Genomic DNA, 104,174 nt, shown 5'->3' on the forward strand with positions numbered 1-104,174 from the left:
ATGTTTTATCGGTCCTATTATATGGTAGGACTTTAATGTTTTAGAAATACCTTTTCTTCCTGATTTCTCTATAACCAATGAAGGAAATTTCTTAGACACATACAAGTTGGCCTTTATTAGTACTACTGTTATCCTGTCTTCTCTTTTCAAATTTTCTTCTTTAAAAGCACCCATTACATTTCAGTGAGGATCATAAAATAGGTCCATGAATATATCTCAAATGATATGTTGTTCAAGAAAAGGATTAATACCGCATTTTTTTTTTTTCCATTTCTTCTGCTGCTAGACAATAAACACTTCATAGATAGTCTCGAATACCAATAGTACTTCATAGATAGTCTCGAATACCAACTATGTTCTATTATTAATTCATTAGCCTGCCAACAGAAGAATTCAAGTCCAGATTTTGTGTGCCAGTAATTTTAATTCCTGCCTTTAACATTAACTAATATGTTCCAAGTAAATTATTTAAATTAAACCAACAGAATTGTTTCGCCTTTCAGTGCATTTTTATTTTTAGTTTTGCAAGACATATTACTCAGATGATAGTTCCCCCCCCTCAATTCTATTGACTTTAAAAAAAGGCATGTTTAATTGCTTTGTCGCTTTCACTCTGGTCAAGGTAGTATTTGATACCCTGCAGTTCTCAAAATGATATAGCCCATGGCATTTTATTGCAGGCAATTAATTAGCTCTGTGCGAGACTGTAAAGAATAGTCAGCATATATTCCAACAGCCAAAATCTGTTCAAGGAACCTTCAAGAATTTAAACTATAGTTCTAGAGCATTTTTTCATTAAAATAAGATAATAAATAACATCCAAAAGTAGTAAAACTTCAACTTTGTTGAGTAAGTCATTATGGGTGGTTGACTGAGCAGGGGGGGGGGGGTAGTTTTCTGCGAAAATTCATCTTAAAAAGGAAACAATATATAGGTGGCCAGAAAGATGGGATTCAAGGAAAATGGAAAAGTTCATCTATAAAATCTTCCCTAAGTTTTAACATCAAGAGTTATTAGAACAGAGTAGTTTTACTTAACAAACAGTCAATAATCATACGAAATTTCCCATATATTTTCAAAGATTCCTTTAAAAGAACAATTAATGGTATCGATGAAAAGCAGCATTTGAGGCCTTGTACATAACTGTCCTTTTTCGGAAGAAAAGAGAAGAATGTTCATTCATATATTCTGTTAGTAAGTTTAAATCTAATCTTTGTAATCTGACTATTCATGAAGAACTGTATTTTTTTTTTTTTTCCTTTGAGAACATACAGACTCCCCGTGCACCACATATGTACAACACGGGGCTTACAGAAGTAAGTTAACTAGAACATTAAAGGTTACATGTATAAATAAACATTAAAAATTACATGCATAAATAAAGCGAACAAAAGCAGAGAACAGCAGGCGGGACTTCACGAAAACAGATAAGTTCACTGGCCAAGTCACTCCGAACATTTTCAAATCGTTCTGTAAGCATAATCTAGGGCCATCAAGTGTAGGGCACGAGAAAATCAAATGTTCCACATCCTGAGGAACTCTTTTTGAACATTCACATAAATTGTTTGATCGTAGATTAAAACGAAACAGATAACTTGCAAACTTACCATGACCAGATAAAAACTGAGGAACTTTAAAATTAATAGAGAGGAAGGACTCTGAATGCAGTCTATGGTAAATAGAAGAAAAGAACTTTTTGGTGACCTCAACATTAGACAATGAAATATATTCCTCATTCCACTTAGCTAACTTAATATTCTATTCCTTAGTATATTATTATCTAACAATTAATATAAATGTCTATCCACTTAATTTGAAAAAAAAAGATAACATTATTAATCATTATACGTGCAGTGATTTCATAGTGTTAATTTATATGCCTATATAGCAAATGTAAAGTGAGAGTATGATTGTTAGCATTTATTATTTTGGTTCTAAAGGCTTTCTATTTTGGCAAACAAGTATGACAATCTAAAACCTTTGTCTTGATGAAATTTGTCTTAAAATTTTGAATGCATACCGAGAGCAGAATTTTCGAAGTTTTATTTCTTAATTTGAAATTAAGATCTCAGGATTTAATAATTTATATGGGTTTGAATGTGTTTAATGGACCTTTTTGATATTTTAATTTCAAACGTTTTTAAATTTTGATATGGGAGTTTCAAGGATTGGAATTTGGCAAAACACATGAGGCTATATGTCTCAGGGGAGGAATGTGTTTATGGAGGACTTTTTAAAGGAAACTGGCTAGTATTCACATTATGCTTGGGTCTAAAATAACTAAAGTCCATGGGCTGACCATATCAATATGACCTTTTCTGAAGGTTTTGGATTTTCTGCAAGTATTGGTTTTATGTGACAAGAGATTTTTGTCCATTGATTGACACCTTTTTTTATAATTTTTAAATTCTCTGTCTTGTATTTGTTCTTCAGTAATTTTATCATAGTTAATTGATCAAATTGCTGAAGAACTATTTTCATATTGTTCTAAGACTGAGCCTGTTGACAAATCTGAAGCATCAGAAAATAATCCAAGATGGAAATCAGGGTTCGGAAATGACAGTAAGGTAGCATTTGCCAGGTCTTTATAAAATGCCCTAAAAATTCAATTTGTTGAGCTACAGAATGACATCAAATCATATGTTCAGTTTTAGGTACTAATGTTGTATCATATGACACTGTCAAGGTTTGGTACCGAAAGCAAGGACTATGACATTCAAGAAGCAGAGTGCTCTGGACAGTCTACTCATGTTGATGAAGACCGTCTGTGAGAACTTGTGTGGATCAGTGGAAGAAGATCAATATGCAGCAACTCGACAGCTTGCTAAGGAGTTAGATGTTACTGCCATGTCCATTAGTTGCGCTATGCATCGCATAAACTTGACATACAAGTTCAATCGCTGGGTGCCACGTGAGCTGACTCCAGCAGATAAGAACAGACTTCTCTGGGCCTGTATTAGTTTGCTCAAATATTAACTCAAGAACAAAATTCTGGATCAGATCATCATTTGTGATGAAAGGTGGATTTATTTCCAATATCACAGGCTGAAAAAAAAAAGTCTGTGCCCAGTGAGCCTGTCAGCAAAATCATTAAGTGCTATTTGACTAATAAAAAGATCAAGCTTTGTATCTGGTGGGACTGCCATCCACAAAGAGTATCTGGAAAAAGATAACACCCTCGACAGTAAAGTGTACAGTGAGATGCTAGTCCATGTTGACGCTGCTATCAAGAAAAAATGTCGAACTTGAGTTCCGGGGCAAAAAGGTAATGCAAGACCACATGTGTCTGCATTCACTGGCTGGACTATGTACGGTCTTGAATGAGATTTTTTGCCACACCCACCACATAGCCTCGATATCGCTCCTTCGGACTTCTACTTTTTTTCACACCTCCAGCTAAATCTTGCTGGTGCTATTTTCCATCCTGCACAGGATGTCCAAAATCTGTTTTTGACTTTCAGCCACCAAATGTCTGGGCTGAAAGCTTTGGAAAACTACCAAAATGTTGGCATAAAATCATAGATTTGGAAGGTGATTATCACCTGCACTAAAGGTACTGCTTTCATGTTCTTTTTTTCCTCTTCTTCCTAACTTTATCAAGAATGTTTCTTAATAGAAAACTTTTGCTGAAACCAAATATTTTACATTAAAGGCTTATATATATCCAGTGACAAAAAAAATCTCATGATTAAATAATGACAGTCATGCCACTAAGGGGATTTAAGGACTCAAAAATCAAACAGTTTATTGTAGACAACAAAAATTATTGCATATTTAATATAATTACTATCACTTGCATCACATTGTTATGTTCTATTATACACCATGTCCACAAAAGTGCTTACCCAGCTATTATTTTTGCAACCATTGGTCGTATACATATACTTCCAGTAACAAAAGTATTTTTAATGCTATAAATATCCCATTATGGCAATTCTGAATTTGAAGAAATCAATTTTGTAAAAATTATGAAATATAACTTTTTGTATGTTCTTTTAGTCATTATACTTATATGTAAATTAATTTAGTATTTGTTAAAAAAAATATAAAAAGTATGTCTCCTGTCTGGCAAAAGTTGACCAAGTTACTTGATATTAAAGCTCAAGATCATATTTAAGGGTTACACACAAATTGAAATGTGAAATATTTGCATGTGTACATAACAAAAAATAAAATGTCAGCCTAGAAAAATGTTTCTAATTCTACGAAATTAAGTGACAAACATTTTCATGCAAATTATAGAAAAAAGTATTGGCCAATATTAATTTTTTCAAAATGGAGAACTTGTTTACAAAATTTTACAGAATTCACATTCCAGAAAACACAGGCAGACTTCAGTGTTGGCATGTAGCATAAACTCATAAACTTATTTGCATTAATTAAAAATGAAAAATATTAGTTCAATGACTTTTATAGGATTGCCAAATAATAATTAAAAAGTAATGAAATGATTGAACGGTTAGATTACTTGAAAATCACAAAGCACATGATGGTTTTTTTTTTTTGTCTAAGAAAAGGGATGCCTTCATGTAGGACTTTCAAATGGAAATTGGTCTGCGTTCTCATTACACATGGGGAAAAACCATCAAAATCCTTATGCAGACAGCCGTTCGCCTGCATTTGCACCTAACTGTATTTGCAGTTAGCTAACTTTTTAGCCACTAAGGCCTTTCCAGAGGGTAAGAAAAAGAAGAGAAAACAGAAGGATCCCTGAATTGCATTATTCTAAGCATCAGCTGCCCAGCCAATACAATGGCTAGTGATGCTGACTGCCATACTGACAGGCCTGGGTTCGAATTCCGGAGAAGGCATGGAGATTTTTAAGCACATAACAATCTGTGTGACAAGGGAACACTCAAAATAAGCAGTAAACAGAGTGTCCTCTTGAGAGGCTGGTGGTAAATGAAGAGAGGTAAGAAACCCTCTGACCACTCTCCTCCCCATTTCTCTATCAAAATTGTGGAAGAACAGTTAACGAGGCCTAGCAATACATAACTATCAGAATGCAGGGAATGTCAGCATTGCTTTAGACTGTACCTGTTCTAAGATCTAACTGAATTAAAATAAGATATGAGATATGTTAGGCCACATATGCATTTCTTCACAAGTTAGTTCTTTATGTTTACATGATTTCAAGTTCAAACATAAGTGTGATTCAGATAAACTTTTAGTTACTATTATATAATTGTTGGTACATTCTTTATTCTTCTGCTGACAATGCCTTGAACTTAGGTAGCCAAAAACAATGTTAGGTTTCTAGCCATCTCACGAGAAGATTTTGCATGCCTCTAGGAATTTTTTTTTTTTTTTTTTTAATTTTGCAATATAATTAATGGCTTGACATGCTTGTTTGCTGTAGTTATAGTTGTCAATTCTGAAACAAGAAAAATCTCGATGTTTTCACACAAAGTAGTGATGCTATTACACCAGACAGAAAAATGTGAATTAAAATTGTTTTATAACACATATTTTAGATAACTAAACTGCTTATACTGTGATTTTGAAGCAAAATAAATTAATATAATATTTAATTCATTAATCTAGATTTTAAGCTTTGTTTCTTTGCTAGTTTCATTCCACCTTATATTTCTTTACTTAAATTTTACAATGGTAAAATTCTAAAAACAGAGGAAAAGCTTCCATTTACCAAAGTATTCTATATATGACAAAAATAAACTTACTAATTCCCAGACAAACTTAGCAAAATACCATTTATGAATAAGCAAAACTAAATAAAATTATTTACAAATCAAATGTTAGTTAAAAATAATTTACAGAATTTCATAACGAGATATATGAATCTCTGCAATGGACTAAAACAATTCAGAATTAACAATAATAAAAATAAAACACTTAAAATCAAGACAAGATTTTCATAATATGAATTTCATTTAAAAATTATTGTATCTGCTTTACCTCTTTTTAAGAATTTACCATCAAAGTTTTCTTCATAGCATTTGTTTTTCCGTTAACATGAAATGAACAATAATTTTTCTAAAGCTGCATTCAAAAAAAAAATTATCTAAATTCAAGTAAATTAAAAACGAAGAAATTAGACATAATTGGATAAATATCACTGTTTTTACTAAATTCTTCTTGTATCGGAAAATCAATAAACAAATTTACAATGTACAATTTGAAAATAATAATAATACTAATTATTTCAAAAAAACTCTAAAAACTATTGAACAAGTATTACAGAAGCAAATTTCCAAATTGATGCATACCATTAAATACACGAGCAGCAAATAGGCACTTATAAGATACAGAATATTAGAAATGATTTGAAAAAAAAAAAAAAAAAAAAAAAAAAAAAAAAAATTCAAAAACATGGAAGCCCAAAATTCAACAAATAACATATATAGGTTAATCATGATGATGATTAATGAGATGAAAAAAAAAAAGGTGATCTAAATATATACAACACAATAAAAACTTAAAATGAAAAATAATACAATAAAATATTATGTAATTCAAGAGCTCTGAATATTTATTTAACTTTTAATTATAAATTTAAAAGAACTAAATTAGGTTTCAGTATCACCTTAATTCTAATAAATAATTCCAATAATTAACTCATTTGCTGCTGATCACACATTGGCGCAAGATGTGGCATTATCACTGAAAAGCCATGCATGCACTGGCACATCCTGTGAGTTGATGTCTCAAGTGCCAATCTCATTCTTGTGCAGGAAAAAATATGCCTCAATGTTTATTTGCCAGTTCAATCGGCATTACGTTTTGAATATGTATACTGGTATTGACATGGAAGGAAAGTTAGAATTTAGTTGCAAATGTAATGTGGTTTTGAATTAATTGCATTAATAATTATTGAAAAAATTATCTTGTAACACAAGTGTACAGATGACAGTTCTGCAGAGTCTTCATGTTTAAAGAAAAGAAATGTGCAAAATAAAAAGCCTGTAACGGAGCTATCGTATGATCACCTGAGTGATTTTAGTTAGGACAGTGACAATGACTACGAATGCTTTCCTCCCAAAGACGCCCATGATATTTTGGATGCATGATGCTAGATGTAAAAATATATTCTGCTGGAACAATCAGAAAACATTTCCGAAAGAAGTTGGGGGGGGGGGGGAAGAAAGGCAAACTGTAGCAAAGCATGCTCATAATGTAATGATTGCTAAATGGAAGGATAAAAGAGAAGTCAGTTACATTTCTAATGAACACAAAATTGATATTCTAGAAATGGCAAACAAAAAAGGTGACATGAAATCAAAACCACTTTTGGTAATTTAATATAATGAACTTAACCATGCATTAATAAGCAAGATCAAATGCTTGCATATTATTCATGTGAAAAGAAAACCAATTGGTAACTTACCAAAGTATTTTCTTCTATTTTGCAAATAATTATGACGAGTTCATGTATAAGAAATATTGCAATAGAAATATGTCACTTTAAGACATTTGTCGGTGATAAGATGTTTAGTGAAACAGCCATCTGATCTTAATGCTCCTACCTGTAATCTATGTGAACTGGAACATGTGCTCATACTGCAAGAAGAAAAGAAAGGTGGGAAGGTAATATGAAAGCAGTGCAAAAGTTGCTATTCCCAAGGAAAATGTAAAAATACCATCTCTATCCGCAAAATCTGTAAAGGATATCCAGCTATTATTTAGATTGTGCAAAAGATCAATACACAATAATATTCTGAAATATGCATTTTGCAATAATATTATTGTAACTAGTAATAAACTCATTTGTAATAATATCATTGTAACTAACTTGTAATATGTGTTTGTTATATAGTTTACAGTTTCATATGAAATATGAAAATTAAGTAAGAATATGCATTATTTTCATGCATATTCTTACTTATTTTTCTTATGCTGATTCATTTTTAAATGCTGCATGGTAGCACATAATGCAGCATTGGGAAGATAACTTTACCTCTAGTGCCAACCACATGCTGATGCATAGTCATAAAATTTCTAAAATTAAAGGGTGCGTGATAACAATCTTTTATTACTTCTTTTAAATTATATTTCTCATAATAAGTTGGCATATGAGTTCAATCTGCTTCTATGTCACGTTTATAACTATACACACAACCTCAAATGACCAGCAGCGAAAGTGTTATAGTTACTGTCTATTAAAAAGAAGAAATAAATAACTTATTCAATATTCAATATGCAGTCAGTGATACCTTAAATTTCACATTATACAATAAAGGTTATTTAAAATTTATCACCCAGTTTCAAATGATAATATTTTTTACATGTAAAAATTTAATAATTTTGCCCATATTAAAAATTAATTTAATAAAAAGAAGACAAAAATTGTCTTAGCTTAGCCTTTCAGTTTGAGCATGCTCAGAATGATTTTCCACAGCTACACAAAAAAAAGTTGAGGCAATATCCATACTTATCTAACAATGAAATTTTCAGGTCAATGAAAATTTTGTAAATGATGGCATAAATACAACTGAATAAATACTGCGCCAAAATGTTTGAATCAAAACTGATATTCTTACCAACATGGAACAAATGACAAAAAAACATGCTAATATGGGATAACACTGCCTCGAGTTGCTCATCTAACCATGTCATAATTAGGAGTATGATCATAATGTGCTTATAAAGGTAAAATGTAAAACATAAACAGTTTATTTCTATTTTGATATAAAGAAGGAAAGTCAGTAAATAAATTATATGCAGCATACCCATTAAACACGGGCCAGCCTATGTAGCTTTTACAGGCTGCAATGCAAAAAAATTCCATAACATGAAGACAGTTCAAGAAGCTAGCTGTATAACAAATTATCACTTTGCTTTTACAATAAGATGTTCTCCGAGATGTTGCCATCTCCTAGTATGGCACATGATCAGTTCAATTTTTCAAAAATTATGGGTGAAGTGGGCTCTTAGGTGATTGATTAACAAACGTGAAACTATTAGCATGCGTTTATCATGGAAACATCTCTTTCAGTATGCCAAGAAGAAGGTACATTCTTACCAAGATAATTACAGGGAATGAATCTGATTGTTTCACTGATAATCAGAAATAAAGCCTGTTTCAATACAAAGGAAATATTCATCTTCAGTCTCAACCAAGAAATTCAAGACTACACCTCAGTGGCGTAGCTAGGGTGGGGCAAGGGGGAACATCTGTTCCCGGGCGCAGCATCCAGGGAGCACAAAATTCATGTTACGAAATTTTAAAATGAAATGTTTTCCATTCTTGGCACACAGAAAGAGGAAGAAATTCTTCAGTTGTGCCCGGGCACTGAAAACCGTAGCTTCGCTTCTGCTACACCTTATTGCCAGTGAGAATGAATGTGACTGTTACATCATACTGCGATGTAACATTGCAGCTTCAGGTTACAATTCACTGAATTCTTGCCCAAAGCTACAGAAATGAGGGGTCTACTGAATCTCAGCGCCCCCATCACAACAATGACAAGCCTCAAGTGGCACTAACAATCGATAAGCATCTTTTGAATTCAAGAAGGAACATCTTCAACAGTCTCTGTTCAACCTTGGCTTTGCCTCAAGAGATTTCCCTTTCAAGCCTAACCTTAATAATATACTTTCTGTGAATGATACAGGAACTGAATAAAAGGTCCCTCAACAGCAATTCAAAGACTTTTATGCAGCCATGTGCAAGTGTTTCAACGTGGATGGGAACTATGTGAAAAAATAAAGCAGTTTGCCACACAAGTATTTCCTGCATTTTTATCACTAGCCATTTATAGCCAATCCGTTTACTGACTACCCTGAAATTATTTTAAACTAGATGTCATTTTAAATAACCTTTTATTACAAAATTTCTCTAAAAGTCTGAACATATTTTCACTTTTTAAACAATTTTTTCAACTGCAACAGTTATATAAGTTGAACAGACCCATCTTTTAGTAATGGTGCAATTGGTTTATACCTCAGAACATGCTGAGAACCCTCAGTCAAATCTATCACTTCTTCTTCACTGTACAAAATAAACAGATATATAAGCTATACTTCCTATAAAACTCGCTAACAAATTTAAGAGTAAAATGTACAAAAAATAATAATACACTTGGCTCAATGAATAAAAACTTCTGATGCATGAATAAACATACCCATATTCACTAAATTCTTCTATACGGACACCTCTACATTCATTTTTTACTTTAATAAATACTGACGCATTCATTTGTGGCTTGCAACCTGAAACACAGAATTATTTTCATGATAAAATGCCTACTACCCACACATAAACATATTTCTATATAAAATCAGTAGTCGACTCCATTAAGTACATAAACATGTGTCTTTAAGAAGTTTTAAAAAGCACTTTAAATGGAAAGAGCTGGACCTGCTAGCTTAAAGAATAAAACCTTTATGAATATTATGGTTCTGAAATTAAATTCTAATGAAAACAAACGCCGTGGTGGGTCTTGCTAAGACCAAGAAAAAAGATTTTAAAAAACACAAAAAAACATAAAAAACAGACCTGTGGCTGAGCTGTCCTCTTGATCGCGAAACATATTTGAAAAGGGGTGTAATCCCCTCCGTATCTTACAAAGCCATCCCTCTCGTCATGTGATGTAGGCGGGTGAAACAATGTCACTTCGTATCAGCCAATGCGATTAGATTGTACTTTGGCGGGAACTCATATCCCCCCCGTGTTAAAGAGTGGGTTGAAAGACTCAAAAAGACATGGAAAGAATTCAAAATGGCATCAGTCAAGTTTTTAGAAGAATAAAACAGTTTCAAAATGTGAAAATGGCTAATTCAGTTAAGATTACTCAACATGGCCATGGCCACAAAAGTAGAGTAAAATGGAAAAAAGTCATTTGTTAATAAAAGTCATAATTCTTCAAGCTAGATATATATATATATATACTCTTGAGAATACTCATCATGGAAGTTTTAATAATTAAAAAAGGAAAAAAGACAAATCTGCACATTGATTGCTAGATAGTAATATGATAAAAATCAAAAAGTAAAGGTCGGAACAAAAAATAAAAAAAATTCTGTTCCTGAGATATGAAGATCTAACCTTTCCTCTCTGGGTAAAAGTTAACAAACTTAATAAATGCAAATTAATGGAACTTTCAAAAATGGAATCGTTAACTGAAAATTAAAATGAGTAAAGAGAAAATTTTTTAAAATACAGAACATAATACATTACAAAACAAATACCAAAATCATTTTTTATTAATCTCTTCTGTTTAATGCTCAAAACAGGAGTTGTCAAGGGAAAAGCGTTTTGAAGCTTTAAACCAAGTTGATTAAAGAGTTCCGAATACATGTTTCGTCCCTCTGAACCATTTGAGACTTAAGACCGCTTTTCATTACCAAACCTTTATTTTTAAAACAAATTTCTAATAGGTCTCAAATGCTCAGATCTTTTCCCTTTAGTATGAATGCATACTCATACTGAAATTAAACCAAAAATTATATACAAATGCTTAAAAGTAGTACAAAAAACTAAATATACGCATAAACAAAACTTATTACACAAAATTAAATTAAATCAAAAAGGAAAGTTCTAAAAAAAAGAATTAATAAATCAATTTGCTATTCAAACTTGAAAAATAAATTGTTCAGTTGAATTATATATATGTGTAAAATATAAAATATCTATCTTTCAAATAATAAATTAATAATAGGCCTTAAGTTCTGTTTTCATTCTAAAAATAACAGAGCAATAATTTTTCTAACTAAACTCCCTGCAGTTCTGATGCGAACTTGTCAATGAAATCTGCATCCAATATCTGGACATTAATCTGTCACATGATTTGAAATGATATGAAAGATAATTGCATCGCAACACCTTCTGTGCTTCTGCTTCTTTTCACTGCATCGCCTTGCTGCTTGCCATGCAGAGTTTATTTTTCTAATTTCAGCCATTGTTTAAGAAAATGTAAGCTGTATAAAATTGTGGGTTGCATAGCACACCCATAGTGATAATGTGCATTATAAAGGAATAAAATTATGTTTCCAAAATCAGTGGCCATGCCTGTCTTCGAGTGACATCATTCTACCTATGCAGTTAAGCCTCTCCAACGCCAAATCGTTGCAACTTTCCACCAAGTCTTCTTATTACAATAATGGTGCAGTTGGACTCGAGCCTGGGCAAAAGGATCCCTGCTTGATTGAACATTGGTCTACTTGATTCAATTCAAATTGAAGTTTAAATTTTCTAGCAATATCAAGAAAGAAAAAGAAAAATATTGTTTTGCCCTGGCTTTTTAGTGATTAAATTTCCAGTCTACCTCAGCTTTATAAAGGACGTTCATTAAGCTGGAAGTAAAACAAAAATCCTCTCTCTTAAAATGTTAACAATTGGTTCAAGGTTCTTAGGCTGATGTTTTGTCTACATCCGTTTTCAGTGTGCGAGATAAATCTTCGTGTTACCTTTATTCTTCAGCTATTTTATTGGCTAAATTAAATGGTGTTCTTTTCAGAGATGCAAAAATTAAATTTATGCAACAGATTTTAAATTTTGCATTCTACAGATTTGCTAAAGCAAAAAGTATTGTTTAAAAAGCGACTCAATATTTCTGATATGACTTTTAATTTACAAATTTTGTGAGTTTATTTAATGTTATTTTGTAAATGATGTATGTTAAATGTTTTTCATTACCACGAAATAAGTGGTTTTCAATTAAATACTGCTTTGAAATTTAGCTATCTAGTGTTGTTTATATTAGATTTTAAAAACTTTTTTTATGAAAATGATAAGAATTTTATGATGCCAAAAAATTCAGCTTTTCCTAATTATGTTTTAAATTAAATAATGAGTTTAAAGATTTGTAATTATTTTATTTAGGGAAGGCTATTAAAATTACTGTAGTAATAATTAGAAATGAGATTATTGTTTAAAAGTTTGTATTTTAAGAATTTTGAATTATTTTAAGAATGAGATAAATGCAAAAAATGAATCAGTTAATGTTGAAAAACTGGTGCAGAAAAACGGATATAGAATTGTGTTTTGAATATAATGTAGAAAATATGTAATGTTTAGAATATTGAGTATAGTTATGATGAATATAAAAACACTAAAAAAATTAATGTAAAGATAAAATATGTTGAGGGAGTACTGGTTCAAAGCAGAGGCATTGTTTTTACTTCTGCTATTTGTTTCTTTTACCCTCCTCATATCAGAAAATATAAACTTTGAAGGCTCCCACCTTATAATTTTTTTCATACAATTTTTTTAATATATAATGGAGCACAGTTATTTCGTTTTTTAATAAATGAAATGTACAGTGCAGTTCAAAAAAATCCAGTTGTCTTAAAACAACGAACGAAGGCCTTTATAAGCAAATGCCTAAGCAGCCCTTAACCACTGGTAATAAATATCAGTCAGTTTCAAGTGGATTTGCCTAACAGATGGTAATGTTTGTATTCAAGAAAGCTGTGGGGGTCTTCTAGTTTTGAGTACAATACGAAAATTAGAAATGTAATAATAACAATAAAACCCCATTAAAATAGATGATGTTAAAATAATGAAAATTAGTCATGTTTTGAAAATTTTGATGATTATTGAAAATACACAGTGTGTGTGCAAAATTTTTACAACTGTGATATTGCATGTAAAGCTCTGGAAAGCCTTCCCCGAAAAACATCTAATTATGTGGACTCTTAAAAAGCAGACTTTTCGAACTGCAAATTTTAATAGCACTCTTAAAATATTATCAAAGTTTATATTTTGCAATTACATAAAGAATTATTCTGGTCAAAATTTCAGGATCTGTATTTTTCAAATTATCTCTTTTCATTTGCTAATGCTTTAATGCTTTCTCAAAAAAAAAAAAAAAAAAAAAAAAAAAAAAAAATCACCAAACCAATTTTTTTTTAAAGGGGCGATACGTAAAATATAAAATATCTGTCTTTCAAATAATAAATTAATAATAGAACTTAAGTTCTGTTTTCATTCTAAAAATAACAGAACAATAATTTTTCTAACTAAACTCCCTGCAGTTCTTATGCGAACTTGTCAATGAAATCTGCATCCAATATCTGGACATTAATCTGTCACATGATTTGAAATGATATAAAAGATAATTGCATTGCAACACCTTCTTTGCTTCTGTTTCTTTTTGCTGCATCGCCTTCCTGCTTGCCATGCAGAGTTTATTTTTCTAATTTGAGCTATTGTTTAAAAAAATGTAAGCTGTATAAAATTGTGGAGTGCATAGCACACCCATAGTGATGATGTGCATTATAAAGGAATAAAATTATGTTTCCAAAATCAGCAGCTATGTCTATCTTCAAGTGTCATCTTTCTAAATACGCATTTACGTATCTCCAACGCCAACTTTCTACCAAGTCATCTTATTACATTGGAATGGCTCATCAACTAATTCTGGATACAGAAAAGCAAGGATTTTTTTATGGAAGGGAGATTTTCATTGGTTTCAATGTTTCCTCCTCCTGATGACATGGCACTGAAATTGATTAAATTCTTTGTTCATTAATATTTTTAATTTGGGTTTTACTTGTTTGAAAAATTTTAGTTTTGACATTTGTTAAATTCTTCTTTTGCACATTTACAAGATTTTTTAAAAATTTATTGCTTATGAATTTCAAATTTTGGTCTTTGTGAAAAATTAGTTCTAAATTTCTTTGTATACAGATAGAGTCACCCAAACAGTTCTGCGGCTTTTCAAATCGAAATATCTTTTTTTTTTTTTTTTTTTTTTTTTAAATTCTTTTGTTAATACTTATAAAGACTGATCTTGATCAAACAGATGCTTAAATGTAGGTTTTTTTTTTTTTTTTTTTTTTTTTTTTTTTTTTTTTTTTTTGCTCACACTGCTTAATCCTAGCATGTATTGTGATATAATTTTTGTTTCAGTGCAGTGCTAAAAACAGAGAACACAAAAGTTCAAATTTGTCAAATTATACTTTTATTATAAAAAGGGAAAAACTGAACATTGGACTGCTTATAATAATTGTGTTACATATGGTCCTAATCGTGTTTCTAATGATATAAGTTGGAGATTTGACATAATTCAAAGGTAACTTGCTCAAGGTTTGGCCTTAATACTCTGCTGATAAGAAATAAAAAAGTACTTTTTTTTTTTTTTTTTTAATAACAGCCCATTACTGGAGACTATACAATTGTACAAGAAAACTTTATAGATGACTCAGTATTTATCATTTAACATATTACTACAACAGTTATAAATATTATGCTTGGGTCTGGGCAACATATTATAAATGTGAACATGCAAGATGTCATAGTCAACATAATAAACAGCTTACAAACTTGGAATAAAAAAAAGGAAGCCAAATTCACAAGTGCTCACTGTACGTAAAATAGACACTGTGAGAATGGATGCATTTATAAAGCAGACAGCTTACATCCTCATGAAGTAGTACAACACAAAACTGAAAGTTAGCTAATCCTAAAATCCATGAATGTATGAAATTCATACAACCTCTTAGATAACAAAAGTGAAAGGCGTGTTCTAGGAAAGTGACTTGAGCAATTTTTGGTGACCTTTGGACACAGCTAATAAGAAATTTCTGTACTTAGAACTGAAGCAAGCTACACTATTCTATTGATAACTGGTTTTATATATGTTGTCAGATAAGAGTATTTTGTCAAAATGTGCTAAATTTTTATTTTTTAACCCTGCACAATTTCAGTCAAGCAAGACTGTAATATTGTCATAACCCTGCATCTGTGGTTCATGGCAAAACAAAGAAAAGAAAATTGTTCTAATAACAGTCTGTAAATGGTCGAAATATCACAGTTAGAAAAATGCCCAATACTGTCTTCCTCATTTTTCTTAAACTTCATTCCACTTTGCTCATACTTTTATTAACAACATGTTATCATAGCTACTCTAAAGCATTTACTACAAGAGCTTTGACACAACTAGTGTGCTTGAAAAATCATTACTCTCATTTCTATTGCTGTTTGAAATATCAGGTTTTAATGAAAGTTTCCAGTCACTGCAAATTTCGTCTACACAAACTGTTAGCTTTGCCGTGTTTATATGATATTTTGTCAAACGATTTTTAGCATTTGGGGAAAAAAAGGGGGGGGACTTGCTTTAGAACATTGTTTTCTGAAATTTGTAAAAAAATATCATTATCATTAAGTACACGGTGTATGAAATGAAACTATCATGCTACCAAACTAGAACCATCATTTACTTCCAGGTCTGTTGTAAAAAGTCAGCTACAGAATGTCAGTAAATCCATATGTACAGTTTTAAGTGCTAATGTTGTAGCATAGGACACTGTGAAGATTTGGTACCGAAAGTTCAAAAACAAGAACTTTGACATTCAAAAAGCAGAGCACTCTGGACAGTTTATTGATAATGATGAGGCCCACCTGCGTGAACTTGTGGAAGATCAGCATGCACTCATTCGAGAGCATGCTAAAGAGTTAGATTTTAGTGCCATGTCTATTAGTCGCACTATGCATTGCATAAACTTGACGTACAAGTTCAATTGCTGGGTGCAGCATGAGCTGACTCAAACAGGTAATGACAGACATGTTCGAGCCCACACTAATTAGTTCAAATATCAATGCAAGGACAAAATTCTGGACCGGATCATCACTTGTGATGAAAAGTGGATTGACTTCAATAACAACAGAGGCCAAAAAGGAGGCTGATCTGTGTCTGCATAAGGCTGTCTGCAGCCTCGCAAAGCGCAATTCAATTAAAAAAAGATCATGCTTTGTATCTGATGGGATTGCTTTGGATATCCACAAAAAGGTATGCGGAAAAAGTCAACCCTTTGACAGTAAAATATACAGCAGTTGATGCTGTTATCAAGGAAAAACGTCGAACTACGCTCCATTGCAAAAGGGTATTGTTCCATCAAGATAATGCGAGACCACATGTGTCTGCATTCAATGACTGGACTCTGTATGGACTTGAATGGGGATTATTTGCTACATCCACCATATAGTCCCAACATCGCTCCTTTGGATTTCTACCTTTTACACCTACAGCTACATCTTGCTGGTGCTATCTTCCATTCTGCACAGGACATCTGAAATGAAGTCGATCTGTTTTTGGACCACCAAGTTTTTCAGCCGAAGGCTTTTGAAAAACTATCAAAACATTGGCAGAAAATTATAAATTTGGGTGGTGATTACTACTTGCACTAAATGTACTGCTTTTCATGGCTTATTTTCTAACATTATTAAGATTGTTTTTCGGCAGGAAACTTTTGTTACAACTAGATGGTACGTTAGGCTGCACAGTATAAAAACTGACACCCTTCATTTTCTGCTTCTTTAGTACCATATAAGATACAACAGGGTATACTCTAGTATACAATATACTATTTTACATTACATTATAAGGTATTTTTCCCACCTTCTTAGCGCGCCTTCATGGCGTAGTGGTCTGCACGCTCGGCACGTATTCGAGAGGTCAGTGGTTCGATTCTCGACATGGGCATTGCTCATTTTTTAAATCTCCTACTTCCAAAAAATCCTCACGTCTCTACAACATTATTTAGACATATACTGTGTGTTGTGTATAGAATATTTTATTATTACAATACTTAATGCTTGTAATATCTTACTTGCATAATTATTAACTAAACTAAACATTTAATTTACCAAATTTACCAATTAAACTTAACTGCATATTATATGAATATCCTGTTTTATACAAAGTTTGTTAGGAGTTGGGAAATATTACCTGTGAAATGGACATACTACTATAATTGGAATTTTTGTACTTTTTGCTAATGTGCAAAAGACAAATTATGCATAAGTGTTTACAAAAGAGTGGTCTCATACCAAACATTGTGATTCAGTTTGTTTTGATCTAGTTACATGTTTTGTACAATATTTTGGCAAACTACCTATTGAAATGAAATAAAATGAAGGTCTGCATTAAATTCTTTCAGAGAAGAACTACCCATAGCAAAATACTTCCCCTCCCCTAAATACCTATGATTATATTTCTCAGTATGTACCATTAAGGTTGCTGTTACTATTTCAGTCTACATGCCACAACCACACATATATGCTTGTGCAGCAATTGAAATTCCATTATAACTGTGTGACTGATAGAAAAATAATGATTCCAGAATTTGAGGAAAAGGGAATCAAACTAGAACTTCCTTAAGTTTTAAACTCTAAACAGATATTTGAAAAAGATAAAGAATAATTCTTCATGTGCTTTCTATATCTATTTTTGTATATAAAACTGAAATATATATTTCTCTATAAAAAATCAAAAAGAAATTAAAGCGTTTTTTAAAAATATATTCAGTCTTCTTTTTATTATAGAAAACCTAATAACATTTTCTTTATGACCTGAAAATTGGAAAAAACCTCAGGTCCCAAGCTATAAGGAAGAACATAACTTGATTAAAATATGTTGAGTCGCAAAGTTTGGTATCTCTGGCATGTTTGTGCACATTTTGGCTGCTATAACATTAACAAAAGAATACAATGATTCTAGTTGCTGTAGTCTTGCTTTACTGAAGGAGCACTGGATTAACCTTCAGTTACAGGCATAAGTTTAGTGATTTTTAGCAAAATACTTATTTGGTGACAAATATAAAAGCAATGACTAACAGAATGCAGTAGTTTCTTTATTGAATACTTCAACCTGTTGCCAAAAATTACCAATCCCAGAATTAAGAGGAAAAATTTTTCATTTGATAATTAGGTTAACTGTTAATTTAATCATTTCAAAATCACTTAAAATATTCATGTCTGAAAGCAGGCAGCTTACTATTTTTCATAAAATTTAGAAAAAGACAATAACTGCTGCCTGAATAAGGTACTACAGTCAAAAGTCGTTAATTCGGAATGATCTATAATCCGGACCTCAAAACTAAAAACTTTCTGCGCATGCGCCGCGTTGACACATGCGAATAGGCGTTTACGCGTGCGCGTAAGACCTTTTACGACTGCGCATATGAGTGTGCGCAAGTGCAGAATACGTTTTTGCGTGCGCGTTTTATGTATAATGGATGTATAAGCTAAATAATTATCTATTTCAGTTAATGTTGATGATTGCGTTGTTCCTTAATTTTCGAATTGGATCCGGCTTATTATTTTTTGCAGACTGTAAGAGCAATTTTATAAAAGTAAGTTTAAACTTTCGATTATATCAAATAGAATTTCCAATATATATTTGTTAATATGTAAAGGATCTAAAGCGAAAGTATGTTTTGAAATCCGAAATCTGTTTATCAATTTCACGCTGCTCGGCGGGGGGAACGCCGCGAGGTAATGAATTGGAAGTTGATCTGTCAACACTATCCTTATCTTCAGGGCAGATGTTTTTATTTTATTTGGCTTATAATTCCTTATCAAATGTAGTATTTCATCTCGATGTGCTCCGTCTTTGATATGATTTAAAACAAGTTCCTCGTCATTATAATTCGCTTACGATAGCGAAGAAAGTGACAGAGGTTATTGAAAACGAAAAAATTTCGATTGACAAATTAGTCAGTATTCTCGACACAGCAATTATAGGACTTGAACAGCGGAACTTTGTAACTGAACAAGAAATTATGTCTGTTTAATAGAATTAAAGAGAAAGTATTATCACATTAAACGAAGCAAAACTTAAACAACTTACATTGAAAGAAATGTTTAATAAAGTAAACAAATAAATATTAAGCTTTTTCTTTTTGCAAATTTTGATACCCTTTAGATCATAATTGTTCTTTATTTCATAAATTATGTTTTCATACTTTTAATTTTAGAATTTCTGCATGCCATCTTACGAGATTTAAACTGATGATCTATAATCCGGAAAAATCGATAATCCGGAATCGCCGAAGTCCCGACGAGTCCGGATTAACGACTTTTGACTGTATTGCATTTCTTGATGGATGTCCTCATCATACTATCGTTAGCATTGCTAGCTAGCAGTTGGAAAATCTATGATTTAAATCCAAAGCACAGCTGATTTTTCAAGTCCCCTGGCTTTGAAAACCTAATGGTCCCAAGATATATACTTCTTTTGTATAAAATTGAATTGCACTTGATGGTTTATTAAACCTGTAAATAAAATGAATGAGGGCTTTAAAAATCATTTTACAGTACAAATAAAGTTTTTTCTTTGGTTCCCTTAAAATGAGTGAGTGATAGTGAAAGATAATGTCTCTGCAGTGGCACCAAAACTAAAAATGTGATGAATGATAATTCACTACCACTTGAATTTTGTCCTCTCCCCAATTATCTTTTTAAATGAGAGACAGTACAATAAACCGTTGCATTCTCTTATGTGTACTGCTATAGCTGAACTGCCAGCAAATCCAGCAAACAATTGGAAGATTCATGGTTCAAATTCTGATGACCATATAGTTAGTTCATTTTTCCCATTTCAGCACTAAAAAAATATACAATCTTTTTATAAATGCACATTTCCAAAGTAACGAGTGAATCTAAAAATTCTGCAATTTTTATGACACCTGTTATACATTGATATTAATTCTATTTCAATAAGCATTATTAGATATTTATAACTTAAAAAGTATTCTTTTTTAGCCCAAAGGTTGTTGGTCCAGAAAGGCTATTAATTTCGTTTTGTCATTTTGAATCGAAAACTTTAAATGTCCATTTCACTTTTCAAATTGTTGCCACCAAATATTATCATCCTGCGTTATATTTAAAAAAATTAAATAAGGAAAAATCTGTATAACTGTAAGTTTGTTTCTCGCATTGTAATAAAGTAACAGTACCTAGAGCCATCGAATTTTAAATAATGTAATTTTCTACCGATATGGGCATCTTGAAACCGAAATTTGGAATTTGTTTTATTATTGATTTCATATTTTGTAATTCTTTAACAAATTTTTGATTACAAACTCAACAATTTCAAAGTGAGCAATGGCAACACTGTACAGAGGATAAAAAAAAAAAAATTATCCCTAGTGTGCGAGACTGTGTATTGGAAATTTTAAAGCTATGCTCATTTAAAAATTATTTTGCGATATTGCTGTTGAATTGAATTGTATGGTTTAAGCGCGAAGAACACGATATTTAATAGATAAAGGTAACCCACAAAACGTTAAAAAAAGCTCCTTTGCGCATAATGTAAAATCTAAACACTTTCAGACTTTTTTTTTCTGGATTTGTAAAATATATCACAATAATTCCAAGTTTAAAGTTACATGTGAAATAAAAGATAATAAATTTTTTAAGAATTATTCAACAACTTCAGGGTTAATAGAAAGCAAATTAAATACTCTTCAATTACAGGCACATATTTTGCAAAACACTCATTTAGTGATAGATATTAAGCAGTTATCAATAGACTATGGTAGCTTGCTTCAGTACTGAATACTTCAACCTGCTGACAAAAATCACTGACATCATCTGCATTTCACAGTTGACATATGAGAAGTTATATGGATTTCAGGCAATGATAGTTTTTTGCCTTAATTAAATATTATATATATTATATATACATAAATATATAATATTTCTGATTATTATTTCTAATATAACATACCAATTTCTTCAAGTTTCAAAGATTGCATGTTCGTTGGCATGTGCTTCAGTGCAGCATCATGCAAATAATTTTTCATACTTGATGTATATCTGTATGGAAAAAAAAATAAAGAAATTATGCTTGCAATCCAATATAGATTTAAAATCATTAAAACAATTAGTAATCTTCATAGATAATGTAATGCCTTAGGTAAATGCAATTAGATATAATTAACATAGCTTTCCCTTGATTATTTTTATAACATGATTATTGCAATTTCTCAAAACACAGAAATATTTTAAATATTATGCAGCTGAACTGTTTAAAACTTATTTATCCTACATAAAGTTGTATCTTAGGATAATTTTCTCAATAAGTGCACAACATGCATTTAAACAATAAGCCTGATGTAAATTATTTTGTGTATGTTAGATGTTCTCGTGAAGAGTAAACATCCTCTTGGATTAAAAAAAATGTATATAAATTAAACAAAAACATGTATATATATATTTTTTTTTAAAATAAAAATATACAGTATACAGTTAAAAGCAAGGGGAGAGGAAGTTTCAAAAAAGTAATAGTAAATTACTTAACACATAAATACATGTAAATCTACAATTGTGCAACTGATTCTTTATACTACTGTAAATCCATTCACTTTTTAAATAAAATAAAAAAATTTTTTATTGATTAGAACAAAGCATTGATAAAAGATAATTTGCAATAATCATTTCCAGCAAAACAAACAGAAATTTTTGTTTCTCTTAATAAACAAAAATGTTAATTAATATATATATATATATATTTGTGAAAGCATAAAATTTGCATAATAAGCAAATGATGATGGGTGAATTTGTTATGCAAATAAAGGTACTTTGGTAGTATCGCAACCAACTTGCCACAATCTGGCGATTTTTTGAAGAAGAAAAAGAATAGTAATTTAAAATTAGTGAAAGCTATTTATTTTGTATCATATATGTTATTAGTTACATATTATAATTTTAGTTCAATATTTAACCTAGAAAAACAATTTATAAAACTACTTACAAAAAGGGTTTTGTTTAGTTTTTGTTTCTTTTCTTCTAGTGAAAATTTCATACTGATAGCTTTAAGAACAGATTCAAAGCAATGGGAAACAACTTATTAATTCTTTACTCCAGCAGTATATAAATTTGAATGCAGCAGTAAATAGCAGTCAACTAATCTTGAACCAAATATTGCTTCAATTACATTTTTTCATGCTGCATTTTTAAAAATGTCGCTTTCCTAAATATAACATCATCAAATACAAATCTGAACTTCTTGCCTTGACAAAATATTACATTTTGGAGAAAATTTCACATAACTTTCTTCAATTGCAGGCAAATCTCACAACGGCATATTTCAAAATTCAGCTGAAGACCTAAAACATTCCAGTTTACCTTTAGAGCTTTCCAACACAATCAAAACAGCATGCACAAAAATGCTGACATTGCTGATTCAAACTTACAATTATTGATATGATTGCCTGAAGAATTGTTATGCACATGGTTGTCACAGTTCGGCGACTTCTACCAAGGTGGTGTTTGTGATAATATGAAAATACTGAAATAAACAGTCAATCACATCCTCTGCTTTGAGGTAGGAAAAAATTTCACTACCTGTACATGAAAAAACATATTTTTCATGTACAGGTAGTGCAGCTAACCATCAATGAGGGTAAGATAAAATTTATGACGGTAATAAATAAAATAATGTAACCTACCCCCTTTAAAGATCAACAATTATACTTTTGAAACTGTTAAATAATTAAAATATCTGGGTACAGTGATTTCAAGCTTCAATGGCATTAAAATTGAAATTAAAAACAGTATATTCATGATCAACAGATATTTTTATGGGTATGGAAACCAACTTAAATCCAAATTAATTAGCATAAAAACCAAAATAAATTTACATAAGACTCTGATAAAACCTATGGCCCTGTATACAGATAGAAGTGAATGCTGGATACTAAACAAGACAGAGGAAGATCTACTACTGATATTTGAAAGAAAAATTTTAAGAAAGATTTTTGAACTAGTGAGGCAAAATAAACTGTGGAGAATATTATATAACCATGAAATCTGCAGGGAATATAATGAACCTGATATTGTCAAAATTATAAAGGCATCTTGTATTAGATGACTAGGCCATATTTATAGATATGATGAGTCATTTTGCACCAAAGAGGTAACCTCCTCCAAAATAGAAGGGAAGCAATGAAAAAGACCACCCACTAGATGGCAGGATATTGCGGAAAAGAATTTGAAACTGATAGGAAGCTGTGGCGCTGGATATGATCAGATGGAAAAAACTTGGAAAAGCAGCCTTGGCCTATAGAGGCTGTTGAGGTCAAGAAGAAGAAGGTGGTACAGGTAGAAGGTAGACCAGAATCTTTTAGTACCGTAAGTGATCAAGGTATTGCTGAACCTAGCCAACTACTTAGTTAATTATGTTAAGCTTCTATCCCAGTTTTGAGGAAGAACATGGCGGGAGATTGTCTGATGGTGTTCCACCCCTTCCCCCTACCACCAACCTCTTGAGAGGACATTCAGCTTGCCATGCATTTGAGTTCCCCTTGCCGCAAAGACACTATATGCTTACAAAAATCCCCGTCTTTTCTGGGATTCAATCCTGGGACCACTGATACAGCAATCAGTGTTCACTAATCACTATACCGATTGGGCAGCATTGAGATCTTCAAAAGTTACAGTAGCCATATATGGTCTTAGTTCATTTCTTGTAGAATTCACCCTAACAGGAGAATTGTATTATTGGATCATAGATCTTATCTGTTGCCTAAAGTCTCATCATACATTCATATTTAGTACTTCTTCACATATCAGCCAATAATTTAGAGTAAAAGGGCTATAGTACAGTCAAAAGTCTTTAATCCGGACTCGTCGGGACTTCGGTGATTCCGGATTATAGGTCATCAGTTTAAATCTGGTAAGATGGCATGCAGAAATTATGAAATTAAAAATATGAAACCCTAATTTATGAAATAAAAAGCAATTATGATCTAAAGGGTATCAACATTTACAAAAAAAAAAGTTTTATTGGTTTACTATATTAAACATTTCTTTCAATGCGCGCATGCGTAAAGCATACATTACACATAGTCGAAATTAGAAAATTGCAACCAGAAAACTATTTGATGTGTATTTGTGATATTTATAATGACGAGGAATTTGATTTAAATGATATCAAAGACTGAGTACATCGTGATGAAATACTACATTTAGTAAGGAATTATAAGCCGAATAAAATAAAATCATCTGCCCTGAAGATAAGGATAGTGCTGACAGATCAACTTCCAGTTCATTGCGCACCACAACGTTCCCCCCCTCCCACAGAGCAGCGTGAAATTGATAAACATATTTCGAAATGGTTAGAGAAACAAAGGATATGCCTTTATCCATTTTTTCCAGCAATTCCACTTTTTGTTTGATGTACATCGAAACATGCTTTCGCTTTGTAGATCCTTTGGCAGCTCCAGAATTGGAAATTCTTTTTGACATAATCGAAAGTTCAAGCTTACTTTCATAAAATTGCTCTAACAGTCTGCAAAAAATAATAAGCCGGATCCAGTTCGAAGATTAAGGAACAACACAATCAGCAACATTATCTGAAATAGATAATTACATAATTTTAGCTTAGCTTATACTGTCCGTTATACATTAAACGTGCATGCGTAAATGCATATGCGCATGCGTAAACGCATTAAGCGTTTATGCATGCGCAGAAAGTTCGTAGCTTTGGGGTCCGGATTATGGACGTCCAAATTAAAGGCTTTTGACTGTATATTTCAGTTATCTCAAATATGATTGGCTAGATATGGAATATCCAGGATATCAAACTGAATGTGAGGATCTAGTTGTGTGGCCACTGCAAATGCAGATCTAGCATATTTGGATTCTTTCTATGAGACCAATTGAGGGAAATGAAGCAGAAAGAGGCTTAGTTGTTTACCTTCATGCTGCATTCGCTTTTATGGACACCAAGCTACTAGATCATATTAGCCATCCTACACTGCAAGCAAGCATTTTCAACCTAAATTCTATTCAAACACCGAGGCTCCAAAATTTTTGAAAATGTATTTAAAAGAATCTATATTAATATAAGTTCTAAGAGAATATTAAAAGAAAACAACCTCTGAGCAAACCGTCTTTCCTCATCTGACATTTGGTTGGGATCGCTTAATTCCCGCTGTTCTAAATACAGCAGGTGAGGTCCAAATTTTTCAATCTATAGTGCAATGAAGGAAAAAAAACGGTATTAGTTTCTTCAACATTTTCAGCATTCATTACACAAAATCAGCAATATATACATTTTTAACATTATCTCTCAAAAGCTACATTTTCCATTCTTATACTCAGATAATCCACACAAAACAAAATAAGACAGCTTTTTAAAAAAATTCATGTAAAAAGCAGATCATCTTAAGTTCAGTACATGTTATAATACTTATAAATATCCAAAGACTCAAAAAAAAAAAAAAAAAAAAAAAAAAAAAAAAAAAAATTAAAACACATTAAAAAATAATTTTAATTTTAAATAAATGTGCATAAATCTTTCACATTTTAAAAAGGAAGGGGGAATGACATGATGATGAAAGGGTGCATGGTACAAAAAAGATTTATAACAATCACAATATGCAATAATCATGTTGGATACAACCTACTGCTTTTAGTTAGTTGTTTATTTTTTAGATGATACCATTAAACCATTTTTTAAAATTTGAATATGTGATAAAATGACCGAAAAAATAAATGTTTTAAATTACAACAACTTTTATTATGTGGTCATTTAAAAAATAAATTACAGATTAAAAGTGGTAGATCATATACTACATAATTATGCAACATGACTTTCAGGTTTCTTTTCTGGCAATAAAATAATGCTTTCATTTGTAAATGAATGAATACCAGATCTTCAGTCATGCAGCATTTATAAAATTTCTTGTAAATGTATTTTTAAACATATATGTCAAGCTAACAGAATTTTAAAATTCAGAACAAGTGATCACATATGTATATTAAATAAAAGGTAGTTAAAAAGTCTTTAATATCTTCCTACTGCCCAAATAAAAAACACTAGTTTCAATTTTTGGAGTTCATAATTATTGTTTGCACTGTCTCTCAAAGGTATGAAAAAAAGCTTTCCCAGCCTCACTTCTCTTCTTTCAGCCAAATAATAACATTCCCACATTAAATTCTATGTTTCAGCCCCATTTACCACCATTCTGGCAACATTTTGATAATATTGGACTACCCTTCAATGAAATAGCATGCAGTGATCTAATTTTTTTTCTTATTTGTTCTAATTAATACATAATTTTTTTATAACTTAACATTTAACACAACAAAGCAGATTATACTACTACTGTTTTATAACAACAAAATAATAAAATTCATGTAAAGATAATTTGTATTTTGAAATATTTTCTCATTATCCACTTCACAATATTCTGATAAATATAATTCCATACCAAAACAGTGCATCATTGCATAAATATAAAACTCACTCAACTTTGAAGATAATGCTAACAGTTTAAAATAGTCTTCCTTTCCATTACAATACAAAGCTAAATACTAAGTGCATGCATTTTTAGCAACATTTGGCTAAATAATCTGATATTAACAGGATACAAATTGCAAATAGTCAACAAACTAAAAAAAAAAAAAAAAAAAAAAGGAGAGAGAGAGAGAGAGACAGAGACCAATTTTAGGGATAGAAGCCTGCTTTATATTATAACAACATAGAGCTTGAGATATTGCAGATTTGTTTCCAGTACAAAATAATAGAGTATCACAGTTAAGTAAGTCACAAAATTTTGGTTTATCTAGAATATCTAATAGTTGAGCTCATACTATACTGTAACTTATTAGACAATAAGGCTTCTTATCATTTGCATGTTCTTAGAAGAATCGCTTTTAATTCAAGAATAATTCAGTACAAAAGATTAACATTCACATTCTCTAGGAGTTCGTCGTTCCCATATTAAGATTTATCATTTCTAGCGTCTGATTTATGAAGAGATTTGTGAGATACACATCTAGTAATTCGAAGCAGTTGTATTACATGATATATATTTATACATGATAAACAAGATCAAAATTATCAAACAAGAGAAATGCTGAGATATTACTTCATGACATACACCCACATTCTGTATCTTACTTTATTCATGATAAACAAGATCTAAATTATCAAACAAGGAAAATGCTGAGATATTACTTCATGACATACACCCACATTCTGTATCTTACATCATAGCTTATGTCTTTTGCTTTTAAAATTTTATAGACTGATTGCTTTTGTATGGCTTTCTTACTGCACTGCTATTTTGAAAATGCTTGTTGTCTTCCGTGGCATTAGCCAGATGAAAAATTGCTGCCAAGTAGTTTGCCAGTGAATTTTAACATACAATAAAAGCTCAGGAAATGCCAAATTCCAGATGTGTGAAAATTTAGGAAAGTTGAGCATTAAAAAAAAAAAAAAAAAAAAAAACTGGTGTCAGAAAAAAACAAATGAATGGAAACAATTTCTATTCTAAAGTCATAACAGCAATCACTATCTATTAACAACTTGAATATCAAACGTTTATATTAAAAATTATATACGATTTTGAAGAAAAAGTATTTCCGACATAAAAACCGATGTATTTTCCAGGCCACTCTGAAAATGAAACATATCATCTGATCATGGAATCCCGAGGAACATTAAAGTCGAAAGTGTCGCCAATTGTTCTACCAGATGTTTAAACGTTCGTTCTTTATTTAGTTAGATAGAAAACAGATTCAAATTTTTGATATAACATATAATAAACTTAAATCCCTTATAAATTTTCACATTACATCACATCATTTATCCATTTTCAAAGCTGCGTGTATTATGGCCTTTTTTTTTATGCCCGGATCCTGTAACTTTGAAAATACAGTACAAAGTCCATAATCCGGAATGATCTATAATCCAGACTTCAAAGCCACAAATTTACGCATGCGCGTAAAGCCAGTAAAACGTTTACCCATGCGCGGCTTCCAATAGTGAAGAAAGTAACAGAGAACGTTATTGAAAACGAAAAAATTTCGACTGACAAGTTAGTTGGTATTTTCGACACAGCAATTACAGGACTTGAACAGTGGAAATTTGTAACTGCACAAGAAATTATGTCTGTTTATAGAATTAAAAAGAAAGTATTAGCACAAAAAACGAAGCAACTTAAACAACTTACATTGAAAGAAATGTTTACTAAACTAAACAAATAAAGATTAAGTTTTTTTTTTTTTTTTTTTTTTTGTGTGTGTGTGTGTGTGTGTAAATTTTGATACCCTTTAGATCATAATTGCTCTTTATTTCATAAATTATGGTTACATATTTTTAATTGTATAATTTCTGCATGCCATCTTACCAGATTTAAATTGATGATCTATAATCCGGAAAAAAAAAACTAATCTGGAATCGACGAAGTCCCGACGAGTCCGGATTACGGACTTTGTACTGTACTTCATTGCACACTGTACCAGATATTAATATTTAAAAAAAAGGTAAGGAAAAGATATAACTTAGAGCTTACTTCACAAAAATTAAACTGTCCTATTAAGAATTAATGGAGTTACATTAAACAAAAATGAACTTCTTATGATTGTGTCATGACATTGTGCTTATCCATTATTGACCATAAATGACACTGTCTGGTGAGACTGTGCACGTTAATAGTATAAAAGCTCTAATATGGCATTACAAATTTCTCATTTACTGAATTTTTTGGGAAGAATTTTTGGCTGATCTTTTTAATATGGTAACTGGTAGTTTGGCGACATTTTGGAGACGATAAAGGTTACTACCTAGGACTTTGGTAATAATGTGAGAAGTCCTCAGTTCCGATTACGCATTATTTTGTGTGAGGGAAATGAGAGATCATGAGATATGTCATGTGACATTAATGGACGAATTACAGTTCTTTAATCGGAAAAGGGGGGGAATTTGGAAAACTGTAGTACTATATTATTTTGTATTAAGCTTCATTGTGTGAAATAGTGGAAGTGTGCGTGCCATGTAATGAAGATTCTGAAGATTAGGTAAGTTAGTATTTTTAATCATTTGAGGATATTATTTTTATGCAGTGTTCTAAATGTAAGGAGTAAATAAGTTAATATGGTATTATTGGAAAATTGTTATTAGCAATGATTTAGTTTAAAGTAATTAGGATTGTAATCTAATTTTTATTAATTTAATGTATGTGCTTATTTATATTTTAAGTAGTGTTTTTTAATTTAATTATATTTTAATTTAATGATCGTAATTTTGTGAGTTATATGTTTGTAGTATTTTGGAATACGTTTGAGTAGAATACGTTGAGTATTTTCATGCATTTTCGTGAAATTTTTCTCATTTATGAGAAAAAAGCTGTGTACATGGATATAGTGAAGAGTGTGCACAATGCCATTTTTCTGCAATTTTTTTAAGTAAAAATAAGTCGACATGTACATGGTTTAGTGATATTTTAATTAAATGATAGTTATTTTGTGAATTTTATGTTTGTAGGAATTTGGTATATGTTTCAGTTGAAATAAACATGTATGGAAATAATTTAAATATTTGACACTAAGTATTTGTAACCATTTGTAATGTTTGCAGTATGAATTCGTTGGTGACGTTTATAATATAATAGATAATTTAGAGGTAAAAGTTTTTGGATATTTTATTTATTTTATACGTGGAAATGTTCATCCTTGGAAAGGGTATATACTTTTTCGCGATCAGGTAATTTCATATATGTGCTTTTTACCAAGTTTAGATATTCACAGAATTTTTTTGCATTTTCGTGCAAATTTTTGTAATTTATGAGAAAATAGCAGTGTAGATGGATAAAGTTAAGAGTGTGTGCAATGCCATTTTTGTGCAATTCTGGGATGTTTTTTTAAGTAAAAATAAGTCGACGTGTAAATGGTTTATGTGTATGTGCTATTCTGAAAAACGCGCAAGGAGTTTGCGATTGTGCACTTTTTCCCAATTTTGCAGTTAATATTTGTCATGATTAAGCAGTTTTGTTACATAAAATTTCTAGCATAAGTGTAACTCGGCTAGTAGATTGTTGGAAAAAGTGTTCAGTAAATAAAAAGAAAAGAAACATGTCTTTACTTCGTGAACACAAAATGGCAGCGAAAAAAAAATAGAGGGTTGCTGTAGCAGAGTTGGTCGCCAAATTTTCGCCAAAAAATCACCAAGTTACCATAATCCAAAGATCAACCGAATTTTTTCCCCCTTAAATTCTAGAATATTCTGGTTACTTCAGCATTCCAGATAGTCAGGCTTTTACTCTAATAATAAAAAAGTTTGAACTGATATAAAAATAAGACTTAAAGATATAAAGTAAGCAAACACAGTGTAAACTACACTGAATGGATGCAGGATTGCTAAAAATCTTCAATTTATATTTAAAAACGTAAAACATGAAATTATGAAGTGAAATGAATTATACACATAATCTGATAAATTTTATGGTATTACTCTTATATATGCCCTCAGGTTGCCAAATGTGGCGATGTGTGTTCTGCGCTGGTTTTTAGTGCGATTGCATGTTCTGCGTTGGTTTTGGGGGCAATGTTGGTTTCTATGGCAACTCTTACCTGGAAACTTGGATTTTACTGTAGAGGTTTTAGTTGCTGGTTGGTTCATGTAGTGGGCGGTTAGAAATGGTTTACGATGCAATGAAAAATGTGTTGGCAAAATTTTAGTAGCATGCCTGGTACAACTATTTTTTCGAGTGGCTGGAAATTCTACAAGGATTTAGGTGAAGAAGGTTTTTGAACATTTATTAGTGAATCATAGTATCAATTTTGCGGATAGTGAGTCTGGCTGTCATATAAATACAATAGAGATTACGTGGTGTCACGTTAAAGCTACGTTGCCTATATATAATCGAAAATGCAATTTTGAGTTTTTATGCAAATGTAATTTTGAGTTAGTTATTTTGTTGATTAGTGCACAATGCCTAGATTGTGCAATTTGTAGATTTTTTTTTAAACAGAACGCTGTGTTTAAACAGAACGCTGTGTACATGATATTGTTTGAAATTTATTTAAGCAAGGTGTGCGTAGCTCGTAGATTCCTTCGTTGCATAGATTGTGCAATTTTTTGATTTTTTTAAGTTAAAACAGATTTCTGTGTACATGGATTCTTATCAAATATTTTTGGTTAGAAACTTTACATTTTTGTTATCAGGAAAAAAAAAAAAAAAAAAAAAAAAAAAAAAAAAAAAAAGATTTTTAATTTAAATTGCGTATTCAAAATGTGGGTTTTGCACCTCCGAAAACCGCGTTTTTGCAGACATTGTAGGCTTAAAGTTCAAACAGTAGACAAAAAATTTGGATAGTAATATGGCACCATGGAGAAATTTGTTGCCAATCAAGGGCATATATGAGAGTAGTTCCAATTTTACTCATCAATAGAGAGACACCAAATAAAAAATAAATCTGATATGTATAAACAGCAGCTAAATAAAACCGAATTTAAGAAAATTTGGCCTTTTATGCACTTACTTTTGCAAGGCGTGTCCTCAGGTAACTGGAAAGAATAAATTTGATACGATCAAGCTAAAAAATAAATTTTATAAAGAAATATAGTAATCTATTCAACAATTTTATAAGCAAGTAATAATATATCAATTCAAAAGCTAATACACTAAAGATGGCCATCATTTTTCTTCAAGACAGAGGATTTTGAGTAGTCTTCTGTTATTGCAACCCAATTCAGAAATCTATGGATGGATTGATGTGCTCATGTATGCATGTATATATGTATGTGTGTCTGTGTACACACACATACAGACATATACATACATTTCTGACTCCAGTCCCAGTAACAGATGAGTAACAAATTTTTCTCCCAATAAGCAATTACTTGAGTCTGTCTCCTATCTTATTAATTCTTAACAGGTAAAAAACCAAAATAAATAAAAATAATCTGGAAGGAAAATAAAATTAAATATAACTGCATAATTATATTGTTAACCATGGATAAAATGAACAATGAATACACTTAATATTAAAATAATATGCATAGAATATATTGCATTTATCTTAACTTTAAAATCCATTGCATTTTGTATTTTTCCTGTTAGAACTTACTAAACAGGAATTGTTCCTCCAAGTTTAAATATACTACAAATTAACAAAAAATATTATTTAAGGAAAGAAGTTTTTATGCTTATCAAATTTAAAATTGATGTCTATTTTAAAATGTCTGGTTGATCTTTACATTATGGTAACTTGGCGTTTTTTTGGCGAAAATTTGGCGACCAACTCTCCTACAGCAACCCTCTATTTTTTTTTTCCCGCCGCCATTTTGTCTTCACGAAGTAAAGACATGTTTCTTTTCTTTTTATCTACTGAACACTTCTTCCAACAATCTACTAGCCGAATTACACTTATGCTAGAAATTTTATCTAACAAAACTGCTTAATCATGACAAATATTCACTGCAAAATTGGGAAAAAGTGCACAATACCATACTCCTTACGCGTTTTTCAAAATAACACATACACATAAACCATGTACATGCCGACTTATTTTTACTTAAAAAAACATCCCAGAATTGCACAAAAATGGCATTGCGCACACTCTTCACTATATCCATGTACACTGCTTTTTTCTCATAAATTAGAAAAATTTCACGAAAATACATGACAATTTTCTGAATCTTTAAACCCGGTAAAAAGAACATATATGAAATTACCTGATCGCGAAAAAGTATTTACCCTTTCCAAATATGAACATTTCCACATATAAAATAAATAAAATATCCAAAAACTTTTACCTCTAAATCATCTATTACATTATACACGTCACCAACGAATTCATACCGCAAGCATTACAAATACTTAGTATCAAATATTTAAATTATTTCCATGCACGTTTACTTCAACTTAAACATATACCAAATTCCTACAAACATAAAATTCACAAAATAACTATCATTTAATTAAAATATCACTAAACCATGTACACGTCGTCTTATTTTTACTTAAAAAAACATCCTAGAATTGCACAAAAATGGCATTGCGCACACTTTTCACTATATCCATGTACACTGCTTTTTTCTCATAAATTAGAAAAATTTCACGAAAATACATGACAATTTTCTCAATCTTTAAACCCGGTAAAAAGAACATATATGAGATTACCTGATCGCGAAAAAGTATTTACCCTTTCCAAATATGAACATTTCCACATATAAAATAAATAAAATATCCAAAAACTTTTACCTCTAAATCATCTATTACATTATACACGTCACCAACGAATTCATACCACAAGCATTACAAATACTTAGTATCAAATATTTAAATTATTTCCATGCATGTTTACTTCAACTTAAACGTATACCAAATTCCTACAAACATAAAATTCCCAAAATAACTATCATTTAATTAAAATATCACTAAACCATGTACACGTCGACTTATTTTTACTTAAAAAAACATCCCAGAATTGCACAAAAATGGCATTGCGCACACTCTTCACTATATCCATGTACACTGCTTTTTTCTCATAAATTAGAAAAATTTCAGAAAAATACATGACAATTTTCTCATTCTTTAAACCCGGTAAAAAGAACATATGAAATTACCTGATCGCGAAAAAGTATTTACCCTTTCCAAATATGAACATTTCCACATGTAAAATAAATAAAATATCCAAAAACTTTTACCTCTAAATCATCTATTATATTATAAACGTCACGATACAAATACTTAGTGTCAGATATTTAAATTATTTCCATGCACGTTTACTTCAACTGAAACGTACACCAAATTCCTACAAACATAAAATTCACAAAATAACTATCATTTAATTAAAATATAATTAAATTCAAAAACACTACTTAAAATATAAATGAGCACATACATTAAATTAATAAAAATTACCTTACAATCCTAATTACTTTAAACTAAATCATTGCTAATAACAATTTTCCCAATAATACCAAATTCCTTTACTTCCACCTTACATTTAGAACAATGCATAAAAATAATATCCTCAAATAATTAAAAATAAATCTTCTTCAGAATCTTGATTACGTGTACGATAAACTTTTCTTTAGTTACGGCCATGGGATCCAAAAATTCACGAACACTGTTTCACACAACACAGAATAAACCAAATACAAAATTTCCAGATTTTTCCCGATTTCCCCCCTTTTCCGATTAAAGAACCGTAATTCGTCCATTAATATCACATGACATATCCCATGATCTCTCATTTCCCTCACACAAAATAATGCGTAATCGGAACTGAGGACTTCTCACATTATTACCAAAGTCCTAGGTAGTAACCTTTATCGCCTCCAAAAATGTCGCCAAACTACCAGTTGCCATATTGTAAAGATCAACCAAATGGCTCATCAAAACTTCAACAAATTAAAAATTTCATATATTTTCAATCCTTTTGAAAATACCATTTCCTTTAAGTTTTGTGCACGCAGGACTTAATTATATAATGATAAGTTAATTTAACTAGTCATTAAATTTTATAGCATATTCATATACAATGCTAGATATAAGTTTGGTTTCATATATTTTATTTTTAATTGATAGTAATGCACTACTAAACAAGATCACTATTTTTTTTTCACATATAAATTTATCTAAAACATTTCAGGTAATACTTTTTTCATCCTTAAATAATTCATAATCAGGCTGATTTATTTTTATACACGTCATTTCTGATAATGTTAGGCCAGCATACATTTTGTTTACATAAGTTTCACATTTCTTCTTTTACACATATCCTTCAAATAGCACAAATGAGCATCTTTAAATTAGGAAAAAAAATCATTTTATAATAATTATTATCCTTAAGCTATTAAACACATTTCATAACAAAAATGCACCAAATAATTTAAATGCATGAATAATAATAATTATGAAATATGAAAACAGCAGTATTTTGTTTTTCTAAAAAAAAGTTTTGAATCAAATAAGAAATGGAAAAAAAAAAAAAAAAAAAACTAAAAAAAATATTTAAAAATATTTTTAAACTATTTTAACTTAAGCTTCAATTATCCTGTACTAGTTAGCCTTGTTTAAAAAAAATTCCAATTGTTTAAATTTATTCATTTTAACTGAGAAATTATTTTTAATTTTTGTTTAAATTAATATATTACCTCCATTTTGTGAAAAACTAGACGAAAATCATCTTTTTTTATTCTTTGTAAGCTATTCTCCATATGCTGAATCTGATCTATTAAACATTCAACGAGTTCTCCTTCATATAGCAATAAATCCGGAGCCAGCTTTTCATTTTTCCAAACCTATAAGAGTTTTGCATTTAAATAAAATTTACGAATTAATGAAACAAATTAAAGATAGAAGGGCTACTACCAAACCTCTTCTAACTTTTCTACAACTTGTGCAGCAGTAGTCAATTCCTCGTTCTCAGTTTCGGGTACAGAATCATCATCATAATCCATTCTTTTTAAAAAAGATCACCATTTAAAATGCAGAAGAACATGAACATTTTATTTATGACGTAACTAAATTTGAAATTAAAACGAAGAGATCATAAACAAGTACTTTCGCGCGTTAAAAGACTGCTTGATGTATGAGTTGAGAAGTATGCATGTGATTTGTTAATTCTATTCTTTAAAGAATATATATAAAAATAAGAAAGGATAATAAATTTATAAAAAATTCAAGATGAATTCTTTGAAGCAATAAATAGTTGAAAACATTTAAATCATAAGATAATTTTAAAGTTAGATGAAAAAAATCATAAATTAATTATACATATAACTAATGATTGGAAGAAGAAGAGGAACCTCCTTGGTATTGACCAATACCATCGTGCAGTAAATTTGTACTGCTTTTCCATTTGGGGGTTAGGTATTAAAGAAGTATTTATATAAACATATATATTTTATCGAAATAAAAAGTACTGATGGCTGCTAGTGCACCCAGTTATGTTCTAGATCAAGTGGAAGAAGATGCCGGTGAACTCCAGTTTCCGAAAGAGTTTGAAAATGCTGAAACACTTTTAGTGTCAGAAGTTTTGATGTTATTAGAGCATCGAAAACAACAGAATGAAAACGCTGAAGAAGAGCAAGAACTTCCTGAAGTGTTCATGAAAACTCTAAATTATTGCCAAAGATTTAGCCGTTTCCGTAATCGTGAAACTATATCTGCTGTTCGTAGTTTGTTGACACAAAAGAAAGTACACAAATTTGAACTAGCTCAGCTTGCAAATTTATGCCCTGAGACTCCCGAGGAAGCCAAAACTTTAATTCCCAGCCTTGAAGGTAGGTTCGAAGACGAAGAACTGCGTCAGATCTTGGATGATATCCAAACGCAAAGAAGCTTTCAGTATTGATCTTCCTACATGTGAAAGAGAATTGTTTTCATGGAGAAATTCATTTAATTGTTCTGTATTTCACTATGTGCTGGCCCATTTCATGTGATATTATATACATTCACTTTGTTTATGGATTTCAAATATTTTTTTAAGCTCTATATTTGTTTTTATGCAAATTTAGATGAAAATCGCATTTATTTGAGTGTTAATTATTTCTGTATCTTCTTCAGTACATCTTGATTTCAGGTATCATAATTGTTTAGTATCTCTTATTCCATATACATATGTGTATATGATATGTATGTGTTTGCTATAAATAAAATTGTTTTAAGCAATGGTTCTAATGCAGTTATATATTTTATTGTTAATAGTACCTTCAGTTAAATGAATATTTTGCTGTTTAAATAGAATTTTGAGAGAGATTTTTGTTTTGCTGTATATTTTGTTTATGAATTATTCAATTAATTCGAATGGTTACAATATTTTAAAATATGCTATGTATAAACCATGTAATTAAACCATAAATTTTATGTTATTTAACATGTAATTCTGCTCTCATCTTCTAACAAATGCATATGTTTTTGATTAGAATATGAATAATGTGGAATACTAGTTTAATTCTTTACCAATATGTGAAATATTTTATTCAACGTAAAATAAATTAAACAAATGATTTAAATTTTTTTTTTTTTTTAAGATATCAAACAGTATGCTTTTTCACTGCATTCAGATGGTAATAATACTAACTTGCAAAGGCACTGGAGGCTAGATTAGTATTAAGAACATCTTTTATTAGTTGTAATAGTGACAAAAATGTTCGTACAAATTATCAGCTGATTATAAATTGTATTAATTTCATATGCTATTAAAAACATTTAGGTTATTAGTTTATCTATCACTTTTAAATCACTGAAATTTTAAAACAAAAAGGCAAAGCTACACAGAATATACCTGGCAGTCATAATTTGTAGTGCCGTGTTGCATAACATAATGGGACATGAAGTAAGAAATGAAAGCTTGGTAATAGACATTATAGTTCTTTTCTATTAAAGCTTTTTGGATTAATCCTAGTATATGGTACACACGGGATTTGGTGACATAATTATGAGCAGTAAATGGGTCAGTTAATCTTTGGATTATGGTAACTTGGTGAAAATTTGGCAACCAACCCTGCTACAGCAACCTGCTAGTTTTGTTTTGAACGCCATTTTGTTTTCACGAAGGCTTTTTTTTTTTTTTTTTCTCAACATTTTTTCCAGCAATCTGCTAGCCGAATTACGCTTATACTAGAACTTTTATAGAACAAAAATGCCTAATCATGACGAAGATTAGGTGCGAAATTAGGAGAAAGTGCAGAATCGCAAACTGCTTGCTGCGTTTTTAAGAATTGCACATACATGGTATCATCCATGTACACGTCGACCTATTTTCACTTAAAAAAAAACAACCAGAATTGCACAAAAATGGCATTGCACACACTCTTGACTTTATCCATGTACACTACTAAAGTCCTAGCTAGTAACTTTTATCGCCTTACCAAAATGTCGCCAAACTACCTGTTACCATATTCCACAGATTAGCCAATGGGTCATTTTGCTATTGGCGACAAATCATGCCAATGCACCAAACTTCAAGCTCTGTCCGGTTTAAAATGAGTTTTAGCTTCTTTTCTGGCAATAAGTGTCTCTACAACCATTGCTTGCACAACTTTTTCATCTAATCATGCTTGTCTTTTTTATTGTAACTGACTTCACCATTTGTGATTTTGAATATTTTTGAGTAAATCATTCTTATCATTTTGAGCTCACCAATGAAGTAGTGTAAAATCACTGAAGATTGATAGTTTGAATCCAAGCAAATGGATTGGCTGCATGGGAGTTTTCCTGTTGGTTTGAATAGGATTCTTAATAGTAGAAAGATATGGTTATTGCTGTTGTGAAAATAATATGCAAGATTTTTAAAAAATCTAAGTACTGTATTCTTGGTAAAAGCAAAAGGCATCTCTACTAAAATGCTTTTTCCAGAAATATAGAAATATTCTAACATTTATGCTTCTGAGTATTTGTTTCTGCAGGTAAATCTTCAGACCTCTCCATTATGTTGCTTGAGTTTAGATCATCTCTTTTAAATATAAACGTAGAAGATATATTGCTAATTAGTTGTCAAATGAAAAGTTTGATGGCAAATTCTTAAGACATTTAGACAGGTGTAATTCTTTAATGAAACTGAAGCTTTGCAAATTCCAAAACAGTAAATCCATTTTTTTTCAAGATAATTTCTATTCAAATGAATGTATGTTAATATAATGCATAAATTTGGAGAGCATTTTGCAAAGACCTTATTTTCATTTAATGGGTAACCATTTGTATTTAATTTGTAAATAGTAAATTACTAATTTCATGTACAGGATTAATTGCACATTAATATTTTCATTACATTTAAAAGCATTTTGACGAATGAAATTTTTCTTTATTTAGATTTTCATCAAGTATAAAATTAAAAAGTAAATTTGAATTAAACTACCTTTCAAACTATAGTTTTAATATTTAATTAGTTATTCTAAATTTTAATTTAGTATACTGTATAAAGTCATGCTATAAATAATCTAATAATTCTGTGGTACTCAACCCGATGCCCGAGGCAACCTTGCATAGCGCCCGCCAAGCTTCGGTAAAAAAATTTTTTTCCTACAGTCTTTCTTGGGATTGCACATAGAGGGAGTTCGGCAGGGAAGGGGTAGGAAACTTGGTTGGCCTTGTCTTGGGTTTCGGAAACATCGAGGGTGATGGCGTGTCTTAACTTGATCCTTCTTATCGCCTCTGTCCGGTTTAAAATGAGAATACGAAGGCGCACCTCAAGCCTGGGAGGCTTGGCTACCCAATTTCTGAAAAAAGAGGAAGAGATAAATTCCGGAAATGCCTGTGAATGACACGTACATGACCTTGAATGCAGCTACTGAGAAGGTAGAAAAATTTTACCGAAAGTAGTAATTTCTGTATTATGTTTTTGTAATGATCATGCCCAAAGCATGTCCTCGCCGGTTAATAGGACGATAAAGTTTTAAGATTCGGGGCACGATATTAAAAGGCTCACCACACCAAAAAGGGCTGACAGAAGTGGAGGAAACTGCAGGTCAAAGTCGACCCTTGATTCGACTGTATGAGGTATTTAAAAAGGTAATTTACTATTTCTTCATGTCTTATCACTGCATCATTCATCAAGAAGCGTTGTGGGCAAAGATACTTCCATTTGAACATGCCATGAATGTTGTCATGTGGATTATCAATTCTATTCGTGCGGCTCCTTTGCAACACTGGCTTTTTAAAGCACTGCTGGAAGACTCCGAAGATAAAAAAGTCGACCTCCTCTTACATGCAGAAGTCCGATGGCTTAGCAGAGGTAAAGTTCTATCAAGGTTTTTTATCTCTAATCGAGCAGATAAAAGTTTATGCAATCTAACCCTGACAAATTCAGTAAACACACTTAAAAATTTAAGTGACTACTTGATCTGGCTTTCCTCGCCAATATCATTGAGAAACTCAACATTTTAAATCTGGATCTTCAGGGTAAAGGTGGCTCAAATGATGGGATCTGTGAAAGCTTTCAAAGCCAAATTGATATTATGGATGTCTCAAATGAGATCAAAGTCTCTGGTTCATTTTCCAAATATGAAAAAAGTGGTGAATGACGACAATTTTGGGTCGTTGCGATTTTCCGGCCATCTCGAGATGCTTCTGGACCAATTCGAAAAGCGATTTCAGTTGCCTGGAGCCAGTGATGAGCTTTTTTGTCAACCCATTCATCATTCACCATGAAGCAACTGAAACCACCACAGCAATTGCAAGAATTATTGCCGCAAAAGTGGAAAACCTCGAGATGGAAAAAGTTGAACTGAAGAATATTATCCTGCACTCACATGCCATAGATGTAGACTTTTGGAAACTTGTGGAAAAGAACAGATTTCCTTTACTAAGTGTTGCATATAAAATCAAATCTTGTTTTGGGTCTACCTATCTCTGCAAATATCTATTTTCAGCCATGAAAATTATTAAGTTGAAGAACCGGAGCAGGATCATTGATTCGAATCTTGACAATTGTTTGCGTGCTCAAACTTACGGATGTTACAAACAAGCGTATGCACCTAACATATGTTGGGGGACGAAATTCAGTATCAAAAATCATATTAAGTGCAACAACATAAACAGAAGAGACACGACTATACTGTAAGTAATAAAAACTTTGTGCATGAAATGTATATTTTGTTTCTATTTCGATCTTCTTTATGAGGGCATGTTTTTTTCTTATGGGCTAGTGTTAACTAGTAACATGATAATCGGGACGGAAATGTTATGTGTGCCCGCTTAGTTTTCTGAAACTGCCTTGTGTATCCCAGCACCAAAAACGTTTGAGTACCACTGCAATAATACAAATAATGGTTTTATGTCTAAATCAAATTTGCTTTAAAGTATTTTTTAATTATATAGTTTGTAGCTGAAATTTAGATATTACAGTATACCTATTATATACAGTCAAAAGTCATTAATCCGGACTTGTCGGGCGATTCTGGATTATAGATCATCAGTTTAAATCTGGTAAGATGGCATGCAGAAATTATAAAATTAAAAATATGAAACCGTAATTTATGAAATAAAGAACAATTATGATCTAAAGAGTATCAAAATTTACAAAAAAAAAAGCTTAATATTTATTTGTTTACTTTATTAAACATTTCTTTCAATGTAAGTTGTTTAAGTTGCTTTGTTTTTTATGTGGTAATACATTCTCTTTAATTCTAGAAACAGACATAATTTCTTGTTCAGTTACAAAGTTCCGCTGTTCAAGTCCTATAATTGCTGTGTCGAGAATATCGACTAATTTGTCAATAGAAATTTTTTCGTTTTCAATAACCTCTGTCACATTCTTCGCTATCGGAAGCGAATTATAATGACGAGGAATTTGATTTAAATCATATCAAAGACGAAGTACATCGAGATGAAATACTACATTTAGTAAGGAATTATAAGCCATATAAAATAAAAGCATCTGCCCTGAAGATAAGGATAGTGCTGACAGATCAACTTCCAATTCATTGCGCGCCGCGGCATTAAAGATAAACAAAGGATATGCCTTTAACCATTTTTTGAAGCAACTCCACTTTTTGTTTAATGGACTTCAAAACATACTTTCGCTTTGTAGATCCTTTACATATTAGTAAATATATATCAGAAATTCTATTTGACATAGTCGAAAGTTCAAGCTTACTTTTATAAAATTGCTCTAACAGTCTGCAAAAAATAATAAGCCGAATCCAATTCGAAGATTAAGGAACAACGCAATCTGCAACATTAACTGAATTAAATAATTTTAGCTTAGCTTATACCGTCCGTTATACATTAAACGTGCATTCGTAAACTGTTTTGCGCACGCACACATGCATATTCGCAGCCGTTAAGGTCTTACGCGCATGCGTCGCATTGATGCATGCACGTAAGACTTTTGCGAATATGTGTGTGCGCATGTGCGTAATACGTTTACGCTTAACACAAAATTTCCTAATTAAGACAAAATTTCTACTGGTATATGTAGTTTACAGATTTAACTAAAAAGTATTTATCTAATTCATTTAGAAATCAAACAGCAAAAATCAGTGTTATATCTGTAGATATTCCAGGAAAATTTGCAGATTTAACCCTGATTTTTGTTTGTTAGGCATATTATTTTAACCTAAAGTACTTATCTATTTTTATGTATGTAACTGAAAATTACCCAGACTGCTTCTCATGATATTATATAATAAAAGCTGGGCAGCAATATGGCATATGTATATCTCATAAGAATGCTATTCAACATGATTATGAGCAAGATATAAGCTTTCAAAATAAAGTATACAGCACTTACTTTGAAGATAGGATATCATTATAGTTGTTAAAAAAATGAAAATATTGATAGTCTTATAATTTACTGTTTATATTGCATTGTGAATACACATGTAATGTTTAATGTCCGCAGTACCAAATTTGTACATTTCTCAGAAGGTTTTTTTTCATTGAAAACAAATCTCTGTGTATGGCATTGCACAAATTGAATCATATATATGATACATTACTGTTATTACTGTTCATTTTTTTTATTTACGAAGCGTATTCGGAAACTATGTACCGTTTTGAAAAAAAAAATAGTAAAACAATTTTTTCGAATCCAATTTTATTTTTACATGAAAATACATGTCTTAAACTATTTTTCTGATCAAACACTTGTCATAGCAGGTGACCAGTTTTTGTATACCATCGTCAAAGAAACTTCCTGCCAGTTTCTATAACCACGACTCCACAGCATTTTTCGTGTCATCATCAGATCCAAAGCGCTTGCCACCAAGCTTGCGCTTCATATGCAGGAAAAAGTGATAGTTGGACAGCACAAAGTCCGGGCTGTACGGCGGGTGATCGAACTGCTCCCAATGAAACTGTCGAATTAACGATTGAGTGACACCAGCAGTATGGGGCCGAGCATTGTCATGGAGCAACACAATTCCTTTACTGAGCATTCCTCTTCGTTTGTTTTGAATGGCACGCCTTAGATTTGTTAAAGTCTCACAATATCGTGCCGCATTAATGGTTTCACCTCTGGGAAGAAATTCAGTAAGCAAAATGCCTTTCCTATCCCAGAAGGCAGTGCACATGATTTTTTGTGATAACATTGTCACTTTGAACTTTTGTTTTTTCGGGGAATGACTGTGTCTCCACTCCATCGATTGTTGTTTCGATTCTGGTGTGAAATGACACACAAGTTTCATCACCTGTCACAATTTAGTTTAAAAAGTTTTCTCCCTCATCACCGCGTGAGAAATGTCAGGGCACTACCAAGTTGCTTTGTTTTGTGAACATCAGTGAGCATTTTTGGAACCCATCGGGAACACAGTTTGCGATAATTCAAGCAGTCAGACACAATTTCGAACAAAACAGTACGTGAAATTTGTGGAAATGCCTCTGAAAGAGTTGTCATTGTGAAGCGTCTGTTCTCATGAATTGCTTCATCAACTTTCCTTACCAAATCATCGGTGACAACAGAAGGCCGATCACTCCGAGCCTCGGTGTGGACATTTGTTCGACCTGCATTAAACATTCTTACCCACTTTCTCACCATTCCATCACTTATCACATATTCACCGTAAACTTCTGTCACTTGACGATAAATTTCGGCCGGTTTAACATTCCTTGCGTTCAAAACTTTAATCATGGCACGAATCTCACAGTCAGCGGGAGAACTAATTGTCTTAAACATTTTGAATGTGCACAGCAAACTGAAAACACAACATAGAGCAACCAAAATGGCGACAATTGAAAGTCAGTGAACAAGAAAGACTAGTGCGCATGCCTACCACAGCGCTGTGACGGCGCTAGAATGAAACTGTACTTAGTTTCCAAATACGCTACGTATAATCGTGTAATTCAATAACCAAGTCCATTATTTTAGACAAAATTTATAATAGTACGTCTTATATAAAAGTTTTACAAGTAATATTTTAGATTAATACCTAAAAGCAGAAAAAATGCATATTACTTTTATTGGAAATGAAAAGTTTTAATTGTATACCTTGAGATAATTAAACTCATCTAATGAATTCACTATGAAGAAATAAAATCACCCTTATGTCCACTTTGAATGCTTTATTTCCCTTATGAAAATATGTCATATACAAGTCACATATGAGTGTTTAATGGTGAATATCACAAATGAATAATAATTTTTTTATAAACTAAGTGTTTTATATAACTTACTTTATCACAACTATATTAACAACTGCTCTAGAAGAAACTATGAATATATGGGGTTTTAATGAAAGTTTGTCACCACCACAAATATCGTCTTCATAAAATGTGTGTGTTGCCGTGTTTAATCATATTTTGCCAAACAATTTTTGGCATTTGAAAGAAAGACTTGCTTTAGAACACTGTTTTGTGACATTTGTAAAAAAATAGCATTATCATTAAGTACAAGGTGTCTGAAATGGAACTATCACACTACCTGATTAGAACCATCATTTACTTCCAGTTCTGTTGCAAAAAGTTAGCTGCAGAATGTCACTAAATCATAAGTAGAGCTTTAGGTACTAATGCTGTATCATATGACACTGTGAAGGTTTGGTACTGAAAAGTTCAAAAACAACGACTATAACATTCAAGAATCAGAGCGCTCTGGTCGGCCTACTGATATTGATGAGTTCCACCTGTGAAAACTTGCGAAAGAAGATCTGTTTTCAACCACTCAAAAACTTGCTAAGGAGTTAGATGTTAGTGATATGTCCATTAGTTGCACTATGCATCATCACATAAACTTGATGTACATATTCAATTGCTGGGTGTCACATAAGCTGACTCAAGTTTATAAGGACAGACGTGTTCGGGCCTGCATTAATCTGCTCTATCAATGCAAGGACAAAATTCTGGACCGGATCGTCACTTGTGTTGAAAAGTGGATTTATTTTGACAACACAAGTTGAAAAGAGGTTTGGTCTGCTCTCAGTGAGCCTACTGCAGAATGCAATTTGACTAACAAAAAGATCATGCTTTGTATCTGGTGTTATTGCCATAATATCCACAAAGTGTATCTCGGAAAAGGTAACACCCTCAACAGTTCAGGTAGGTGTACAGCAGATGCTAGTGTGTGCTGGCACTGCTATCAAGGGAAAACATCAAACTGAGTTTCGGTGCAAAAAGGTAATATTTCATCAAGATAATGCACGACCAAGTGTATCTGCATTCACCGGCTGGACTCTATGGATTCGAATAGGATCTTTTGCCACACCCACTATATAGTCCCGACATCACTCCTTCGGACTTCTACCTTTTTTCACACCTGCAGCTATATCTTGCTGGTGCTATCTTCCATTCTGCACAAAAATAATCAATGATCAATTTATAATGTTGGGTCTCCTAATGTTAAAACAAATAGCATGTGTGGTATTTAAAAAAAAAATTAATGATTTGGAGGCTTCTCACAATTGTGACCCCATAAATCTGCCACTGGGGTATATTTAGTACAATTACATATTACAAAAACGCAAGTTAAAGCATGACACTGCTTGCAAGGACATGAAACAATTAAAAGTTATGAACTACTATTATTAATTAGCAGTTCTCATGCAGAGTTCATAGCCCAAGCTCATCTGATTTGTTAAAATAATGGTGCATGCTCTCAAAAGGTAAAATAGCCCCTTTCAAATATATGAGAATATACTGAAAAATAGGGTATTAGTCTAGTCCTACTAGTTCTGGAAGAGTGGCATTCATTCCACCAAATTCTAATTCATTACCTTATTAAAAACATGAAATCATATTGCATTATGTATATACAAATTAGGAGAGATCACAATCCCTCTTACTATCAAATATCTGCACTTTGTAAATTTGATTTCTTTCACAATAAAATTTTGTGCTTCAGGTATTCATCATTTTGGTTTGCATTTATGTATTACGATGCTATGGACCACCCAAATAAATTCAGTCAATTTTGCTCAACAGTCTGATAAATCAGTATTTTTAAGCAATATAGCACAAGAATATGCAAGTCATTATCAGAGATGGTGGAAGTTCATGATAAACACACTAGACACACAACCAGATTTCTTGGCTAACATCATATGGACAGAAGAAAGGGTATTTGACCATAGTGGGCTGTTAAACCAATGCAACCTGCACTATTGGTACTAAAAAATCCATTATGGTAATAAAAGGTTCATCATTTGATGTAATGGTTCCTCCATGTCTGTTATGAGATTTGGAATACTTCCTCATAATGCCCATGTTCTATGATGAAACCTTAACAAGATATTTGGAATGACTACAAAAAGCTGATAGTGTGAAGTTTCTTGTCAGACAATTTCAGGCTTAGAATCTTAGCTTATGGAAGAAACGTAAAGTGGCCCCTCAGGTCACCTGATCTAATCCCACTGCACTTCATGTAGGATTATGTGGAACACTAAGCATACAGCTTGCCATCCTGTGACGTTAATTATCAACAAACCGATATTAACCAAGTATGCAGTAACATATCTGAAATGCTGCAGAACATACAGCAAGAAGTTCTAATTGGAATACAGATGGTATACATATAAATCATGTTTAAATTAGTATTGAAACTTCAAAATTGTAGAAGATTATTTTTTCATCATAATATTATAGTGCTTTCTGAATATCTTACTGTAATAAACTACATTTTGCTGACTTATGTTAACTTTATTAGGATATTCACATTTACTTTGTAATGTCACAGGTTACAATTAGCTATGCATTTATGCCAGTAATCAGATACTGAGTTACATGCATTTCTAGACTTCTGTTCAAAATATTGATATACATAAGGTGCTATTTTGTATTCATGGTATTGCTGGAGTCAGTCTTAGCTTAATCATTTTAGTAGGTAGATACAACTTTTAAAATTCTAATATTTTGTGCTCGAAAGTTATTTTAGTGTTTAAGGTCTTTGCTATACATCCTGCACACACACATGCATGAATGATTTTGAATTTCATAATAATAATATTGCATAATTATGAATTAATTTTTGAATTAATTTTATAACATGAATTTGCATTTTCTTTGTAAAAATATTCTATGTTCATAATAAATGAAGCTGGGAGAAGAAAAGACTATTAATGCTTTTTAGAAGAATAAAATTTATTTCAAGACTTAACAAAATACAAAAATGTTCAGTTTTTTTTCCCACTCTTTGAACTTTGAGCTTTTTTTGAAATAGTTTTATTAACTCCCATGTATTTCTGTCTGTCTTCCCTGTAAAGAATATGTTCATCATTTATTTGATAATTAAAAAAAAAACTACACATAAACTATCTCATATTTTAATTAGATTCAAAAACCAATTTTTGATAGAATCAGAACTAAACATTTAGATAAGCATTCACCTGAACCAAGTGTTATTTAGATAAAGATAAACCTTTGTTAAAATAGTTTAATAAAACGATTTGTTATGCTGGCAATAATGCTGTCTGCTGTTATGGGGAATTAGTTCTATTTCTCCAGCAATGCGATCTTCAGACTATTTGCATCTCTAGAAGATGGATGTGTCCATGCAACTGCTTTTCTAAGGTAGTTCCATAAGGTTAAGATCAGGAGATTTTTCTTACTACAGAATTCGCTCAATGTTTTCACTTTCAAAGAATTCATCCATGAAATTTGCTCGACGTAGGTGAGTAGTATTGTTCAAAAATAAAAAGTCAGATCTATATGCACTTCTAAAAAGTCTTACATAGGGTTCTAAACCTCATCCCGATATCTTTGTCCAGTCACAGATCTGCTATTGAAAGCTTAGAGATGTATGTCCATCATCAAACCTGCATTACCAAAACAGACACATTTAATGGAAAATTTCACATTCCTGACTTCCTCTCTCATGTTTAGAATCAGATGAACTAAATCTTGGCTAATCATTAAAGAGAATATAGAATCATTGCTATGTTCTTTGCACCAATTAAAGCAATCTCTTTTCTGTTGTGAAGACTGTGAAACACATACTCTTGACTTTCTGGCAAAGAACTTTTTCATTAGGCCTTTCGTATACAGTTTGCTGTGATATCACAGTTCCAGTGGTGGGTGCAAGCTCTAAACTTAACTGCCAAGCAGTACACTTCCTGTTATGACCACCAGTTATTGCCAAATATCAATCCAGTTATTGCCAAATATCAATCTTGAGAAGCAGTAATTATTTGTTTATGACCTCGTCCAAGGACTTCTTACAACAAGAGTTCTGAAATTGTTTCCATAGCTAGCAGACTCTCTGTCTGGAAATATTCACACACCTCACTGCTTCTATGATTGTCTGCCCTGCTTCTAAATGACCGATCATCTGGCACTTCACAGATTCTTTCAAATGATACTTCAAAACCACAGCAAACTGTTTGGACACATTTTAATCAAATGTTGTATTGCGTGAATTCACTCAGATGTTCGCTTTGCGTAAAATGATTGATTCGTTGTCAGAATGACATAATGCATTTATTTGCATATCAGAAACTGTTTGGTCACTTTTGATTGAATAATTCTAATTAGGCTTATCTTTCACACATTCCTTGCACAAATGGAATACATTCATCAGATATTTCATGGAATGTTTATTATTTTGGTGATAATGATATTCCATGACTATTATTTTTGTGATTCAAAAGATAATTGGGATAGAACATTCACATATACCATTATTTTCGTGATCCGAAAGATAAATTTGGATAGAAGTAGTTCAGTTTAGCATTCAGTCTTAAATAATTGTATAAGACAATTTGGGTGACACTTATAGATTTTAGAAACAATTGTAATGAATTGCTTGCTATAGCAATGGAAATGACCTCTAATATGGCAATCTTAATTTTTTTATAGCAATGGAAATGACCTGCAATATGGCAATCTTAATTTTTTAGAGTATTTTCGTGGCATGTAGCTTTTGTCTTTTACATGTTAGCTTCTCATGTTTTATTCTTTGTTACAGTAATATTGTATTTGCTTTTTAAAATTTATATTTCATTCATAAATATGTTAACTATTTCCAATTTATCATCAATTGAAAAAGAAAAGGCTATTCTGTTTTTCTATAAAAAGAAAATTCTGAATGAACTAAATTTTATGAAAATAATCGAGATGTGAAACTTTCAGTCTTTTATATATATTATATATGTATACTAATACATCTTACATATATATAATTGTCATTTAAAGTATATATATTTATATGTGTACTTTAAATGACAATTTGGTTTAAAGTATATTTGTCATTGCTTTTGAATTTCGGATTAGCATGTAATGGTTTTAGACTTTTCTTTCTTTCTTTTCTTTTCTTTTCTTTTTTTTTTTTAAAATGGTGAATTTGCATAATGTAAAGTTTTAAGGGTTTTTTTTTTTTTAGTAGTCAATTTGGCACAATGTTTTGTTTTATTCTTTTTTTCCAAGTGTTTTGAAAGTGCGTAGGGAAAATTCTGGTAGATTTGTGATTCCATTTTTTAGTTATATGAATCTTAAAGTCTTAAATGAAAATTTAGTAGAATCTTTTTTTGGTTTTTGATCTCAAATGAACCAGGAGAATGAAACATATTAATCTACTTTTATGAAGCTTTAATTCATTTTCCCCTGAAGAGTTCTGAATTGGAGTTTCAGAGAAAGGAGATGAATTTTTATTTTTATAATTTTGTATATTTTCCATTTCACATTTTTATTTTTTGAGTTTTTCTACAGGGTTTGTACACATTTCTGCACACGGAAATTAAGTACTTTTAAGGACCATTAATGAAAAAAATTAAGGACCTATAAGCAAATGGGAACTGAATAAATTCAATTAACAATATTATTCTGTGCCTGAATCTCACTTTTGTAATATCATCCTAAAAATAAAATAGATTCATAAGTAATACGCATTATTATTAAACATGAACTAATTAACATAATTATTAATAAGTTTGAGAATAAAATAAACTTCATGCAGTTTATCAAGTAGCATTAAATATTTTACACTTATAATAGGTAGGACATATTTGAAAGAAGATAAGTGACATTTACGTTTTACTAATAGTTAGCTTTATGTTGATTTTTTTTATGTCTCATTTTGTCACATACTTGGTCAGTCTAGAGCAGAGGTTCTCAACTGGTGGTATGCGTACCACTGGTGGTATGCAAGAAGAAAATAGGTGGTACACAAAGAAGCAAAGTATTTTTAACTATTTATTTCAAAAATTAAAACCCCAACATCCTGATTGAGTTTCTTCTCTAACACTCGTAAATTTATCCGATCTGAGCTTTGTTCAAGAGTGGTGGTGGTACTAAAGGTTTTCAATTTTTGTTTAGATGGTACACGTTAGTCAAAAGGTTGAGAATTGCTGGTCTAGAGGTTTAGTAAATAGCAGGTACGTTTCATGTCAAATGGCATAGGTTAAAATGAGAAGTAAGATCATAATCAGCGTCATTCATAACAAAAGACTAAATGTTATCACCGCTGCTGATTGTTTAGAGAAAGAAACCTGCTGATTAGAACAAACCTGAAAGGCCTGATGTACTAGGCACAGTTGGCAAGTGCTGAAAGTTAGTCAGGCTCTGTTTGATGTAGTTAGTGGCCTAGCTTTGTGTAGAGTCCAGGGGTTGTAACCCAGTTAATATAACTTTCAGGTTCCAATAAGCCATTAAAGCACCAGAGGTGATAAGTTGTTTTGTATTATTTTAAGTCTCACTAGATGCAAAGAATATGTTTTACTTGAATTTTTACATTTTTGTGCTTCATCTTGTGACTACAGTGAGTATTTAGAGATTTGTCTCAATATGCAAACCAATGCTCTCGCTACTTTCTGCACGCTTTGTCTCCTAACTTGTAAACTTCTCCACAATGTGCCTATGAGGGTTTACTTCATCTGGTAAAAGTTAAACAGTCCAAAAACCCCAACAGACGTGAAGCAAATTATCACTATGTCTGAAAGTAACTACAATATGACAAAGGTTTAAATAAGCCTCTTATTTAAAAAGAACTTAGAACAAACATAAAGGCATGTTCTGATGCTAACAAAGTCAATTACATCTCACGGTGGTGTAATTAAACAAGAACGGTCAAATTCAAACTTAAAATGTGGATGAGTGGTCAAAGATTATACAATTTAATTTTAATTTAATCTGGCTCAGTAACTCTATCATATGAGGAAACAGAAATGGAAAATTGTAGTAAAGGCTGAAATCATAAACAATTGGGTAATTTACATAATAATAACTGCACATATCTTTGAAGAATAATTTTCTTTATGTATTCAGTTTTTTTCTTCAGCACATTTCCTTTACATTTTAGAATTTTTGGATTTAATTAAGAATTTCTGTTTTTTTAAAAAACACTAAATGCATTTAGAATGTATAGAAAAAGTGACTAATTTAATTTCTTTAGTAATATGGAATTCAAAAGAAATATGAAATATATATATATAGTAAATAAAGGCCAGTTACAGAGCTGGTGTAGCAGAATTTTTAGAATTTAGTGACACACCAAACAGCAAAATCTACAAATGCCAAAACTTTAAGAATTTAGACAGGCACTACAAGCAGAATTTAGATAGGTACTATAAAGTCGAATTTAGGATCCACAGAGATTTCATCAGATGGGAAAATGCCTAGTGCCAGCTCTGTGTATGATGCATTAGATATTTTAAATTGTAAGTTTTCAATTTCTTTATAAATAAAAAAAAAATCCCTTTCTATGATGCCTGCCCAAGTGATAAGATTAGAAGCATTTTTGATATTTTCCATGCTTGTGTATAGTGAAAAATAGAGAATATAAAGGGAAGATAAACATGTTAAGAAAAAGATTCTAGTATCAGGAGTAAAACATTCAAATATTATGTCTTCATTGTTCTTCCAGATGTTCTCCAAAAAGTAAGAAATTCATCACAAACTTTCTGTAAAGTACATCCATTATGTACTGATACCATGGAGACATTTTTCATTTTATCACATATTTCTCGAATCTTCTAGAATTGTGAGTCTATAAATCTTGCCTTCAAATTCTTCTAAATTTTCCAAGCTGCAATATCAAAAATACTGAAGAAAAATTATCCCAACCAAATCTGTAACAGCAAAATGCCAGAAATATTTTGGGGAAAAAAAAGAGAGGGAAAGAGTGTAAAATTAATTTTATAGAGAAAACTGATGCATATTCTGAGAATTTTGAATATTCTAAGACAATTACATGGAAAAAACGCTTACTATGAAAAAATTAAAAAGGTATTTTTAATTACTTACATAGCTAATTTTGCTTTTTCTAAGAGCTGTTTCATAAATTATGCTTTATAGCATTATACCTTGTTTATTTTTCAGATTCAAAATATTGTATAAATTGCCAAAATGGAGCTTTACAATATGACAGTGAAAAATAAAAATGTTTTATTTTAATGTTATTTTTTAAATATAATTCCAATACATTATCATTATTTTAATCAAATTTGTCAAAGTTATGATGTTTTAAAAAAAATCGTCGAAAAATTCTCAGATCTCGGAATTAAAAGTTTTCTATAGAAAATTATCTTAAAATCGCCAAAATGTTGACAAGTCGCTAAATTTAAAACCATTTAATGAAAGAATTCACATTCCCAAAAGTGAAAAGTGTTTAAGTGCTCTTTATCACAAAAAATGAATTTCGAAATGCTTATGTTTCACTTCTTGCTTAAAAACTCGAGTATCCCATCATTTATATTAGAAATAGAACCAAATTATAATGCATGAACCCATTCAAAAGATTACCATATACGTCAGTGAATTGCTAAAAATATTACTCCAAAATGCTAATTCACACTCAAAATGGCAGTCGTAAAAGCAAACAGAAATTTCAGATGATTAAAATTAAGCACCTTCTACTGATTTTGGCCAAAATTAAGGACTTTTAAGGACCAAAAATCGATTCCAAAAAATTTAAGGACTCTTAAGGACCGTACGAACTCTGTTCTAATATGAATTCTTATTTTAATTTTGATTTGTTTAGATACTGTGTTAAACCTCTTATATACAGTTACAATTATTAATATTGTTGAAAAGTTGCCTAGCATTGATTCCAATTTAATATTAACTGTAGGTGCTTTAAGTTTATTCCACTTCAATCCTGCAGCTATAGTGCAGGACAGGTTTAAAATAAAAAAAAAAAAAAATTTTTAAATTAACAAAAATTTTCATAGGAAACTAAAGAACTGCTCAAATATCCAATCAAACATGCTACAGGCCAATATAAAGTTGGTAAAACTGCTTTTGTACATAGGAAAAGCAATGCTAGAAGGATCTTATTTTAAAAATGAGCATTCAAAGTATGTGCAATGAAACTGGAAAATGTTTTCTGATTAAGTTTTTAACAGAAATGCTAAAATAATTTTGAAAAATGTCATTTGGAGTCCTATCTTGCTGAATTTATATGGTGGAAGAATAACAGCTGAGAAAATTATTTTGAATATATTTTTGCAACAGTTACAGAATTATGGCTGCCAAAAATGTCTTGTGTTTAGATTGCCAGCCTTTTGGTGAATTAGTTAATCCAAATATCTTACTGATACTGAAAACAGGTTTTAGTGTTCTCTATCTCGCATTGCAGCTTGTGTAGATATTAATATATCTTTATATGGCTTTGAATATTCTTAATTAGCAAAAAATTTAAGTTTTGTAAATAAACAACTCACCTAGACATCTGAATTTTATTCCTGCATCCTTTTCCACCTTCCCAATGAGAACCTGCCTTCTTTGTCAGGTCTGCTGAGCAACCGAAGCAGGGTTTATCTTTACTGTATGGCTAAAGCAAGAGACATATCAGAATGTGCTTTATAATTCAGCATAATGCTCTAAACTAATTTACAATATACCCATTAAAATATTAACTAAGTAATGCATCTTAATATACCTGTTCTTTAGCACAAAATCCACAAATCATTCGAGAAGCAAACTTCATTTCATGATCAGTTTCTTTTTCATTGTGACAAACATCACAAGGATAAACTCTTCCACAGCATGGAAATCTATAAAGAACACTCTAAATAAGATAGTTGAAAACCAAATAATAAACAAGATTTTCATATAATATTTACATATTACGGTTTATAAAAGACATAAATTTCAAAAATAACAGATACATCATACATTCAATTCAAAAGAACTAAAATAGCCAATTATAACTAAGCATATGAGGCTCTTCCTTGCTTAACATCAGCTTTTCAAAAGGACTTAGATAAGTGGATTTTAAGTGTCTGCAATCCACACAGATATTATTGCATTCATAAACATCCATGCCTTATCAGAATTTTAAATTCAAGTCTATTGGCAACTAATCTTCACTAATTCTAAAACTAACTAAAGCAACTATTCAACTACTTTTAATTAACTTAATTTATTTCAGCAGGCAATAAGCAAATGATATGCATTCGACCATATGAAAAGAAGTATGCAAATATAACACATGCAAGTTTCAAAAAATTATTTTTACTGAGCATTTAAACAATAAATGATTTAAATCAGTAAATTTACATATTTATTAAAAATTACCTTAGCCAGCGGAAGCTCTTTTTGTAATGCTTGCATGCTCCACATTGGGGAAGAGGCTCTCCTTCTTTTACAATAGGATCTTTAGTTTTCTGGATTTTTTTAGCAGGTTGATATTTGATAGCTGAAGAAATATATTAAAAAAATAAAACAAAAAGTGAAATAATATACTGGCTCTGAGGTAAACAAAATAGAAAATATAAAAATCACATTTTGTGTGCTAGCATTAAGAATATGAGCTACAAAATAACTACTGTGAAAGAACTTGTCAGCCTTCCAAGTCATGGAAGACAACACTGTAGCAACAGAAAATGTGATATGGCAAAACTGATGCATCATAATTAAGAAGGTGGCACTACAACTGGATCAGTTCATAACATCATTCATGACAAAATGAAAATCTAAGAAACATGTGCAAGATGGATATACCAGGACTTAACACACGAAATGAAACAGCAACGACACTTCAAACTGCTTCTACAGTACAGAGTCTGAGATTCAGACTCAACAGGACTTCAGTGATTCAGAATAACAAAAGAGATATGAGTTTTCTGAAGATCTGCTAGGAGATAAAATTACAATGGTCAACATGTGGATAAAAATGCAGTCTTCTAAAAGCAGAACTGCAGGGGATCCTCTTAACTGCTTGTGTGTGTGTTTTGTGAAGATGCTTTGCCCATCAATGACCTGATGGAGATTTTTCTTTGGTCTGTTTTCACTGTTTAAAATTTCATCTCCCCCCCCCCCCGTTTTGAAAGTTAACAAAAGTTTTGATTTATTAGCACGGATGTGAGTCATTTGCAAGGGGTCAAAATGATGGGCATTATTAATGACAGTTTTCAAACTGAAGGAAGAATTTTACCTTAATATTAGTAAATAAGTTTTAGTTAGCCAACCATAAATATTATTTGGGTGTGTTGTGAGATATCCTCTGAAATACTTCAGTTACAGAAGTCCGATTTGGTTTGATTTTTCAAGAAGGGATGGAAAAATTTAGAAGTGGAGACTTCTTTTAGGGAACAGTCTGTCATTCTTGCCAGATGTCATGACTCCCACATTTCTTGGATAAGCTAAGATTTTTGAGTGGCCAGTGGCGATGGGCCTGCATCTAGTAGAAAGAAGTCACTATAAATGGTGTAGCTTGCTTGTTAGAGCTTGAGAACATTTGCTTGCTTCAACAGTTGGCAGCTTTGTCTCCTAGGCCAGGTGAAAACACATTATGGAAGGTTAGCAGTTTGAGTAGATGCAAGTCATTTCAAGAAGTCATCATAAAACAGAGGGAGCACTGGATTTGTTTTGCCCATCTAGAAGCATCAAGATCAGAACTATGCTATGATGCTGCTTTGCCCAAGTGCGTTAGAGTTTATCTACAGTCTGGGAAGGTGTGATAATTTCATATCAAAACTCTTAACATTGCCTGCTTTACATAAGTTTTTTTGCAGCTGGGAACTAGTGAGGTATCATCTTTCCTCTCTGTATTGTTTTAGCAGTCAGTTCTAAATTGTGAGTATATGGACTGCAGAAATAAATGGATATTGCAAGCTGTTTTTCTTTTTGTACTCTTATACCACAGTGTGTTTTGTTATTGAGGATAGTTTTTATTTTACCTTAATTAATTTATATAAAAGGAGTCCTAAACTTTGTAATTGATGGAAAATTTCAGTCTGTTTAAATTATTTTCAAATTTTTAAATAAAATATAATTATGTTAATGTAATGTCTTATAATAATTTGAATGAATTAATTTAGCTTTCAAGGATATGTACTCAGTTAACTTAGTTAATATCAATCACCATTAAACATTAGAAGCACACATTTCACCTTGAATTCCTGAAAATCCCTTTACCTTAAGAATAGGGATTGCAATTTCGGACCAAAAGTTCAATACTGGTATTCGATATTTTTTAGTTCCTAATATCGATAGAAGGAATTTTAGAAAATGAAAGAAAACACAGGTGTTTCTTCATTTTATTTGAAGTTTTATTAGACAGTAAATATCACAAAAAATCATTTGTAACTTCTAAATTATAAAAGCATATAAAGAATCACAGAAAAGTAAAGAAACAAGAAATATCTTATGTATTTAAATCACAAAAAAGTGTAGACATCACTATTCAGTCTGTGGTACTATTACAAATTTTTGAAATGTAATCTTAAAAAACATCAATTGTGCTGTCATTAAGCCTGGAACGTAATTTTGTGCAAAAATTACCAGATGTCAAAAACTCTCTTTCAGCATCTACGCTTGTTAGCAATGCATGATATACTTTCTCCAAGTATATCGTGCATTGCTAACTACATCTAAATCCCTCATCTTCAAATAAATCAATTTCTCTTTGGATGGTTTTTGGCTATAACTGATTTCTGTATTGTATTTTGGTTTGTTGAAATTTCTTCCGTTATCGCTAATTCTAATTTTTGTTCCAAGAGTCAATTCCTTTTCACTATCAATATCGACATTAGTGTCATTATCATCATAACTCTATCAAATTCTTCTGAATGTGAATAGGCTTGTGCGTAAAAAATTTTAAGAAAATTTACTATAAACATGATCACATTTAATTTGGTTAGTCTCTTTTCTTCTTTCTCATTTTGATTTTTAAAATCATTATAATTATGAAAATATCGTAAGACAGTTTCTATTTCGGTATGTCTTTTTCCTGTGCAATTTTTCAATGTAATATATAATTCTTCAGATAGTGATGTGTGCTGTTTTTTCAGTGACTGCAACATTAAATTTATTGTTGCATTAGCTGTTAATAAATTAGAATCTATCTGACATAATGCTTCTACAGCCAGTTTTATTGTAAGTAGAGCTGGTACAGTTCTGGGTATTAAGTCGAACTCGCTATCGAAAAAATTAATTTGCAGGTTTAAGTCGATTATTGCTTTTTGGATTGAACTTTTCAGTTTCAAAAATTGTTCCATCATTAGGAGTAAACTGTTCCAATGTTTTTTAGAATCTAATATTAACATATGTTCTATTTTATTTTCAATTAGTATATATTTTTGTAATGAGACATTTTTTTTAGGGGAATGTTTAAATATCTTAACAATTTTTTGAACTATATTAATTATAGGAAGCAATTCTTGATGAGACAATATTTCATTCTCATTAGCAATATCTTCTTCAGCAATTACATTGCCATTATCTTCATTGTCAGTGTAGCTCTCACTCTCTTCAAAGTTGGAATCAGAAGTTTCTATATTCACAGTATTTGGGTTCTTCTTTTCTTTCTTTCTTATATATATATATATATATATATAATACAGCTATTAGTCCCAATTGAATTCCATGAGCATAGCACAATTGCTGATTTGCACCAATCAACTTTTTTCATAACTGTTGCTCCATCAGTTGTTATGGATATAATATTTTCTTTCAGGGATAATCCATGTTTCCCTAATTTAGATTTAAGCACTTCCACACATTTTTTGGCTGACATACTTCCTGAGACATGTGCAAGTCCTATATTCCAAAATTTTTTTCTTGAGTGAATATTTGTATTTAGATAGCATCTATTTCTTACACTTGTACATTCATCAAATGTAAAGCTAAATTTTTCACCATTTACTTTCAATTCAATTAACTCATGTTTTAAAGAATTGCGAACACCGTTACTGTAGTTTATAATAGTTCTCTTTATAGTGTTAATCGATGTTCGCATATTTTTTAAACTTCTTGTGGATAGTGATTTTCTTAATTCAGTAGAAGTGCAAAACACTCAAAATGACAAACCATGTAATGCTGTTATTTTACTAATAATTTCATCCAAATGATCTTTTTTTTTTTTTTTTTTTTTTTTTTTTTTTTTTTTTCAAAACAATCTCAAATCCCTGATGGCTTAAACTTAGAAACTGTGCTTAAATTTGTATCTTCATCGCAATTAGATTCTTTCCTCTTTAACAAATTTGCATCATGTTTCATTTTTAAATGTGTATGGAGTTTCATTATACAAATAATGAAACCAAACCGAAGTATTGTCAACAGATTTTTTTTATGTTCTTTAACCCGTAACAGGGGATGTGCGGTCTGACGGACCGCGCCACATGTTCCTCCCATCACCCCTATTGCATGCTTTGTCCAAGTGAATGGATTCTTTCCCTAGCTTCACGTTTCGTGACCTTCTTTCTGACCCCTCAGCCCTGATCTTTCTGACCCTGATCTTATCGGAATGCTTTGGCAAGTGTATCTGTTGAAATTCTTCTAGAGAGGTCTGTGAGACCTCACCTCCCTCTCAGTGTTACAATTTTCGGCAGTAGTGAACACATGGCTCTGAAGTTAGGTCCGCGGAGATTCATTTATCCTTCTGATCCACGTTATGCAGAAGAACTGAAAAAAATTCTAGATGAAGTTGGAAGTGATTTTAGTGAAGAAGATGACTTTGAAGGAAATTTCTGCGAAAAAAGGCGAGCAGTGGTTTTGATGTCATCATTGCATCATTCGATAGAAACAGACTCGGAAACACAGAAACCTGAAATAATTGGTTTTTATAACAGAACCAAAGGTGGTGTTGATGCTTTAGATGAAAAACGTTCTGTCCATTCCTGTAGTAGGAGAACAACGCATTGGCCTATGGCTCTTTTCTACCGGTTAGTAGATATGAGTACAGTAAACGCATACATTTTGCACCAAGGTTATAACCAAAACCTTGTTATGACCAGAATGGTGTTTTCGAAAGAATTAGCGAGAGAATTAGTCTAACCACTACTACACACGAAAGGGAAAAATCCAAGAATAAATCGAGAATTGCGCCTGATGATAAAGCGGATTTTAGGAAAAGAAGCTAAGGATGTGGAGCAGTGTACAAAAGAAGCAAAATTAAAATCAAGGAAAACATGTCATCTGTGCTCCCAAGCAAGAAAAGAAAGACAGTATATTTATGTTTATCTTGCCAAGACCCTGTTTGTTTGGAATGCACACAAAAGTTATGCAATGAATATGCTAAAGAAGACGAAAACTAAATTGTTTACTATCAGAAAATCAGTGAGATACTGATATTTTAGGTACTGTCAAAATTTTTCTGTATTGTGCTACATACAATTTTCTGCGGTTAAAATTTGCTTTGAATATTAACTAATATAGATAAAATAGTTAATTCAAAATAGATGCATTCTTATTTTTAGTTTTATAGAATTTAGTGCAGCATATGATTTTCCTCGAAAAATTTGAGGCTATGGGGAAATTTTATGGGAAAACTTTAATTTCACTTTAAAGTGTAAAAACATATTTTCTTTTCAGAGTAAAATGTTCAAAGAACATCTAAGTGAAATATCATGATGATATTTTAATTAGACGATTTTTAAAAATTTATTATAATGCGCGGTCTCTGAGACTGCACGTCCCCTGTTATGTTCAACTTTTTCACCTCCCCTGTTACGGGTTAAAGTTATTCTTATTCATTATTAAGGGTTTATTAATTATGAGTATATGATAAATCTGAAAAATATTTTGAACATTAAAGTATGGTATGCAAACACAATTTGAATAACAAATTCACCAATTTAAAAACATCAAAATTTTTCGAAATATTACACACTTTCTTCACAACTACAACCTCGTTTTCACAGATACGAATATCAGACTATGAAACTTGAGCATGTGCAGTATCGCTGTGAGCTTTAAGAGGACAGGACAGTTTTGGCCTGCCTCTTTGGATAATTCACATTTTGTGTCACTTCTCTAGACTGTACAATGTGACTTTGTATTCACAGTCTAATTAATTTCACCCATTAGGGAGACAAAACATATATGTAGACAAAACAAAAATGTATACTATTTTGCTATGTTGGTGACCCCTGAACATATAGTGGAGAAAATTTTAAAAAATTCTAATAAATACTGAAAAAACAGTATTTAAACTTGTGAATATTGGTACAGTCAAAAGTCTTTAATACGGACTCGTCGGGACTTTGGCGATTCCGGATTATCAGTTTTTCCGGATTATAGATCATCAGTTTAAATCTGGTAAGATGGCATGCAGAAATTATAAAATTAAAAACATGAAACCGTAATTTATGAAATAAAGAGCAATTATGATCTAAAGGGTATCAAAATTTACAAAAAAAAAAAAGCTTTATATTTATTTGTTTACTTTATTAAACATTTCTTTCAACGCGCGCATGCGTAAAGCATACATTACGCATAGTCGAAATTAGAAAATTGCAACCAGAAAACTATTTGATGTGTATTCGTGATATTTATAATGATGAGGAAATTTCATTTAAATCATATCAAAGATGGAGTACATCGAGATGAAATACTACATTTAGTAAGGAATTATAAGCCGAATAAAATAAAAACATCTGCCCTGAAGATAAGGATAGTGCTGACAGATCAACTCCAGTTCACTGCGCACCGCATCGTCTCGCCCCCCTCCGCAGAGCAGCGTGAAATTGATAAACATATTTCGGAATGATTAGAGAATCGAAGGATATAAGTTCAAGCTTACTTTTATAAAATTGCTCTAACAGTCTGCAAAAAATAATAAGCCAGATCCAATTAGAAGGTTAAGGAACAACGCAATCTGCAACATTAACTGAATAGATAATTAGATAATTTTAGTTTAGCTTATACTGTCCGTTATACATTAATCGCACATGCGTAAACATATTATGCGTATGCGTAAATGTATTAACGCATGCGCAGAAAGTTTGTAGCTTTGAGGTCCGGATTATAGACGTCTGGATTAAAGACTTTTGACTGTATTACAAAATTGTACAAATGGCTCAAAATACCGGTATTCGGTATCCTGGTATTGCGATCCCTACTTAAGAAGTCACAAATTTTAGGGTTTTCTTAAAAAACCTCGAAACTTATTGGTACCGAATATGAATCAAATAAAATTAAAATTAACGAAGATATTTGTAGTTATACCTAAAAGTGCCATATTGACTGCTAGTAATACTGGTAGATTCATCTTGTTATCTCGCTCATAAAACACTGTTTCTTTGAAAAACACTTGGCGTATACATTCCTTTCATTCACTGCTTATTTAAATAGGATATATTTCTCTTCTGCTCAGAAAACACCTTTCTTCGTGGACTGTGTCATCTACTTCACAAACTACAGCTGGGAAATATGGAGCTCAAAATGTGCTAAATGATTTGCTGGGTCCAACATCTTAAGCAAAAAGAAATTTTGGGGACAAATATGTCGAGTGCTCGGAGGTTGTTTGTGGATGAATCGATGTTATATTAAAAAGTGCTCAGAAGCAAGGCAGTTTTGAACAATGAAGAAATTTGGACAATACCTTTAGAAAAGCTTGATGCTTTTATTGCTATTATTTACGCAAGAGGAACATATGGTTGCAATGATATGGATTACGATTTTTTGTGGTATAATACATTTGATCCTCCTTTTTTTTTAGAATCAATGCTTTGTAATCGTTTTCGAGGTATTATAAAATACCTAAGATATACCTCTAAACGCTGAGTCCTAGTTCACTTGAAGTCAACTACGACTCAGCGTTTAGAAAGTGACTGCACTTTTTTCAGATATTTGGAAAAAAAATTATACAGAACTCTGCGATTTACTATAAGCCAGGAGAAAATCAGTGTGGATGAGCAGTTATTTCCATCTAAAGCCAGGTGTAAGTTTATACAGCATATGCTCAATAAACCAGACAAATTTGGTATCAAATTTTAGACTCAAAGTTTATGTGCATTGCTTTTCTATATCTTGGAAAAGATATATTGAGAAGTGAAACCGAAAGGCTTCCTGAAAATATAATAATGCATCTATCTTCTAAGCCATTATCTGAGTTCAGGTAGATATTTGACTGTGGATAATTATTTTCCCTCACTACCATTAGCAAAAAGACTTAAAATGAAAAACACAAATTTTGTGGGCACAGTAAGAAGACATCGAAAAAATTCCAAACCAAAATAAGAAGAAAAACTCACAAAATAAAAAGAAACTTCCAGAAACAGTAGAGTTCAACAACAAAACCAAATGTGGCAAATAATGTCCTTAACCAGATGATATGAATAAATATTCTATTCAGGCTGATTCATGTAGATGGCCTGTGAACGTTTTCTATAATATGCTGGATTTAGCAGGAATAAATGTCTACATTATCTACCATAAATTGAGTGATAAAAATATTACAAGGCACAGCTTCCTATTTCAATTAGCAGAGGAATTAAGAGAGATTCATTTAAATAGAAGAAAAAGCACAAGCAAGGAAATTTTCAACTCTAGCAATAGACACTCGAAGAAAAGATAACAAATCTAGTGATGTGTGTAAAAAATTTTCATATTTATTATGTGTGTGGAAAATACACTTCCAGTATTGAAAACGTTGTGCTGTGTAAAAATTACGAAAAGCTACAAATTGCATTTTATATAAGTAAAAATTTATCATATCTTATTTTATAAAAATAATCTGTTGTTCTTTAAAAAAGTTTTCAAACAACTATAATTAATATTCTTAAAAACATTATAAAGCATTTACATTTTGATATATACATTTAATTCGCTGAGCATTTGACTGCCGCTGGTGCTTCTAGGTTGGGAGAAAGCTTGGTGCTTCCAGTGTCAAGGATTTTCTTGAGACCTGCACCAATAGAGTTAACTAATGCAAATTTAAATTTATTATTTTTTTTTAATTCTGAAGATTTTTTTTTCCCCTTAAAGAAAAGCGGCTTGTGTCTGGGTGCCCTGGAAATCAATAAAGTTTTATTTAAAATCTATGCCAAATTAAGTTTGCTGTTTTACTTAATTTTATGTGACTATCCGTTTGATATTTTCTGACTTTATGGTTTAAAAAGTTTTTTACAACTTCTGAAATGATATTTGGCAAATTATCTGCTAATTTCATCAAAGTACTGATAATATTGTTTTCATCATACAGAACAGAATTCATGCCATTAAATTTGATGAAGAAAATTATTTATGAGTAGCTTGATTTGAATAACGAGCATATTCTATACATGTCTCTTTCAGAACTCCCTTCACAGTGGATTAAACCTTTTCCAAATTCCTAATAAATTCCATAGTCTCTGCTTCCTCAATAATAAAAATAATATAATAAAATTAAATAATAAAAAAGACATGCACATTTATCTTCAAGATCACTGCCAGCAAAGATTATGTATCCATTCGATAATATGATACCTATGATTTCAAACATGGTACATGAGAAGATTATATGTAAGTATGATTTCTTATCTGCCCTGTTTGCATGATGGTAGGGCAGCAGGCTTCTAAAATCTTGTGCTTGGGTTCATTTCCCAGAAAAGGATAGGATGTTTGTAGGTGTATAATTTCTTTGGGCACTGAGGCACTTAAAATAATGTTGAGCTAAATGCTCTCAAGACAGGTTGGAAGAGAAGTAGCAGACCCTTTTGATTAATACCCCCAGGAGTGAGGATTTCTCCATCTAAATTCGGACATAGTAGGGCAAACTTTTTATGTCATCTATAAAATATCCAAGGCCTAAGCCAATGACAGGTGCAACTCTTGCCTCTTGGCCATGATTAAATTTTGGGACTTGGTTTGATGTTACTGTCAGACAAATAAGATAAATAACAAAAACCATGATTTCTCAAATCTGTAAATTTCAGACCTAAGAAAGTAAAAAATCTGGAATTCAGTTATATTAGGAGCAAAATCACCCCTGAATAAAACATTTCAGCAGCATATCTGTGAAGGCAAGCCCTCACATTTTCATTCCAAATTCCATTTCGACTATGGCAATGGACATTGTCTAGAGATACTATAAATAGACTGATTTTGAGGTTCCTTTTTTCTTTTTCTTCTTTAGTGCTAACCTCACACATGTGAATGAAGTCTACAATGCACAAGTGAGTGAAGGCTACAAGACATGTCTTTTTTCCACGGTGATTTGACACCGTAATTTTCATCAACAAGTATTTGTGCTTCTTCATATAATTACTTATTTTCATAGCCCATGTACAAGTACCTGCCGTTTGACAAAAGATGGTGCCACTAGTAAGTTAAGTTAAAATTGTCTGATGTTAAATGATATATTGTAATTTTAGACATCAGCCAACAACATAACCTTGAAATATTAGTGATTTTGTACCAGCATCAATTATTTGCTTGGTGCAAAAACAACCAGTGTTGAGCCAAATAAATGTCATTTGTGAGAACATTTGATTTATTTCTTAAATTTGAAGAAAACTGCAGCTGAGGCATATCAATTGCATGTAGATGCATACGATGAGGCTGCCTCAAGTGAAAGAAATTGTCATGAATGATTTCAAATGTTTAAGAATGGTGACTTTGACTTCAAAGAACACAGCAGAAGGCTGAAAGTGTATGAAGATGTGGACTTTGACATAATTTAAAATGTTTGGGAATGATTCAAAAGCAAGAAAATTGGGTTCCATATAAACTGAAGTGAAGAAACATTGAACGCCGAATTTTTACATTCGAAATGTTGCTTGCCAAGTATGAACGAAAGGGTTTTTTCCATCATATAGTCACTGGTGTTGAAAACTGGACCCACTATGATAACCCAAAGAAGAAGAAATCATGGAGACCACCTGGCCATGCTTCAACATCGACAGCCAAGCTGAATATTCATGGAAAAAAATCATATTGTGTATATGGTGGGATTAACTTTGTCATGTTACGAGTTGCTTAAACCATTACTGGGACTCTCAACCAAACATAATTGATGAGACTGAGCTGGGCATTCCAAGAAAAATACAACCACTACTATTTCATACACAAAAGAATTATTCTCCTGCATGATAATACTCACCCACATGCTGCAGCACCAGTCAAAACATACACAGAAACATTCATATTGGAAGTTTTACCCCACCTGCCATATTCACCAGACCCTGCTCCTTCTGATTACTATTTGTTTCAATCAATGACACATGTCCTAAGAAGCACTTCAAATCATGTGAAGATACCAAAAATTGGATCGATTTGTGAACAGCTACAAAACATGAAGTTTTCTTCTGACACTGTATCTGTGTGCTGCCAGAAAGATGGGAAAATGTAATAGACAATACTTAGAATAAAAACATAAGATGTAGTTCTTTCACAAGAAATGCCCAATTTTTGATCAAAGATAGTGGAGACATATTTGTGTTAATACCTATGAAGATGCTAAATATTCCTGCATCACGATACTTTTGGCTCACCACATACACTGCTGGGCTCAAGTCCTATAGTATTCTGCAAGCATGATGATGAAATTTAATTATGACTTTGACGATGTTTTACGATTTCATTTCCTTCAATGTTCTATTCTTCTATGATGAACTCCTGAATGTTATAAAATGACTAGAGTTATCTAGGTTTCTTATGACCAATATGTATCTAAATTTCTACTACAACAGTATTGTTCTGAATAAATATGCATTTCACAGGTGAAGAAATTAAGAGTTCTTTTTTTTGCTACTGTACAAACATTTATCCAAATTTATATTATTAAGGCATACCAGAATCAAATTTTAATGTTCTCTTCTATTCGGGTTATTGTTGGTTGTTACACAAACATAGCAAAAAACAAATTTAAATTACTTCTTCTTTTTGGCTTATTGCCAGTATAATTTCACTAACATCTGTACTGTGATTCCTAAATTTTATGACATCATCAATGGAGATGAGGGCTGATAACAAGTCTGAGCAGAATAGCATTTACAGAGATCAGTTAAGTATAATTAGTGGACATGAATGGTTGCATGTCCATCAGAAAGAATTCCTCCTCATCCCCCCCCCCCAAATCCAGGATCACTGAGATTGCTGAGCACTGCCGTAGGTGCACTGATTCACATGTGGATTACACTGAACACAGAAAATGTAATTATTATAGTGTTTAAATAAATAATTCTTTAAATAAAAACTACTCCAAATAAAAAATTCTACTCTATAAAGTAAAAAATTTTGGTTTTCATCAAATGCAGTAATATACATAAATGTGTGTTCTTTGAAAACTTTATTTAGCTTAATTTCAGCACTACCAAAAAATAAAACAATATTTCACCTGTATAAGTAGGCTTTGAAGCTTGAAACTTTGCACTTCTAATGCTTATAAGCAATTTCTGATTACAGAATTTACACCACATTTTATGCTGCTGTCCATAATGAATGCCCTAAAGAAAATGTTCCAAAAATAACATATAACTTGCATCAGGAGTAAGGACATTTCATTAAAATAGTTGTGTTGCAAAAATACTTTAATTAAAAAATGAGTACTATAATTACTGTTGAGGATGATATGAAAATGAAATAATCTCAAATTTTTTTAATAAAATTGCATGAAATTAATTAATGTTTTTAATTAAAGCTAAATTTTGTTAAATATTACAAAATATACTTTGGATATAGTAGATTTTATAATTTATACAAATCTGAATCACAAAATTTCAATATTTTCTTTTTTACTTATTTCCAGACTACTGACATTGTCATATATTTATAAAACAATGCAATCAAATTAAATAATTAAATATAGCCAAGAATATCAGAAGATAGTGAAACTGAGCATAATTTACTGGTGAACTTCCAACGGAATAGTGAAATTTAGATTCACAGGAAATTATTTTGAATATATCATTACAACTGAAATTTAAATTAACTGATTAGATTAAGATAATGCATTGTAAAATTGTCTCAACGAACAAAATAAATTTGTTCACTATAATATGGCAATAACAATAAATACCTTTCAAATTTCTTCCATATTACATAATTTTATAGCTTCTTCCCATGTATGCAAAATATACAACCACAACATACCTGTACCTTAATAAACATAAATAATTTTTAAAAAATCATTCATCCTTAAAATAAGTTAACAGTTCATCCTTAAATATACTTCTCTACTTTTATATATTAAAATAATTTTAATTAATAAATTACTTACATAAACAGCAACTTGTTTAGAACAATTCAAACAGTCAACCAAAAAATGACATTCCACTAAATTAATGTCAATAATTTGGCAGTCAGTCAGTTGCAAGGTTCCAAGAACATTAGAGAATGGATGCAGAGTTGCAGGATTAAAGGCATATACCATTTCTCTATAACATTTAGAACATTTCTGTGAATTGCTTTTATTTGATGCAAACTCTGCATTGCAAGATGTTCTACAGCGACTGCATTGAAGCATGACAGAGATTTTTGTGCAGGTCAGAGCTGCAGCACCCTCTGTCAGTTCCAGATCTGAAAATAAAACTTTCATCCCTTGATTAACAGCAGTGTTGATAGGTTCATTTTTCTTGGGCTGGGAGACTATATCTTTGCATAATGACTTCTCCGACTGCTCTTCAACTTCAGAATTATTAAGATTTTGTTCTGTATCTGATTGGTCGCTTATATCAGAAGTATTTTCTTGATTACTAGTAGCAGTGGATGATTCAAATAGTTTTTCGGGAGGTACAAATTCAATGCCAGCATCTTTAGCTTGAATATCTAGTTTTACCTGAAATAAATAAAAATTATAATTAAAATTTTTGAAGAACTTATCTCCTTCTTATATAAGTATGCAGTCAACTTCTGATTTACTACTAATCACAGGATAATTAAAAACACAGAAAAGAGACATTAAATTATAATTAATACAAAAATATTATTAGCATTTTAGCTGTTTTTCCTAATAGCTTAATCTGGAGAATAAATTCATTTGATTAAACATGTTAAATGGATTTTGAAACAAAAAGAACACGTTATTAAAAACAGTAGAGGAAACATCATTGGAAAAGAAGAAAATAAGGTATCAATGGTATTTTAGAAATGGTATTAAAGAAAAACAGTCACAAGATAAATCGAACAATATCATTGGATTCAAACTCTCATCCTGTCCATATTTTCTTTACTTCATAGCACAACAGTGATTTGTTTTTGTTTACGATATTCTTATATTTTAATACAACTGAAGACAAATAGAAGATTAATGGCTGTATAACTAATTTATTTTTATAATTAAGTAAAACTTTCACCATTTTATCAGTGTTTCATAACTTTAGTCACTTGATCACTAATACACTTGATATGATTCCATCTAAGAAAATAGATAGCTGTAATATGCCTTTTGTATATAGAATTACAACCATACATATCACTGAATATGATTTCTTGAATCTCTAGATAGCTCCATTCCTCAAATGAATAGAATTCACACATGCAGATGATTAGGATTCCTCAAAATGATGAAAATAATAATAAGAAACTTAAATGCAATTCCCAAAGCATTACTACTGCAACATACAAGAGAAGACCAATCAGTTTCACACTTTAGAAATCTACTTCTATTATTCAGCCAATTATGGAATGTATCAGAAGGCTATCTACACAAGGAAGACTGTTCTGGGGGAAGAACCTAGGCTGAACTACCAATGTTTGTTGCTCTTACCACTCAGCCACTCCTGGGCACTCAGAGGAATTTAATTAAGTGATCAACATGAATAGATTTTACATATATTATGTATGCTATTTTTATGGAAAAATAACAATAGACTTAAATGTTTCACCTAGCATGTTATAAAAATACCATACTACATGAAACATTAAGTCTATTGTTTTTACCTAACATGTAAAGTCCTGTCAGGACAAAATATAACTCATTGATTCTCAAAGTGTGGAATCAGTGTGTTATCATCTGGGATAAAAGTAATGCATTTTAGTGAAAAAATGAGGTAAGAAAAAAAAAAAAAAAAAAAAAGATGATTGGAAATTCTAAAATAATCCCCACATAAACAAATATCTAACAGGAAGTCAATAAATCAAGTAGCAATCAAAGATGACACAGCTGCTTCTGAAGAAAATCTTCACTTTTCCTCTTTTTTTTTATCTATGAAAATGTTAATAAATAAATGTTAAATATTTATAACATATACAAAATATATTTCTTTTTACCACTTTGCAAAATTAATCTTATAGTCACATGATGCTTTATAAATTCAGTTTGGACCTCTGTATTCTGCTTGATAATATGAAAAATACAAAATCTGATGAATATGGGGTATAAAATCTATTTTTACCCAAATTATTCTTATTACAAGGCAAGTTTAGTGAATGCCATGTAGAAAAATTTACAACCATAAAATGTATTGCTAATGGATAGTTAATAGGCAGTACTGCTAATAGATATAGCAAGGCCAACCACTGCAATTTGTGCAAAATGGCTTCCAAAACATACACAGACAAAAGATTCATAAGACATTTACCAGATCAGTATTATTGATGACTGAAAACATAATAATAGCCAAACATTATTCACCCATCATACATATGATCCAGAAAATATTTTGGATACTCATAGAAGTTGTCTATGTGTGCTTATACATAACATGATGAAAATATATTACACCTACTCAAAATAAATAAACAGATAAGTAAATAAATAAAAATAAATTGGACAGTTCTATATCTCCCATTCTGCTGGGCAGATTGATGAAATTCAACTTGTTTTTCAGGTCTCAAAAACATGACTTAAGATATACATTAGATTTATATTTGACACAAAATTGGACTAATTCTGAAATGACATACTGCAAGATGCGAATATTTTTCCATATTTCAGTTCTGTGACTCATACCACATTTTGTGGCTAAATACCGAATTGTGTAAAATTTGGTTGGGAAAAATACAAAGAAATTTGAAAATTTATCTGGGTGTACTTTTTTTTTAGTTTGCACCAAGGATAATTCTCTTGGCAAAATTTCTTATTTATAGTAATCTACTTCACTTTTCCTTTCATTGTGCACAACAGAAAAAATGCATTGTTTATTCTTTCAAATACCTCTTTTATATTGCACATTTTAAATCTGCACATTTTAATAGTTGTTATTTTCAGAATTTTTTTTATTTTTAAACTTTCATTTTAATTGTTTGAGTTGTATGGCTAAATTATATTTCTTCAAATAATTCTTTTAAAATTTTCAATTTATTGATTCAAACTGTTTATTTTAAGTATATTTATTAATATAAATTTTTGAGAGTTCTGTTTTTTTATATATATATTTGAACTGCATTTCTTTCGAAAGAATATTTTGTGACCCAGGCTACAATGCATTTGAAAACTGCATATAGTAAAAGAGAAAAAGAACCCAAAAGGAATCGAATAATAGCAAATGTAACTGAACATTCATTTGCAAAAGAGCTTGGTAGTTTACAAAGTAATGCACTAACAAAATGTCATCTCTGTGTTTTTTACTTATAAACTAAAAGTATTTTAAATATTTACAGATGGAATAGTTAGAGACTAAGAATCTGGCTCCTAATTTAAGCAGGCTCCACCAAAGGATGCTCATAGTTCCATAGATACCAAGTTCATCCCAGGCAAAAGAACTAGTTGCATTCTCATAGTTTCCCCATGTGTAATGTGAATACAAAATAGGTTCCTTTACAAAATCATCCCTTTCCTTAAGCAGATAGCTCTTGTGTGCTTTTCCTTATTCAAATAACCTAACCTAATGTAAGATAATGTGACAAGATTTCAGAAAAGAAGACAAAATTATAACTTTTGAAGAATTAAATTTAAAATAAAAAAATGGCATATTTTAATAAAGATCAAAGCTTGGATTTCTAAAATACTGCAGATTTGAATATGAATAATTTATGTATTTACTAAGACTCTATACACATGTAAACCATAAAAAGTTTTTTTTTTTTTTTTTTTTTTTTAAACTTTTACTTTTCTTGCACTTGCAATGCTTTAATTTATACTTATATTTTGGCATGCATTCTAGAGTATTAATTCAGAAACCAAAACAAATATTTAAAAAGTTGCATATTTCAAAATATCTACAGTTATGAATTCTTCCATATGAAATGTTTTGAGACAGTAAGATTAATTTACTATTTATTTTTAATTTTAACTATACACTAAAGCTCTTAAATTAATTACATAATAAAACAAGTTAAATTCACTTACCATTAATTAATATAACTTCAGTTCATAAACTGAATCAATTTAATTAATCCATAATTTTTAAAATTTTACTACACAATTTTCCCAGTTTTATAAATTTGATTTAAATGAAGTTAAAGTAAAAACAGCAGACAATAACAAGGTGGAGGTAAAAATTTACTTTATTATGTTAACAAACATAAAAAGGGGGAAGGCATATTAAATATTTGTTTGATATTCCTTATGAATTAAAAATCATTTTCCATATATTATTAGCAAATATTTATTACACACCATTAAAAAATTCAGGGAAAAAATTCCATGTGATTAATTCTATGTAAAAGTTTATTGGGAAATTTAAGGTCAAAAATAACTATAGCAGTTCATTGAAGATTGTAACAAAATACATAAACCATAGATGGTGTTATTATTGATTACAATAAATAAGTCAAATTTCAAAATGCACTAATATATCAATTCACATAAATCTTATAAGTTTTTCCAGAAGGGCTAGAAATATTTCTACTTCAAGTTGATGCTAAAAATTTTATAGGTTACAATTCAAAGTTTAAAAAAAAAAAAAAAAAAAAAAAAAAAAAATTATAAAAATACAAATTTTGCAAATAAATCAGGAAAAAAGTGCAGATTTCATTTTGGACTGAACTTAAATTTTAAATTGTGAAAAAAGGAATCACATAAGTTTAATAAAAAAAAGAGAGATTAATAAATATATACCAAATTCAATTAATGCTGAGGATCTAACATTTTGAAAGCTATTTTTTTAAAAATTTCTTATGCAATTTTTACAAAACTTGGCACTTTGGCATAATTTGAGGTATAGGATTAAAATATAGGGGGAAAATCAGTATGTTATTTCAGAAAAAGTCTGATTCTGAGTCAAAATACCTATGTTGGAAAATTGCCATGCATAAAACTAATATATATCCAAAGTCGCACTTTTGAGACATGAAAAATGTAAGCTAAATTTTGTCAAATGGCCCAGTAGAATGGGAGATATAGAACATTTTTGTACAGACATAGAACTTTTTTTAATGGGTGTACATACATACTGTATATTTGTTCCAATAAACACAAGAAATGATTTAACGTTTTTTGCAAAAATTAAGACGTAATATTTCTCTTAAAATGGATTTCTAATACTTCATTTTTATTAACAAAAGTTATGTGAAACATCAAGGTCAATAATACCTTAATCAAATTATATTTAATCAAAAAAAGCTTACCAATCTTAATCCAGAAATAAATAGATCCTCCAAAGTGCGATCAAACCACCTTAAAAATGGACGAAATACTAATTCTACTTTATCCGATGCAATGGAATCTTCAAATTTTTTACTCAGCCAATCCTTAATACTTCTGTTCAAAAACCTAAAATTAAATACTAAATATATAAACCTAAAATATTTAAAGACTAAATACATGCCATATACTCAAAAGTCCTTACTCAGTGTTTATTTTTGCACTCGCTGGTCATAGACATATGGTTCTAACTACAAAAGTGTTTAAATGACAAAAAGATTCTTTTTGGGCATTTTTACATTTAAAGTCAATTTGTGAAACTTATAAAATCTAACTTTTCATATGCTTCTTCAGCTCCTATTGTTATATTTAGAGAAATGTTATTATACTCCTTATAAAAAGTAAAACACAAAAAGTAAAATATAAAAGGTAAAACACAAGAATCAAGCTTGTATGACCAAAATAGACCAAGATATTTAACTGCAAAATTTGCCATTTATGAAATCATTTTCAGTTTGCATTAAAGGGTCAGTTAATATATAATTCAGGATAATTTGAGACTAATATTTTCCCCTTAATCACCATTCAACAAAATTGTGATTTATTGGTGTCTTTATTTATAATTTTGTTACATTTGGCATGTCAAAAGAATTTTCACATTTAATTTATAAGTAATTTATAAGTTTTAAAGTGTAAGGTTACATTATTAATTTCTCATGAGGTTTTATTACTTTAGAATTATAATATGATAGTCATGAAAAAATCATTAAAGTACAAATATTTTTCATTTTTAATTAATGTAAATAATAATACATGTTGGCTACATACCAATACTGAAGCCTGTCAATATTTTCTAGAATGTGAATTCTATAAGATTCTGCTAAGATCTCCTTTTTTGGGAAATATATATATATATATATATTCATCAATATTTTTCATAATAATCTACATAAACATGTTCATCGTATAATCTCTTAGCATCTGAAACTTTTTCTATGTGTTTTTTCTTTTTTCTTTTTTTTTTAAAATTTATGTATAAATGCAAACATTTTGCTTTTCAATTTGTGTTTGGCCCCTGAATATGATTTCCAATTACTGTATTAAATGGCTTGGCCAATTTTTTTCATACAAGTCAAACTTTGTATGTGTTTTATTTTTTGTAATGATATTAAAATGTTTCTAAATATAAATATAAAAATCAGAGAAACACAAACAAAGTTAGATTTCATAATCTTTATTAATTGATTTCTTTGAATTATAAATGTCAAAACATGAATCTTTGTACCATTTAAAACATTTTTGGAAATGAAAATGTATATCCAAAACCAACAGTTAAGAAAATAAAGGCCCGTTAAGGACTTTTGTGAAAATCATATGCATTACATATTAATCAAACTTTCTAATTTAAAGCTAATAATAGCTAAATATCAGAAAATTCCATTTTCTATTACAAAATAGTTATAATAATATCTTTTTGTTTTATAAAAGAAATTTAAACAGAATTTTTTATTTTAAACAGAATTTTTTATTTTATATGAAAGAGTAGGAAATGAAAATATTCAGAGATTGAAGAAATGCACGAATTCAATTCTGAAAAGTACTAAGAAGGGAATGTTAAGACGCAAGAGAAACACGATGACGTGAGAAATAAAACAGGTAAATCGACAACCTTGTATTCGGAGTAGATTTTGTAAATTTCCAATCGATTTCAAGGGCAAAATGGATCCCAATCGATTTCGAGGGCAAAACAGGTTTGATATGATCAACATTCGCTTTCTCGCTTTTGCAGAATTTTTTGCTCCTGATGAAGGGGGACCCATTTTGCCCTTGAAATCGATGGGGATATTACAAAATCTATGCCGAATATAAGGTTATCGATTTGCTTGTTTTATTTAAGGGAATGTTAGTTTTGTAGGAAATTGTTATTGCCAACATGACAGAAGAAATATATTAGTTAAGTATGCTGCTATAATTATTTAAAACTTTAGTCAGAATGTCATTTTCTCTTTGTTAAAAGTTGTTATATTTTTAAAAACAGAAATCTAGATATATGGAAGATTCAAATATGATAGTTTTCCACTGGAATATAAGAGAGAAGGAATTTTATCGAATTCTCTTAAGTTATCTACTTCAATGGTTAAGTTTATTGATTTTTTCACCTTTGTCCCAACTTACATTGGAATGTAAATGACCTCAAATAATCTTAATATATACCAAAGATTTTGCATTTCAAGTATTCGATATTAGACTGAGCAAATGACAATATTTAACTTTTGACATCAGGCCAAGCAGACACAGAGTCATGATATGACATGACAAGCACAACTGATGGTCCTCACTTGAATCTCCTCCATCTACCATAATCACCAATTACTTAGCTTATGATGATTTAGCTTATTATGACTACCACCACCTCTCAGCTCCAAAGCTACTAGCTGTCTTTCCTATTTTTCGACAAAGTTGAATTGTATACAGTTAATTCCCAATTAAATGGAGTGAAAGCACTGTCTGCCCCCCTTTATTAAAGTTTGTTTACTGTGAAATAATAAAAAAATTATTGTCACAAACCAGAAAACAAAAGTAAGTTTTTTATAACTTACTTTTCTATGAGAGTTTGAAATAAATCACATTGTTAAAGTTCTGTAGTAAATAGCTCTTTAATGTCACTTATAAATTTAGTATGTTTTGTTTGTTTGATTTTGGCCTTTAACCCTTTGACGCGTGGTGGTCACGCCCTGAAACCACCATTTTCCGAATTTTTTTCTCCTCTTTTTTCTGAAATTTTTGATTGAAACTTCAGATTGGATGCCTTTTAAAATTTTTTTTCGATGAGAAAAAATAACTTATTAACTTTTATTAATATAAACAACTTTAAATTTCAAAAGTTAGTCATCGCACATCATGATTTCTATCATAAACAATAAAAAATTGCAGTAATTAAACTGAGTATATAAAAGAACCCCTCTATATGTATGGCATTTGCTATGTGGTTTCAGGGCACGACCACTGCGCCACTAGAGCATTGTGTCACAATGCTTACAATCCTCTAGAGGCTCAGTGGTCGTGCCTTGAAACCACTGGCGTTTGCTTCTCAATTGCGTTTGCTTGCTTTTCAAATAGGAATGTTTATTTTTATCCGGATATAGATAAAGGGCTTTGAAACCACAGTTATTTTATTACTAAACAATACATGCACCTGCGCAGTAAAAAGGTCTTTCTTTTCCAAATACTTTTCTCTGATATCAACACACTCGCTCCCCAAGCTAGTATTGTGATTTTATAAATTATTTCCTGTGGTTTAAATTTAATGTAAATATACTTTGCTATAATTAAAAATAGAAATTGTGTAAAAGTTTTATTTAAATTAAAAATATTTTCTGAATATTTTGGGACGAAATACGAATAAAATAAGTATGAATGCGAAACGAACGATCCGTACAAAGCCAAAAAGACCAAGCCCCCCCCCCCCCATTAACATAAAAAACCACAAATTTCATGTGCCAGATGAAAAGAAACTAAATAACGCTGGACATATACCAGTGAAATTTAAATCCAGGCAATGTACATTTTGTAGCACAAGGAAGAAACCTCATAGAACAAGATGTATGTGCGAAACCTGCAATGTGGGTCTATGCACGTACCAAAGAGACAAAACATGCTTTGAACGGTGTCACAAAAAAAAAAATTGTTCTTTGAAATGAAAAAAAAATAATAGGAAAAAACACACTGAGTTCCTTTTTATCTTTATTTTATTGAGTTTTTTAATCCATTTATCCAAATGTCCTTATTATGTAGGTACTTATATTTTCACTGCTATAGAAAAATTACATAAATGTTTATTTTTTAATTTTTTCTGACGATTTACTTTGTAAAATAATATTAAAAAAAAAATTATATATAATGCAATTCTCACATACATTTTTTTTAAAATCCGTAAATTTCGTCATTTATTGGAAACGCGCGCGGAAAATGGTAAGTTTTTTTTTCCTACTACATCAGTAAGTTTCAAAGTCCTAGACGTGCGGTGGTTTCACAGTGAGACCACCACCCACAGAACAATGGGCAAGAGTAGATTTTTTTAAATTCATATATTATTTGTCTCTAGGATCATAATATTCAATTTCTAGAGTTTTTAGTTAAAAAAATTATAAAAATAATATCGCGCGTGTCAAAGGGTTAACATCAAATTTGTTAATGACCCAAATGCGAAACCACCATATAATTTAAGAAAATTAAATAGTGCTTTCATCTTTATACATAATGCTTGTTTACTTTCATGCATAAATACATTTGTTTTCTTTATGTTAAATCTGGCTTTTAATTAACATTAAAATTAAGCTTTAATTTTCCATTTGTTGTTGATTTTGCTGTTGCATGCTTAATTTTTGAAAAGCAGTGTATAATAAATTAATAAAACAATAATAATTTTTGTAAAAATTGAATAATTTTGCAGGACGAATAACAGCACATTTGGGCAGATATTTAAAAATTATATTTTCCCTGATTACTTTGTACTAAAATCCCATGATGCCATTATGCATGGCAGAATTTAGAAAACGAAATTACATCAGGGAAAACAAAACATGGTTTATCATCCAGCTGGTTTTCATTACTCATAGATCATGAGGAGAGGGGAAAAGCACTTCAAAAAACTCTGGTAACCACAGATAGCAGTGAAACCAATTAAAAAATCATTATCCTGTGAAAATTTGAAAATATAACGTTGATTTTTGTTGTTTGACTTCTAAATTGAGAGAATAATGTGCTTGCTTGAGTTTCAGCAAGTGAAACTCAAGCGTGCATATTATTTTTATAAGCATATTTTTTATATTAGCATTATTTAGCATATTTTTTTAGTGACTCTTCATTTAAAAAAAAAAAAAAAAAAAAAAAAAAAAAAAAAAAAAAAAACCTCCTTTTTTGGAAATGGCTCATTATTGGAGATGAGAAGCAAGTACAATACAATAACTGTACAAGAAAAAAATCATGGGTCAAAACCAAAGAACCTCCTTTATTATTAACATCAAAAGGAGGGCTGCATCCAAAAAACGTAAAGGAATGGCACAAAGGAATGGTACACTATAAATTGTTGCCACCAAATTCGACAATAGATTCTGAAAACTACTGTTCCCAAATGACAGTTTTAGAAGTAGAGCACTCAGAACTGATTACTTTGAGGTGTTGTCTTCCATCATGACAATGCTCGCCCTCACATTTTGATGTCACATTTTGATTTTTGTGTCAAACAAAAACTTACAGAGTACAGTTGGGATATTTCATGTGCCATCCTCCATTTTCACAAAATTTTGCCACCTTAAATTTTCATCTCTTCAGATCATTTCAAAATTTTCTGAACTGGCTGGAATTCACTTGTCTGGATACTGTCAAATAACACCTCGATAATACCTTTATGAATAAGCTAAAATCTTTTTTAAAAAGTGGAATTTTCCAGTTGCCAAAGAATAAACTGTGCTTACCATATTTGACGGCATATAAGACGCACTTTTCTTCCTAAATTTGGTCTCAAAAAAGTTACCTGCGTCTTATACGTGAAGGACACAGTCTTATACGTGAAGGTAATTGCATTCAATATTGTTTATTTGGCTTTTACGAAACGTGAGAACTAAAAGAAACCACGGTATTGAAATTTTTTTTTATTGTGTGTGGCCGTCTAAATAAGGGTGCGTCTTACGAGTCTCGTATATGCCGTCAAATACGGTATATGATTCAATTAAATTTTCTTACATTTTTGCATATTACTTCATTTGTTTTTATCATAAATAAAAAATTGCATAACTTTCCGGATGACCCAATACAAATTTTGCCAGTGTAATTTTATATACACTGACCAAATATTTTGAAATTTCATATTAAGAAATATAAATATTATTTTAGAGGATAAATTAATAAATTTGACTACTAACTATCGTCTCATAAATATTTAATTTTTTGGCTTTTCTTTGCAATGCTTACATGAAAGGGGGTTGAGGGGAAAAAAAAAAAAAACTTTTGTGAACAGGATATTTTTTAAACTTTTTATGTTAAGACTCTCAATTTTGGTATGTGGTTTTAATTTTAATTTCCAAAAGTACTTAAAAAATGTATCTCATAATTTTTTACTTTACCTAATAACTTAAAAATGTTATCATAATCTCATAATTAATAATTTTTTCACTTGTTTCTTTTCATGTTGCTCAATGGATGACATTCAAATTAATTAAAGAAGCAAAGGCACAGAATCTGGCTCCTAAGGAAAACAGATGCCTCTAAACTCATACAGGCATTTTATTTAAAATCATTGCCATTGTAAGGCTGCCTAAATAAGTGATAAAATTTGCTGCCTGAATAAGTATTATAATTAAATATATGAAAAACCAGAATTAAAAACATTGCACTGAAAAGTCATGATGAGAAAAAAAGGCAAAATATATTTAAAAAAAAATTATATATTCAATATATAGCAAAAGAATGCATTGTACCTGATAAGAAGTGGTGGAATGTAATCAGCAGACTCCAAGACTTTAATCTGACAGACCTAAATATAATAAAATTAGAACATTTGAATAGCCTTGTTTATTAAATATCTTTCTTAAAAAACTGAATAAAAAAGTTTAAAAAAATTTGTTAAACAAAATTTATTTTGATTACATAATTAGAGGATATTTTGATTTTCATCTTGATCCTTAAAATAACACGAACACTAAATGACACAGGTAACTAACCTAGAGCAACTATTTTTGGAGGCTGCCAGTTGTGATATTTTCACAAATGATACTTGAATAAAGGTACAGTTTGCTTTGAATTGTGATATGGTTAATTTAAATGGGACATCAATTTTACTGATTACCTGTGGTACCAAAAATACTAAGCTGGAAGATTCTCCTCGAATTTAGCCAAAGCACTTGCGGTGGCTGTTTGAACAAGAAAGTACCCATGAAGCTTTTAGTATCACTGAATTGTTGTTATCTAGTACATGCATCAGGAAGTTGTCCATTGATAATAATAATAAAAAGTAAATTTTGTTAATTTTGCTTCTGGCAACAAAATAGGATTCCACACATGTCTCATAGGCCTCTAGTTATACATATTATAAAAGTTATATTAGATGAAGAAACTTACATTTATATATGTTTATTATGATTTATATATGTATATATTATTAAACTCGTCCTATATTATATTAGAAGCAATTATATTCATATGTATATATTTATTTTAAACAAAAAATAATATTCATTTTTTCACAGCTGTTTTAAAATTCCATATGAAGTCCAAAAATATCAAGAGATAAAAATGCTTTTATTTGCAATCTCTTATTCTGATGTATTATGCAGGCCTAAGCATTTTGCTGGCCAGTGTGGTTTCACAGGCACTGCTGATGTATTGCTGTTCAATAATATGTTTATTACTCTTTTGAATACATTTTTCTCAGTATTATTTATGGAAACATCAAAACCAACAATCTCATAGTTAAAATTTTTGTCTCTGCAATTATTTTAAAAATTTATAATAAATACATATTTTTTTTAAATATATAAAAAATTTTCCAACAAATGTATCTTTTATCTGTTTTCATAAAAAGGTAAATAATAAGCAGCCTTTATTTTTAATAATAAATGAAAGCATTATACAGAAAACTTACATTTTCTTTAAAAAATTACATTATTTTCTTAGTGCAAATTCACAAGAGAAATAAGTTTTAGCTTACCTTCTTTGGATAATTTTCAGGAAAATCCACTTGAATTTCCAAATTTTTCAAGTCAAAAGGCTTTTAAAATGAAATGAAATAAATTTTAATGCAGATATAAAAATTTAGTGATAACATATAATTCAAGACAAGACAATCATGGAAGGTTAAATTTCAAAAACACAATAAGAGAATCATCTGTAATTTAACAATGTATTAGAAAACACTTCAGATATTATTTTTTATATACATAATTTTAAACTATGTGTTTAAAAGCAAAAAAGCACAGGGAAATTTTCATTTTAATCAGAATATCAGAGATTTTAAGAGAAACTGTGTAGGGTTTATTTATGTTAAATAGCTAGTTATTTTTTGAATCTGCATAATCATTTCTCCCTTTCCGTTTTCCTGCCAGAATGGAAGTTAGCTCAAGTGTATTTTAGTGAGGGTTTGAGATCGTTTAGACAGAGTGTGCCCTGCCTGAAGGCCACATTACTAGGTTGTTGTTCTAAGTTTAAGAGTTCCCATCTTCAGCATTGCTTTATCATTGCCGATAATGCCATCATGCTGATATAATCTTAAGAGCTGACTTTCACATTTAAATTTCTCTGGAAAGCCTTTGGCTGAAAAATACTTAGATTTAGTTTTAAATTTTAAATTCTATTTCTGAGTTTGTACCATAATTGCTAGCTGATTTGCAAGCACCAAGTGTGCCTGCTGTTCAAATTACTTAGCTTTAAACAAAGGAGTCTTTTACACCCTTCTTAAATTTCTGTTTATTCTTAGACATATTGATAAGTCGCTTACAGTCTAGTGAGGATTTGCCACAAGTTACATTTAGTTACAAGCATATTCTCTACAACTGCTGTGAAGATTTCATGATGTACTGCTGCTTTATACAGCAGTAGCATTAGAGACAACCATCTTTAGAAGAACCACCTCAGTGTCATTATTTTAATAGCACTGAAGAAGTTCATAAAACCAGGGCTGGATTAAGACTTTTAAAGGCTCTAAGCACTTAAAAAATTTTGGTGCTCTAACACACATTTATACCATTTTATCCCCTTTACATCTCTTTTGATTTAGGTTTAGCTTATATTCTATGATATATAATTTCTATAATATATATCATAGATTAAAGATATTCTATAATATATTCTTCCATGCATTTTATGGTAATGAGAAATTTTTTGTGGCAATGAGGAATTTTTTGTGGTGCTTCTTGATGCCCTAGGTAATGCTTATTTTGCTTAATGGTTATTCCAGCTCAGCCTAAAACCAAAGCTGAAGATTTAAATATTATAAAAGATGATTTCTATATGGCAGCTGTAGAAATGTGCTAAACATTGTAGACACTTATGAAGACTGTTTAAAACTTTATAGAGATACCATGTTTATGATACAAAAATAAAAAATATGAACAGCAAATGAACTACTGAAAATTTCTAATAAGTAAAATTTCCAGTATTCTGTAACATGCATCCATTAACACAGTGCTTCTCAAATTATAGTCTGTGAAACCAGGTCCTCAAAGACTGCCTTTGAGGTCTTCCTAGATTTCAAGAAAAGATAAAAAATAAAATTTAAATTAACTGCATATATTACACTACAGCTGAAACTCTCAGAGTTTAGAAATTACACATTGCAGTCGTCTATTATTTTTTTCCCCAAGACTGATGCTTTATGAAATTTATAATTGGTTACTATGGACTGCCCACTCTACCAAGAGAGAGAGATTAAAGGAAAGAGGGATTAAAACATTATAATTGTGATGCTTCTGGTCATTATTTTGCTGTACATCTGGTGTCACCAGGATAACTACCAGTGAAAATGAAATACAGTAACAGCTTGGTATATATCCATTTTGAAATACACCCAACTTGACATGCATACTGTTTGAACTCGATTTTTCTTTTCTTTCTTTTTTTTCTTTTTTTTTTTTAAGTATACAATATTGTTTTTGAAGAGTTTACTAAGTTCAGCGAGTTATGATGACATGCAATACATTAATTTACCATTTTCTACACAATCCAAGGATCTGAATGAATTAATTATGCATACTGAGACAATACTCTATAGTGAACTGATAACAGCAGTATTTTAAAAATTATAATTCAGTTTACTTCTACATATTTGTGTGAGAAAGGTTTTCAGGAAATAAACACAAAGTATTGAAACCAACTTGATGTATGTGGTAATCTCAGACTTAAATCATTCAAACATAGTACAGTCTGCGCAAGAATCGTTAGGTTAATCTACGTCATTAATGTAAGTACTTATATTTACCGAATTTTTTGTTAATATGATTAAGATTATCAGAACTTTAAGAACCTTGAATTATTAAATATGAATACAAATTTCCTGCTATTAAATTAATTATTTAATATTGATACAAAATGAGTTTTAATTAATTATATTTTTAAAATATAGGCATACTGGTAGTAGCAAATGCTTAAAAATTGCTTTTGAAGGGTACATGATTAAGATGGTTCGCAGATTATTCTAATTTATAAAAGTAGTACCCATATGAAAAAGTTTGATAAACACGGCATTAACATTGCAAAAAAGGTTAACATCATTAAAATATACGTGAAATGCTTTTTATAATAAACTTAACCTCATAATTTTGAAGTTATATGACACGTACTGCATTTAAGTAAAACACACACCATTTAGCTGAACTGTGTATTTCACACCTCTTAAAAATAGAAAACTCCTGTTTTCTAAAAACAAAAGTGCCATACAAAAGTTTTAAAAAAACATTAACATTAAAATGGTTTCATACCCAGTCGGGATCAGATGGTTGAAAAGAAATGATAAAAGTTTCATTTTCTTTAATAATTTTCAGACTTGGAAAGCGCTTTCTCAGCTGCGTGATCTCTGTGTTTCTAAAAGAAAAATGATTGCAGAGATAAAGGTCAAACAAAAAGAATTAATATTTAAATAAAGATTTTAAAGAAAAGAAAATTATTAGAAAAACCATTATGTAATGAATTTTATATGCAGTTTTTTAGAATAATGAGATAATAATATTGCATAATTAAATCTATGCAATTTCACTGACAAAAATTTTCATTAGTAAGTTTTCATTCATTCATAAGAAATAACTGGATATTGGTACCCAGAACAATTACTTTTAACTCTCAAATAACAATCCCTCCACCCCACTTAGAAAAATGTCATTTAGATCTTTTACTGCCTATTATTCACAATACACAAACTTTAAATTAGGTTCCAAAAAACAAACAATCTAATGCACAATGAATAATAATTAATAATGACATAAAACATACCAAAAATGTAAACTTCACAATTTTAATGCAAAATGCGGTTTAATCCTAGTATCCGGTGCACACGGGATTTGGCTACTTTTGGCAACTTTATGATGAGCAATAAAAACGCGACATATACAATGAGTAATAAACAGGTCATTCAAAGAATATATATAGTTATACATAGTATATACTTAGTATATAGTGTATAGTATATACATAGACGTTGTTTGGGTATGTATATAGTGTATAGTACATAGACATTGTTTGGGTCATTTTTGGTGTTGGCGATTAATTTACAAAATCGCACCATGGCTGCACCGTATACTAGGATTTTACCGCAAAATGCAATTAGCATTTGCATCTCATTTAATATTTCTTAAGTTTTACCATTAATTGTATGTTATTCAATTTTATAACAGAGTGGGAAAATAGCACTACCTTAAATTAATTACATCATCTTCAGTCAACTTTGTTAATTCATAAATTTTCCTAACATTTAAAGATGAAACTTCTATAGGCTTTTCTTTAGTAACTTCAGTTAGGGAAGGAACTGAATTATCATACACGCTTTTATCTTCTTTCTTACTTTTATTTTCTTCATTGCTTTTCTCAAGGCAAGTAGTTTTGCTGTTTTTCTCAGATACATATTTCTTTTGATGGAAGAACTTACAGTTATCACCATTACGGCACTGACCTCTTTTGAAATAATGACAAAGTGGAGCTTTTTTACTTTTATGGACAGAAGAATCCTTATGTTTTTTAACTTGCTTAGATGATTCTAAACTGACTTCGGATATCAAGGAAGAGTCCGTTTCGCCCGAATGACTGTATAGACAATTTTCCGCTTTTCCACAGTTTCCTGTTTTAAAATATCGACATGGTATTTTCCGAGTTATATGACTGCTACGGAAAACATAGGAATTATTATTTTGTTTGCGTAAATTGGCGTTTTTTCCGATACGGTTATCCCTATATGAACTTTTTTTGTTATGCACATATGTACAATTATCACCATATTTACAATACCCGTTTTTCTCATAAAAGAAACAGATATTGGATACTTTTTGTTTAGAGCTATTATTATGTGAAGTTTCTATTGCACCAATAATTTCATCTTGGTCTTCAGCGGTACAAATTTGTAAAGATTCGTAATCTTCAGTCAAATCTGTTTCGTGAGAATGATGCATTTTTAAACTTTCTCAAGTTTTAAATAAATGACAAAAATAAACAATAAAGTATGCATTTATATAAGCATTTCATATTTATCCATTATGGGGTAACTCTTAAAAAAATATATGCCCATAATGGTGCAATATTAAAGAAAAATAAAATATAAACAAAAGCCAACAGACAAAATACACAGATGTCTTGTTTTGCACCCGCTAATTCTTTCTGCTACGATGGCCGAAAAATCAAGCTTAGGTGCGAAGGAAAGGTATATACAAAGGGGACAATTTCTTATTTCAGAGGAGAGTAAAAAGGAACTTCGTACATTTTGTACGAGTCCGAAAGGCCAGGAAGAAAACATGGGACAAAATGAAATTTAAAATAAAGGACCCAAAAATTAATAGAGGGAAAAAAAAAAGGCCTATAGAAAGAAAAGGAAAAGAAGTAGAAAATGTCCTAAAATACGATTGTGTCCATGACTGTAGTAAAAAGTTGCCTTCATTTACAGTAAATAGTGACAGCTAAAACCAATATTAAACCATTACAAATTCTACAAAATAAAATTCTACGAGAAATTATTAATGCTTCTTGGTATATTCCAAACATCTATATTCACAGAGACCTTCGAATCGAACTTATTCAGGAGTATATTAAACGATTAGCGGTAAACTTCTTTTATTCAGTACAAACCCACACTAATAGCCTTATTAGCACTCTCAAACACTCCCCGCATCCCAGAGAAAAGCATCGTTACCCATGTGACATCCTTCCCACACCACGCTAAACTGACTCAGCGGTTTACCACCCGCAGCTACATCTTATAACCACACTGAACTTGCCATCCCCTTTTTTTCGCCGCCGCTAGTGCGGACCTCACTCTCTTTTTTCCGCCTCCCACACTCCTTTCACCCTACTCTTTCTCCCCCCCCGATCCTTACCAGATGTCGAGTAAAAAGATGTTTCTACATCTTGACACTCGAGAATAAAATACGATATGTATGTGTAAATAGTGACACAGGTGTGTGTGTGTAGTCAGTGTGCTTGGTTATGCTGAATAGATGTGATACTGGAAAAAAAATGACAGTGTTAAAATGCTTCGTATCAAGGTATTTAGCATAGAAAACAAAGTAATGTATACTTGCATCCTGAGACACAACAGCAAAAGACCCATAACATCAGACAAAATTATATATTAATTTAACTAAGCTAACTTATGCTATTTTCGTTCAAAACCTTTTCATACCTTTTTCAAAAAACAGCAGCAGACAAAGAACATAGAACCAAACACAATACAAGACCACACACATACAATATATATATATATATATATATATATTTCTGTATAAATTAGAGAGTATATGTATTAAAAACATAAATTAAACATAGTATTTATTAATTTAACTATCATAATTTATTACAAGTTTAATTATTTTACTATCATAATTTATTACTAGTTAACTAATGCTAGTTTAACTCATTCAGGCTCGCTGTTATTTATATAAGCTCATAGTTCTAAGAATTTATTTAAGGCAATGAAGAATAATCCATCCCTTACATTTGGACATTTAACAGATAGCAAGGAACAGTATGAGAAAAAAAAAGGTGAGGTGTAATATTATTTAAAGGCGAAAACATATTTAAGCGATCAAAAAAAGGGGAGGAAATCCGAGAGAGAAGTACTGCGATGCCCCAATTTCCCTCTCACGAGATTTCTCAAAACAAGGTAAGGGGGCTTTGTAGGTGGTGACAGACGTGAACTGATAACCTTGGCGTCTGTTTGGAATTGATTCACAAAGGAAGCGACAAACAATGAGCAATTTCAAGTATATTTTAATGCTAAAAACTGATGAAAAATTAAAATTTATTGATTTAAAGGCACTTATTTATAGAAATTTGACTTAGTTTAGATGAAAGAAAGGTACCTATCTTAAAATTCCAGGCTTTCGTAGTATATTCTCACATTGTTCGCTGTTTTAGTCTCGTCAACATCGGAGAGAAAATTCTTTGAATAGGTATAGGTTTTGTAGAAAAAACACTATTTCAAAGTAATTTAATTGATACACTAAGTGGAAAGGAATGTTTTTCACTTTTTTACGGAGCGCTGCGAACGTACAGCTTGCATCGATGATCGCAGTGCCTCCTATTTCATAAACAAAAGCATGTAAATAGACAGACAGACAAAGTAAACAGATGTCTTGTTTTGCACTCGCTAAGTCTTTCTGCACCGATGGGCGAAAAATCAAGCATAGGTGCGAAGGAAAGCTATATAGAAAGGGGGACAATTTCGTATATGAGGAGAGTAAATAGGAACTTCGTACATTTTATACGAGATCGAAAGGCCAGGAAGAAAAGATGGGACAAAGTAAAAATTAAAATAAACGGCCCAAAAATAATAGAGAGAAAAGAAAAGAAAAAAAAAAAAAAAAAAAAAAAAGGCCTATAGAAAGAAAAGGAAAAGAAGTAGAAAATATCCTAAAATACGATTGTGTCTATGAGTGCAGTTAAAAGGAGAAGAAACTGTCTTCATTTACAATAAATAGTGTCTCACAGGTTATCAGGTTCAATGTTCCGTCTTACTTTCTTTGGGAACATGCGAGGACCTGACTCGGAACAGAGAGCTTACTAACGCTATGTTCAATAACTGTGGGAAGTAGACAGGATACACAAGAAGGGTATACAAAACCCTTTATTTTTCTCTCTTTACAACAATTTCCGTACTTCGGAATACAAAGACCCACTACTAGTGGTCTAAACGTAAGAATATAAAAATATAACTAAACTCTAACTTAACTTTGAAATAATAAACGTGGAAGATTGGTCTTATATTAACAGGAAGCCGTATGTAGTACAGAGAACTGTTAACACTACAATACGTTTAAAATTATCAAGAGGATTAAACCTCTGGCCTGGAAGGCAACCAGCAACTGAGTAAAACTTCTAAGGTAAGCGGCCTGCTTCGACTAACTCCTTCCTCTCTCTCGCTTGGCAAAAAGCCACAACTTAAGTACTTGGCGTTCGCCAGACAAATTTTGCACAAATAAGTTAACGTTTTTAATTCTGGCCGGAAGTAAAAAATAAGAAGTGATAGTAAAGATTTAAAATAAAATAAACGTTAGTAAAACTTAAGATCCTTACATACTTCCCGCCAGAGTTAATTAGTTTGAAACTGAGGTCTAATACGACCTTGTTGAAAACGTTTAGCTCTAGAATCTAACGCGAGGCCAATCTTTTACAAGCATTTCTCACTAGAAACTAGAAATTAAAAAAAAAGAGAAATTTGTTTTTACAATAGCAGCTCCAAGGAGACGCAATTTTTCATCTGTACTGCATCTAAACAGGGGCTTTTATTCAAATCTGGTTCCTTCCAGAGATCTGGAAGGAAAACTAGTTTAATGAAATGTTACACAATGAAATGGCAAGTAACATGCATATTTATATTTCTCTTAACATTCTTATTTCATTCATGACTATTTTAATTATCTCTCCCCGTGCTCTCTGACATGTGTTGTAAAAGAACACCAAACACGAATGTGTTTATGTATACGTGTTCAACACTTCCTCCTACAATCAAAACACTAACGTGTTAAAATTCAACATACCAAGACCTCGTAACACACCCTAACTTCAACTCTAAACCCTGAGGTACTATTCTGAAAGCGGCTAACTCTGAAGTGTAGCGTCAGAGAGCCTAACTACATTCATTCAACCTTTAACACATATTCACCATGATTTCGTCTTTTTACAGTCACACGAATAAAAAAAATTTTAACATTACTTTCACTTTTACCATATCACGGTATTTCTCAACATTTAAAATAACAGTTCACATTGTATATAAGAAAATATTAACATGCCGTTAATTTTACGCATTTGAAAACATACATTAGTAGTACATTGTTAACTTCTACTCTTTTCAAAGCAAGTGCCAATTCTTTCTACATTGAAATACTACAATTCAAAAAGTCTTTCACACTAAAACTTCTTTCTTGCCAGAATGTTTTAAATAAAATTGATACAATAACTTTTACAATATTTAAGTCTTTACATATTCCTATTATACATCAACTTTAGTTTTACGTGCGAGTAATTGAAAAACATAATACCAAAATCGGTAAGAACTCATTTCTCGCCCTTTTGGCGATAAAGGTAGACCTCGCATGAGGTAAAACTTCTTGAAATCTGCCACTTGCAGTAAGAATGAAAGATTAACTTAAGTTTGCAAAGTAACATAAAATTTTACTTATCTTTGTGATATTCGGACATTCTTTTCTGAGCCCAGTCCTGGAAGGTAGCGTAGATTCTCGTTTGATTTATCCTCCTTCGTGTGCGGGCTCGCCCTTCAGTGCCTTCCTCTAGCTTTCTTTTTTCTCCAGTTCGGTCACCCTTGAATACCTTCTTTTTCGCCTCTGCCTGTGGTCTTGGCGGAACCGGGAAACTTCTTTCGCGTTCCTGCGTGGACCTCGTTGCTGGCCGTTCAAATTTTCCTTGTAACTTTTCCTCCGCCGCTGGTGGCCCTTCCGCAGTTCGGCGACATTTGCTGCGGAGAATCTTGTCGGATGAGTAGATCTTCCGTTTTAGAGCCGGGTTATAGTTGCCGTCATTTCTCCTGGCTCTCTTTGCATACGTCGTCCTTCTCCCTTCTTCATTCTGGGGGTGTTCGTGAACTCACTTTTCTGGACGATGGAACGGCTTCTTTTTCTTGTTACCTTCAATTTTCCCACGGGGAAACTTTCTTTTCACTTGCTCCTGCCTCTTAATGGCTTGACCTTTTACTTGTCGTTGTTCCAACTCTGGACCTTGTGCCTAGTGTGTCTGCCGTGCCGGATCCTGCAAAAGATCTGTAAATATTTGCATTTTATTACGATCATAGTAGGGTTTGATTTGATCAATGTTTGCGGAGCAGGTTTCACCATTCCTGGCTTTTAACACTACTACAGCGTGAGTTATTTTTTCTATGACATATGGTCCTTCAAATCGTGGAAAAAATTTGGCAGTTTTATCTTCTGGTGCTGAAGAAAGTGAATGCTTAATTTGTAATACTTCATCCCCTACTTTATAAGTTACTGCCCGTCGTTTCAAGTCATAATACAGCTTTTGTTTTCTCTGTGCTACTTCAATATTCTTTTTTGCTTCTTTAATTAGTTTTTCTATATCACCCATTTTAAATTCTGGGACTCTTTGTTGCACATAAAATAATTTATCTAACGGCGTTATAATCTTTCTGCCTAAAAATAACTCAGCAGGAGTTTTGCCCGTTGTATCATGTTTTGCGGTCCTAAGGGCGAAAGCAAATTCATTGACATAGTTATCCCAGCTTTTATGAAAATTTTTAACATAACTACGGATAATTTTCACTATATTTCTATTGAGCCGTTCCGCTATATTTGACTGCGGCCGATACGGGACCATTTTCAAATGACGTATGCCCACTTTTTGGCACATGTCTTCAAATACATTACTTACAAATTGAGGACCATTATCCGATATAACTTTTAGGGGCGCCCCGTATTTTAAAATATATTTATTTAAAATAGAATCAGTAACTAATTTCGCGGAGGCTCGTTTTAAGCGAACAATTTCGGTCCACTTACTAAAATGATCAACCATAACAAGGAAATAGCGACTTTTATTTAACTGACTTTTTGGGAAAGGGCCCAATAAATCGATGCCAATTATTTCATTTGGAAATTCGGATTTAATACTATTTAGAAACCCGGCCGGGCGGAAATTAATATAATTAACTGCTTGACATGTTGGGCAGGACTGGACATACGCCCTTGTTAACTTTTGCAGTTCAGGAAAATAGACTGCCTCGCGTACGCGTTGGATAGTTTTTCGAATACCAGCATGAGAAGCTAATGGGCTGTCGTGTAACTCCTGCAGGATATTTAATCTAAGACTAGCTGGGATAACAGGTCGAAATTCGTTGTTGGAATTTGTAGTTTTTGTATAAAATAATAGACCATCTATTAGTTCGTAATGGGCCGCCCTATTTCTTATCGCCACAATATCTTGGTGGCTAAAATTTTCAGGATCCTTTAAATACTCATAAATGTTTCTAAACTCAGGATCATTACCCAGTTCGTTTATTACAGTTTCTCGGGAATTTATTGTACATGCTGTGAGCATTGCCACCTTTACAGTATTACCTTCTTCATCTATTTTATTTCTGGATAGGGCATCTGCTACGATATTTTCCTTTCCGGGGGTATGCTTGATTACCAGATTATATTCTTGTAGCTTGAGTGCCCATCTTATTAACCTTGGGGATAAGTTTTTCCCTGAGTACAATCTAGTTACCGCCGCATGATCAGAGTACACTGTTATTGGCGCCTTTCCAAAATAGACTCGGAACTTTTGCACTGCTAACAGAACTGCAAGTGCCTCTCTCTCGGTCGCAGAATAGTTTCTTTGTGTTTGATTTAAAGTTCGGCTAAAAAATGCCACGGGCTGCTGATTTTGCGAAAGTACCGCTCCTACCGCATAATCCGAAGCATCCACTGAAATTTCTAAATTCTCATCTTTTTCAGGAAATTTCAACACAGGGGCTTGCGTTAATGCTTGTTTTAATTTTTCGAAAGCACTATTGGCTTCGGCCGTCCACGAGAATCTTGCCTTTTTCCTTTTTAATTTTAACAATGGTTTAGCAATAGCTGCAAAATCTTTTATAAAGGACCTATAATATGAACAAAGTCCTAGAAAAGAAGAGAGCTTCTTCGCCGTGTTTGGAGTCGGATACTTTTGTACAGCGATTATTTTTGATTCGTCTGTCTCGATTCCTTTCTGAGATATTTTGTAACCTAAATATTTTAATTCAGGGGCTGCAAATTTGCACTTTTCGACATTAACTTTTACACCGGCCTCATTTAATAAAGAAAACACCTGTTTTAAATCCTATACATGTTGGTCGAGATTATCACTAGTAATAATGATATCGTCTAAATAAATAAATGTGGACTTTCCAAGAACAGGCCTTAACACAATGTCCATACATCGCTGAAATGTTGCCGGTGCCCCTGAAAGGCCAAACGGCATACGCAAAAATGCATAAGTACCAGACTTGGTTATAAAAGCAGTCTTAGGCACGTCCTCAGGCCTAACCCCTATTTGAAAATAACCAGTCGTTAAGTCTAAAGTCGTCATATATTTGGTGGATGTTATGTTCCTTAGAATTTCTTGAATAATAGGTAACGGATATACCGGATATTTAGTTATGGAGTTTAATTTACAGTAGTCAATTGCGAATCTCTACCTTTTTGGATGTGTCAATGGATAGTCATTATTTTTCTTACATAAAACCACCGGGCTAGCATAACTGCTTGAGATGGGCGTTATGATCTTTTTACGTAGCATATCGGTGATATGCCATTCTATAATTTTTTCCTTATTCTTATCATACCGGTAAGCTTTGTGGCGAACTGGCATTGAATCTCCGGTGTCAATACTATGGTTAGTAACCTGAGTAAATCCTGGAATATCACTAAATAACGAAGCAAATTCACTTACCACTTGTCGGATTCTTCGTTGCTCTTCATTAGGCAGGTGGTCAAGGTTTAACATCGGCGGTTCAGCCTTTTCTTCACGAACTGGTTTCATTGTCAGCTTAAGGGACACTTCATTAAAATCTAGCGTTGCTTGTGCCTCTGAAAGAAAATCTATTCCTAAGATAATATGTGCTTGCAGATTCTTTACTATGAAAAACAAAACCTTTACTTGTTCGTCCTTGATACGGACATACAGCGGTAATTTATCTATACACTTACATCTTTCTCCTTGCGCCGATAACACTGTCGTATTATCCGAATTATATATGCGGTATTTCCGAAAATACTTCCTAAAAAAATCTTCTGCCACACAGGAACACTGCGCGCCTGTATCCAAGAGTGCGGTGCTGGGATATTATTCACCAACACTTCAATCTTCGGAAGAGTCAAATTTCTCACCATTACTGTATTTAACTTGAAGGAAGAGGGGTTTTCGTGGCCTTCGGATTTCCGCACCCTCCCGTCAGCAGAAATCCGTTTTAGTTTAAGATATTTTTCATTTCCGTGCTTTCCTTCTTTTCCACTGGCCTTGAGACTTTTCCTGGATTGCTATTGAAATGTCGACGTTCGCCGGCTGTTTTTGAATGCTCGGGTTTCCTTGCCCACTGATTCGTTTTGCTTCCGTAGCCGTGTGCTCTAGTTTGCTGTAGTCTTGGCGCACCAAATTTGTTTCGCTGTTGATATTGGCGTCTTCTTTCAATGTCCGCCGTTCTTCTACTTTCAAACTGGATTGCTAGCTCAAATAACTTTTCCAGTGTAGTCGGATTTCTTAATTCAATAAAGTCTTGAACTTGGGGAAGTAACCTAGGCAAAATCACTTGAATTATCTCAGGATCCGGACGGTTTCCATACAAGAGTTTGAAGACGTGAATTTTTCTTAAAATAAAGCTTGAGAGATTTTCGATTCTTTGCTGATATGTACTGAAAAGTTCCGTTTCTAATTTCGCACGATCCCTTACAACAGGGAAGGCTTTTACTAGGGCAGTCTTGAAATTTTCGTAAGTATAGGTGGGACTTCCTGCTTGACCCAAGAGACTTCTGCCTATACATTTGAACCAGTTAAGCGCTTGGCCCCTCAAAGCGCTGGTAGCTAAGGTAACTTTTTGAAACTCGTGCACGGGGTAGAGCATGAAGTGGTCATCCAATTTTCCCAAAAAACTGGTTACCGGTCAGTTTCCATTAAATGTTGCTTCTGGTTTCATCGAAGCGCGCAAGGTCTGGACGATGTAACCAAATCCTTCCAGGGCGGCAGCTGGCATTTCTGGATTCTGAGCCGCTTCTGCAGGCAGCACAGGTTCTTCTTGAAACTCGGCCATGGTTATTCTTCTTCGTTGGGCGCCACTATCAGGTTCAATGTTCCGTCTTACTTTCTTTGGGAACATGCAAGGACCTGACTCGGAACAGAGAGCTTACTAAAGCTATGTTCAATAACTGTGGGAAGTAGACAGGATACACAAGAAGGGTATACAAAACCCTTTATTTTTCTCTCTTTACAACAATTTCCGTACTTCGGAATACAAAGACCCACTACTTGTGGTCTGAACGTAAGAATATAAAAATATAACTAAACTCTAACTTAACTTTGAAATAATAAACGTGGAAGATTGGCCTTATATTAACAGGAAGCCGTATGTAGTACAGAGAACTGTTAACACTACAATACGTTTAAAATTATCAAGAGGATTAAACCTCTGGCTTGGAAGGCAAGCAGCAACTGAGTAAAACTTCTAAGGTAAGCGGCCTGCTTCGACTAACTCCTTCCTCTCTCTCGCTTGGCAAAAAGCCACAACTTAAGTACTTGGCGTTCGCCAGACAAATTTTGCATAAATAAGTTAACGCTTTTAATTCTGGCCGGAAGTAGAAAATAAGAAGTGATAGTAAAGATTTAAAATAAAATAAACGTTAGTAAAACTTAAGATCCTTACAAGGTGTGCGTGTGTGTCTAGTGAGTGTGTTTGGTAATGGTTACTGGGGAAAAAAAAATATTGACAGTGTTAAAATGCTTCGTATCAAGGTATTTCGCATGGAATACAAAGTAATATGTATGCTTGCATCCTGAGACATCGACAAAATTCATCAAACAAAAGTATATATAAGTATTAATTTAACTAAAGTAACTTATGCTATTTTCGTTCGCAAGATTTTCATACATTTCTCAAAAAACAGCAGCAGACAAACAACATAGAACCATATAGAATACAAGACCACAACCGCACACACAAATATATATAGTGTGTGTGTAAATTACAGAGTATATGTATTAAAAACAAATTAAACATAGTATTTATTAATTTAACTATCATAATTTATTACAAGATTAATTATTTTACTATCATAATTTATTAAAAGCACTTATTTATAGAAATTTGAATTAGTTTATATGAAAGAAGGGTGCGTATCTTAAAATTCCTGGCTTTCGTAGTATATCCTCACATTGTCCGCTGTTTCATTCTCATCAACATCGGAGCCGAAAATCTTTTGAAAACATGTTGGTTTTGTAGAAAAAACACTATTTCAAAGTAATTTAATTGATACACTGAGTGGAAAGGAATGTTTTACACTTTCTTACAGAGCGTTGCAAAAGTGCAGCCGCTTGCCTCGGTGATCGCAGCGCCCTCAAAGCATGTAAAGACAGACAGACAAAGTAGACAGATGTCTTATTTTGCACCCGCTAAGTCTTTCTGCACCGATGAGCGAAAAATCAAGCATAGGTGCAAAGGAAATGTATATAGAAAAGAGGCAATTTCGTATTTAAGGAGCGTAAAAAGGAACTTCGTACATTTCGTACGAGTTCAAAAGGCCAGAAAGAAAAGATGGGACAAAATAAAATTAAAAATAAATGGCCCGAAAATAATAGAGGGAAAAAAAAGGTAGGGCCTATAGAAAGAAAAGGAAAAAAAGTAGAAAATATCCTAAAATACGATTGCGTCCATGAGTATAGTTAAAAGGAGTTCATTTGCAAAAATTAGTGTCTTTAAGAAGCAAACTTTAGCTAAGTTAAAAAAAAAAAATGAATTCCTACATGGTAATGTGTATGCCCTTATCTTGAGACCTAACTAGAAAAGACATATATCATCACAGAGATGTACATAATATTTTAACTAAAGTAACATTAACTATTACCGTTCCCAAAAAAATCATGTATATTTCAGAAAAACAGTAATTGACAAAATCATAAATCTATACACAGTGTGAGAGCATATCAGCAAAAATAAATTATACAGTTTATTTTTCTTATTATTAATTATTAATATTCTTATTTCTTATTATTAATATTAGTTAAATATAAAATTTATTTATTAATTTAACCGTTGTAATTTATTATAGTACAAGTTTAACAAATTCCGTCACACTGCATTTATATTTGCTCATAATTCTAAGTTTGATAAATGAAAAAAAAAGTGGGAGATCTTAGTTACAAAAATCACAATCTATACTCAGCGATGGTTAAGAGGTCCCCATTTTTTCCCTCTCAAGAAATTCCTAAGCACGAAGAGGGGGGCCTCCGAAGGGTGTGAATTGCTGATAAGAACGGACTACTGATAAGGAATGTGGCGTCTCTACAGAATAGTTACGAAGAAAAGAACCACATGAATTGCTACTATTACTAACTATTGTATAATGCTAGAATCTAATGAAAATAATAAATAAAGAAATTTAATGGCACGTTAGTGATAGAGAATAAGATATTGTATAGAGAACAGAATGTTACTTATCTGAATATTCCGTGTCAGGGTTTCTTTTGGATTTCTCGTGTTGATAGTAAATAGCGAACAAGATGCTTGAAGTTTCGAAGAAGCGAAGTGTCCTTCTCAATTTGATGAATGAGACATTGCATAGGAAAAGTGCATTAATCTTTTTTTAGAGAGTTGAAAACATTTACTGAAACACTTATTTCAAAGCATGTAAATATGTAAACATTAAATTTGCATAGAAACAAGGTTACAGTATGATTTGAAAGTTCGATTTCGAATTAAATAAAACCTCAAGAAGAAATAACTCAGAAAATAATTATAATAAAATGTTATAAGTATATTTTTAATAATTTTTTGTCAGCAAATTTAACAAAGCATTTCTTTGTAGATTAAAAAAAAAAAAAAAAAAAGAAAAGAAAAGAGGGCGTTTTCAGATGTCGAAAACTTTCTCACACTCCACTACAAAACTTAACGCGGGAATCATACGTGCATAGAGAGCAAAATCAGCATCGGTATTATAGCGTTGCATTAAATGGAATTCTGCTAATTTGCGCTTCATATTTTTCACAAGGTGGAACAAGCATCCTTGAATTTCTGCGTTTGGAAATTTGCTTTAAAGGTGTTAATTAAGGCAATTATTTTTTCCGCAATATTTATAATTTTCTGGCAGTTCAATGGAAGCCCTGTCAATTGGTTGCGACGGGGCTGCATTTATGTCTTTTCTACGTCGTTTAATAACTAATCTTACAGCTTCTCTACTTGAAAACTGTCCTAATGCTCCAACAGACAGCTCTTGCGTTTCTTCAATGCAAATTACTGCGGGAGTTTTTTGTGTTTCAACAACCCTTCGCTTTATTGATGTTCAAGTGCGGACAACTTCCACGCGTGCTGCATTTCCTTTATGAGCATGATTGCGAACAAGTTTTAAAAATTCACCCGTACCTGCATAAGTGTAAATTCTTCCTTTACATTTATTGTTTTTGGAAAATTCAACTTCACAACACCACGATTTTTTTACTCCATTTTCTATATATTTATCGAAACAGTATAAATATCCATCGTGCTCATACTTTTCTTTACCTTAGTCATATATTTTCCGCTTCCAGACATTTCTACGGCTGCAAGTGCTAACATAGAATTAAAAAATGTCGACTGGCGTCCAAATAGATTACGGGGCTCTTTAGAGAAGATAAAAAATGCGCATGCGTTGATAATCGGCAATAGATAACGACAAATCTGAAGCGATTTCATAACGCCTGGACGTTCAGACGTATGCACCCCTCGAATTTCCAGGTGCTTAATGAGATTTTTTTTTTTTTTTTTCTTTTCCTCAGCGACAGAATGGACAGCAGACCTTTGAAAGAAAGGTGCAGCGGAAACCCATCTAGTGTGCTTCCCGGTCATAGGGGACTAATTATTCTCTTTCCAGGTTTTTAACAAAGCGAGGAGAGAGCTTCGTGTAATAAGCTTTTGATGCTGTAAACGAGTGAAAGTCGACGCATTTTAGCGTCGTTAATTTCTTATTAAGTTTTCAAAATAAATATTTTAAAAGACAACCTGTCTTTTCCTGCACCCAACACGGGTGTTCTGATGTTATCCCCCCTAATCTGACACATACAGGTATCAGTACTCTGACACATACGAGTCGGTCCATGGTGAGGGTCAGTTAAGAATAGCTTCATATTCAGAGTGAGGGATTATATACTTAATATGACAAATGTTTACTTACAAGTTAGGTATGCAATATCGTCAAGCACATTTCCAATCTACATTTCTGTATGTTTTTGCAGGGAAAATGAATTCTGTGTCTTTCTCAAAAAAATCTATTATAATATATATTGTATCAGGCATATTGCATCTATTTGAATGATGATGCAAACTTATTCTATACGAAAAGTATGGCGTCAAATAAAAGTATGGCGTCGAACTGAACCCGCGTCGAAAAGACCTCGTGTCGAATTGACCACGCGTCGAACTGACCTGTACTGACCTGTATCTTACCAAATTTAAATTGATGATCTGTAATCCGGAATCGCCGAAGTCCCGACGAGTCCGGATTAAAGACTTTTGACTGCATATGAAGTATTGTCTCAAGTTAGTGGTACTAAATTCACTGCAAACCTGGATGTAATGATTGATTTCATCAGTGCAACTTCAAATGTGTAAAACAATAAAAAAGATTTTTGATGATAATTTTTTTTTAAAAAAGTAACATTTTTACTGTTGAATTCAATATAAAAATTACTAAATAATTCATAAGTAGGATTTTAACAATTTTAATGAATTAATATTAATTAAAATTGCAAAATTCCTTTCAAATTACATTATGTGCCAGTTACAAACAGACTTTAACACATTCATTGATGATCACATACTGGTGCATGATATGGTGGTATCTAATAGCCAGTATGTGATGAGGTATATGTTAACACTTTGTTTTCACATTGTGTTTTAGATATACAGGCATTGTATGAAATGCAGTAATTTTTTTTAATTTTGGTTATATATTTTGTATGTAAACGTTTTTCAAAATTTCCCACAATATGAACACTGTTAACAGATAAAGAACTTTCAAAATATTTAGAAGACATTTTAGTAGATCAGTATATGAAAGAATTCAATTCCTTGATTGATGAAGAATACGTTACTCACCTAGATGATTCTGAATATTTGGATAATGAACAAGAAATTAATGCAGAAATTTCAATACGTAAAATGCAGTTTGGGAAGATGGGATTTGATATCTATTAAGTCCTTTCCTTAGAATGGCTTCTGGTGAATTTCATATACCTATCTTAGTAGCAAATGTGTTGATAACTCTAAAAGCTATAACATTTTATCAGATTTTGTGACTATGTTATATAAATTTTGTTTATGGAAATATGAATTTTCTGTAAAGGTGTTTATTGGTTGCTATTCACAATTTGCACTTGGCTTGTCATTTCTGGTTACCTAAGGAAAATTCTGAATATGTATGAAGACAATGACTCTGCTAATTATAAAACATCCATTCCTGCTTCAGTAATAGTTTGGTATATACATGCATAGAGTATAAATCCATACAGAAAGAAGATTTTTAGTCATCAAAAGAGATTCACGGTGAAAATGGTCTTAAATATGACTGATAAAATTATTCGACATATTAGTGAGTGAAAAGGTGTGTTCTCTAATTTTAAAGAAGATTCCATAAGAAAAAGGAAATACACACTGAAAAGCATATGTATATTGCTGAATTAGATCATATCAAAAATGATCCTGAAAAATTAAAAAACAGTGGAGAAATGTACAATAAAACAAAAATAATTGTTTAGAATGGATAAGAAACAGTTCGCTTGCTAACTTCAAGGCCAGGAATATAATAAAAAATAAATCAGAAAAAATGTTAAATACGTAGATGGCAGTCATGTATTATAAGGTTGCTTTTCATGGTATAACAAGTGTCCTGTTTTCATGCAGTTAGTATCAGAGAGCTGTATGTGACTATTTTATAGAATATGATATTGCCATGGGCAGAAGAGAACATGGCACTGAAATGGCAAGGTCAACAAGATAACAATCTAAAGCAATCAGTGAAGGTGACAGAAAAGCTGGTTTGAATGATACAGGACTGATATGCTCCAATGGCCTTCTTTGTGACCGGACCAAAGACCTAAATCCAATTGCAAATTTATATCATGAACTAAAAAGTAAAATTAAGGACCACATCTCATCAAATTTGAAGGAACTTTGGAGAATTATACAAAATGTATGGTATTCTATTCATGTCAAAAATTAGTGCTAATAAAGATTTTTCAACTAAATATTAATGAAAAAGTTGGGTTTTGGTTGATTGGTTAATAAAAAGTTAGCATTTCTGAGATAATTCAGAGAAAAACATTAAAATACAAAAATACTCTAATAACCAGTGATGATTATAGAATTAGTAAATTATATCACTAAGAATCAAACAATAAATATTAACAATTGACTTTAATTCATTGTTGAAACAAACAGGAAAAAATTATTCTATTTTTTAGAATTGACTTAAAACCTTCAAAGCAAAAATTCAATACAGATATATGTTTTCAAGTTTTTATGAATAATTTTATATTAGGAAGAAAAGAGAGCAGTTAACATATTTGAAGACTATATGCATTTGCCATTAACAAATTAATGGCTGTGTGGTTTAGCTAAAGATTAAATGAAAGGCTTTATTTCAAAACTATAAAAAAAATTGTAAGAATGGTTCATATCTGATCTTGCTGTATTGCTAAGTGGAGATACTATAAATAGATTACATTTAGAAGATGTGGACTTCGTATTGTATCTTAGGTGTTCATATGATTATTTCTTATGGAGGCCTATCAATGGCTGAATGCTAAAAACCACTGAACTGTTGTAGTTTGACCTAGATCCAAATCCTGGTAAGCTGGCTGGGTGCATGGGTATTTTTATGGTTTCCCCATGTGTAACATAAATATACGCCCTTTTCCCACAGAAAGTCCTTAACAAAGGCAACTTTTTCTTTAGGCAGATAACCCTAGTATGCTTTATTGTATTTGAATAAGCACATTGAAAGAATTCTTTCAAGACAACTAAGACAACTTAGTGTTACAATTTTTTTATGTTTTCATTTTTCATGGATTCAAAAACAAAGAGAGCAAATGTACTGAATTTTTATAAACTAAAAAAATAATTAGGTATGTATGAAATATATTTCTATATTTATCATATTAAAATAAAAATTGATATTTTATTTATATTGCAATATTTTATATAATATATTGCTTAACTCATAAACAGAGTTTGAATTTCTGTAGTACTGTGACTTTTAACCCTTTCATCTTTCACATATTATACAAAAATGAATATCAAACTGGTATTATTTGTAGAGATAAATAAAACTATAATTGTATTGTAACAGCTTTTGGACAGCTATTATAACAGTAACAGTATTTTTGAATTTACTCTGCTTTAAATACATACGTATATAATTTAAGGAGAACAAACTAAAAAAGACCTTTGTGGTCAAGAATTTTGCACATTCAGTTGCAAAAATTAGAAAACAAGGTAAAAAGAAAATTCTTAATGCTTTTGCTTAAAAGTCATTGTGATACTGTGGTTCCGGTGAATAATTTTAACAGAAGTTAAAACAAAGTGCAATGAAAAGTGTAAATACAAGATAAATGAAATTATCACTAGAATACTTACAAATAATAAGCTAATTTAACATTTAAATCAAATTGGAATTAACATGTTCATTAAAGTTAAGACAAGCTTTAAACATTTGAATAGAAATACAATGGTTATATAAGACATAAGCAAAAATACAAAAAAAAAAAAAAAAAAAAAAAAAAAAAAAAAAAGCGGTAAATGGTAAATTATCTCAATTCGAATCTCATTATTTACTCTTCAGTGGAAATGCATAATGGTTTTCGAATCCAGCCAATTCCATATCGTGTTTCATTAAAACAGAAAATCGAGACTGTACACGAAGCATTTTGATTATTTAACTGATAAAATAACCTACATAAAAAGTTTAGTCATATATATATATATATATATATATATATATATATAACAAAATTATAAATCATATGACTTTTACATCATGCTAGTAATGTTTTATGAACTGAAACTCAGCCAACCAATAATAATTCAGAAGTCTGCCCATTGCTGCTTTTGCAGCTGAGGATGATGGTTCAGTAAAACCATCGAAATTAGTCCTGTGAAAATTTGAAAATATAATGCTGATTTTTGTTGTTTGACTGAATTAGTCATTTGCGGTTTTGCAGCTGAGGATGGTGGTTCGGTAAAAAGCATCGAAACAAGTCCAGCAAAAATTTTGAAAATATAACGCTGATTTTTGTTGTTTGACTTCTTAATTAGTATCTGAATTAGTATTTATTCGGCATGTTATTGTGTTTCAACCAATAATAATTTTAGAGTGCTATTAATTAGACAATAAACAGTATCAGAAGTAATTCATTGTGAATTAATATTTTATTCTAAACACACCGGATTTGCTTTCTGCTTTTGGTCCTAGCTAAAATGCTGCTTCATTTCTGTCCTAAATTATATCTCAAAATTATAATTGGTACTAATATAGTTATTTTGTGCTGGTATATAAAAATATTTGATCAACTAAAATGAAAAGGAATATTTAATTTAGACATACTTGCAAGCTTCTTCTTCTATGTATGCTTCAACAACTGTGCCACCAGCGACACTCCAAATTATTACACACATACAGTACAAAGTCCAAAATCCAGACTCGTCGGGACTTCGGCGATTCCAAATTTGGGATTTTTCCGGATGATAGATATCAGTTTAAATCTAGTAAGATGGCATGTAGAAATTATAAAATTAAAAATATGAAATCGTGATTTATGAACTAAAGGGTATCAAAATTTATAAAAAAAATCTTAATATTGATTTGTTTACCTTATTAAACATTTCTTTCAATGTACGCTGTTTTAAGTTGCTTAGTTTTTTGTGCTAATACTTTCTCTTTAATTCTGTAGACAGACATTATCTCTTATTTAGTTACATTGTTGAAGTCCTGTAACTGCTGTTTCGAGAATACCGAATAACTTGTGAATCAAAATTTTCTGGTTTTCAGTAACTCGTCTGTCACTTTCTTCACTGGATCTAGAACCATACTATAGATTTCGTCATTCATGATATAAAAATTTTTTTTACATTATCTTCATTTATTAGCGCTTCTCCACATTTCTTTACAAAATTCATTAATTGGAAAATTTCACCGTTGTTTTGCGATATCTGAAAACCTTTAAAATTAGTGGGTATCATCATAAAATTTAGCTATGCATCATGAGCTTGGCGACTAACGACACGTTGTTCTGAAAAATTTTATCTTGCTTCTATCGCGCACTGAGACAATTAAGCCTGAATTGTATTAGTTTAGTTATTTATTATACTTATGTCTATTTCTTGCACATGCTTAAGGCTTATCAGAATTCTGAATAAATAAATTCCCACCATATATTTAAGCCTTATTGAGGGCCTGTGCTAGATATCTTACAGTCTCTGTGGGTCCTAAAATTGTGCGATTGAATGCGGCCATATGAGCCTTGGCGCTGGTTCTGGGTTTATGTAAATAACAAATCAGTTATTCTTAATTCAAATAGCCCTAAATGTAATCTTTGGGTCTACGAACATCATTAACAAAATCTATTTTAAGCATATGCAAAGAAATTTTTGTTAAATTGTTCCTCGTCAACATTTTTTAGCACATTCAACTTAAATCTGTAATCATCGCCAAGCGTAATGTCAACATAAAAGGTTACCAAACTCCTTTATTATTAAATTACTAGCATAAAAATTATTTAGGCATCGCTACACGAGTCATTACTCAATTTGTCATGTTTTGATAAACATGCGGTGATGAAAGGAAAGTACAGGGTTATCCAAATTAAACTTCCCCAACTCAGATGCCTGTGCAGAGTGTTGCATGGGTCATAATGTGATGAAATTTTAAAAACAGACACTTCAGATCATGCGCTCGAGATTTATTAAACAAACACACACACACACACAAAAAAAAAAAAAGAAGTTGCCGATAGGTGGCGCTGCAGACCAACAAGACATTCTACAGATGTTCTATATGTGTGCCGTGGTTCTCCACAACTCTTTCAATTCGCAAAGCAGTGTGTTCCACAGCGGAATGCAGTAAGTCCACATTAATTCCACGAACATGTCGAATAATTGCATCTTCCAGATGTGCCACGGTTGCTGGGTGTTCTCGGTAAACCCAATCATTTAAGAACCAAAAGTCGCATGGCGTGAGATCAGGCAAACGGGGAGGCCAAGCTGTAGGGAAACAGCGGCTGATCACATGTGCATTGGTAAAAGTTTCGCCACGAAGAATATGGGGAGGCGCACCATACTACATAAATA

The 104,174-nt window shown here is 31.4% G+C and overlaps 3 protein-coding genes across 6 annotated transcripts; 1 reads left to right on the forward strand and 2 right to left on the reverse strand.

Annotated features, from left to right (window-relative positions):
• Window positions 1-3,719: 3,719 nt before the first annotated feature.
• Window positions 3,720-36,095, reverse strand: Sld5 (DNA replication complex GINS protein Sld5). Of its 2 annotated transcripts, XM_085810458.1 has the most exons (7): window positions 35,808-36,037; window positions 35,586-35,732; window positions 31,961-32,014; window positions 25,567-25,661; window positions 21,414-21,502; window positions 10,083-10,170; window positions 3,720-9,949 (listed from the first exon to the last, which is right to left on the reverse strand). In XM_085810458.1, the coding sequence occupies exons 1-7, from the start codon at window positions 35,889-35,891 to the stop codon at window positions 9,850-9,852; spliced, it is 657 nt and encodes a 218-aa protein (XP_085666584.1). In that variant the 5' UTR covers window positions 35,892-36,037; the 3' UTR covers window positions 3,720-9,849. The 2 variants fall into 2 exon arrangements, with proteins under 2 accessions (XP_085666584.1, XP_085666585.1); XM_085810459.1 differs by lacking the exon at window positions 31,961-32,014 and having other exon boundaries at window positions 35,808-36,095.
• A 147-nt stretch (window positions 36,096-36,242) lies between these two features.
• On the forward strand, window positions 36,243-37,108 carry Polr2D (RNA polymerase II subunit D). The gene has a single exon (XM_035370012.2). The coding sequence runs from the start codon at window positions 36,359-36,361 to the stop codon at window positions 36,785-36,787; it is 429 nt and encodes a 142-aa protein (XP_035225903.1). The 5' UTR covers window positions 36,243-36,358; the 3' UTR covers window positions 36,788-37,108.
• A 10,316-nt stretch (window positions 37,109-47,424) lies between these two features.
• Window positions 47,425-85,289, reverse strand: LOC118198357 (uncharacterized). 3 transcript variants are annotated; one of them, XM_035370014.2, is made up of 11 exons: window positions 84,308-85,285; window positions 83,380-83,482; window positions 80,616-80,675; window positions 79,387-79,442; window positions 72,892-73,036; window positions 67,661-68,218; window positions 66,779-66,887; window positions 54,814-54,934; window positions 54,176-54,290; window positions 53,958-54,067; window positions 47,425-47,559 (listed from the first exon to the last, which is right to left on the reverse strand). In XM_035370014.2, the coding sequence occupies exons 1-11, from the start codon at window positions 85,054-85,056 to the stop codon at window positions 47,478-47,480; spliced, it is 2,208 nt and encodes a 735-aa protein (XP_035225905.2). In that variant the 5' UTR covers window positions 85,057-85,285; the 3' UTR covers window positions 47,425-47,477. The 3 variants fall into 3 exon arrangements, with proteins under 3 accessions (XP_035225905.2, XP_035225906.2, XP_085666586.1); XM_035370015.2 differs by lacking the exon at window positions 47,425-47,559 and adding an exon at window positions 47,614-50,153 and having other exon boundaries at window positions 84,308-85,287; XM_085810460.1 differs by lacking the exon at window positions 47,425-47,559 and adding an exon at window positions 50,199-52,321 and having other exon boundaries at window positions 84,308-85,289.
• Between the last annotated feature and the right edge of the window lie 18,885 nt (window positions 85,290-104,174).

The sequence above is a fragment of the Stegodyphus dumicola genome, chromosome 2, assembly GCF_044657685.1.
Source record: "Stegodyphus dumicola isolate Sdum_Otavi_A_Nest chromosome 2, ASM4465768v1".
NCBI lineage: Eukaryota > Metazoa > Arthropoda > Arachnida > Araneae > Eresidae > Stegodyphus > Stegodyphus dumicola.

What these genes read in the sequence shown, in the direction of transcription:
- Sld5 (XM_085810458.1), bottom strand. Translation starts at nt 35,891, where the DNA reads ATGGATTATGATGATGATTCTGTACCCGAAACTGAGAACGAGGAATTG. An exon ending in GAAAGACGGTTTGCTCAGAG is followed by an intron (nt 21,503 to 25,566) that starts GTTGTTTTCTTT and finishes TTTTCCATACAG; the next exon opens with ATATACATCAAGTATGAAAA. An exon ending in GAAGAATTTAGTGAATATGG is followed by an intron (nt 9,950 to 10,082) that starts GTATGTTTATTC and finishes TATTTTGTACAG; the next exon opens with TGAAGAAGAAGTGATAGATT.
- LOC118198357 (XM_035370014.2), bottom strand. Translation starts at nt 85,056, where the DNA reads ATGCATCATTCTCACGAAACAGATTTGACTGAAGATTACGAATCTTTA. An exon ending in AACCATCTGATCCCGACTGG is followed by an intron (nt 80,676 to 83,379) that starts GTATGAAACCAT and finishes TCATTTTAAAAG; the next exon opens with CCTTTTGACTTGAAAAATTT. An exon ending in TTCAAAGCCTACTTATACAG is followed by an intron (nt 54,935 to 66,778) that starts GTGAAATATTGT and finishes ATATTTCTTCAG; the next exon opens with CTATCAAATATCAACCTGCT.
- Polr2D (XM_035370012.2), top strand. Translation starts at nt 36,359, where the DNA reads ATGGCTGCTAGTGCACCCAGTTATGTTCTAGATCAAGTGGAAGAAGAT.